Raw genomic sequence first — 144,179 nt, 5'->3', positions numbered from 1 at the left:
TATGGGAAGGGGTAGGGGCTCGGTCTTTCTGCTCTGCTACAATATTTCGTAGTGGATTTTAGATACTCAAAAATATTATGTTTTGGAAGGAGTGACTCTTTCAAGTGATGCTGGGCATAATAAAGAATGAATGGTGTCATTAATCTTCAAAGAGACTGCGATTCCATCAGCTGACCCCAAGGTCTCCATCAGCCACTGCTCTTCCTCTAGTTTTTCTTGCATTTCATCAGGCCCTGGCATTTATGATTAATTTTTAAAACCATCTTCTTGAATTATGTTAATGTTGTTTACTCACTATTGTTGTACCAGTGTTGTTTTCCACTGTCACGCACTGCGGATGCGTATCTTCCCAGCAATATCATGGATAAAATAAGCCTTTATGGGCAAACCTAGAATTCTAAACACCATTCGTAACTTTTTTTTCCATGACAAAATGTGTCCCAAATTACAAGGAAAAATTGACTTATAAATGAACTTTGGGAACACAACCAATTTGTAAGGCTGGAGACTGGCTGTATTCAAGCATTAAAAATCTCACATCCCACAGCCTCAGTTCATAGAGTTTACTGCTCACAGCCTGTGGGATGTGGGGAGAGCCTAAGGCCCAGAAGCACAGAGTGACATTCCAGAACCTCTGCAGTGGCAGCGAGGGCCTCAGAGTGGTCCTTCCCCAGGCTCGAGCAGGGACCTGCCAGCAGTGTCACCAGGCCTCTTGGGATGCTTCGCAACCTTCACATGAAGCCAGAGGAATTTTTCCTTATGTATCCTATGGAGATTTGCTTCTCTACACTCCTAAAACTGTTCCCTCTCTGAGACAAATGCACACCTGAACCATCTGTTGCCTCTCCTTTTAAAAAAATCAATTAAAAAATAATCTTACGTTTATTAAGAAATATTTATGAGGTGTTCCTGTGGGCAAAGCAACTTTCTAGAACATAATCCATTTATTATGAAATTATTCCTAGGAAACTTTCCACTATGTCCTCATCCTCCTTTTAGAAATGAACTGCACTAAAATCAAACTCTTCAAGAACAGGCCCAACCATGTCTTGATTCTTTGTCATGCCCCACCCCAGGGATGGCGGTGGGGAAACATGGATAAAGAGTTTTCACATGAAGGGTCTGTAACTGGCTTCTCTAGTGTAGCTCATGGCACGTCCATCATGAGGACCTGATTCTCCCTACCCACCCCCCACCCCATTCATTTCCACTCTCATCTTTGAATATTGAAACTTTTCCTCCTGACTGGTCAAATAATACTATTTTTATGTCTACTCTGATACAGAACTTTCGTTTCTGATTCCAGCCTAGAGCCTGAATCTAGTGTCCTCGCCACTTGCACAGACTGGGAAAAGTAAAATGTTCAGAGATGGAACTGGGAGAGACTGCAAATAATGTTATAGAGAGTTCATTTTTTTAAAAATCATATTATGTTGAAATAAACTTTTGAAAATCAAAAAAATCATAAAGTTGCATAATTAAACATTCCCTTTTCTGGAGCATGATTAGTACGTGTTTAACCACAACTGTAGAAAAATTGTTTAGGGTACAGACCAACAAACTTTCTCAGGACTACAAAAAGGTTTCTCTCTCTCTCCTTCTCCTTTTTCTGCTCCTTATAAAACCTTGCCACAGGCAACTGAAAGGGACTCCCTTTCATGACAGACCCTTTTTCCCAAGAAGCAAAATGAACTAAATTAATTCCTTCACTCAGCACCGTAAATGCCAAATGAGAAAGCCATCAACGTGCAGATGCAAATCCTGCCTCTGTAATTATTTTTTTGTTTGTTTGTATAACTAGAGGGCACTGAGAGAAAGAAGAAATTATTCAAAGTTCAAAGGCTCCCAGATTTAGTAAGAAAATACAAATCCAACTATGCTAAGATAGCTGAACAATCAACAAGTATGTTACCCACTAGCATTCTCTTCAAAAGAAGTGGCTTTTGTAGAAACTGCACACTTTTTCCTATTAAATAACATTGGCATCCACTGTAGTGACTGAGTGCAGGCTTTGGAGTTGATTACACCGTGTTGAAACTCCAAAGTACAGTCAAAGTTGAGAAGCACTGCTCTAGCAATTCAGTCATAACCATTATTTCTTCCTTTCTCAGGTAATTCATTTTAGCCCCAATTCAGTTTGCTATTATTCCTTTCTCCACTTATTATGTAAGTTCCCCACATGCGTGGAAAGAGGAGGGTGGACATCTCCTCCCCCTCTCTTACTTGTGTCTTCGGATACCTTATCTTCTTAAAAAGACAGCCATAACAATTGAAGTTGAATATTACAAAAATGACACCCCATTCTAAGACAAATTACAGTTCTTATCCTCCAATATTAGCCATCTATTTCCCTGAGGGGGTTCAAGGGTTAGGGACTGACCCTTCTAGTCTTTAAACACATCTCTCCTCTTCCTTTCATCCGCTGATTGTTTCTTGAGGGTGTCTCTGGGCCACTCATCTTGGTGATTCTTTCCCCCCAAGCCGCATGACCCCACATCAGCCCCAACAAGCCCAGGATTGGAGGAAGGAGGGTGGGCTTCTGGGATTGTATCCATAGGGAGCCTCTCGAACTGGCACTTCCAGGGACATAATTGAGATGCTGTGACAATGTTCTGAGTCATCAGAAAGGATTTACCCGGCATTTAAGATGCCTTCAGCTTATGATTCTTGTGCTCAGACCAACAATTCTCAACCATTAGTGTCTCTTCTGACATGTGGCCAGAAATTTATTTTAAAGAACTGTATCAGTTACCCTTTTCTGCATATCAAATCACCCCAAAACTTACCAGCTTAAAAATTTAGTGGGTGGGTTCTTCCAATATGGGCTGGCTGGGTTGAGCTCCGCTGGGCTTGCTTATGGATCTGTAGTTAGTTGGCAGGTCACCTGGGCTGGATGACCTTGGGTGGCCTGACTCCCATGTATGATGGTTAGCAGGCTATGGGCCAGGACGAGGGTGGGGACAGCTGGACCACGTGTATTCATTGTCATCATCTACCAGGCCAACCCTGCCTCCTTCGTACAATGGCAGTAAGCATGGGTAGTTTCCAAGGTCAGCAAAAGCAGAAGCTGCAAAGCTTCTTGACGTCCAGGCTCGGAACATGTCCAGTGTCACTTCCACTTCAGTCAGTTGGCCAAAGCAACCCATAAGGTCGGCTCAGATTCAAGGTGGAGTAACAGATGCCACCTCTTCATGGCAGGAGCTGAAAAGTCCTGTGGCTATCTATGAAATCCCCCACTATGACCAAACTCCCTTATTTGCAAATTTTAAAATATATATAAGTTAGGATGGATTTGAGGTTCTTCCAATAATAATGTTGCTCTCACTTGAATTCAAATGGGCTTCATTAGGTGGTAGAGAAAGGGGTGGGAATCGCCCATGGTCATGAGAGTGAGTGGTCCAAGAAGACACCATGCATCACGTGGGTGAGAAGCGCTGTCCAAAAGGCAGTGCAGTAAATTGGAAAGAGCCTGATCCTTGGAATCCAGCAGATCTGAGTTCAAACTCCATCTCCTCAGCTCATGAGCCAGATGGCCCTGGGCAACTGAACATCTCTGCGTATCAGTTTCCTCTACTAAAGCAGGAAACACTACCTATGGCTTAGGGTGGTTGTGAGGTTGAAAGGAGATTTTGGTGTAATGCCCAGCACGTAGTAAGGAGCCACTGCATGCTAATTTCTTTTCCTGACCCCTTAATTCACATGTAGTGGGCGTAGTAACTCTCTTTTACTCAGTATCCAAGCTGCCCACTCCCTCTCCCTGCCAGATACCAGCTTCTCCTTTTTCACATGTTGCATATCTTTGAGAGATGACTTCGATACAGTAGTTTTTTCAACCTGGGATCTTGGCAGTGTTTATAAACATAAGCTTAGAGTTAACAATTCCAACACAATTCTTAGATTTGGTGCTATAAATAATTATGCAACTTTGAGTTGTGCATAGCTTGGCTTTTCTGTATGGTCTGGATATACAGTTGAATTTTGGAAGCTCACCATCAGAAAAGAAGGCTTTGAAATAATAGAAGTTGGGCAACAATATATGGGAACTCTGTTCTTTCAGAAAGTGTTCTCGTTTGCTAATGCTGCTGGAATGCAAAACACCAGAGATGGATTGGCTTTTATAAAAGGGGGTTTATTTGGTTACACAGTTACAGTCTTAAGGCCATAAAGTGTCAAAGGTAACACATCAGCAATCGGATACCTTCACTGGAGGATGGCCAATGGTGGCCGGAAAACCTCTGTTAGCTTGGAAGGCACGTGGCTGGCATCTGCTCCAAAGTTCTGGTTTCAAAATGGCTTTCTCCCAAGACGTTCCTCTCTAGGCTGCAGTTCCTCAAAAATGTCACTCTTAGTTGCACTTGGGATATTTGTCCTCTTTCAGCTTCTTCAGAGCAAGAGTCTGCTTTCAATGGCCATCTTCAAACTGTCTCTCATCTGCAGCTCCTGTGCTTTCTTCAAAGTGTCCCTCTTGGCTGTAGTTCCCCTTCAAAATGTCACTCACAGCTGCACTGAGTTCCCTCTGCCCATCAGCTCATTTATATGGCTCCACTGATCAAGGCCCACCCTAAATGGGTGGGGCCACGCCTCCATGGAAATGTCTCATCAGAGTTATCACCTACAGTTGGTTGGGGCGCACTTCCATGCAAATCTAATCAGCACCAAGTCTGCCCACACAAGATTACATCAAAGATAATGGCGTTTGGGGGGATATAATACATTCAAACTGGCACAGAAAGGAAGTGTTTGCATTGGATAAGGTTTTCAGACATATCCAGGAGCTCTAAGTAGTGAGGTTGGTCATTGGGGCTAAGACGTTGGGAAAAACCTCTGTTTATATTTCTCCTCAGATGCATTCCATAGTGCTCCATTTTGGCTAAATCATCACAATTCCCACCAAGGCAGCACAGAATGATAATGGTTTTATTTATCATTTTTTGTGCATTGCCAGTATATGCAAAGCTTTATAGCTTGCTATAAATCGAGAGGGATTATCACAGCTGTTACTTATTTTGACAGGTCACAATACAGTAGTTTATGCCAGATGGTTTGGAAAATTTTGAGAGAGAAATTTTATACAGGCAGCCATATAGATACTAGCTTGGGTAGTCGCTCTGTTAAATTAATTTACATCTCATATGATATGAAATGTATATGAATAAATACATAGTTCCTTGTGAACGAGTGATCTATTTTACAGCAGCAATTTCTTCCGGAAATGGTGGGGTCTCTTGTGAGACGTGGTGGGAGAGCAGCAGCAGTAAATGTGCTGTTGCTAGGGTAGATGAGAATAAAAGTTCAGCTACATCCATAGCTGTGGAGGGGACATTGAACTTGCTCCAGAAAAGTATGTCTTGGAGGCAGGGCTGGACGTCCATCATTGGGGCTTTGTACATATTGGAGCCAAAGAGAAAAAAGCAGGAATGCTACCCTCGGTAGGAAGGAATGTATATGGTGGAAAGAGAGTGGAACTGGAATTGTATCCTCAAGGTCACCAGCAAAGTTGGCTGGGGGCCAAAAAAGCTACCCAGCCCAGTACAGATCACAGAACCCATCATTGACCTTGCAGATCCAGAAGTTTACATGCAGAATGGTCAGTTCTGGATGATCAGCATAGATGGGAAGAATAAATAAGCACTGATGATCCAAAATCATTTCAGAAGGTATTTTTGGTCCCAGATGGCATAGAACCAGAGACCAACGGAGAGACCTTGAGAAACCCTTATAGATCATTTCCACCCTCCTCCTTTTATAGATGAAGAAATGGATCCAGAGGAGTATTTCAATATGGTTGTCTTGGTTCTTTAAATTAAAAAAGTAAAATCAGATTCTCAACTCCCCCAGTCTCCCTCCCCTTGATTCCCCCCCCCCCACTCTAATTCCTCTCCTGCTTCCCACCTCATGCTGGGAAAGGGCCATGTCTCCACCTATCCGAATAATCCAAAACTCAGGTCTAAATCACAGCTGGGTTTTCTCAGTAAACTACCCCAAGAGATAAAGGTGATTCAGCACCTCTGGAACTTGGCTAAAATTGTTTCACCTTTTAGAGTCCCTTCTTCCAGCTTCTATAAGATTAGCGACAACTAAAATCCATTGGTGTCAACAAAGGACTTAACTGAGCAGAAATGGCGAGTGTAAAACTGACATTTGGAGCACGTAATGGGTATAATCTATAAGTAGAAAATCAGGAAGTGGTGATATTCTGAAAATTGAAAAATCCATGAATGTTAAAGGATAGAACCAGAACCTTTATTATGGACCCTTCACAGATGTCGAGTAGAAGGATTATAGCTTTGCAAATGTGTGGTAGTAGCCTTGACAACACTGAAATACCCCTCTCTTTTCAGAGACTCTGATCTGCCAGTAACTTCGGCTCTCTGGAACACAGCAATAAACCTGAATGAGAGTGAAAACAGCTTTCCAAGGCTGCAAATAGTTGTCACCAAGCCCATGTGCTTTATCCCCTAGGCTCTTGCCTAGACCAATAGTGACTTTTTTTTTTAATGGGCAGATGCTACCCATTCGTGGGTGTCTGTTTTCTTTAGCCCACTGTGGATTCAAATTATGAGGAAAGAGATAGGAGGGCAAGAGAGGAATGACAGTCGAGAATTAAATATCAAGGAAGAGCTTGGAGATCCAAAAAGGAGTCTTAGAAATGTGTTACCATAGAGACCAATAATAAGCATTCTTAATAAAGACCCTAAGCAATCAGCAAAGCATTAAATTGTGTTTTGTTTCATCTGATTAAAGAGATAGGAAAGTGAATTACTCAAGATAGGCTAATTCTGGTAATAAAACCCCCCAAATTTCGGTGGCCTCTTTTTCACGTACACTGCAATCTCATGCAGTTCAGCATGTGGTCATTTGGGGACCCAGGCTCCTTCCCTCTGGGGGCCCCACCACCCCATAGGGCCTTGAAGTCCTTCACTAGCCCCTCTGTGCTCAGCCAGGCCAACGAGAAAAGGGCGGGTGGAGGAATGGGCCAAACTTATGGGCCCAACCTGGACATTGCTTTTGCCCACATTCTATTGGCCGGTGCTTAAATGCAAGGGGGGCTGGGAAATGTAGTCCAGCTACAGGAGATAGAGGGATAACAGTTTGGTGAACAAATAACAGGCCATTTCTGCTAGGGAAAGCATACAATATGCTTTAGAACAATTTCCACCAACGAGGGGTTTCAGAAAAGTGTTCTTGATCAGATGAACTTTAGTTACATGGAAAAATCACCTATGTAGACTTCCACATTTCCTGGCAAACGCAGCTAAAGGAAATAGTTATGCTGTAAGCCACACCAGAGAGCAGAGTTTGGCTGACTATGGCCTGCAAGCCAACTCCAATCCTCCACCTGTTTTTGTACATAAAGTTTTATTGGAACACAGCCCTGCTCACTGGTTAACATCATGCTCCAACAGCAGAGTGGAATATTTGCAACGGCAGGGCCTGCAAAGCCTAAAATATTTACTTTGACCCTTTATAGTACAAGTTTGTTGACCCCTGCTGTAGATCATCACTGAATTTGCTGTTGTCTTCTTCCTGGGATCTCATCCCTTCGGCTCCCAGTTAAAACAAGGAGGGCACATGCAAGGACTGGAACATAAACTCTGCCCTTAGAATGGCGGCTCCCACAGGGCCCAGACTCTGCTCTTTCCCTGCCAGCAGCCAGCCCAGCACCCGGCATCTAACAGATGTTCAATTACTGCTTCTGTCCAAACCTTTGGGCCATGAGAAGAGTGAGGTTCCCTAAACGTCACATAGGCAATAGGGACCCCACCCCCACCCCACCCCAGAAAATACAATGCAATTGTGTGTGGAAACCTCAAACAAAGGTAGAAAAGAACTACTTTCACTGGGCTTTTATTATATATGCCAGGCACTGCCATGGGGCTTTCCAGCTATTTTATCTACTGTCCCCAACAGCCCTATAAATTAGGTATTCTTATTTCCATTTTACAAATGAGGAAACCAAGGTTCAGAGAAGTTAAATCATTTCCTCAAGGCCACGTGGCTAAGAACTGGGGGACCAAGGATTCAAACACAGGTCTTTGTGGGTCATTATTAACAACCTCGTTATTGGAAAGATCAATATGAAGGGGGAGAACTGACAATTTCATAGCTTTATGGAGTCCCATGGACCTCCTTGCCAAGCCTCTCCCCCGCTAGAGCAGCCCTGCCAACCCCAAGCAATACCGTTCATCTCCCTGGGATGTGCAATCAGTGACTTGGCCACAAGCTAACATCATCGTGCCAGTAACTCCCCAGAGAGCAGCCATTTTGCTTGCCCTGCCACGAACTCTCCTTTCAAGGCCTGAGGGATTTGAATCCACATATGGTGGGGCCCTGGCCCCCCAAGGGAGGTTGGTCCACAACACAGACCTGTTAATAACGTCTGATGACCTGTTGCTCTTATTACTGTGATAGTAGTACTTTGAAAATAAAACTTAAAGCACTGATACAAAATCATTACCCCAATGATGGGCTTAGGGTAGTGTGGCTATTTATACCCTGATGCAAATATTTGTCTTGTTTGTGTTTCTATCTTGATTTGTTGAGCAGCTAGTTTGTGCCATGGTCTGTACTAGACATGCTACCATAACTTTAGTGGGCAAACTTTATGAAAGGTTTGAGGAAACTCAACTTTAGGTAAAATATCTTTGGGGCTTTTTACCTTATAAGGACTTTAATGTCAGAGCCTGCAGTGGGCCTGCGGGAGAGGGAGGGCTGCAGGTTAAAAAGGGCTTTTGTATCCCCACCTGCAAAATATGGTGCCCCACTCCCCATCTTACCCATCCCATGAGGGCCCGGCATTGCATTCTCCCACATATCAGTGACATGCTATAACTTGGAACCTTACCATCTTGGGAAAAGGTCACTTATGGAACAGCCTGCCAACGAACTATGTTTTGTGAGGCGGCAAACATGGAGGCCAGGGGGTCCCCCACACTGGCCTCCCGGGGCCAGTGCAGTAACCCCCACGAGCCAGGCAGCATGTGTTGGGGCACCAGGGTGAGCTCCAGAGGAGGGCAGACAGCTGGGTCTCACCTCGCAGGGTCTGATGCAGCAGGTCCAAGTGGGGCCCGAGCATGCACATCTCCCACAGGCTCTGGACTAGTGAGGCCAAGGGAAAGACTTCCCCTTTTCTTTTTAACAGCTCTGTCTGAGCCCCTCACTTGCCCCACCCTCCCATCAGCACCCCCTCCATCTGGCTTACCTCTCTGCCTAAGAAGGGTCATTTGCCTTCAGAACTCCTCCTGCTGACCTCTCGGGGACATGTGGCATTCTTGACCCTGCCTTCTGGAAACCCTTTCCTCCCCTGGTTCTGAGATGGGCCCAGTCCCTCTCTCCCGCCCTGTCTCCACCCACCTCCCTGACTCACCCTCACTTTCCCTCTGGTGGCCCCTCTTTCTTCCTTTGCCCTCCTGCCTGTTGGGCCTCGGGGCTCACGGTTCTCTTCTCACCCTCAAGGGGCAGTGACTGCACCATCAGGCCATCTCCTCCCGCCTCGTCCTTCCTGTCCTAGCCACACTGTGTCTTCCTGTGGGGACTCCAGCCAGGTTCTGCGTCCTTGCTGGCGGTTCTCTGAGGAGACTGGTGCGAGTGGGGTAGCAGGAAAGCAGCCAGCCCACTCTCACTTCAGCCCAATGTGATGCTTATCGCGGCCAGATCATTGAAGAGTAGTGACGCCATTTGGGGAACATTCTTTACCAGGGACGGCACAAACCTTGTGATTTCTTGTGACCTTGGTGAGCCACTCCCGTGTCGTTTCGCTACAGTTGTGAATTAGGGGGGAGTCACAAGCCTCATGGCCACGGCCCTGCACATGCAGGCAAGGCGGCCCACTGGTGTCAATCTTCCCATTGGAAAATAGGTGGACCCGTTGGAAAACGGTCAAGGTTTCCCTAAACGGGTCTTAGAGGCATTGGGACAAATTATCAACACCTGCTGGCCACAAGGCATCTTTGGATCATTTCCTTCCGTGTTTTCTCCTTGCTCTGTATTAGGGCATATTCCAAAGAGGGGTGCTGTAAGTGGCCCTGCACCCCTCCCTGCCTTCTGCACCAGCTTGTGGTCTGGAGCCCCTGTCCGCGTAAGGCAGGGGCACCCACTGCCAGGGTTTGTAACCCTGGTCCCAGCTCAGAGCCGGGCTAGTGCATCGCGCGTCCCTGGAGATGAATGCATCCCTGCGAAGGCATTGTCCTTGCAGGGATTTGCGGGATGGCTGGTGTCTAGGATGTGAGGCTTCAGCGGCCGGAGGTGAATGGGGGAGGGGACGCAGTGTCACGGGGCCACATTTTCCTGGCCGTTCCATTAGTGCTACGCAGGGGCACCTGCTCCACGCCAGCGCCTGTCCTCCCTCTTGCCCCGGCCGGAGGGGTCGGCGCGGGGGGCGTTTCTCCTCCCTCTGCTGTTGGCCAGAGCCCGGGGACGAGGGAGGTGAGAAGGGAGCCACGCGGGTGCGGGGCTGAGCAGCCGCGGTGGGTCCAGCCTGTTGGTGATGTGCCAAGCTCGCCGCCACTCCGGGCATGAGTAACGCGCTGCACCGGCCGCCGCGCTACCGGAGAAGGAAATGCACAGGGACCAGAAATCCGGATTCGGAGCCCTCCGCAGCCCGCGGCTTGTCCAAGCGCACAGCCCCGGCTTTGTGGCTGGCTCCCGCGCGCTGCCGAGTTTTGGGGCTGAGGATCGAGTCCTGCAGCTCACTGCGGCTGGCGGCAGGGGACGGATTATTTTTAGCAGGTTCCCTTTAGCCCCGCGGAGCCGGGCGGCTGTCTGCAGAGCGTTGGTGCAACCGTGCCTGCTGCCCGAGAGGTTTGGCTGCCGCAGTCCCCTCCATTCACTGAGCTGTAAATCGAAGCTGTCTACGCCGGCAAGGCGCTCGATCCCGGCGTGGCCCTGGGGCTACGTCCCGCCCAGGTCTCCGGGCACCTGATTTCCCAGTGGTCAATTAGGTGTCTCAGCCTGCAGCACTGAAGCAGTGGAGGAGCCAATGCCCCTGCTTTGATGGAGCGCGCCGGGCGCAGAGACCTCTCCAGCCGACTTCCTCATCACAAGGCAGCATCCATTCATAATACTCTCTCTGCCTGTGGACCGAGTTAGGCAGGCGCTGGGCATGGACTCCTGCGTTCTGCCTTTTGGCATCTGAAGGAGAAACTAAGATAAAAGGGAAAAGGAAGGGGGAATGCGGTCCTAACGCAACAAGGCGCTGGAAAGCACCCCCCGAGAGGCCTCTCCTTTGCGGAGAGAGGAAGAAGAGGCAGACCCCGAGCCCAGCGCCCCTGCCAGCTGCTGCTTCGCTGCGGAGCCGGCACGCATGCCTACCTCACCTGACGGCCGCATACCCGGGGAGCACAGTGTGGTCTGCTCTTATAGTTTTGGAGTTCTTGTTTCATGAGGTTTTAATTTTTCAGTTCCAGAGCCTCTTGGTCACCAGTTTGTTTTCCACAGCTGCTTGTGAGCAAAGCAAAGATAACAGCATCTAAAAATAGCCCTGCAGCTGAGATGCAGCTTGGCTTGACCCCACTATTACAAGGATGGGGTCTCCCTTCCCAGCTGTCTGCAGGTGAACCAAACTCGGACCCTCAGACAGCCCAAGCCCAGGGCCACACATCCTCCCGAACAGTTCAACCCCAGGGGTCAGGGCAGGGCAGGGGGCCTGGAGGGCCAGCCTGTGTGAGAAGGCACCTCATTCATTCCTCTGTGAGGCCCAAAGCAAGGGGGCTGCAAGATTGGGGGGTGGGAATGGGAGGGACCCCTTCCCCCCACCCCCCACCCCCGGCTGTAAAGGTGGGGCTTCCTCCTCTGCTCTTCCAGAGCCAGTGGGCTTTGGCCCCCAAAGGAATTTGGCCCAGAACCCAGAGGGCCCAGAATCCAGGTGGGCTTCCTGGGGTCAGAGAGCGGCTGGGGGGTTGCCCCTTCCTCCCCAAATGGAAAGCCCTAGACATTGGCATGGGGAACCTCTGCCCCATTGAGCGAGAGGTACCCGGGCAACTCTGAAGGGCAGCCACCCCGGGGCCTCACACAGTGGAGACAGGCAGGGCCTGAGGACTTCTCAGTGACAGCAGTGGATGGCAGGGCGCCCACATCTTCTCCTGTGGGTCCTGGATCCTGCTTCGAGGGCACTGTGGAGCCCCTCCCAGGATTTATTTTCAAAAGCCTTCATTTCCCCCTTGTCTTTGGTGGCCATGGTGGTCAAGTCCAGCTTGACAGCAACAGGTCCCCTCTGGTCTTGAATTGGTTGAATGGGAATTTTTTTTTTTTTGTAAAATGCATCAGTAATTGCAGAAAAAAATATAAATGCCTATTTTTTTTTTCTACAGTGAAAAAGACAAACTAAAGAGCAAGGAGATGTAAGGGGAGAGGGCCTGAATCCTCTCCACCAGTTCTCTAGTCGAGATAGAATCTACTAGATGATTTTCTTCTCTGTTTCAAAGTGAATTTTGATTTTTAAAATTTTACCTTTATTTTCCATGGGTCACAAATATAATCACTGGACAAATATTAAGACAGAAATCTTGATTTGGGGGAAGGAAGAGACTGGGAAACAGAAAGCACCTGCTGGAAACCCATTGATCTTCCCAGGTTTATCTGTAAAATTGCTGGTTTATCTGTAAAATTTCCCCCATCTTTGTTTTCCCCACAGAAGATGCAGGATTAATGACCATTAAATGTAGCCAAAGGGCCCAGTGCAACAGTAGCCAACTTTGGCCAGTTTAGAAGAGTGGATAGAAAGATAAATTGGGATTCAGATTTCATAAAGGATGTTGTTGACATGGCCCTGCTTATAGCAAATAAGCTGTCAGTGATCCGTTCCTCTTAAACAAAAGGGGCTGCTTATTCCAGAAGCTCAGAACCTGAGTCAGTAATTAAGAAGAGAGCCACAGTAAGTGTATTGGCCAGAGAAAGCAAAATGTTGTCACAAATAAGCCCCACGCCTCAGGGTTTTAACCTAATGGTTTATTTCTTACTCAAAGTCTCATCAACTTTTTGGCTTGTGAAGGAACCCAGTCTCTTCCCCTCTGTGGCTCTCCCATCCCCTCAGAGTCCCTGCTCAGTCTGTCTGTATCTAGCCAGCAGAAAGGGGGAGGGGTTGTCTTGAAAGAGCACACCTCATCCGCACCCACATTCCACTGGCCAGAACTCAATCCCATGGCCATAGCTAACTGCAAGGGAGGCTGGGAAATGTAGTCTGTGGACAGTCTGGACCCTGGCATGAACTCTGGCATGGAGGAAGCTCTTTGTATCTCTTCTTTGGGCTTTAAGTGAGGCTCTGGAGAAGTCATGGGGCCAAAGGCAGGTCTCTTTCTTAAAAGTGGTGATAATTCTGACTGCCCTTTTAGGCAGGATCAGTATCATTGTCCCCATTTTACAGATGACTTGCTCAAGGTCACACAGCTAGTTCACGGCAGGGCCAGAAACAGCACCTAGATCCCCTTGGTTTAATGCTCCTTCCACCATGCTATGTTGACCCTACCCTCTTATGAAAGCAATTACATAGAATAGAGTTTCAAAAAGCTGTTAAAACAGTCCCTGGCTGACCTCTCATAGTGTATAGTCACTGAAAATTTTTTAAGATTCATTTTTATTGAGATATATTCACATACCATGCAGTCATACAAAGCGTACATTTAATTGTTCACAGTACCATTATATAGCTGAGTCACTGAAAATTTAAGTTAGAAATCCATGGGAGAGTGTTTCCAGTTCTTAGGCCTGCACCCACTTAGAGTCAAGGCACAGAATAGCTAGGCCCTGGTCTATGCCCTGTACATATATTAACTCATTTAACCCTCACAATAACCATGGGAGGTAGGGGCTATTAGCCCTATTTTACAGATGAGAAAACTGAGGTAGTGAGAGGTGAAGTAATTTTCCCATGGTTTTATGGCCAACAAGTGGCAGCTCAGGGATTTGATCCCAGGTGGTCTGGCTCCAGAATCCAGCCCTGGATTCCTTGACTGATTGGTGGACTTCTGAGCTAGCCCCTCTCTGGGCTGCCCAATGGGCAGATACCCTGATGCTCAGGAATTAAAATTCTTAAGTTTCCCCTCTTACCAAGCGACCTGGAAGGCCCATGACAGGGGGTCATCTGTCAATTTGCTGAGCGTAAATTTGCACCTCCAGCTTAGCAAATTCATACAGAGGACTGAGTTACTTAGCTAGTGAGGGCATCCAGCCCCAATCCCCAGCCCCCAAAGCCCAGTGAAGCTTTTTTCCCTCCCCCATTTAAAAATTTTTGGTCTGCTCGTCATTGTCCAGGCAGTAACTCCTGTAAAGTAATAAAAATGGTTTCTTTCTTTGTGAAAAGCCACCATCAGGTGAGAAAGGACTCTGGTGCAAGGTTAAAAGGGAGCTGACTTGGTGGAGGTGGGTGAGGCAAGTGGAGTCACTTGACCCTTGAGGGAGCTGCTGTTTGGGGCTGTTTCAGTTGTCTGTTGCTGCAGGACAAGCCACTGCCAAACTTCCTGGCTTCAGGAACAACGGCCAGTCTATTGGTTCAGGATTCCGCAATCTGAGATGAGCTCAACCAGGCAGTTCTTCTGCTAGTCTGGCTGGTGGTCCGTCATTCAGTGTGTGGGCCAGGGCTCCAGAAAGACTGGGCTTCTATCTCTCAGTGTCGTCCCAGGGCTTCCCTTGGCTGCATGGTCTGTCCCCACAGTCTGTCCAGCAGGGCAACTGGACCACTTACATGGTGGCTCAGGGCCCCCAAGAATGCAAAGGCTCCCAGGCCCAGAACAGATCCCAGGGAAGGAAGTTAAGGAAACATGGGAGCAGACGGCCAGTGCGGTGAAGTCAGAAGTGTCTGTATTTACAAAGGATTCCCAGGGGTCTCGAGTTTACTGTATGGTAAAATACAAATTAAATAAAAACCTATTCCTTCTACTCCAATGGAGAAAGACTGTCGTGCACCCTTAGTTCTTTCTCTATCCCCCAAATAAAGAACCATTGATGCTCCGTGGAAGAACCCAGGCTGTGGATGCGACACCAAAGGGCATTGCAGCTGTGTGTGGCTCCTGCCCTCTTGACCTCACAGGCTGGGCCTCAAAGGTTTCTATCTATCTATCTATCTATCTATCTATCTATCTATCTATCTATCTACCTACCTATCTACCTACCTATCTATCTGTCTACCTATCTATCTCTTCATCTATCTTATCAGTACCTGCCCTTTGCGTTAAACTAAGCATCATTTCAGAAAAGTCAACAGTGTACCAAGTGGACGAGGAGGCAGGATTGTTTCTGGTCTCCATCTGCTGTCCCCTGGCAAGCCACACATTCCGTGGTGACAGCATGCCCCATGGGAGGCCCTGGCGGCCTCAGGAGGGAGGGCCGCTGTACTGCAGGAATGGGTATGGGCTCTATCTGTCAGAGTTCCATTGCAGCAGGCACTTTGACAGCACCTCCCACAGGCCCCTTCTCATCAGGACTCACTGACCAGAGCTGGGTGCTGGCGGCAGACAGCTCTCAGCAGTCTCTCTTTGGGAACTGTCCTTGGCTGAAGAGAACCACCTTGTCCAAGGACCCGCTCCTGCCCAGGGTAGCTACATCCCGTGACTGGCCCAAGCAGAGCTATGAAGGCCCAGCCCCCTCGCCTCAATTCAGGCCAAATCTGCCGGGCCAGCCCAGCTCCAGGGCTCCCCAGGGGATCGGCCGAGCCTTTGTTGTGACCATATCACAGCCCGCCCTCTCTCTGCCCAGTCTTGCTTCTTTCATTCCCCACAGGTGAGGGTCCAGAGAGCATTTCCTAATAAATTTCCAGGGCACCTGATCTGCGAGGGGTAGGGGGGAGGCTGGGGCCACCTTACTTCCAGCTGGAGGCTGGGCCAGGTCGGCCCATGTGGATGCAGGACACGCAGCTGGGACCTTCGCCCAACTCTTCCAATTGGAAAGAGATGACAAGCCCTTGAGCAGCAACACGAGAAGCCCAGAACACATAAAATAACCAAATCCTAAGGAGCTTTGCTGCCTCAGTGGTTATTTTCCCCTCCTTACTCCACCTCTCACACCATCCCCCAAAGTTGCTCTTTTTCAGGGGATGGGCAATCCATGACATTGATTATATGGTTAACAATTGTGCCTAAGTGCTCTCCCACCTGATTATTTCTTCCTTTGGGCATGGCACTAGCAATCAAAATTTATCTTTCAAATTAAGGCTATAATTATATTTTGATACAGATCTAGCAATTCAATGAGAATGAAATTTTGAGGGTTGCCAGGCTACAGATGACTCTGGGTTATAGAGAAGGGTTTGCATGCAGAATACTAATAGGTGGTTCAGCACTCTTCTCTAGACCTTTCCAAAAGCGTCTGCTAATGCAAGCCCATCAAGTCCTGTTTCTCTGCTATTACTCTGGGGGGAGGGGGGAAGCAATGAAAGATACAGGCAGGGTTTTATGAATGGAAAGGTGACTCATCAGATTTCTTTTGGTCTATCTCCTAGGAGTTAAGCAATACAGTAATAATTATGTGGTGCGACCTCAAAATCTGGGGAACAAAAGCTTTCTCTTATTTCCTTGCCTTCTCTTCAATTGTAAATAAGAGCGAGATGTCTTTGCTTTGGTGGTGGTGTTTTGTGTTGGGAGATAGGGACCTTTGTTTGCGATGGTGTGGACTCCCAGGAAAATGGAAACAGTGGAAATTTGTATGATATCATATTTTACTTTGGTCTTTACTTTTCCTTTCCCTTTTTATCCTGTGTGGTGATTAGTCATTCATTCATTCATTCAGCAAATAAGAAGTTTCTAGTATTGTGTGAGTCCTGATGAGGGACCTATGAGAATTTAATTTGGATAGTCATATATGAAAATAATAAATAACAATACAAGATAGGGGTTCCCAACATGGCTTTTGTTGGCGGGAGAGGGGAAGGGGACAATGTTTCTTTTTTTAATTGAGGTATAATTTACATACAGTTACATTATGCACAGGTCTTAAGTGTTGAATTCTATGACCTTTGACATACACATCTGTGTCACCACCTCCCCAAACAAGATATAGTACATTTCCATCACCCCAGAAGTTCTTTTGAACCCCCTTTCCAGTCAATCTCCTCCCCTCTCTGGTAATCATTATTCTGATTTCTATCACAAAGATTAGATTTGCCTGTTCAAGAGCTTCATATAAATTGAATCATACAGTAGGATATTTTTTTAAATGCTTGTCCTCTTTCACTCAGCATAATATTTTTGAAATTTACCCACGTTGAATGATCAGCATTTCATTCCTTTTTATTGCTGAGTAGCAATCCATTGTAAGAATATAGCACAGTTTGTTTATCCATTTATTTGGGCTGCCTCCAGTTTGGGGCTATTATGAATAAAGTTGCTAAGAATATTCTTGTACAAGTCTTTTTGTGGATTTATGTTTTCATTTCTCTTGGGTAAATATCTAGGAGTGAAACTGCTTAGTCATAGGATAAGTGCATGTTTAGTTTTATAAGACACTGGCACAGATTATTCCAAAATGGTGTAACATTTTACATGCCACCAGCAATGTATGAGCGTTCCATCTGCTCAGCGCCCTTGCCAACACTTGCTATCTCAGGGGCCATTCCAGTGGATGTGAAATGGCATCTCACTGTGCTTTCAATTTGCGTCTCTCTGATGACAAGTAATGCTGAACACCTTTTCGTGTGCTTACTAGGCGTTCATATATCTTCTTTTGTGAAGTGTCTAGCTCAGCCTTTTGCCCATTTTAATTGGGTTCTTTGTCTTTTTTATTATAGATTTGTAGTAGTTTTTTATATTCTCCGAATCAATATTCTTTGTCAGATGTATGCATTGAAAATATTTACTCTCAGTCCGTGCCTTGCCAATTTACCTTTTAATGGTATACTTTTGGTGAGCTGAAATTTTTAATTTTGACAAAATCCAATTCGTCAGTATCTTCTTTAATGGTTTGGCCTTTTTGTATCCTGTCAGAGACATCTTCTTCTTTCAAGCTTTTGAAGATTTTCTCATGCATTGTCTTGCAGGAGCGTGATGGTTCGAGTTTTAATATTTACGTCCACCTCTAATTACGTCTTGTGTACGGAGTGAGGTAGGGTTTGAGATTCATTTTTTTTCCATACATATATTCAGTTTTTCCAGAGTCATTTGTAAAAACCACTTTTCTTTCCCCTATTGAATTGACTTAATGCCTTTACCAAAAAATCAACTGTACATGTGTGGGTCTATTTCTGGACTCTCCATTCTGCTCCATTGATCTATACGTCTACTCTTTTGCCAAAACCACACTGTCTTGACCTCTGTAGATTTATAGTAAGTCTTGAAATCAGGTAGTACAAATCCTCCAAATTTCTTCTTCTTTTTCAGGATTGTTTTGGCTCTTCTAGTACCTATACATTTTTATATACATTTTAGAATCAGTTTATTAAATTCTTCAAAAAAGCATGCAGGGGTTTTGATTGGGAATTGGTTGAATCTGTAGCTCAATTTGGCGAAAATGGACTAACAAGGTTGCACCTTCCAGTCCCTGAATATGGAGGAACTTTTGATTATTTAGATCTCCTTTAATTTCTCTCAGCAATGTTTTGCAGTTTTTGGCATAAAGGACTTCACCTTTTCTGTTAGATTTATCCCTATGTATTTGATATTTTGATGCTATTATAAGTGGTATACCTTTTTATTTCACTCTCCCATTTTTCATTACCAGTATATGAAAATACAATTGATTTTTATATATTGACCTTGTATCCAGTGACTTTTCTAAATTCACTTCTTAGTTCTAGCAGTTATTTGCAGATTCCATAGGGTTTTTAACCTACTCATGTTGTCTGTGAATAATGACAGTATTTACTTCTTCCTTTCCTATCTTTATGTCTTATTACACTGGTGGTAATGGATGTCTTTGTGTTCTTCCCAATCATAGGGGAAAGTACTTAAGGTTTCATCCTTAAGTATGATGTTAGCTGTAGATTTTTTTTCAGAGATGCCCTTCATAGGGTTTTGATATCAGCGTTTTGCATGCCTCATACAAGAGTTGGGAAGTGTTCCCTCCTCTTCTATTTTCTGAAAGAGTTTGTATAAACTGGTATTATTTCTCCCTTAAACCTTTGATGAAAGTCATTGGTGAAGCCATCTGGGCCTGGGATTTTCTTTGTGGGAAGAGTTTTGATTAAAAAGTCACTCTCTTTAAGAGATAGAGGACTATTTAGATTTTCTATTTCTCCTAGTGTGCCTTTTGCTAAGTCCCCTCACCTCCCGCCAAGAATTTGCCCTTTTCATCTAAGTTGTTGAATGTGTTGCTACTGTAGACTGGAGTGGGTAGAAAGGCCAAAGATATCACTTGAGGTGGGACTTTGGAGAGTAGAAGGGACTTGGATAGACAAGGAGGGGAGTCCTGGGGGAAACAATGGTGTGAGAAGGGACGCAGCAGTGGGGCCACCAGTAGTGTGGTTCGTTGATATGGATTATGCCAGTCTGGTTGAGAGGGAGGTTCTGGGTAAAGGAGAAGTGGGAAATCATGTTAGAAAGATAGCTCAGAGCCAGAGCAATGTCAGATCGAAGGGCTTGGATCTCATGTTGGAAATGAAAGCCTCCCTGGATGATTTTCAAACAGGGTTATGCCCTATTGAGATGGCCCTTCAGGAAGATTGACATTGGAATGATGAGCTGGTAGAAGGGTGAGAGTAGAGGTAATTGTAATTTGTTTAGAACTGGTGCAGTATGCACAGTTGAGCACTAACTAGAGGAAAGGAGTCTGATAAAGAATGGAGCTGGAACAGAGAACAGTATTCAAAATTTTCCATTGGCACAGGTCTCTGAGTATTTATATCTCTGCTCGTAACATAGTTTACACACCTAGTTCACACTTCCACACTCAGTTATTATTGTCTCGGCTTCCATCTCCATCTCCTCACCTAGACTTCCAGCTCCTCCAGGGGAAGAGCCCAAGGTTTATTCCTGCTAAAGAACCAATGCCCAGCACATGGCAGATGCCTAGTGAACACCAAGTGACTGAGTGGAAGCTGAAAGTATGAGTGAGTGAGTCAGTGAATCAACGACTCGACGGGCAGAATAAAGGACAACTGTGCCGGTCAGGATAGGCCAGGCTATGCTATGGTAACAGATAAACCAATGGAGCCCAGTGGCTTAACACAAAGTTTGATTTCTTCTTCACACAAGATCTGATGTAAGCCTAGAATATGTAGCTCCCAAGAGGCAAGGGAGGAGAGAGCGCCAAGGCTCTTGGGAGGTGTTGGAAGGGCCAGGCCAAGAAGGGGTGTCCCCCAGTCACTTCCACCCACATCACCTGAGCCCAAGCTCAGTCCTTCAGCTCCATTCTAACCACACAGGAACCTGGGAAATATAGAACGAGGGCACAGATGTCTCGTAAGCCCTGAGAAAGACAGTTGGAATGGAGTCAAAGGGAGCCCTAAAATCTATTTCTTACTGCTACCAGCCTGGGGAAAAAGCTAATTCCTCGAGACTTTAAGGGGGCAAAAGGCCTGCCTGCACAGGCCACAGACCAGTTCCACATTGTGGGCCTTTGCATTCATCACCTTGGGGTCACTTATTGCCAACCAGTCTTCAGAAGCCAGCTCCTCCAAAAGGAACTGTGAGCGGAGCAAAGTGCTAAGAGACTTGGGTGTCAGTGAGCCTGTCGCTGTAGCCGGAAGCACGACTGAGAGAGGCCCAGCGAGGGTCAGCGCAGGAAGTTTCGATGGTGACCCCACCAGAAGTTAGCAAAGCGGTTCCAGAGGCCTCTGTGCCGAGCTAGTGCCAGCTGCCTGAGGAGAACGCCACACCCTCTGTGACCTGGAGTCTCCTGGTCAGGATCAAAGTGGCTGCCTGGCATGATGAAGGCCCAGGCGCCTGGGGAATGCTGCCGGGGTGTGTTACCCCCTTGGGTGGGAGGGAAGGCACCCCGCCTGCCACTGGTGGGGTAGGATGGGAGGAACAAGTGACCTCCCTGGGCTGGGCTGGAGTTACCATCCAGGTTGCAGAGCTGGTGGGAGGATGAGAGGTGGGCAGGACACCTGGCACACAATGGATTCTTGGGAGGGGGTGCTGGTGGGGGTACCGATGGTAACAGAGGAGGAGAGCATGATGGGTCAGCCTCCCATTTTTCCTTTTTAATTTGGGAGGTACCGATGGGAGAGCCTGTTGCCTTCTCCCTGACGCTGCCCCTCTGAGCAAGGCCATCATGGGCCGTCTCCCGGCTCCCCTGCACCAATCAATGGCACTGGTGGAGATTTTTCTGCTTTACTGTTTTTCTTTTAAAAGACACATTTAGAAAGAGCAAAATCAAGAATGCAAATAAAATGGCCCAGCTCTCAGAAAACGAGCCTTCAGAGCCAGGAGAAGTGATCCAGTTGGAGGAAATGGTACAAGAGAGGATTAAAGGAGACTTATAAAATGGGGAAGGGAAGGAAGGCGTCTGCTCTGCCTCTGCTTCCTCACCCTTGTTCATCCACACTGGCTCCTTGTTCTTCAAACACTCAAGCCTGACCCCGCAGGGGGTTCTCTCTGCTAGGAGTTCTCTAACCCCAGATCTTCCCAGAGCTCACCCCTTCACCAGATCAGGTCTCCACTCAAATGTCACCTTGGCAGAGAAGCCTTTCCTAACTGCCTGAGTTGGGTTCCCCCAGAAGTAGACTCTGGGGCAAGGATTTGAGGGCACGTTGTTTGTGAGAGGAGCCCAAGGAGCACCTGTAGGGGAGTGAGGGTGCGAGGCAAAGGAGGAAAGCAGAGATCACAGCTCAGCGCTCAAGTGGCCACCCCTGTAGTCAGCGGGAACCCAGTCCTGATGAAGGAGCTCGGCGAGATGGAGGGGAACACCCTGCAGAGCTCTCCGGGCCTCACCAGATGCCTTCTGCCATTGCTCAACAGTGGCCCCTGGAGCATGTGAGCTCTCACGCTTCTTGCTGGCCTTGCTCATGGGCCAAGCACACTCCCCTGGCCCGTGAACTTGCAACAGGAGGTCCCAGGAAGCAGCTTTCGAGTGTCCATATGACTGTGGAGCATCAACTCTTCCACCCTCTCCAAAATGGCAACCCCATCCCTCCTTACCCCACACCTACTCTCACCCCTTCACGGAACTGAAAGCACCTGCCATCCATCAAATCTTTTGTTTGCTTGTTGTCTGTCTCTCCCACTAGAGTTAGCTCCAGGAGGACATACCTCGGGGACAGCACACAGTAGATGCCCAGTAATTATTTGTTCAGTAAACAAATGGGGACTATGCAGAGAAAGATGGCTGCTTGGTGTTGACATCCTGACTCTCCTCAGCAGGTGGAAGTGTGGGAGAAGGGGGCAGACACAAGTTGCAGGAGCAGAGGTAAGCACTGCATGATGGGTGGCCTTGGCAGGTGCCTGATTAATGTTTGCTGAGTGAACAAAGCAAGTTGTTTTTTGTTTTTGTTTTTTAATGGCTAAAGAGTGAAGACCAGAGAACCACTGGTCATGCTAATTTCTTGGTCTGATTTTTGGGGACTAAAGGATTTCATTCTTGTCATGGCCATGGTAGCTAATACCTTTGTCCTATATACCAAATGGTGGTGGTGGTGGTGGTGGGGACCCAGGAGTTTCTTTATAGCCTGGAAAATGTAATTTCTCCAAAAAAGGGCAGGCTGATCTTGGTCTGTTATGGACTTCAGGCCCTCGCCAAAGACAACAGGGAAGGAAGTGTGAAGGGTGCAGAGGAGGGAAGTGGAGAAAGAGAGTGATGGAGAAAGGGCAGGTCCAGGGAAGCAAAAGAAAAAAGAAGGGACTGACAGGCAACCTTCAAGTCCTCACTAAAATAAGACGTTCAACTGGGTTTTTATTAATTTTTCAGATGAGCCTTCTGGGGCCTGTCCAAGTAAACACAAACCATCCCCCAGTCCCAGATCCTGACATGCTACTAAAAATGCCATTAGTACACCAGTGTTCCATGGTGAACTGTCTGCTCTTGGCCACTGGCTTGACTTCACCCCAGGAGGAGGAAACTTGCAATGTGCGTTACCCCTTGCCTTAGTGTTCCAGCTGTTAAAACAAATACCATGCAGCAAGTTGGCATAAACAATGGGAATTTCTTGGCTAACAGTTTTGAGGCCAGGAGAAATCCAAAATCAAGGCATTGGCAAAGCAACACTGTCTCCCTGGAGATGGTGGTGTTCTGGGGCTGGCTGCCAGCGATGTTGGATTCTAGGCTTTTCTGTCACACGGCAATGCACAAGGTGGGGTCTTCTCCTTTCTCTTCCGGGTTTCCATTGACTTCCAGCTTCTTCCTGTGGCTTTCTGTCTGTATGTCTGAATTTCAGTCTGCTTATAAAGGACTCTGGTCATCCAGATTAAAGCCCCACCTGATTCCATTGGCCATAAATTAACTAAAGATAATACCTTTAAAAGGTCCTGTTTACAAGGGGTTCACACCCACTGGAGTGGATTAAGATTAAGGACATCTTTATTTTTTCTGGGGTACATAATTCAACCTACCACATCCCCAGAAAGGCAGCTTGCTTGGACAGCCCCAGTGAATCCTGCTGTATGTGGGTTTGCAGAAACCCTACCACGAAGGTCATTGCCATTTCTACAACTGACTTCAGCCAATAGCCAGTATCTGAAAAAGACCCGGGAGGGCACAGTGGTAGGCTGGCACTGAGGTAGAGGGATGGGAATCTGGGCATATCTGGGTGCCACCTGTCCCCGGGGACTTTTGTTCTGGAAAGAGCAAACCTTTCCCTGGTTGGATAAAAGGCAAATAAATGTTGTACTCACCAAAGCTATTGGTTTGACAGCCTTTAAAGGAAAGTTAAAAAAAAAAAGAGTAGAACCATCAGCTGAATTTCAATCTTAAATAAGATGAAATTCCCACATTGTGTTTAGGTCCCAGTTGCCTTCTCTCCAATGTCCTCACCTCCCTCTTCATGTAAACATCCGTACCCTAGTATCTAATCCCCGGCAGGACGGACAGAAGAGGCTCCATAATGGTGCACTAAAAGGGGTCTGCTCATGTCTACACAGCACTGACTTTACACCTCTGATTGAATTCATTGGCAACTTTTGGGAAATGGCCAGTCAGAGGGAGGGTTTATGGGTTGTGTGAGTGCAATGAAATATTTAACGGCTCTTGTTTATTACTAGAATGGCCAGATTAGCCAGCTGTTTTTGCAGTGTGAAATTCTGTCCAAAGTGCCTCTTCCTTAGGTTGACCAGTTGTTAGAACCGAGCAAGGTGAGTGACCCTCCATGCAACTTGGCCCGTTGCTCTGGCTCAAAACAGGCCTCTGGGCTGATGTCATTGACTCATTCCATTCGGTTTGCAGGTTGGCAGGGCTGGTGTTTTAACCTCTGGTCCCATTTCTGCATGGGTCTGAGGCTATAAAAGAAACGCAGCAACAAAAAAGAACCTCCTTACTCTTGAGGCGGATGAAGCCGCCCATTCCACTGCAGATAGTTCTGGTTGTTTTGCTGAGTTGGTCTGGCCTTGTTATCACTGAGCCAGTGAAGCACACTGCATCATGACTTTCAAAGACAGACAGTATCTAGAGCTGCGGGCACAGGAAGGCATCTGGGCATGGGCCTGGCACCCAGGGCTCCCCTGACATCGCCTGCGGAAAGGCCTTGAAGAGAACTCGCACTCAGTGCCTTGGCTGAAGGGGGGTTATAGTTTTCACTGCTAGTCTCAAGAGCTGACTTAGAAAGAGGTGGGTTATGACGAAGAGTTACTCTGCCTGCACATTCCTAGAGATCATCTGGAGGTAGAGTTTAGAAAGAAAAAGCAAAAGAGAGGAAAAAAATGCCAATGCTAAGCAGAGCCACAGTAGAAAAACCGCAGCTGCCTCATTGTGTTGCTGTGGGTGCCCCGAAGCCGCTAGTAATTCAGCCTGACTCCTAGGCATCTGGTTTTCAAGGAAAAGCTTTTGTTCCTGCTGACTGTAAATTGAGGGGGTGGCTTTAGAGATGTTTTCAGAAGAACAAAAACTGTTGCAGATTATTTCCATAGCATACCAGCGTATTCAGCAACATCAAATAAGCTTAGTCACTCCGTTGCTGGGCTTGGGGCCGGGCTGCGGAGAAGAAATGGTCATTGTCCTGAGAGAGCATATGGTCTGGCAGGGAAAGGAGCAACCGAATCAGTGTTTGCATGGCCCTGCCATATCAATCCAACCCACCCCCCAGCCCAATGCAGAGTTGGTCATAAATTGGGGAGGGGGTGAAATAAGGATTGCACTTGGGATGGTCTAGAAAACATCTCCTAAGCAAACTAGACAAGAAAAGCACTGATCGTTCCGCTATCTAAAAGGACAAATGACTTAGAGGGACATGAAAGCATCCAGTGACACCAGATAGCACAGCAGTGAAAGCAGAAGGCCACTTTAGTGAGTAGGTATCAAAGTATTCTCTTGAAAAGGGCAAGCCTCTGATGGCACTCTTGCCACCCGAGTTGAGGGGATGGGGCCTGCAGGCAAGAAAAGCTAACTAAGAGTACAAAGTTCAATGGAACCACGCCCAAGGCTGAGCGGGAGCTAAATGTGTAGCAATGACAGTGGTACAGTGACCTCAGTGAATTAGTTCATGTAATGCCAACTGCTGGCACAAATAAACCCCAACAGCTCGGCAGCTGAATAAAATTCAGGTAGCTCTTCTCCAAACCAGAATTCAAGGACCCTAGTTCCTTCCATCTTATGGATCTACCATCTTTGGTATAGCGTTTCTAAGGTTGCTATGCTTGTCTTTGTCAAGAACCTGGAGGAGAATGTGTGGGGGAGGGGACTTTATGGGCTGGGTGGGAAGGGATGTACCTCACTTGTGCTCAGACTCCACAAGCTACAACTCAATACGTGGCCACACCTAACTACAAGGGAGCCTGGGAAATGTAGTCAGAGAGGTGCCCAGGAAGAAGAGGAAATGGCTTTGTTGAGCAGCTAGGCCAGACTACCACACTGAGCTAGACGAAGAGGCCATGTCACTAGAGACTCACTCCTCACAGACAAGGACTTTCTCTCTCTTTTACCTTCGTATCTCCTGGGCCTAGTTCAGAATCTCAGACCTTCTGGGCACTGGGTCTCTATGGCTTTCCCTCAGAGCTGGGCCTCCTGCTAGCCTTGTTGTGTCTCACATCAGCCAGAGGTTTTCATCAGAGTGCTTATCGCTGCCTGATTATATCCTTCCTTGTCCATCAGTTTACTTGCTGGCCTTCTCCTGCCTGGATGGAACTCCGCGAGGGCAAGGACTGTCTCCATCTCCAATGCCTAGCATGGTGCCTGGCCCCTGGGAGGGCCTTACTAACTCATTGCTCAATGAACGAATGAACCAACTGGGCACTGGGGATCTGGCATGGTTTCATGGAGGAGGCACTATTTGAGCACTGAGTAGAATTTGTCTGGGAGAAGAGATCAGGGAAAGAAAGAAGGCAGATTAGAAGGAGACAGAAAGTCAATTATGGAGTTGAGCCGCGTCCATTCAGCCCATATACTTGAGACGTAGATATAGGTCAGTGCCCTAAACCACTGCTTAGCTGGAAAATGCAAAAGATACACAGGAAAGCCCATCTCTATCCTCAATCAGCTTGTCTCAATCTCCCCTTGGGGGGCAACTGAAACATTCTCCTTTCTATAGCAGGTCAGGCTGGGGCTCCTCACCCCAGCCACCAAGGCTCCCCACCAAATGACTTCAGTCTTCCTTCCTGGGATGAACGTGGAATCCCCATGGGTATCTGCTACTTTATAGGGCAGTGGTGTGGGGTAGAAAGATCCCAGTTTTGGAATCAGATGTACTCCAAGTCCTGGCTCTGGTGATTTGGGTACTTGTGCAAGGTTCTTAACCTCTCTGTGTCCATTCAGTAAATTGGAGATGATAAAATGGGCCTTATGGGTTTATTGTGGGAACCAAAGGTGATTACCTGTGTCTGAGCCTAATTAGGTACCTGGTTCACGTACATGCTCAGCCAGCTGTGTGTGTCCTCTTCCTCGGAGGCCCCCACAGCTGCCCCCATCCACCTCTCACAACCACCAGTGCAGCCCAAGGGAACTACCCCAGGCTCCTCGCACTAACAGGCTCATTCCACCCTTCCTATTAGGCCAGCTCATAGGAAATTGCCCACAGTCAAATTGTTTGTTTGGGGTGTTTTTTTTTGTGTGAAAAAATGGAAATTTCGACCAAATGTTTTACCTTATGCTGCTCCCCCTCAGCGCTTTCCTCCTTACCTACCAACCCCATCCATCACCTCACACCTCCCACACCTCAGAGTTGTGCCTCCCTGCACGCTTGGCCTGAACACAGGCTGTTCCTCTTTAACCCGAGGGGCACTCTATACCTCTGACAGGTGGCTCATTTGATCATACCGTGGGTTATCATCCAATCTGTGCAAGGAAACTACCAGGATAGTAATTGGTTGAGGGAACAGATGGCATCTAGTTTCTCTTTAACCTAACTTTCACAGTACCTTGAACATAATGATAGGAGAAACATTTGATTTCCCTGGCAAAAGGATGATATGCAGGACTGCCAGTACACTCAGAGGAACTGGGACGGATAGACAGGGGCTCCCCTATACTCAGAGAGATGGGGACAACAGACAGGGCTCCAGTATGCTCAGGGGGAATGGGAAGGATAGACAGGGATACCCTTACAATCAGAGGGGCCGGGACAATAGACAGGGGCTCTAGCACATTCAGTGGGACTGAGGATGACAGACAGGGGCTCTGGTGCTCTCAGAGGGATTGGAGACAAAGGACAAGGTATTCTGTACACTCAGGGAGATGGGGGCAGCATAAAGGGGGCCTGGTACCCTCAGAGAAATTGGGATGATAAATCAGGGCTTTGGTACAATCAGAGCAATTGGGGATGACAGACGGGTATCTGGTACACTAACCCGCAATGGGAATGACAGACAAGCACTGGGGTCCATGCAGAGGGATGGGGGTGAAAGATAGGCTCTGGTATACTCGGTGGGATTAGGGCAAGAGACAGAGACCCCCTGGAGTGAGAGTGAGGAAGATAGACAGGGTCTCTGACGCACACACAGTGGGATTGGCCCTGGTGCACTCAGAGGGCTTGTGGCTGACAGAAAGGAGTTGGGGTCCACTCGGAGGGATTGGAGATGCCTCGCAGTGTCTCTGGTCTGCTCATGTGGATTGGAGCTGACAGACAGGGGCTCTAGTCCAATCAAGAACTGGTGGTGAAGGAAAAGAGGTCCCCTACATTCAGAGGGACTGGGGAATGACAGACAGGGTCCCGGATACACTCAGAGGAAGAGGAGATTCCAGAAGTGGGGGAACAACAGAGAGGGGCTGAAGTTCGCTAAGGGTATAGGGATGACAGACGAAGTTGTAGTATACTCAGAGGGATTGGGAACAAGAGAGAGGGGTTCTAGTATTCTCGAAAGATCGGGATGAAAGATGACACTCTGCTATGCTCAAAGGGTTTAGATAGACAGGCAGGGGCTCTAGTAGGCTCAAGATATTTTGGCTGACATAAAGGGGTTCTCTTACCCACAGAGGGTTTGGGGACAGTAGACAGGGGCTCTGGTACATTTGGAGGGATTAGGGGATGACAGGCAGCCGTCTGGTACAGTCTTGGGGATTGGGGACAACAGACAGTGCTCTGGTACAGTCATGAGGGTTGGGGATGACAGGCAGTTTTCTGGTATACTCAGGGTGTTGAGGCCAGCAGACGGTGTCTCTGGTATACTCACTGGTGATTACTGGTGCTCTGGGACACAGAGCAGTTGGGGCTGGCTGACGGGGGCTCTGGTACACTCAAAGGTTTGGTGATAAAGGAAAGGGATCCTCTACCTTCAGTGGGAATGGGGTGACTGACAGGGTCTCTGGTATACTCTGAGCACATGCTGATGCCAGACAGGAGCTGCAGTCTGCTGGCAGGGATTGGGGGGCAAAAGCAAGGGCCTGGGGTTCACTCAGGTCACAGGGAGGATACATGAGGTGTGGTGCACTCAGACAGATGCGGGTGATAGAAAGGCATCTGGTACAATCAGATGGATCCAGGACAAGAGACAAGCACTGGGGTCTACTCAGGACTGGAGACACTGAGTGATTCTGGTACATTCAGATGGATTACGAATAATAGGTAGAGGCACTGGTACACTCACAGGGATTGGAGATGACAGGCATGGCTCCAGGCCAATCAGAGGAAGTAGATATGAAGGAAAAGTAGTCTTCTATGATCAGAGGGATTGGGGGTGACACACAGTAGCTGCTGTCTCCTCAGAGGGATTGGGGGGTGGGTGACATAGAGGAGCTGAGGTCACAGGGTACAGGGACAACAGATGAGGCTGTGGGACACTCACAGAAATTGCAATGATAGAGAGAGTGTGTACAATCAGAGGGATTGGGGACAAAGATAGGGCATCTGGGACTCTTGGACAGATTAGGAATGACAGATGAGTGCTGTGGCCCACACAGAGGGACTGGGGATGACAGTCAGTCTCTGGTACACCTGGAGGAATTCAGGATGACAGACCAGGGCTCTGGTCTATTTGAGGGACTGAGGATGAAAGAAAAGGACTCCAGTTCTGTCAGAGGATTTAGGAACTCAAGAAATGGGGCCCACTACAGTCACAGGCGGTGGGGATGACAAAAGTGGGATTGGTGCACTCAAGGGGGTTGGGATGAGAGACAGGGGCTCTGGTCCACTCAGACGGATTGGGGATGACAGATAAGCATTGGGGTCCATGTGAAGGGACTGGAGACAAAAGACAATGTCTCTGATATGCTTGGGGATTGTGGATGAAAAACTGGGGCTTCAGTATACTCAGGGAGATTGGTCATGACAGGTGCTCCATTCTAATCAGAGAAGCTGGATAGCAAATAAAAGGGGTGTCCTACTTTCAGAGGATTTGGGGATGACAGACAAGGTCTCTGATTCAATCAGAGGACTGGAGATGCCAGAGAGTAGCTGCAGTCCTGTCAGAGGGATTGGGGACTACAGAGAGGGGCTGGGGTCCACTCGGGCTATAAGGATGAAACACGAGGCCCTGGTACACTCAGAGGGATGGGGATGGCAGACAGAGGTCCAGGGACACTCAAGGGACTGGGGCTGACACAGTCTCTCTGGTACCCTCAGAAGAACAAACGACACATGGGAGCTTGGGCACACTCATAAGGACAAGGGACCACAGACAGGGGATCTGGTACACTCGGACAGATTGGGGGTGAGGGCAGGGGCTGAGGTCCACCCAGAGGGATGGGAAACAACACGCAGGGGATCTGGTAACTCAGAGAGATTGGGGATCAAATACAGGGGCTCCCCTGTCACACTTAGAGGGATTGAGGACGATAGACAGTCTGGTACAACCACAGAGACTGGGACAAAAGACAGGGGATCTGGTCCAATCAGAGGAATTGGAAATAAAGGAAAAGGGACCCCCTACATTCAGAGGGATTGGGGATGACGGACAGGGTCTTAGGTACAGTCAAGGGATTGAGTTCAAAAGAAAGAGATTCTGGTTCTCTCGGAGGATTTGGGGACAAAAGAAATGGGGTCCGCTACACTCACAGGCATTGGGAATGACAGAAATGGATTGGTACACTCAGTGGGGTTGGGATGACAGGCAGGGGCTCTGGTTCACTCAGATTGGGGACAGACAGGGTCTAGGGGACACTCAGAGGGATTGTAGATGCCAGAAGTAGCTGCGGTTCACTCGGAGGGATTAGGAACTGACAGAGAGGGGCTAGGGCTCACTCAGGGTATAGGGCTGAAAGAGGAGGCTATATTACACTCTGAGGGATTAAGGATGATAGACAGGGGATCTGGTACATATCTAGGGATTGGGGATGACAAAAGGGACTCTTGTAACTCAGAGGATTTGGGGATGATATACAGGGGCTCTTGCATACCCATAAAGATAGGGGATGAAATATAGGTGATCCCAAACACACAGAGGCGTTGGAGAGCAGACAGTGTCTTGTACACTCAGAGGAGTTGTAGATGATAAGATAGGTGCTCAGATCCACTCCCAGGGGTTGGGGACCACAGACAGTACTCTGGTACACACAGAGGGACTGGGGACAATAGGCAGAGGTGTGGGTACGCTCACACAATTATGGATGATATGCAGGACTTGGAAGCCACTCAAAAGGCTTGAAGTCAACATTGAGGGTCTCTGGTGCACTCAGATGGTGCACAACACCCAGGTGCTCTAGGAAACACAGAGGAACTGGGACGATCGACAGGACTCCAGTACTTCAGAGGTATTGGGGCCAATAAATGGGGTTCCGGTACACTCAGAACAATGGTGACAATGGACACGGACAGCACTACACTCAGAAGGCATGAAGAGAAGGCACAAGAACTCTGGTTCACTCAGGGGTATTGGGACCTTAGTAGCAGTCTCAGGTACACTCAGAGACATTGGAGGTGGCTGACATGGGGATTGGTACATTCCGATAGGTTGGGGACCATGGGGGCTCTGGAATGCTGGAATATAATGCAAACTAAAAAGGGGATCTGGTATAAGAATATTACTGAGGAGAACAGATGGGTCTTGTACACAGAGAGGCATCAGGAAAGACAGGTTCTCTCATACACTCAGAGGTATAGGGGATGACAGACAGGGTCTCTTGCATACTCTGAGCAATTGGGGATGATAGACGGGTGCTGGTAGACGGTATGCTCAGTGGAATGGGGACGACAGACAGAGGCTTCACTGTACTGTATTCAATGGGATTGGGGCAATAGACAGGGACTCCCTACACAGAGAGGGCGGGGGGGAGGATAGACAGGGGCTCTGGGACCCTTGGAGGGATTGGGGACAACAGGCAGGGCCTCCAGTGCACTCAGAGACAGCAGGGATGACAGTGGCTGTGGTACATTCAGAGGATTTGGGGAAGACACAGTTGGTCTCTGGTACACTCAGAGGAACCAGGTAGGCTCAATGGGCTCTGCTCCACCCCGCAGTGCTGAGGGGTGATAGACAGTCATGCCCTGCTCTCAGAGGTTTTGGGAATGTTTGACAGCCTCTTGGGTACATTTAGAGGGATTGGTGACAATTGGGGGTCTGGTACATTGAGAGGTATGGGAACTATAAATGGGTGCTCTGGAGCACTAATAGTATGGGGACAATAGAAAGGGGTTTGTGGCATCATGGACTTCAGGCATCATGGACTTCAGGCAGGGAATCCGGTACAATGATAGCGATTGGAGGTCCTTAGACGCTGTCTCGGGTACACGCACTGTAATTGGGGCTCTGGTACACTCAGATGGATTGGGGACCATATGGTCTCTGTTACATAGAGGGGTCCTGGGAAGTATAAACAGGGTATTTGACACACTTAATTGTATTGGGGACAATAGACAGGAGTCTTGTAGCTATCAGGCCTCGGGGACAACAGATAGGGGCTCTGGTACCCTCAGAGGTTTGGGGATGGTAGGCAGTGTCTCTCGTATACTCAGAGGGATTGGGGACAATAGACAGGGCCTGAAGCACAGTCAGAAGGATTGGGGACAATGCGCAGGTGTTCGGCACACTCAGGGGGCTTGGTGACGATAGACAGGGGCTCCGTCTACTTAGAGGGACTGGGGACCACAGACAGCATCCCTGCTGCCCTCAGTGGGTTGGGTGGAGCTCTGCCAATGCCCTCTGAGCCCTGCCTGCTTGCTCCAGTGCCTGCAGTCCTTGTTCTCCAGTGTGTCTCTTTAGAAACAGTTTCCTACTACAATTTTTCCTGTTTTCACCCCTCGCATCTGTGTCTCTCATTGGCAAATTGACCTGAGCAGCACCCATGACAGAAGTTCCTTGAAACCAGGAAGGGATCGTAGAGTGTCATTTATCAGTTTTGAAAGATTCTTGCAGTTCTGCATCCTCATGTGTTTTTTTAAAGAGCTATAAAGATGGATCATATGAAATTGCCAACACCCAACCATTTTTGACCTCCAAAAATGTCAATTTCAAAATGTTCATCCCCATGTCTCTTGGTGTCCGGCTCATTTACAGTTTATAGAGGAAGCCATCTGATCCCTGTGTGTGGTCCACTCAGCTCCACCCTTAGGAGACAGAGCTCGTGGCATCTGATGGGCCTGTGGCCTTTGGTAGAGTCTGTCATTGCTTGTGGAGTTTCTATCATAGGTTTTGGGTTCAAGAAAGGCTAGTTCATTTCCCTTCTCCCTGCAGGTGCCAACATACGTGTTTGATCTCTGGGATAAATGCCAAGACCTCCGGGCTCCAGTTTTCAAGTCTTCTGGAGATCAAAGGCTCCCCTCCTCACCACGTGGGCTTCTCTGGGCTGTTACACAGCTCAGCCAACCCAGCTACTCCAAGGGCCAGTGGCAGAGTTCACAAGAGACAAGGATGGAAGGGGGGCAGGGGACTCCTTGTTTTCTAAATATTGCAACACACGGGGCCAATGAGTGTGAAGGGCAAGAAGGCTTGCGTAATTTTTCAAATGAGCACTAATTAAAGAATGCAGGAACTTTAGACGGATTTGTTATTTATGAACTAGATTCACCCACCAGAATGGGGTGGCTTGGAGTTTCTCATAGGTCTCTAATTTAATGTATGCAGGGGAATGCATGGGAAATTAGCAATCATCTGTTCCACACCTTGACCCATTTCATGTGACTTTAAGATAAAGTACCTTTCATAGTACATTTCTAGTAGAAAATATCCTAAAGACAAAAGAAAAACAAAAAGAAATCTAAAAGTGAACTTGGTTGTCTTATAGCAGTCGTTTTGAAACTATGCAAATAAGTCATTTTGCTATCACCATAAGGAACCAAGATTTTCAGCATAAGAAAAAAAAACAAACACATATAAAATCAAGGACATTAAATTAAAGCCTGTAGTCTTAGATTTGAATTGGAAATAGCGGTCTGAACTCATGATTCAATTTCACCTTGTATACCTTCTGTATTTTCTAGCTCTGTCTATTGAATATGCCTAGAATCGAGGGCAACCGAGTAACAACAAATTCCCCTCCCAGGAGGCTGTGGTCTCAAAAGTCCACTTCCCTTTGAGAGGAACCAGGACTTCTTGGAGAAAGGGACTGATTCCAGGTCTGGGGCAGCAAATGTTCATCTTGTACATCTTGTTCATCTGGGATGTCTCCTCATGCCTGAAACTCTGACAAAGGAGCAAATGGACCTGGAGACGTTCAGTGACACAGTGCCTGGTCCATGCCCCTCCAAGATGTGGCCTCCCTCAGCCAAGCCTCCAGACCATGGCCCTCCCAGCCAGTGTTGGAACCAGGATCCAGAGCTATCCAACCAGAGTTCCTCACAGCCACATTTGGGGGATTGTGACAACAAATCCATTCCAAGCCATTTTGATCTTGGAGAGCTTTTAACATTAGCCAACTGCATAATCAAGAAATCCCACATCTGAAATGCATGTGCTTGCATGCTGTGGTGGTGACATTCCTAAAACCCCCAAGTCTGTTGGGGTCCTGTCCATACTTCCTCACTCTTACCACTTCAGTGTGCTTCGGCCTGACTCGCACCTCACAGTACCTCTGTTCTTGACCTGAGAGCTTTTTCTGGTCTTGGAGGCTGCCTTTCTAGAAGTAATGGAGAAACAATAGCCTTTTATGCCTCAGCAGCCCTCAGCCAATACCAACAGGAAGGGGAGATAAATAATCCCAATCCCGCCTCTAAAGTGTGTGTTCTACACTGGCTCCCAATGGAATCCAGTCTCAGTCCCACAGCGATAAGCTGCTCATTACACCACCCTTTACTGGCTCCCTTCTTTCCCTTCTCTCACTTCCCCAGTCCCCCTACAGGGAGCTTCCTAGCATCACCTCCTACATAAACTACTTGTCCTTGAGTCTTGGTCTCAGCACCTATTATGGGAAAACCGGGCGCTTCTTTTGATTCTGTGAGGCTGCCTTCCATGGGCAGATGGAAAGGGAAAGAGCCATCGACAATGGACAGCAGGCCTCCCTTAGCCCCACTGCAGACTTAGTCTACTGAGCCACAAGAAAACCAATCTTTTCTGACTTCAGTGGCAATATGGCATGGGTTAAGTATTCCCCTCATCTGGCTCCTATTGTGCCTTTTTATACATAGCACAGAACTCATTGTAAATATCTAGGCTTTGGGGGTGGAAAGGTCCTTGGAAAAGAATGCTGTTTGCTCACAGGCTCACATATTTATAGCCTCTCTGTTGGCTCAATAAAGGGCATCCCTTCTCCTCTACCTATGAAGATACCAATTAGCAAGTAATAATTCTAAGTAAGTGCAGTGGAGGTGGTACATGGGGCCTTTTGTAAGTATTTAAAATTTTTTCCATCGTCGCAGATGATCTCTAAATAAATTTTAAAAGAATAACCTCTACCTAGCAGAAGATATTTATTAGCAGATATAATTGGATGTCATGTGCTAATTACCTGGCTGCTTCACAAGATAACCAAGCCAAGGGCATCTGTCCAAGAGAACCAGAGAAGCTCTGTGGACCATATTGGAAAACTGGACCCTTTCCCTCTTACATCCAGTGGTTGTATGCATTGTTTCCTGAATGGAAAGGTGATTTTTCGAATGCTTTTTCTGACCTGGTTCTCCCACTCCAGCTTCACGTTCTTCCCTGGAATGTCATAGGCTCCCATGTCTATGACATCTCATCTGCAAGTTGAGAAGGAGTGAAGGGACTTTAAAATAGCATTTTCCTCTTTGGGGGAAGAGTGATTTCTTTCCTCTCAATTTTTCCATGAGGAAAACTTGCTTTCACAGAACTGAGAGTATCAAAGTATGGCATTCAGGGGCTTCCCTGTAATCAACCTCACCAGGTTCTTTGCAACTAATGAAAACAGATTCGTGACATTCACAAAGGGTTTTATTTCTGAATCTTGGAAGTATTTCTTAATTATCCATTTGGCACTCCCAGAAGATCAAATCCCTTATTTCTAATCGGTATTAGCTTTTCTGTACTGTTCCGGTTTGCTAAAGCTGCTGTTATGCAAAATACCAGAAATGGATTAGCTTTTATAAAGGGGATTTATTAGGTTACAAATTTACAGTTCTAAGGCCATAGAAGTGTCCAACTAAGGCATCAACAAAAGGACACCTTCACTGAAGAAAAGCTGATGGCATCCAGAACACCTCTGTGAGCTGGGGAGGCACATGGCTGGTGTCTGCTGGTCCTTTGCTCCCAGGCTCTGGTTTCAAAATGGCTTCCTCCAAAATGTCTCTGGGCTTCTGTCTCTCTTAGCTTCTCTCTTTCAGCCTCTGTGCATCCTTGCTTGTTCTCTCAGGGCATTTCTCTCTAAGCATCCAGAGATGTCTCTCTTAGCTTCTCCGTGGCAAACTCAAGGCTTCATCTCTTAGCTTAACATCTCTAAATATCCTTTTGTCTGCATCAACCAGTGTCTCCAAGAGTCTGGGTCTGTGTTAGCTCTTAGCTTCTCCCAGGGGCAAACTCTGGATTATATATCTTAGCTTTTCTCCAAAATGTCTCTCTCAGCTTCTCTTAAAGGACTCCAGTGATCTAATTAAGACCCACCCAGAATGGGTGGGGTCCACACATCAATGGAAACAATCTAATCAAAGGTCTCACCCACAGTTGGATGAGTCACATCTCCATGGAAACACCAAATCAAAAAATTCCATCCAAACAAGATTGGGTTAAAAGATCATGGCTCTTCTGGGGGTCCATATACTTTAATCTGCATGCAAACTTGTAAAACTGCCCATGTAGTTAGGGGGTGTGGGGCTGATGAAGCTAGGGTCAAGCCAGTCTCCCAGTCCTCCTCCTATTTAGGTTTAAGCTCAAGCAGGAAAGCCTTGAAAAGTGTTGCAAGGTTTTCAGGACTTGGTGATGGGCTAGTCATTTTTCAGCACTTTCCCACTTTCTAAGAGCATAATTTGCTCCCCTGGTAAAGTTGACCTTGGCAGTGATCTAATTATTAGAATGAACCAAGTGAAATTGTTTTTTGGAGGCCAAAATGGTTGATCATCAGCCATTTACTATGGTTCAATCTAATACCTCGTGGTCTTGGTTCTTTAAGCCAGTGCTACTCTAAAGTGTGTTCTGCTGACAGGCAGCCTCAGCTTCCCCTGGGAGCTCATTAGAAATGTAAATCCTTGGGCCCTCTCCCAGACCTCCTGAATCCCAATCTCCAGGAGTGGGAAGGAATCCGCGTTTCAACAAGCTCTCCGGGTGATTCTCTTGCCCATTCGAGTTTGAGAAGCACTGCTTTCAACTATGACCTGAATATTTAGGCCTGCCTTTGAGGGCTGCCTTCCCTGTTGGTGTGGCTTGCATCCAAACAGCCTCGTATACAATGACGGCTCCTTGTTAATGATAAGAACAAATGTTTCCACCAGCATGGTTGAACCAGGATGGGACGCCTTGACAAGAACAAATATGAATCCTTTCCCTGTGTGTATGAACTGTGGCTATGATAGCTTCAACAGTCTCATTTCTCTCTTTGCCAAGCACCTGCCACCCTAGTATCGGGTTCTTTCAAAAGGATGCGGCTTTGTAATGCATATCCAAGTACTGGGCCATGGAGTCTGCTCCCGGTCCTTTGATTAGAGAAGCTCCAGAGAGCTGGCTTAGGGTTAGCAGTGCTTTGACGACTTCTGTTGTGAACTGGCCGATGACAGAAGAGCCCCCTTCATGCTGGGGACAGCAACATTTCCAGCCCAACCCATGACACATTCACAATCCCATGGAGAATGTAGCCAGGACAAAGCTTTTGAAGAGGGATGTTCATGGCAGTGTGTTTTATGAATTGGAACTAGCCTAACGTCCAATGATGGGAGAATGAGGAAAGACAACATTCTTGGGTGATAGAGTATTATGCATCCATTTATAAACAAAGTTTCTAAAGAATTGTATGAAGAGTTTGGTTCACAAAGGAAAATGCTTTTAATTTTAAAAAGCAGTGTACAAGCACGTTTCTATGTTCCATCTCAACTTATAAAAACGCACCTGAAGGAAACTGCTGGAGATCATGGCAGTGCGCTCAGAGTGGCTTTGGGTGACAGGATTGCAGGTGGCTTTTGTTCGGCTCTTTCAGACTTCTTTGAACTTTCCACAGAATATGCCACTTTTTAAAATGGGGGTAGGAGGAGAAACCTTTAAGAAATGTATATTCTATTAAGGGACTGATGTATGTGTGTTTTAATCTTTGTAGCCCTTTCACTTAATACGTAATAGGCATGTTTAAGTGCTTGAAGGGAAGAAAGAATGAATGTAAGTGGATGAATATTAGGCTGTAAGCCCAGGATGGCAGTGATCCTGTCCTCGACTGCTGTGACCCCTGGTTAGTAGCCCAGGGCTTGGCAAAAGTTGCTGCTCAATTAGAATGGGTGGGTGGGGGTGAACGAGCTGACTGCTGGGGCTGCTAGACATGTCAGCTTCATCTAAGAAACGTCCCTGCTTAAAAGGCAAGTTAGTACTGTACCTAAGCCAGAACTGCCTCTAAATTAGAGGATCTTTCTAAAAGATCTTCAGGTCTCAGAATGTGCAGCATCTCCCTAGGATCCGGCCCTCCCCTGCTAACTCTCCCCACCCCTTCAAATTTTCTTTGTTCTTTCTTCCACCACACTCTCCTCCCCAACCTCCTCTGAGAATACACTCTTGTCACCTCCCCTACACTGTTGTGGCTGTGGGCTCCTTCTTTAGATCTAACCCTCACTGGAGCTGTTTGTGCCAATTTCATTTCCCTGCCCAACTTGACAGGAGCCCTTAACAAGCAACGAAAGCAAGCAGATAGATTTCCTCTCAGCATTCACTTGGGACAGTGTTTTTTCTGGGGATAGAAGATGGGCCCCTTCTTGCCAGGGGTCCACGGACAGCTCGTGGAGCCAGGGCACACAGACATGGCAAGGGGGTTAGCAAACCAAGGTGGTGGTGCCAAGCGCGGAGGAGTGTGGGGACAGAGCTCACACAGCAGCGCCGAGGGAGGCGGGGGAGGGAGGAGGAGTAGTGGGAAGTGGGCAGGCAGGATGGGTTTGCTGGAGATGGGCTTTGAGGATGGATGTGAAGCAGGGAAGACGTTCTAGGAGCAAAAGTCAACCAGAGTAAATACATTGCGCTCCTTCTCTCCCCTGAACCCCAATCCTCATCTGGGTGCTTGATCTGGGAAGCTTAGAATGCAGAAGGGACAGAACACAGGAGAGGAGCCCAGATATCTCATATGTGGAATACCTGAATGTTTCCCAAGTTTGTATCTTTGAGAGACAAGGAGAAAGTGGAGCAGACTTTTCTTATTTGGTAAAAAAAGGTTTTCCATCAACACCATTTCTCCATGATGACATGTACACTCGGAGCCTCAAAGCGGCTCACACTTCTTTCTGATGAACGGGACAGGGTGTTATGGCTGCAAGGTACCCTCCCAGCAGCTCTGGCAGACACAGTCTACTGGGCACCCAGGCTCAGCAAGGGGATGCTGGGGCAAATTTTAGCCTCTGTGGCTGCTTCATCCTGAGGTTTGTTCCTTGGGCTGAAGCACTTCTGGAATCCTAAAATAACCAAGGCTGGTTTCTTAGAGGTCAGGTGAGAGGTGTTTTGTTTTGTTTTGTTTTTCCTAAAGACAACTGATAAGGGTGATAGGCAGGAAATAAAAACTGAGAGAGCTGACCAAGCCAGGCTGATGGTGGGCATGGGAGGAAGAATCCACCAAGGGAAGCAGAGACCCGGGGTCAGGAGACCTGGGTTTCCGTTTAGGCCTCTGCCAAAATTTAGCTCTGCAATCTTGGGTCAAATTCTTTGAACCTTAGTTTCCTAATCAGCACACTGGACAGGTGGCCTAAAACAGTGGCTTTCATGGTGTGTTGACTGCTACTCACTGTAAGAAACACATTTTGATGTCACAACCCAGTACACACACACACACACACACACACACACACACACACCCCTATAGGCATACCTCAGAGATACTGAGGGTTCGGTTGCAGGCCATCGCAATAAAGTGAATGTCACAATAAAGTGAGTTACACAAATTTTTGGTTTCCCAGTGCACATAAAATCTTCATTTACCCTATATTGTAGTCTAGTAAATGTGCAATAGCTTAATGTCTACAAAAAAGCAATGTACATACCTTAATTAAAATATGACACAGAAACACGAAGTGAGCACATGCTGTTGGAAAAATGGTGCCAACAGACTGGCTCAATTCAGGGTTGCTACAAGCCTTCAATTTGCAAAAAACGCAATATCTGCAAAGCACAATAAAGTGAAGCTCAATAAAACAAGGTCTGCCTGTACATACACCTGCACACACACATAACAGAAACACTAGTTTCTCCAAACAATACTCACTACATGCAAGGTACTTTGGTATCTTCTGTTCTACTCTGTTCTATTTTATTATTATAAAAATGCTAGTCTTACCCTGATAAATGGTTTTCACAAGCCACTAATGGATCATGCCCTGCAGTCTGATAAGACACTGAAGTCCATAATTTCCGAGGTCCCTTCCAGCAGTAGAATCCAATGACTCTGCTAGGAGCCTAAGGGAATGTTGGAAAACAGTAGCTGAGCTGTGACAGATAACTGTGTGCTTCCGGTCTGGAGGAAGGCATGGTGTAGGACATGGCAGCAGCATGACCTGAAGATAAACAAGTAAATTACTAACAGCTTCTAAGGAGAATGTATAGTACCACAACTCTGACAGTGACTTAGAGAGTTAGGCTCTCCCCATCATTACACGGAGGGCAGCCAAAGCCAACAGCCATCAGAGGTGGGGGACATCTGACTCGTCAGATTGTAAGACAACCCCACTCACCCAAAGGGTGATCTCTAGTAGTCTCATCTGTTTACACTTCAATTGCCAAGGAGACAGGAGAAATAAACAAAAAAGCAACACAGAGAGCTCCTGAGTTCCCTCCTTTGACCTTGGCCCCAATCCTTGCTTCTTGGTCTTCTTTTGTTCCTAGTCCAGGAGAAGGAACTAGTGTTTCTCAGGCAGTAACTTGCCAAGGACTTGATCACATCACTGAATCCTCAGGACTATTTTATGGAAGCTCTATGATTCCCACTCTACAGGGGAAGGTACAGAGGCCCAAAGAGTTCACTAACTTGTTCTTGATCCCACTGCTGCAAAGTGGCAGGGCCAGGTGTGCATGAAGCCTCGTTTTTCTGATCCCAGAGCCCAGGGACTTCCTACCGGCCCATCCTGCCATGGCTTGAATCCAGAGTTTTTCTGGCATGAAAAAGTTGAGGCATCAAAATTTAGAGCAGGACAGGACTCAGAGATCGGGAAGTCCAAGCCCCTCATTTGTGAAGATGGGGGACTTGAGTCCTGCGAAGGTTCAGTGACTCACACAAGGTCATGTGGTGGTAGAACTGAGACTGGAGCCTGGGCTTCTAGAAATCTTTCCAAAGAATGTCAGCCATTAAAACAACAATAACAGTGATAATAATAATACTGAACCAGTCCTCCTGGTATAGAGCATCATTCATTCTAGATTATTTTAGTGTATCAATAAATACATAGACATGTTCTCCTATTCTGTAGATACCAGAATGTTTTAGGGTACTGAAACTTGTCAGGCCACCTCCAGATGTTTCTGATGTTGAGGGGTCAGCATTAGATGCTTGTTCATAGTGGGGAACGAATCTGAATTATCTGCAGTTCTATAGAAAAGGAAGCCCAGCAGGGACAGGTATCTAGGAGGCTGCCCTGCAGGTGGTGGGAGACTTGGTGGCTCTGGCCATAGGTGGACCTGTACCCCACCCTGCGTCCCCCTCCAGGCTGCCAAGCAGAGCAGGCAGGGGGCTGGTTGCCAAGGAAGGAAGGGTGGGGGGATGAAGGGTTTCACTTGTTGAAATCCCTTTGCCATCCTCCCAACAGATCTGAGAACTCAGGCAGCAGCAAGAGATGCCGAGAGGATTTCCATTTTGCTTCCCCAGCTGGCGCCTACTGAAGATTGGCTTCTGCATAGCAGGGATCAGTGGAGGTGGACTGGCTCCAAATCTGTGATACTATTTCCAATGCTTCTTAATATATTGAAGTGTTAACACTCTCCTCATGGCATTAGGATGGGTGGTTTGTGGAGGGATGTGTTCCGGGCAAGAAAGCAGGAGCGATGGATAGACAGGCAGGAAGGAAGGTTAGCAAGGTAGATGTGAGTAAGTTTGTCTGTAGGCACTTTAAGGTCATTTAACAAATTCCTTCTCTCCCCCGGAGGGGTAGACATTCCATCTCTGAGTCACTCTGCACATTTTTCTGAAAATTTCACCACATGCCTCGTTCAAACTTTGATGTCAGCCATCACCTCCCGCCCTTTCAGTTCCTGAGCACCTGGGAGAAGGAGGGAGTGGCTTGGGAGAGGGCCAGCAGGGGGTGCAGCCTTGAGGAGGGGAGGCCTCCTGGGAGCATTTTGCCCTCCCCTTGGGGAGTGAGGAGTCGCTGGGCCAGGAAAGGCAGCTTTCCACAAGGACCAGCCCCAGCAGGGCACGGGGAGACGGGCTAGAGATGCTCGGGGCAAGCTTCTGATTTCTGCCTCTTTCCAACAGCTCCTAAAGCCACGTCTCCTCTTAGAAATGGGCCTGGCCCTTCCAAGAGATTGGTGGCCAGTAGTTTTCCTCGACTTCCAAGTCAGCTCATTTCAGATGAACCCAGAGTTTTCAGGACATCACTGTGAACCTAGGCCTAGGCAAGTCCACTGTGCCCGAGAGTTCAACAGGGGAGTGAACCAAGATCAGTCTAGAAAGACTTTTTGCTGCCCAGTGGCATTTCCTATGACAGCATTTTCTTTTAGCCACTTGGTTTTGTGGTATCTGTCTGCAGGGCTGTTTATATTTCTGGAATGTGGCATATCTTCCACAAATCTGGCTAGGTACTTTCTGAAAGCTTCACTCCAATCTTGGTTACACCTAGTGCTACAGATGCTGCAAAAAGCAGCTGTTCTGAATGCTTTATTTTGATTTTGAGAAGCACTAGGTAACTTTTACATGGTAGATAGGCTCCCTAATCAGCCTTAGCTTAAGCAGACGTATTTTAATATTGGTTTGGGGAAGATCAGTTGCTTGGAAGCCAGATATGGTTTCTAATCCTGGATCTTCCATTTACCAGGTGTATGACTTTGAAAATCTACTGACTTTCTCTGAGCCTCTGTCTCCTTATCTATAAATGGGAACAAGACTTGTCTCGTTGGGTTGTGTGAGCATCCCATGATATTCCTTCTATAATGCGCCAGCCTAGAGCTTGCCATCGGTTGGGAGTCTCCCTCAGGAGCTTACAGTGGTGGAGGAGAGAAACGATCCATCTACAGCCCCTTTTTCCTGCTCAAGAGGATACAAATGAGAAGTGATACCCTATTTCCCACTGTAACCTCTGCCATTACCTGTCCCCTTCTTGGGGCACTGGTAACAGAGGGGACAAGTTGACAAGTACTGGGCAAGGCAAACACCTGGCTCTAGAGAAATAGATCAAACAGAGTGAAGGTGTATTAGTTCTCTGTTTTGCATAACAAATTATCACAAATTTATCAGGCTAAAACAATACCCATTTATTATCTTGCTGTTTCCATGGGTCAGAAGTCTGGGTACCACTTAACTGAGTTCACTTCTCAGGGTCCCTCCAGGCTGAAGTCGAGGGGGCAGCTGGAGCTGTGATCCCATCCGAGGCCCAGGGTCCTCTTCCAAGCTCATTGGTTGTTGGCAGGATTCAGTTCCCTGGGGTTGTAGGACCCAGGCCCTCAGTGCCTAGGAGCTGCCTGCCATTCTCCACAATGCGGCACTTGGCTCCTTCAAGGCCTACAGGGGCATATCTCCGCTGCTACTTATCTCTTTTAACAGTCACCTGGGTGGGCCAGACTCAGCCAGCATAACCTCTTGTTTGATTACCTCAACGTCAACTGAGTAGGGACCCTCATTACATCTTCGAAATCCCTTTCGCCTTTTAACGGAACATAATTCAGAGGTCCTACCCATGCTTGCGGGAAGGGGTGACGGCGGGACCCTAGGGCTCAGGAATCCTGGAGACCATCTCAGTTTCCTGCTGACCACAGAGGGGCCCCAGGTCTCTCCAGATGAGCAGAGGAGAAGCCTTCTTGCTTGTCCTCCATACCATTTTTATAAGAACAAACATTACGGGGCCTACAAAGCCCACTCTCTTGCAGGGTCCAGGTACGGCTCAGGCGTGGTGAGATTGCTACAAAGAGAAGAAAAAGGGGACAGATGCGGGACAGCTCTGCAATGCAGCGGCACCATGTGCTTATGAATGGGAGGGTTCAACGTGGGTCGACCTGTGACTTAGGAAAATAAATAGATTTTTTTTCAAGTAGGAGAAAGGGCTCGTTTTCCCTGGGAAAGCTCCATTAGCACCTGTCCGTCTGCCTCCAGTGGACACCTCATACTAGTTAACGCCCGGCAAGCACAGCCCAGCATAGAGGAGCAAAGGCATCAAAGAGTTTTCCTTTCTTTCCCGTCCAAGAGATAAACACTATGGTGGCACCTGATGAGGGAAATGTTCCCCGCTAATGTATGGCAGAAATCCATTATAGCTTCTAAGCAGACAAAGAAAAAGATTTTGGATGGGGAGAGGTGTGAATTCCTCACCCTGAAGCTGTCACTGTGAGAGGTGGATCTTCCCAGGAACCATAACTCAGCTGCTGGCGCTGGAACTCACTGGAATGCACATGGTAGTCTTTGCATCTGCAAATGCGCAGTGCTGAGCAGCAGGCAGGAGTTCAGCAGCCCAGAAACCCAACGCTGGATGGCCGGGTTGGCACAGCAGGGAGACGCTCAGGGCATCCGCAAGGCAAGGTTGGCCAAAATAATGCTTGTCTCAAATAACCGATAGTTAATATTTCATAAGGAGAAAGGAGAATTTTGCAGAACTTTACACTCATTTCATGGTATGCCAATTTATTCTTTAATCTAGAATTAGCTACTGCAGAAAGCAGGAGGAACAGGGACTATAATCTTTTTGGTGTTTAGGGCCTCTAGAGGCTGGAGGTCTCTACCACCCCTACAGAATCGTGTAAGACCAAAACAGGAGTCATTTCTCCTAATCCACTGCTTCCAGGCAAAATCACATTGAAACCATCGTCTCTCAGAACCAGAGAGTAGGGATTCTTGTGTGTGATAACAGCAAAAACTTTTCATGCAGTGTAGCATCTCACAGCTTTATTGAGTGATTCATGAATCAGGCAGCCTCCCATTCAGAAAGTAGAAGAGGGCGTGGAAGGGGAAGCTCAAATAGGGTGAACATGGAGGCAAGCAAGGCAATGTTATGATTGGCTGATGTCGGTTTCCATTTTACATGGGGGGTGGGTCTTACAAAGTGGGGAGAAGACAGACGCAGATTAGCATAGTATGCTTGCCCATTCTGATAAGCTCCCTCTCCTGGACCAAAACTAGTTTTATCAGTAGGTGTTGCTTCTCTGCAGTTCTGTAGGGGCGGGGGGTTCCATTTTTTTCAAAAACCTCTGCAGATCAATTGTTGTCTTCTGGAAAAGCCCTTCTTGAAAAGGGGTCCCTCCCGGTAAGGCCCAATGCAAGCGACCACTTTCTTTTACTCAACATGTGTTTTGTTCTGGGCTGTCATGCAGCACCTGGCACTGTGTCTGAGACAAAATACTGACTTGGAAAATGTGCTATGGGTGGATGGATGCTTCTGTTTTCAGCAGCCTTTTCCCTTCCCCCATGTTGCCCACAAGATCCCCGGGCATTATCAGATAACATTTTGCATTTCTCAAAACTTGCCTGATGTTAAAAAGATTAATAATAGCCTGGGGGCACTTTCCAAATATACAGATTACTAGGCCTCTCTGTTAGAAATTCTGGTTCAGGAAGTCTAGGTTGGAGCCCAGGAAACTGGGTTTTTGCCAAGCACTTCCCATAAATCTTTCCTTCAGATGGACGCTGAGATAAGCAGCAGGAGCTCAGCACTTCCTCACCCAGAGCTGGAGGAGCCAGGGCCACCTGACTTGGTTTCTGAGGGGCTATCAACAGTTACCACCTTGAGCTTTGGTTGGCAGCACTGAGGACGTGAGGGGCTTCAAGAGCCTTCTGGTTTACCCGCCAAGCCACCCAGGCACAGCTCCACATCCTGGCTCCTGCCTTCCAGAAGGGATGCACCTAGGGGAGGGCTGTTCAGAACCCCTTCTATCTCTGGGACTGCCCACCGAACTTCTGCCTCTCTCGGAAGGCAGGATCCCTACCCCGAACCCCAAACATGGCCGGCCAGGGGCTTGTCCAAGGTTGATGAGTTGTGAAATTAGTGGGTCACAAGCAGGTGACTGGTGTCCTGGGGGTTCCCGCTCCTTGGCTCTGGGCAAAGGTTGTCAGTAAGTGTATTGTCAACTTCCAACCTTTCTCTGGCCAGGAAGTAATCCTTAATGAGCACGCAGGAGTCTGAACTTCCGCTCCACCCCTCCCCCACCCGGAGTCAGCCAAATGCACAACTTAACACTTGTTTCCCTCTTTCCCTTGCAGCCGTCTCCAACCTGGACATCGAGAGTAAGCTGAGTGTGTACTACTGAGTGCCATGGCACCAGCAGAGAAACATCTTCCTTCCGGCCACGAGACTGCCCTGCATGGAGGAGCTGCACTGCCACGCCCGGCAGAGCCTGCAAGCCCTGCACGGAGGTGACTGATCCCGGGCTTGCTGGGTTGGCCCAGGAGCTGGCAGGGGACTCGGGTTGTCTCATCGAGAGGTGCTCTGTCCCATCAGTCCCAACCTCCACCCCCTCTTATTAGACCTAGTACTTTGACACACTCCCTTTCTACTCTGAAATGAAATTCATGGATAATATAGCCTACTATGCACATAATGAAAAATAGCATGGTGACCTAACTCTGATAATAACGATAAGAGAAATTAGAAGGAAAATCATTTATAACAACATAGAGGCGTACTCGCTTTATTGCACCTCTTCGCAGATATTGCCTTTCTTGACAATCAAAGGCTTGTGGCAACCCTGTATCGAGCCAGTCTATTGGTACCATTTTTCCAACACCACGTGCTCACTTTGTGTCTCTATGTCACATTTCAATTAAGGTATGTACATTGTGTTTTAGACATTGTGCTATTGCAAACTTAGCAGACTACAGTGTAGTATAAACATAACTTTTATATGAACTGGGAAGTCAAAGAATTTGTGTGACCTGCTTTATTGTGACACTGGCTTTATTGCAGCAGACTGGAATTGAACCCGCAATATCTCTGAGGTATGCCTGTAATATGTACTTCAAAATGTAGTTGCCCAGGCACAACTACACTAGAAGCCCTAATGAAGCAGGCAGGTGTTTTTACCTCTCAGGAGTAGGGTTGGGTTGAGAAGCAAAGACGATCAGAAGCCCTGCCAAATGAATAAGAAGGCAATTGAAGGAGCAGAAGGGCAGAAAGACACTGCCATAAAGGCTGGTATATTCAGGGTATATTAAATGTGAGCCAAAAAATTACTTTTTGGTGGGGGGGATTATAATTAAAAGAGAATTAGGTTTGACTTGGAATTCAGCTCTAGGCTTTTCTCCTATAAGAATGTCAGGTGGACATTTGAATATTGCCTTGGACCTGGGGTACTTTTCCCTGGGTCGGGACCGTCCTGTGCATCACAAGATGGCCTTCACCCTGGGCTTCCACCCAAACAGTCTAACAACTGGACCCACCCCTGGGGGGCTCTTCTGCTCCTGTCGAGAACCAGTGATGGGGTCCAGCGCCCCATTCTAGAGAAGGACGTGGAGACCTAGAGAGGTTGAGAGACTTGTTCGGAGGCACACAGCAGGTCAGGGGCAGAGTCAAGACCCAGACACAGGCCTCCAAGCTCCCAGTCAGAACTCTTTTACAATGTGTCCAAGGGAAATAAACAAACACATCTATATTTATCATTCTATTTCTCTCACAGTCCTGAGAATGCCAGAGACAGGCACCTGTCAGTCAAGATGGAAGATACTGCCTCTTCTTGGGCTGGTTATTTTTCAGTGACTTAAAACCATTCTAATGTGGTCAAGAGGATTAAAACTAACATCATCCGTTTAGAACCCCCTGAACTGGGTATGAGGAGTTGGCTTGCCAGCTTCATCGGCCTTTAGATTTTTATTATGGAGATACATGGTATCTGCCTATTCAATGCCTTGGTTCCAAATTCCCTCCACTCTTTTAGGGAATGATGCTTCACCAAATAATTAAAATTCAAATGAAATATATCAATGTCAGTATCAAGATGAAGAAATAAAATGAAAAATATTGTATTCACCTTATTTTCTTCCATGTATGTATGGTTTCTACATTTTTCCCTATACCTCATCATTTTTCCTTTAAATGAAAGAGCTAACCTACTAATATTACTCAAGCAATGATTCCTAAACCATTTTCCTTGAGGGTTAATGACAGCCACTGTGAAACAGCCACATTATAGAGTGATGATCGGTATTACTAGAAGTTTCTCCAGCATACTTACTCTTCACTTCAGTTGACTAAAAAGCTCTCCTTGAACTAATTTTTAGTTCAAGCCACTTTTTGGAAATCTCTTGTGATTTTCCCCTTTCTTTTGCAGCCTGGATTAGGTGCCCTTCCCATAATATCATGTGCATCCTGTCATCATGACACTAACAACCTGGTATCATAACTAACCACTCATGGGGTTTGTCTTTCACCATTAATCCATGAGCAACTCAAGGACAAAGATTGTACCTTATTAATTTCTTTTCTTCAAAGCACTTAGCCGAAACCTGACATAGTAGTTCCTTAATGAATGCTTGAGGGACTGAATCAAATATTGCAGAAGACTGCTTGAACATTGAGGGAACAGGATGACTATGGAAGAATCTGATTAACTTTAACTAAATACTCTCTCTCATCTCATCATCAGAGAGCCTGAGTGACATTAGCCCTTTAGACATAATTATTTTTATCCCTTTACGATTATTAGTGTTACCCCTGATTTCAATTTTGACGGATTCAACCAGATAACACTAAACCACTCACAAGTGATGACATTTCAGAGCTTTTTCAGGTAGGGACATAATGGCAGAACCGAAGAACAGCAAGTGTCAATATCAGTTTTCTCTCAACTTCCTCCTGGGGCTGAGAGAGGGACTGGGGGCCTCCTGGGGTTTGGAAAGAAGACAGTGGAGCTGTATCTTGCCTGCCACAGACTAGCTTGCTTTGTGGTTGGCTCAAGAGCAAATCTTGGGTGTAGTAGTTTTAATGGCACTATAGAGAGCCACAAACAGGAATTATAGGCATCATAGAATTAAAAACATGCAGAGTAGAATTAAAATTAGAAAGTGACTTTTTTTAACCTCATCTAAGCAATAACAGTAGTATAACAGCGTATTCTTCAGAATAATCCACTTCTGCCATCTAATGGCACTGAGTATTACTGACCCATCAGCCAAATGCCTTGCTCAGCAAATGCTGCATTGCCTTCCCTGGAGGTTCTCTGTTTGGACAGCTGGAAAACACTGGCTCCCACCAGGAGGGAGTGGAAAGTGGAGCCCAAACAAGTGAGGCCGGGCTGGCAGCAGCTCTGGGCTCCTTTTGGAGACGAGGCTATAAGGAGGGGGCTGGGGGATTGACATGAGGACCTATAAATTGGCTGCCTTCAAGAGCTACTCAATACAAACCCCTCCACAAACTGTATTGAGGACCAGGCACTGTGCTAGACTCTAGTTTTCAAAGAGCAAAAAAATATGTTCCTTGCCCAGAAGGAATTGCTGGTCTAGTGAAGGAGACAGACAAGTAAGCAGGGAATTTCAACACAGTGATGTGGGAACACGGAGGAAAGATAGTTAATTATGCCCTGGAGCTTCAGGGAAGGGTCCCTGGAGGAAGTAGCACCTAAATGGATTTCAAGTTCTTTAGCATTCAATTCTCACCCACCCCCACCTTTTTTTTTTAATTTTTAGTCATTACACAAGGTTCAGAGCCAAAAATGGCTTTAAGTGTTGCCAATGTGTATGTCTGTAAGTCAGGGAGAGAGAAATAAGTGACTGTAAAGATATATTTATATTTCCTTTCTTTTCAAGTTTCAGGGCTGGAATCTAAGTTTCATTGGTCCAAGAGAATAAGGACCAAAGTTCTCCCCACCCTACCAGCAGAAAAAAATAGATATTATTAGAGATAATGTCATTAATCGAGCCTGCCTCCTCCCAGCCTGGGGCAAATGAGGAGATATTTCAGAAAATGTGGGAGGGAAGTGGTTGAATGGGAAACTGTGTTACTGTCTCCTTTCTGACTCCTCCCCTCCTTCTGCCTCATTCTTCTGCTCTTCTTGATGGATTTAAGAATGTAAAGCTTCTACTGATCCTGCCCATTTAGAAAATCCTACTGTTTGCTTGCAGAGAAAAATGAGGGTAGCACTGAAGGTAGGCCCCAGGCTGGCACTTGAACAAGGAAGTCATTTATCTCAAAAAGTCTTCCTGATAAACACTGACTTGGAGGGCCACGTAGCAAAGACCACCTACATGGCAATGAGGCCCTTTCCCTGGTTGCGCATGGGAGCTAACATTCATCTAAAGAAGCCCCAGCAAGGGAAGGTGAGGAACACAACCATATGTTCCTGACAAAGACAAAGTTGGCAGAGGTGAGGCAGTGAAGCCCACAGAGTGCCAAATCAGACATGGGTAGATGTGGGAAGGCTCGAGGGTGCTCAGTTAGCAGTTTGGGGAGCAGCACTTCAAACAAAGCGCAGAGGAAAGGGGCCACCATTGGGCAGGCTGGTCAAAAAGCAACGACAGGGCCTCCCTGCACCTAACAGCGAGGACAATGACGACACGGCCCACTAGAAATACAGGGATATGGAATGTGCTCCAATGTTGAAAGACTAGGCTTTCACAAAAGCAGTAATTCCTTCTTTCATTCACTCAACAGCCATTTGCTGAGAACCCACTATGTCCCAGGCACTGCAGGCTCTGGGACCCAAAGCTGAATAAAACATAGCCTCTATCCTCCAGGAGCTGACTTCCAGTGGAAAAGGCAGACATAAAGAGGCACATCGTTATTTTTATTAATGCAGTGATAGAGATGAACTGGGCACTGGGCATTGTGGGGGCTTTGGAGAAGGGGCATCTGGCCTCACCTGAGGGGGGTCAGCATAGGAGAAGTTCTGTTTCCTAATGTGGGTAGGATAAGCCGTGCCTTTTGAGCTGCCAAATCTTCTGGCTTGTAGTTAACATACATTCTATATATTACTGATATTCGGCAAATTAGACTGTGATAAAATAGAATCATAATCAAACACTGTCACTCCCAGGGCAGCCTGGCTCTGCTGAGTGAGGAGGTGTGTTAGGACCTCATGGTGCCACTAGGCAGAAGTAAGCAGTTGAGTGCACAGACCACCAGGAACAAGTCTCTACCCCTGATGGCTTGTCAGGTGGCTCGTCCTCCCTGAGCCTGTGGAGGCCTCTGCAAAGGAGGGATGGTATTAGGGCCTGCGACATGAGGCTGTGGAGATGGTGCACGTCGAGCTTTAGCAGGCGACCAGTGCTGAGTAAATGGCGGGCATTATGGTGATGCTTACAGATGGGCTGAGGAATGGCGATTTTAAATAACAGACAGGCGGATTAAAATCCCTGCTGCAGACTTTCTTGGGTATGGTAGGATCATGTTGGAAGCAATACAGTTATCTTAGGTTATTTGTTTTTCTTATTCCTTTGTTCTGTTAGGGTTTGTTAGTTTTCTTGGGGTATGGTAGGGACATGTTGGAAGCAAAGTAGTTATTTTAGGTTGTTTTTCTTAATCCTTTGCTTTGTTTTGTTTGAAATGTTGTGTTTTGCTGTTTGTCGGTTTTAATTTTTTGGTAAAGTTAAAAAAAATGAAGTGTATATTAAAATGTAAAAAAGAAAAAAAAATCCCTGCTGCACAAATTGGTACCCAGAGCACGAGGGGGTCTCTCGAGATTTCAGGCCCCAGGCAGGAATAGGGGCTGGATTTGGGCAGGGGGCATGGCCTTTGGTGTGGCCAGGGTGTTGGGCAGGCTGTGCTTGGGGGCTCACCGGGTGTCCCAGTGACTCTTGTCCTGACCTCAGCACCACTTCATCCAGAGGGATAATTCTTGGCTTTTCCAGGTGGGTAGCTGTATTCTTGAATCCAGGCTGTCACTGGGCTGACTTTACTTTCTCTGGGATCCCAGGATTTCATTTCTGATGCCCTTGAGTGTTGCGGGGGGCAGGACTTAGACAGGTGTAGTGACATGCTAGTCAAGGGGCACTCCGGAGAGAAATTTTAAAAAAAAATTTTTTTAATGATTAATTAAAGCCCTGCTTTATAGTATTTGCCAATTTCTGTGTTGTAAACACTGCTTGCAGGGCTGATTTCAAGCCACCAACAGTTTAACAGTGGGCTCAGAACATTCCTGAACACAGGGCAGTTAGCTCTCCTGGGCCAGAAAGAGCTGGCACCAGCACCCCAGGCGGCCTGGGAGCGTTTGTCTGGGGCACCGGGCAGCATCGGGGCGTCTAGGTCGGCCTTCCGCTCCAGCAGCTCCACCAGAAAACCCCCTAGCCTTGTTCTGAGCCTTTCTCCCCGCCTAGGATCGTGTGGTTTTGAAATGAAGCCCATTGAGGAATATACGGCCCTTTCTGAACCCCAGAAGTGAGCCATCTTGTATACAGAGATGATGAGATGGACCCGCTGAAATGTAGTCGTCCATCTTATTATGGAGGCAAAGTTTCGCCAGGAACCATTCCGAAAAAACGATCCGGGATACAGATGAGCTTGATTAGTGATCCCTCACTTCTTTACTTTTGCTGACACACCCGGGGGTGGGGAGGAGAGCGAGAGAGAAATTGCAGATGGCCAGGGCATCTCAGTATTTCTGCTCGGTCTGCCCTCAGAGCACCGGAGCCAGAGCGACCGCCGAGAGCAGCGCGCCGCGCCCCCGGCTGTGGCAGTCCCGCCGCTGCCCGCCTACCCGCCAGCGCACAGCCAGAGGCGGCGCGACGTCAAGGACCGTCACTTCTTAACGGTAAGCCTGGCGCCGGGAGCACTCGCCCGGGCCCGTGAGTACAGCTGGGGCGTCCACTCACCCTCCTCTCGGTGAGGGCGGCTGGGCCAGCTGAGAGGCCCAGTAATGGGCTCCTGAGAACAGAATTCATCTTTCCCTTTTCCATCCTGAATGAAATCCCTCTTCTTGGAATAGAATGGGGAGGCAGATATATATTTTTAGTTAATTGGCAGCACAATGCCAAAAAGCAATCATAGGCAAGGGCTCTAAAATCGAGGGGAAAAAAAAAATGTGGTTTCAAATCCTAGCTCTTCTGCAAACACGCTGAAAGATTTAAGGTGGGTTATGGCCCTTTTTTTGTCCTCAGTTCCCTCATCTGTAATATTGGGATAATAATAGAACCTGGCTTATAGGGCTTGAGGATTCAAAGATAGAAGGCATGTCAAGAGCTAAGCACAGTGCCTGGGACAGAATAAGACCTCAACACATACCAGCTATTCCTAGGATTACTATTATTATTCATTATTCCTCAAGTGACAGAGGGGCCGACTTGGTGGTTGGGGCTAGCTGGAAAGAACAGAAAGGTAAAACCAAAATTACCCCTTAAAGAAGACTCATTCATCACCTCCTGCTTCCCCATTCCATGAAGGAGACTAGTTCTTTGGAGTAATTTGTGGCCACCCTACTGTAGATTCCAGCCTGACCTGGGTGAGGGTGGCTGTAACTCAGTCAGGGCCCCAAGTCTAGATCGCAGGGGATGAAGCCGAGCCCAGCTTGGGTCTCCAGCAAACACCATCATCCCAGTTTGCCTTCTGGGGCCGCAGTGGGGACAAGTGAACACCCTGGGCAACTAACTAGAGTGTTGGCGAAGTAAGGGGCTATGGTTTCTGAGATCAAATCAGCCACCCACCACCTGCCTGAATGGCAGATTCCTGCTTTGTGGTCATTCTGGTTTGAGACCCGAAGTCTGTAGTAGTTTCAACAGTGGGAGTACAAGTTGAGGTTTTCATTTGAAATTAAATTTGTGTATGACTACCAACCCTTCATCCTCAGGGCTTTTATAATATGCAAAAGACACACAAAACATTTGAGTCACACGAGGCCAAACATCCAGCTGAAAATAGAGGACTTTGTCTAAATGAATCCACATGATATAACATATGCAGGCAAAACACTGAGCAATCTTGGATAACATATTGATGTTTTCCCTACTTGCAGCTGGATGGTAGGTGCCATGTGCTTTAAAGCTTAGCAAGCACATACTAAGTGCCAGGTGGCAATCACTCCATTGCTGCAATGTGTGCAGCACAAGAACAAGAAAGGGAGGGAAGAGCTGTTTACAGCTCTCTAGTTCTTTATATATACACATAGTGATTTGTCAAAAAGGCCCTTACACCATGAAAGTTCTTATTAAGCTCAAATCTGCTTGCTGAAGCATTTGCTTTTAATGAGGCAGTTTCTGTATAAAAATGCTGAAACTATTTTTGCCATTCATTGTGACATGTTTTGTGGCTCATTAGGTTGGTTTTTTGGGGGAAGGGGGATGGGGAGAAGAATTTCAAGCTTTCACAGAAATGATATAAAAATGTAACCCTTTGTCATAATCTGCATAATTTTAATAACATATGTATACCAAACTAAGACTATAGGAAAAGGCTTAAAATCATACATAGCAATGAGGGTGTTTCATTTGCCCAGCAAACATCAAGAAGAGAGGACTCCGGTTCACACTTACATAAACTTTAGAACTTCTGCCCATCTCAAATGACAGTGTGGAAATACTAAGTAACTTGGGAAAAGTTTTAACTGTCTCATTTATTCAGTTGAGCTTGGTCACCAAGGGAAGATTTTCCATCGAAGTAACATCTCTCAGACCTGGAGCTGACTCAGAATAGAACATGGTTCTATGCATTAAGCTTACAAGGGCTAGGCATTGCTGCAAGAGAAAAGCTGCAGGAAACTTACAAATTGCTGGAGAGACATTTTCTTAGACAGCAACTCTCCTTCTTTCATCTAAGAGACTTAGTTAAGCCATTTCTTTCTTCCTTCATAAAAGCATTTATGATGGAATTCTGATATTCAATCATCCACAACTCTGCAGGCTGTTATACTGTACTTTAGTCATTAATGGCAGGGACTGGGAAGCCAAACTGCCTGTATCTGATTCTCTGATCCACCACTTACTAGCTGTGTGACCCTGGACAAGTTAATCATTTCAGTATCTCAGAAATAATAATAGATATTACTTCATAGGTTTGGCGTGAGGGTTTAATGTATCAACATGTGTTAACAATACCTGATGCATAATAAGCACTCAATAAGTATTAGATATTATTATTATTATTAGCCAGTCAAGTCCTCGAGGCATCTGTGATATAGTGATAAGATCATAGGTTTAGATCCCAGCTCTACAACCTATTGGCTGTGTGATTTGGAAAAAAATTATTTTACCTTTCTTGTCCCCAGTTTCTTTGTCTGTAAAATGGGGGTGATAATTTAACTTCTTAAAGATTGTTAAGAAGACCTCATATGATTTCATAAGATTAAATTATGTATATAATTTAATATAGAGATATTTTATATATTATGAAAAACGAATATGTATGAAATATATAACTTCAATCTTCAGGGAGAGTTAAAAGTGCCTAGCACAGTAGCTGAAATACCTGCATATCTGAATCTATATTTATAATCATTTATAATAAAACTCTTACTATTAAATGAAAAGCCTATAGCATTTATTCACATATAAGACTGTGGAAAGTATAAATTATTATACCCTTTCTGGAGGGCAAGTTGACAATATTTATTCAAAACTGTAAGATATTCATTCCCTCTGATCTAGTAATTCTACATTTAGGAATTTACCACAAAGCAATAATCAGTGTGTATTCAAAGATTTATTCACTAAGATGTTTGTCAAAGTACTATTTACAATAAGAAAAATAATTACAAACAATCTAAATGTCCAACAGGGGATTAGTTTAATGAATCCTGATATATCCACAACATAGAATACAAGATCAAAAACAGTGTTATAGAAGAATATTTTATAACATGGAAAATGTATATGATTTTTCGTAAGGGTTTTTATGAAACAGTGTCAAAAATATCTATGAGTGTATATGTGTGTGTAGATATACACACATGCATCGGACAAAGGCAAGGATAGTGATCCTGATATCAGACAAGGAATAAATCAAGCCAAAAAGCATTAGGTTTGACAAGGAAGGGCACTCTTACTGCTAAAAGTCATGGTTCACAAATAAGTGTAACACTCAGGAATATTTATGCACCAAATAACACAGCCACCACCTTTCTGAAGCAAAAACTACAGAAGAAGCAAATACACACACAGAGAAACACACTAATAATAGAAGACTTTAATACACTACTCACGATACAAGACAGATCAAGTGGACAAAAAATAAGGAGACAGGACCCAAACAACATAATCAATAGAACTCTACACTCAGATAATAAAGAATACACTTTCTTCCAAAGCGCCCTTGGAACAGTCACAAAAATTGATTATAAACCAGGTCACAAAGAAAATATCAGTAAGTTCCATAAAGTACAAATATTACAAACAACAGTTTCTAATCACAATGCAATAAAACTAGAGATTACTAACAAAAACATTAAAAAGGTTCCTTCCACCTGAAAAATTTTAAACCTTCTATTAAATTCATCTTGGGTGAAAGGAAAAATACAAACTGAAATTACACAATTTCTTAAAAATAATGACAATGAACCCCAGCCCTATTGATGTTTTGAGCTGGTAATTCTTTTTGGGGGGTGGGGGGTGTGCTTTGTAGGATATTTAGCAGCATCCTTGGCTTCTACCCACTATATGCCAGTAACACACTCTCTCCCCAGTCATGACAACCAAAAATGTCTCCAAATGCTGCCCAAATCACCCCTGGTTGAGAACCATTTCATTAGATCCATATCTCACACCATACACAAGATTAAACTCCCGATGGAGCAGGAACCTAAATGTAAATACTAGAAGAAAATGTGGGTGAATTATTCTTTAACCTCAGTCTAGGAAAAGGCTTTCTAACTCTGACTCAAAATATAGAGGCAATAAAAGAAACAGATTGGTAAATTTGAACACAGTATTTTTATGTGTGCCAAAACACTATAAACAAAGTTAAAAGACAACCAAAATTCCGGGAGAAAATATGTGCAACATATTGTATAGAAAAGGGGCTAATATCTCTAATGGATGAAGACCTCTGAAAAATTGAGGGATGAAAGAGCAAACACCTGATAGGACAATGGTAAAAAGACAGGAACAGGCAATTCAGAAAATATAATATACAGATGTTTCTCAAACTTAAGAAAAAATGTTCAAATTCACTCATCATAAGAGAAATGCAAACAAAGATGAGATTCCATTAATCACCTTTGAGACTGGCAAAAAATTAAACAATATGACAGCATATCTGTTGGGAAAACTGGGGAAACAGGCCTTATCATACACTGTTGGTGGAAATGCCAACTTAGCCCGACCCATCTGGAGGGGAATTTGGCAATATCTAACAAAACCACATGTGCACTTACCTTTTGACTCAGCAATCCCACTAAAGGTATATCTCCAATATTACAAAATACATTTGCACAAGGATACTCATTGCAGCATCACTTGCAATGACAAGATACTGGGAAGAAACAAAATGCCTACACATAGAAGAGTGATTGAGTAAGCTACAGGGCATCCACACAATGGAGTAGTATTCATCTGTAACAAAAATTAATAAGAATAAGAATAAGAAAAATCTCTATAAACTGATAAGTAGTGATTTCCAGGACATACTCTAAGTGAAAAAGCAAAGCCCAAAAGAGTGTCTATAGTATGCCACCTATCACGTTAGAAAGAAGGTATATAAGAAATTGCACAGGTATTGGCTTATTTGTGTAAAAGAAATGCAGTCAATTCTGCTATAATGCAACAGATGCATCTGCAAGAAATCTCCTCAATATGCAAAATTGCACAGTAAAAATCAAAGGGCTTATGGAGAAAGTGAGTTTAGGGTACAACCCTCAAAAACTTCTTCCATGAGACATTAAAAAAAAAAAGATAGGAACCTAATAAAAAACATAGTACAGTTTTACCCATGTTAAATGGTTAAGAAATTTGTAAATACTACAATAAACATGGCACTTTCCCTTGAAAAAAGAACTGAAGTTTGCTTGTGGAAGTGGCATTGAGAGGGTAATTAAGTTATTGTGAAGGGGTAGAGGGGGCCATGTGAATTCAATAGGAAAGCTGTACCCCCAGGTGTGGACAGGTGTGGCTCCTAACATGAAGTGGGCTGAGGTGGCTGGTAATTGTCTGAGGTGTGCAGGTTTTGGGTGTTCCAACACAGCTCAGTGCAGCCGGGCACAGTTTTCTGACTTTACCAAGTGCTTCTCACATATGAAATTGCGCACAAGGAAACATGAAATTCACATTATACTTAAACTGCTCTCCAATACATCAATCACGTTGGAACAAATATTTGCACTTCCAAACCAAGCGTTATAGCAAAACTGACTGTAGAGGAAGGCTAAACCAGAAACTAAGATTGGTTACCTGCGGATGGGAAGAATGGGGGAATGGGCAGGGGCGGTAGGGTCGAGGGGAGTGACACTTCTCAGAGGATACCTTTTTGTGTAGCTCTGACTCTTAGAACCAAGGTAATGGTTCACATATCCCCAAGGTAAATAAATCATTTAAATCAACCAGAATGTGAGGAGATCCCCAAGTGGAAAACCAACAGCAACGGATGAACCAAACTATATCACACAGGAATAATAAAACTACACTGAAGGAGGTGGGGAAGAAAATAGCTACCTTCAGTAATTTTGGAAAACAGTATTTTTGTTTTAACCACAAGGATTTATTGATGGATCAAATAATATAATTTTAATGATACAATCAGGTACAACCATGAATTAAAACAGTTTGTTATACACTGAAAAGGGGGAAAAGCCATAAACTTTGAACTTTAAATATGTAAGTCAGGGAGCCTCTGAAGTACTCCTTTAGCAGATCAGCATCAGACAATGCTTCCCTTTTAATACAATTCCTATGTTACATCACTTGATCACAAAGGCAGACTGATACTTCATGAAGAACGCATCACTCATTTATACTTGCACCATCCTGCCTGGCCACGCCTCTGTTCCCCCTCCCTCTACAATGCTATTCTGCAGCAATTTCCTTCCTAAGAGAATTGGGTGCCTTCCTAAACAAGGCCAGCAAGCAATGAGTCAGAGAAAGTCAGCCAAGGGCAGATATGGTAATGAATAAACTCATACAGACAGACATCAGGCTGACAACAGACTGCTGCAATATGGCCTAAACTAAGTTGTCTTTGGCAGAGAAGCTTGCTCAGACGTCTATACCACCACCTCAAGTTATGCGGCCAATGCACACCAGGAGCACACCAGGAGCTAGGAAGCCAGTAGAACCAGGCAGCTAATATTAGAATCCATTCAATGCTCTGGAACTGTACTGGTTGCTGAGTGTGGCTTCCAGCATAATCATCCACTTAGTGTAAAATTCCTGGAGAATTCTGTGCAAAACTTCAAGACACTGAGGATGATCTTTAAGTCTCTCAACACTTATCTTTCTACTTGGAAATATGAAGTGAAAACCATTCCAGTGCACGTAACACCAAGGAATAAACCATTTTGCAGAAAGGTGAACTCAGGAGGCTATACAAGGTACTTGGCTTCCTTGTTCAAGAAAGCCATGAGAAAGTCCCCAAGCACATTGTCAGAGCGGTCATTCTGGTGGTGATGGCGGCCCCAAACTAAGCAAAGCCCCAGGCATATGGTCATTTTCCAAGAGCCAATGCTGGGCTCACAAGGTAGCTACTTAGGTACGTGTGTTGGGGATCAGAGGCCAGAGGTAGAGTAAACTGGACAAGCCACTTGGAAGACTTGGCACTGCACATTTCAAGAAGAACACTTCACCTAGCAGCCCTTTGCTGACAGAACAGAGGGGGCAGGGGACCAAGAGACAGTCACATTCTTCTAAGAGACGTGTTGGTTACTGAAAGGCCCTTGGAGAGGCAACAACCTAAGACCCATTTAAGACTGAGGGCAGGTAAACTGCCAGACCACCAAACTATCTTGCCAGGTTGGAAATCTATTTAACAGGCATAGCTTGAGATAGATCAGAGGGGACCTGGAGGCTTAATACCAAGCAAGGAGACTGAAAGCCCAAGGGAATGGTGTGTTGGGTGACAGAGAAGGAGGACACCAAGGCCATATGAGAAAGGCCAAATGGGCACACCGAAGCCTAGCTGGAGGAAAGGCAACATGGCTCCAGTCTACATCCAGAGAAAGCACTTGGCTGTCTGGGTCCTGGCATAAATCCCCCTCTCGCTGTCTCAGATGGGGTGGACAAGTGGCATTCAACAGCATAACAGGGGAAGATGATATTTATAAACAGAGAACCAGTGAATGGATGTCAAAAGGAAATAGACCAGATGTGCCATTCTCTAATGCCCTGTTTACATTACACCAAAGGCAGGTTTGTGTTGACAGACCATAAGAGCATATGTATCAGCAGCAGTGCTCCAAGAGCAGGGGGATGATGGGCTGGAGGTGGGGCAGATGGACAAGAGGACTTGAAGTTCCAGTTCTTCAATACTAGAAAGCAAGGAACAGTTTGGTCTCGGTCCTTTAGTCAAGAAATTGTATGCTCATTTTCTGTTCTACATCGACCTTCTCCAAAACCTTAACAAACTCGGTGAAAGATATGGTGCTGTCCCCATTCAGATCAGCCTCCTGGATGGCTATGTCTGTGATGTTGCCCAGCTGCTCATCCAAGATGTTCACTCCAACCATCATGCGTAGCACTTGTAACAGCTCATCGTGGGAGATCTTGTCATCTTTATCCAAATCACAGAGTTGAAACGCAAAGTACAAATTGCTCTTTTGGCTGTTGAGTGGTTCAGGTCCATTCACCTCTTTGCTCTTCTCACTATTGCCAATGGGTCAGAAATGAGCCAAAGTTCTTATGAATCCATGGAAGTTTACCAGGTATTCTCCCTCTGGAAAGAAGGCACTGATGATCCTGTCCCCCAATGGTTGATGACAGGTTCTGGAATCTGCTGGAAATATTCCCAGCTGAGAGTCCCATTCCCTTTTTTGTCCAAGCTAGTGAACTGGCTGTACAGTCTGATGATCTGATTGTGGGAAAAGACAGTCTCCATCTTGATCTCCTCGAGCACTTCGTCTCATAGTAATGTGGAAGCCTGGAACCCCCATCCTAAGCTAACAGCTTCTCCAGGAGCAGCAACACCTGAAGCAGCAGCATTGGGAGGGTGGAAAGCTGTATTTTGACCATAAAGCTAAGGATGAAAAGAACTGTACACAAATACTGTGCTCCAGTTAGTAAATTTTCTTTTCGTGGGGTGGGGGTGGGGGGATGATGTAGCAATTCTGCAACTACTCTGTGTATACTAAGACTGAGTGAATAAATAAATATATTGTGGATAATGAGAGCCAGTTTCTCATTGGGAGAAGGAATCACAAATAAGGAAAGGAAGAAGTCTAGAATGAACTCTCTGGTGTTGGATTTTATCCAAGGTACCAGTACAAATTCATATATATCTATTCACATACATACACATTTATACATGCAGCTGGATATATATATAATAAATAAAGGTGTCTGTATATGCATGTGTGTATATGCAAACATATATTTCCTAGCTTTGTCAACTGAGAGAGCTTTAGAAGCAATGATACTCTAGCAATATTGAACACATCCAGTGCCCACATCATCTTTCTAAATACCATTCTCTAATGAAAGGAACCTGGACTCCTTAGAGAAATAGTTTATTCCAGGGCTGGGGCAGGGAAAATACATGCTGATCCTGGAATATCTTGTGGTGCCAGAAAGTAAGGAAGTGCTCAAAAATAGTAGGGGGCATGTTGAGAGGACAAGGGGGCCAACTTGCAGGAGCCCCCCCCCACCATGGCCAAATCTGGGATGGCTTGAGCAATAAAATAAACAATGATGATGATGGATTATAACACCCTCTTCCATTTTCTATCAAGAAGGAAAAGATGGGTCTTACGAGAAGGTAGCTCCTGAGAAAAACAAAACTAGCTTATCGAGGAATTAGAAGACTGAGAATGAAGCGCTGAGCCAGGAGAGAGGATGGAAGGCTGGCGCTGGAAGGAGGGGCATTTCAATAGCACTCAAGTAGCCCTGGGATAAAGACCATGTCACTGCCCCACTCTCTCTCCCATCCCCAGCTCACTTATCTCTTATCCATCCTCTCCCTCCTTCCCTTTCTACATGGGTTTGTGTTAAAGATTTTTTATATTCTACTGTTGGACAATAGAGTTGGGATCAAGAAACAATGACCAAGCCCTTCCTTTGCTAGAAAAGAATGAAACATACCCACTCTATCCTGGAAAAGTCTATTTTATTTTTATAAAAGATCTTCACGGTTTTGCAACCTCCCTCAGAAATACTTCGTTGTTTTGTGCGCTTCTGTCTACAAATGGGTCTGTCCATCCAAATCAAGTCTCTCTTGCTTCAGTTTAGGTGCTTCCCTTTGTCTCTTATCGTTTGCACCTTCAATTACTCCATCCTGCCTAAAGAAATAAGTTCAAATCATATTTAAGTGTGGCTCTTCAAACTCTCTACAATCTGATCCTAACTTACCTTTCCAGATGTATTTCCCATAAATCCCTTGCTCAGACCCTAGACCTCAGCGAAACCAAACTACTCATGCTTCTCTAGAAGATGTTCTGAACTCCTGAAATAATATGACCCCTTGGAATACCCTCTTTCCTGTTGTTGCCTATCATTTATTCCTTCATTGTGAAACAAAATTAACTGAGCACCTACTACTAATAAATAGCAAAGGGATGCAAAAATTGTGAGACAGGATCTTGCAATACAGAGTAGATAAATAGTAGAGGAAATTTTTTGGTAGTCAGTATCAGGTATTAATACCTGACTAGTGTGAGGTGTTAGAGTGGGGTGGGGTGGTAGGAGTAAACTTAGAAGAAAGGTAGCATTGAGAAGCCCTTGAAGGATGGGGAGGGATTTTGATATGAACATGTGGAGGAAAAGGATTACAGACTGAGGAAACCATGAGAGCAAGCCCACGGAGCCAGGAGAAAATGGAATGCTTAGACGCGAATCCAAATAATTTGGTTTGGTTGGTACATGGGATGTGTGAATGGAGGGTGCTGACTGTAATGCTTTAGTAGACCAGCTCTTGAAGGATCTTGAATGTCAGACCACAAAGTTTGAGTGTGAATTCATTCCACAGGTAGAGGATACTCTTGAAAGGTTTTGAGCATGGAAATAACATGATCAGAAAGAGCTGTGCTTTCTGAAGCTATCAGGCACTATGTGTACAGCAATAATTTCCTCAATTTCTAGAGGTTCTTTGTGTCATAGGGAGAAGAGAGCCTGATTTTAGTTCCAAATAGAAGACTGCAGGAGTGGGGATACCTTGTGCACGCCCCATTTAACTCACCGGTTTGGTCTTTGCAGAAGTAAGACAGATCTTGGAAACTGGTTGCCATGTTATCATAAAGTTAAGTAGCTGGTGACTAATTGTGGCTGCACTTCTGATGTGGCATTTTTATTGGACCAAATCAACACAGCACCTGGCATGTAGAATGGCACAACTATTGACCACCGCAAATACTTTTTTTCCCCTATACCTGTTTTCAGGATCACCAGAGGCAGTTTGCTTGTGAGGCACATCGGCTCTCCTGCTTCTACCATAACATAAGCTGCAGAGATTTTTAGCATCTTGACATCTACAGACCATCACACTGGTTCATACTTTTCTGATTGGACTGAGGAACAGGAGGTAGCAAATACTTTAGATGCCTTAGACACAGTAAGCCAGAGGTTGAAAGAGAAACAGCACCCCTGGCACCATGTACTTTGTCAGGGTCCAGTAAGGAAAACAGAAACCATCCCAGTTATGATAACAGAGAGAATATAGGGAAGTTATTGTAAGACTGAAAAGGTAAAATGTGAAACTGAGGTGACATAGAATTAGTAACTCCAGAAAGCAGCTAACACTCCTAGTGCTGGTGGAACAAAAGGAAGAAGGTGGGGTTATCAGAACCTGGAAGCTTGGAGGAGTGGCCCTGGGGTATTCAAACCCAGAACTCCAAAGAGGGGTCCCCGCCTGGCTGGTGCTGGTGTCCCAGGAGCTCAGAAGAGAGTCCCTGCAGATCTGGGACAGAGACCTCTGTTACATCAGGAGCACAAAACAAGGACCACACAGAGATCTTTGAGAAGGGGGCCCTGGGTGGCTGGAACTGACTGGTACCTCTCAGGGGGAATAAGGAGGCTGGTTCTAGGGGTATGGACAGATGATAGCTGAAACCAATCATGCAACTGGCATGAGGAACCGATGTTGGGATGAGGCTAACAGGAGCAGTGAGGGAGAAATCAGTCCCTTCTTTCTCTTGCAGCCTTTGGGGCTCCCTCTTGCACCCTCACTGGCAGGACCTAAGAGAGGGAGCAGCTGGCAAATGAGAAATGTTGTTTTCAGAGTCCCAGCATCAGAGCGTAGAAGAAGAGGTTGGGAACTGAGAGACCATAGCTTAATAACTAGCACAAAAACCAATGAAAGCATTAGCCAAGGAATCTGGCTTACATTAAACACTGTGAGAAATAAAGTTTCCTTGTTGCTGATGTCAGTTTGGAAATTCTTTCCTTCTTCCTTTTTTAAATGTTAGCCTGGCTGTGGAACAGCCTATAAAATTACTTGTCTGTACACATCATTAGAGAATGTTTTCAGACATCATTAGCATCCTGACGTCCACAGACCATCACAATGGTTCATACTTTTCTGATTGGACTGAGGAACAGGAAGTAGCCTGAGATGTTTTCACTGTTCAAAATATAGGCAGGCAATGGAATACAACTCACAACCTAAAGGAACAAACTACTGATACACGCAACTTGGATGAATCTCAAAGGCACTATGCTGAGTGAAAGAAACAAGTCTCAAAAGGTTTCATACTGCATGATTTCATTTACATGACATTCTCGAAAAGACAAAATGATAGTGATGGAGAAGAGAGCAGTGGTTGCCAGTCAAGAGTGGCGGGGGTGGGGGTGGGGGGGCTGTGACTACATAGGGCCAGCAAGAGGAAGTTTGGGGGGTAATAGAACTGTTCTATATCCTGATTGTGGTAGAGGTGACATGGGTCTATGCATGACATAAAATTCATAGACAGGACTAAAAAAAAAGTCAATTAAAAAAAAACAGAAAAGGGAAAAGCAGAATGTGTATGGCTTGTGTGTGAAAAGGTCTTATCTCTTTTTCATTTTTAAAAAATTTGCTGCAGTAAGGTCAAATATGACCCCACTGGGCTTTTGTCACACCTGGCCTGAGTTCCCAGTGAAAAACTGAACCTGGAGAGCAACTGAAAGTGCAACTTCTCCTCAGTTACCACAGGCCTTAGGCCCCCCAGCTGAGGGCAAGGCCTGGAGGGCCATGGAGAAATTCTCCCCCATCTCTGGGCTAGTCTGTTGACTCACACTGCCAGCTCCTCTGATTCAGAGGAGGATATTTGTGCTGTTTGTTGCAGTTCAAAGACTCTTTCTTCCCTGCACTTCAAGGCCCAGCCTGCCTTTTCCCCACACTTGTCTTTTATTTGGTGCTAGCAACCTTTGAGGACTGATGGAACTGAGTGGTCCTTGGCAGTGGCTCCACTAATTAGCCAAGCTGACTGCTGGGGATGAATAAGCTCCTCACTGGCATCAACGTCATGGCCATCATGGTCCAGTGGGCCTGTTTGGTGTTCTTCTTGACAATACAGAGCAATTCCCATGAATAAATGCCCAAGCTGACCGGCCAGCAGGAAGTACTCTCCATCCTGGGCTCCCTGTACCCCTCTTTTACCATTTATGGGAAGTCTACTTGCCACAAAGGCCTCAATATATAACTTCATTAATGCTCTGCACACTTAAAATGCTTCATTAATAGAATGTGATTAAGCAAAAAGTGTTCTTGAACTTTAAAATACAGAAATTATTTCACATTCCATCACCTGAGAATTTTTGCTGAACTCTAGCCAAGATCAGAAGGACAGACATATTCTCTGTGGGTCCATGCTCCCTTTCAAAAAGCATCTCTCTGGGTGAAAAGTGCACCATTACTATTGTCACTACAGCTTTGCTCATTAGGTGTAGGTCTCAAACCCAAAACATTCACCAACAGGATGGGATTCCAAAGTGAACGAGCATGCACTGTTTTGTGTCTGGCTTCTTTTGCTCCGTATACTCTCTTGAAGTCTATATTGTGTGTCTCTATAGCATATTCTTTTTTATTACCGTGTAGTATTCCACTGTATGGTTACAGTATTCCAAAATTTGTTTATTTATTCCTCTGTTGATGGGACATTTGGGTTGTTTCTAGTTGTTTGGTTGCCTGTTGCTATTTTGGAGTTGCTGGGTTTTATTGCTTTTGTTTATGAATAAAACTGCCATCAATATTTATGCACAAGCCTTTTTGTGGACCTGTGCATTTTTCTTACTTCCATATACCTAGGAGGAAATTAAAGGGGCAGTTTATTAGAAACTGCCAAACAGTTTCCAAAGAGGCTGCACCATTTTACACTCCCACCAGCAATTTATGAGCGTTCCGGTTGCTCTACATCTTTGCCAACACTAGGTATTACCAACCTTTTAAATTTTAGTCCCTTTAGCATAAAGTAGTAGTATGTCATTGTAGTTTTCATTTGGATTTTCCTAAAAAGTAATGATGTCAACTGCCTTTGTGTATGCTTATTGGCCTTTTGCATATTTTCTTTTGTAAAATGCCCCCAAAAGAGAATTGAGGAAGTGGTAGTGGCTGTATCTGTCCAGGAAGAAAAATAAAGGTATGATTTGGAAAAGCAGACTTATCAATAATAAGGGATTTTTTCCCCAGTCCTGACTGTTTACGCATTTTTTGGTGTTTTAAGTAGATATTAATGCACAGAATAGTTAAAAGAAGAACCCCTTAGGCACCTGTTCCCAGATATCTCCCTCTCCAGCCTGCCACCACTGTCCAGAATTTTGCTATAGAGATTGATTCCTTTGGGCTTGGCACTAGAAGTTCCAGATTCCTTAATGATATGAATTTGTGGTGTCCTTCTCGCTTCACAGCTGGCTGGGGATGCAGTGTGATGGGGGAGTTTAAGAGGAGGGCAGGAAGAGTTTGGGCACTTGGGGGAAAGAGGGCATGCCAGGCAGGGGTGCTGCTTTTGGCCCCTCAAAGAAGCATGAAGACCCTGAATGCCTGGGGGAGGGTGGTGCCAAAGGACAAATCCAGAAAGGACAGAAGGGTTTTGGAAATAGAACTTATCATTTTGTTTTCATACCCTGTTCACCTTAGTAAATGGCGGAGTTGAAGGGAGGGGAAGGGGGAAGCACAGTATGAAATAAAAATGAGGTTATTAAACATGTCTGTATGATAAGAGCACAGTGCCAGCTAGTGGGAGATTTGGGGGCAGTCGCAAGGAAATCAAAGTGCTATGTAATTGTAATGGCAAGAGTGATAAGTGAAGAAGGCATTGCTAGCTTCCTCTCATGAAGACCAAAGCATTCACACACGTCTAACAGGTACACCCACTCGTATGAAGAAAACCTGAGGCAGACCAGGTCCCTTCCATCTCACTGACAGGCCAGGGTAGGTGTAGAAATGAAGGGACTTGGTCTAAGGACAAAGAAGCCCCATGGTAGGGTGAGAATAAGAGGCCAGGTCATGGGACTAGGAACTCAGTGTGGCTTGCAATGGACATTTTCACTCTCAGATTTTATTCCTGTGTTCAAATGCAATACAACACCCAGTTTCAAGTATTTCTCACATTTAAGACCACAAGATAGTACAAAAATCAGCTCCGAAAGTCCATTGTTATAAATGCCATGTGGTATCCATTAGATCACAAACCAAAGCCAATTTTTAAAAACATTTCCTGCTGGAATACGCACAACATTCTGACAGATGTCTTTTGGAAAGTTTTGAAGCAAAATGAGCCCCCAATCGGCATATAAAATAAAACCTAAAAGAAAGTGATATTTTTTTCTTTTGGCAATAAGAGAAAGATTGGGGGAAATCTTGAGATCTTTGGAGAAATGCTGGTTTGGAGCCACAAAAGCAGGGAAACGAACTTTTCTCATATGTAGACTTGAAGAAAGATTGGGGCTTGAAAAATATTCTTTTCACTATTGACTATCCTGTTATTTCTTATTCTGAACACTGGTCATAAATAGGACTATAGCTTTTGTTGAGGCAGTCTCATGGGAAGCTACAGAAAAGGATTTGAGGGTATTACTTATGGGACCAACAGGAAATGGGGTGAAGGTGTCAAAGAAGCATCTTTTTGTCAGGGCCAAGATGGGGCATGACTGGTAGTGGCTGATTCTATACTGGTGCAACTTGGAGTCTGAAGCCTCTCAAAACTGGTGGTTGGAGGGCCAGACTGGGCCTTTTACTCTTGCTTTTTTTTCCCCAACATCTTGTTATGAACAATTTCAAAAATACAGAAAAGTTGAAAGAATTGTCTGGCAAACAACCATATGCCCACCAGGGAGGAATCCTTTTTAATCTGACCATTTGTTTCCACCGGGGCTGATTTCTGCCCTTTTCAGAGAAATGCTCTTGAATGAATGACTGAGTGCTCATCTAACAGTCTTCCCCCACACCTACCCCAGGGAAACCAAGGTGGTTCTCTGTCACCCCTGCACTGATGAATAATTCCAAAACCAGCAGTCCCTACGGGTCTGCTTCTGATATTTGTTTTGGATGCTTCTTGCTCACGCCATCTCGTCTCCTCCTGTGTCTTATCTTTGATCTGGTCTTGGATGTTGTATGGAAAAACATATGCAGAGATAATTTGATGTTATTTCTTTAGGAGAAGATTTTTATTTGCTTATGCCTAGCACCCAGGAGTGCGAGCAGCACAACAAATATTTATTGAGCAGTATTGAGGGGGGAGGAATACAGTTGTGAATAAGAAACAGTTCCTGCCTTTACAAGTCTTACTCTGAATAAGCAATAAGATTCGTTTGAATAGGGACTTTAAAGAATGATTTAGTTCCTACAAGTTTGGTCAGCGTCCAGCTTGTCCTAACCTTCTCCATCTGCACCCTCTAAGGAGTGACATGCTGGGTCATGCCGACAGGCCCTGAAGTATCCATTCTCTTGCAGTATCCTTAGGCCATTTAGAAAAAAAAAAATTCTATGAACTGATGATTGCATTCACCATACAAAAGCCTAATCAGTGATAATCAGAACAATTTTACTTCCTTCAGCCAGATACCCAGGAGAGAGAACGCTTTAAAAACACTACACTGAGGCAGTTACTAATTCGTGGCTGAACTAAAACCATAGCCCAATTTAATTTTTTTATTCAATTTTATTGATATATAGTCACATACTATGCAGCCATACAAAACAAAGTGTACATTCAATTGTTTACAGTACCATTATATAGTTGTGCATTCATCACCAAACTTAATTTTTGACATTTTTATTACCACACACACAAAAATAATAAGAATAAAAATTAAAGAGAAAAAGAACAATTAAAGTAAAAAAGAACACTGGGTGCCTTTTTTTTTTCCTTCCCCTATTTTTCTACTCATCCATCCATAAACTAGACAAAGGGGAGTGTGGTTCATATGGCTTTCCCAATCACATTATCACCCCCTCATAAGCTACATTTTTATACAATCATCTTCAAGATTCATGGGTTCTGGGCCAAGTTAATTTTATAAATGCGACTACTCTAAATCTACAGACCACCCACAGGGACTCAAGTGCTTCTGTCTAAGTGGCGGAACCAAAGAATACAGTCCAGAGAACCTAGCTTTGGCCCTCATGAACTAGAAGTTGGAACTACGACTGACACAGCAGAGAGGCTGAAGAGCTGAGGAGGCATCCACTGTGAAAAAACCCACTGCGGGGACCTCGATGTAATCATGGGGACCACAACTGAATAGTCTCAGCAAACTCTCTAGACTTGCCTTTCTTACTCATTTCCAGGTGTTGTTACCTCACGCTTGTTTAATGGGGTGGACAGTTTTCACAAATAGATGAAAAATAAAACCACTCCCCATGCCCCACTCCTGGAAAAGATATTTGACAGGAGAACAGATTTAGGAGATTTAAGACAACTACCAAAATTAACATATTAATATGATTGATAGGTTTTCTGATCTGCAAGTTTCCTACTGTGTAATTTTTTGAAAATCCTTTCACGAGGCACCAAAGTTTTGAAGTAGGTCCTTTTCCCACATAGGCTTTGCATTTAGGATCTCTTTTTCCTACTTGCATGAGTTTTCTCTCTATTTTATGCATGCCGGTACCTTACTTGATATCTCCACATCATTATCTGTTACTGCCTCTTATGAAAGAAGCTGGTTAGTGTTGGAACTCGGGTCGCATACACCACATCTGTCAGAATGTGCACTTTCAACGAGGGAGTCATAGACCTGCCAATACCATCTGTCACAATGAAGGTCAACATTAAAGGTAACTGGGCCTGAGGAGATGACCTTCTCTTTGCTTAAAAAATGAATGAGCAACTCTGTCAGTTAAAACCTAGAAACTTGGAAGAGAATTAGCCCTTGAACCTTCCCAAAAGAAATGCCCGTCTGAGAATAATGAGGCCCAGCATTCACCAAGACTGCGTCTCTGATGGAACCAAGAGTTAGATGTGGTTTCCTATACCTGTTATTCACCTATTTGTGCTAGGATGGTAAACACCCTTGGATTCTGCGGTGTCTGCTTCCTCCGAAGATCTTGAGCATGACCCTGGCTTTATTTGGGTTTCCACTGTTAAAACACACAGAACTGGTATTGCTGAACGAACAAATACTGTGTGGAGCTCTTACAATAAGAAAGGCACTTTGTTGGCATTATGGAAGAAGACCAAAAGGAAAATTAAATATGGCTCCTGACCTCCAGGAATTCACTGTCTAATAGATGAAAAATACATGCAGGAGTAATTCTTGTGGCATTAAAGCAGTGCTATAGGGTCAGTGCTATAATAGAGATCTAAATGAATCCAAAGCTGACAAGGCTTAGACTTTAAAAGAATATCAATGTCATTCTCAGTAGATCCTGAAAGGGGATTCTGGTTACCAGATTATTCTCCAAACAGGACTGTCCACAGAATTTGGAAGGCCCAGTGCAAAATGAAAATGCAGGACCCCTTATTCAACAATGAAGACTTTCAAGACAGTTCAGCAGAGCCTAGTAGGGCCTTTCCAAGCACCGGGCCCTGTGTGGCTGCAAGAAATCAGCCCTGTCTCTGAATATGGTTAGCCTAAGAATACGAGGAAGAGGCCAAGTTTCAGAAGTCCAGAGGAGGAAGTTAAGCACAAGAAATTTCCTTTTAAGTAGTGCACAGGAAAATAAAATCACTCCAAGGAAACAAAATAAGCCAGTCTTTCCCAAATTAGCAAACAGGGTTGGGGTCTAAAAGACAGAGAAATCCTGATTTGCAAAGACAGTTTCACAGATAGTGCACAACTAGAAGGGAAGTATAATAGCAGCAGTCACTGATGCATAGAGCTTAAGATGGGCTCGGATTCTTCTACATGCATTACATATATTTACTCATTTAAATCCTCAAAACAGTCCTGGAGGGGCTATTTCCCTATGTTACAGATGAGGAAACTGACCTTGGAGAGGGTGAGTAATTGCCCTTGTCACACAGCAAATAAGTGGTGGAGGCAGGATTTGAACCCAGACACTCAAGCTCCACCATGATTTCTGCTACCTTGCATAAAATATTCATTGAAAAGGCAGGTCGGAAGGTTGGGAAGAAGGGAGGGAGGGAGGAGGAAGAGAGCTGTCCCGGCCCGCGGGACGATCAGCGGAGGCTCCAAGTCCTGCGAAGGAAGAATGGTATGGGACAAGAGACACGAAGAATGACAGCAAGACACGTTTCTGATCAAGCTGCAAAATTTTATTGAAGAGGCAGGGTATATATATTCTAAGGGTGGAGGGAGTGGCTAGTAAGGACGGGTGGCAATCTAGGATTGGCTGCTGCTGTTGCTAGGGTGGAAGGCAGATGTAGGGGGATTGGCGGTTGCTGTTGCTGGGGGCCTGGGATTGGTGGTAACTGTTGCTGGGGTGGATGGCCAATGGGCGGCTACTGTTTAGGCGCGAACTAGCTACTGCTTAGGCGGGAACTACTGTTACTTCCTTGAAGAAGGCTAATTATAGCTTAGGCTGTTCTTGCATCAGCCCTGGCGGCCATGTTGCATGTTACCGGTATCGCTGAAGGTGAATATTATATATGCTACCTTAATTGTCCCCAAAAGAGAGCGAGGGAGGGAGGAGGAAGTTGCCCCAGCACATTCACTCAGTAATATCATCAATCTGGCTTCACCGGGGTGGACCGTGTGTTCGTGTGTGCATGTCTTTTTAATTTTTTTCTTCTTTTGCATTTCATGTTCATAGTTTCACAGCACCCATTCGCCCTTTCCCACTGAGTGTTGCCACATGACCCCATGGAGTAGAAAGGTATTGGCTCTGAGAACCTTCCTTCACAGCCCTAGCCCACTCTCTGGAGACACATTCGCCTTCTCGTCTCTTTTAACTTTATCACAAACTCTGTTTCTAATAGTTTTTTTTCTTTTAAATCAATTTAAAGAGTGATATTTTCCTAACTTGAATGAAATAAAATATAATTTATGCAGCCATGCCGTTGGCTTTTTCCTCCATTTTCCTCAGTTCCAGATGGGCCTTACCTAATGCTTGCTGCTCCTGGCCTTTGGGGTTGGGAGGAAAGCAATTCCGACCTGTCCTGTATTTACCAGAGCTGTAAAGGTTCAGCTTCTCAAGTCAAAAAAGAGAACAGGTCAAAAGGATTCTCTGGCAGCCAGTTGTCCCTGTCACTGTTAAATACCAAGTGTGGCCTCTAGTGGTGGGGGTTTCTCTCCAGTTCTCTCCCTCCCTCCCTCTTGTTCTCTCTCTTGCTCTCTCTCTCTCTCTCTCTGCATGCACCAAACTTTTTTTTTCACTCTTTCAAAGTTACCTAGGAAACAAAGTCTTTTGTGCTCGAACTTTATTTGAGCTATTCGCTTCGCTGGGAATCTGCACAAAGGCTGAAGAGAGAAAGAAGGTTGCAATGTTTTACTAAAAAGTTCATGGCAAACACATTTCTCTCAAGGGGGGGAATCATATCCACTTGGGTGTGTTGGGGGGCTTGCAGAAACCTCTGACAAGGTAAGCAAATGCCGTGGGTTAGTTTGAACAAATGGCTTTGGAATCGGCTCTTTAAGGGGACTTGAGAACAGCTCATTTGACAATATGTGGTAATTTGATGATCTGGGAAATCCTCTGAAGCAACAGGGCATGATGTGAGGAAGAGAAATTAAAAAAAATTAATGCTGATTTTAGTACAGAATTTTATTAAAACTGTACTTGCATAGGAGGAGAAAAATATTTATTTTATACAAATACCTGCCTTCTCCAAATGTATAAAATGACAAAACTAGGTTCAGTGGTAAAAACAGAATCTTTTAAAAATCTGGTTTAAGAACCCAACCCTAAAATAAATGCTGGAGTGGAGTCTTTTTTACTAATCTGGGCTAGGAGCCCAATTCTGAAATAAAAGTTAGACATTAATTATTTATCAAAGATTTGGATGGAGAATTTCCAAATGTCATACACATAGAAGTAAAAACCTCTAACTGCACAGCTGGAAGAAAAGCCTCGCACTGCAAAGCTGAAAGACATAAGCTTGGACTGTTGTACCTTTCCAAATTTGATAAAGAACACATTTGAATCTTTTCCCCAATAATAACATTTGAATTTTCTACCAGAGTTGGTGGAAGAAAATCCTCATTTTTACTTCTCCGTGTGTATACAACATCAATGAAATGGAGTTTTAAAAATGTTTTTCACACATGTAGTCCTGCAGTTAAATTAACTCCTTGTGTTTTAATCTGGACTCTCCGAGGTGGTTGGCTTTTCCTGCAGGTGACGTGTTCTGGAATGTCTCCTGACTCCAGGTTTTCTGACCTGGTTTCTGAACTTTTTCACAGGCATCTAAATCATCTTCTTCCTTTGATCCTAGTCATCTAGAGTCTCAAAACTTGTCATAGGAATTTGTGGTGAATTAGATATCCAGATCATGGGCCTACCTTTCACTAGATTGGAGATGCACATTTTTCTTCAGTTTGGCTACCTTTGTCTCTCCTCTTAATTCCATTTACCCTAAAAAGCATGTTTGTTACTTATTTTGTTGTTTCCTTTGTATCGCCTGTCTATTGAAACAATACTTTGAACTACTGTGCTTACTATTTCTAGGAATTCTCCTTTGTCTTAAAGACTTATTTCTGACCTCATTTCTCTCAGCTAAACTATGGAATTCCTTATATGTGTGCTTATGGATAAACGATGGTGGCTGAGTCTGAATGTATTTCATTTGCAGTCCCATCCCCTGGAGGACAAAGATACAGATGTCATGTTAGGGCAGAGGCCGAAAAACCCCATACACAATATCGCCTCGACACTGGACAAGCAGACCAACTGGAGCAAAGCATTGCCTCTCCCAACGCCAGAGGAGAAGATGAAACAAGATGCCCAAGTGATTTCTTCTTGCATTATTCCCATCAATGTCACTGGTACCGTTCTGTTTTTTCCTTAGGGGTGGTCGGGTCCGAATATTCTGTGTACTAAATATGTCCAAAGCCTGGGTTGCTGGGCCTACTCAGTTAAGAATATTGCTTTGTAAACAAGTAATACCATTTTCATCAAAATGCAGTCCTGAAGATGTGCAGTATGCTTCTGTCAGGTTTTGACCATTAATTTACACAGGCTGTGCTGTGTCACTTGTTATGTAAATGACAGTTTCTCTTTGAAAAAAAAAATCACCAAATAGCTCTTTGACCATAGCTGCCTGAAATAATTGGCAAAAGTGGCAGTGATTAATCTTCTGATAATGCCGTGTGACACTGCAAGACAGAAAACAGCAAACCCCAGGTTTCTAAATCTGCAAGTAACGGTCCTTCAGAGCAACTATAAACTCTGTTTTCATGCTTCCTTGGATGAAGGGAGGCTTTTTTTTTTTAGGGGCTGTGTAGCCTTGTGTATTGATTTCAGCAATTTCTGATGAAACGATTTATAGATACATAGATGAAGGCTGAATTCTATTCTAAAACCAGCAAGCTTGTCTTCCTTTCACTGTCTGCTTTCTTCTTCCTGTGCATGAAGAGTCTGAGTATTAGTCTAGGTAGAATGGAAGACTGTCTGGACTTTTCTTCAAAAATTTATTGGCAGCAATGTCAAATTCAAGAATTGGATCTGATAATCCTGTAAATTGTAAGTAAAACAGTGTTAGAAAATATTCTTTCAAATATAGAAATTCAAAGATCCATTGGGCCTTCTTTAAACATTTCTAACAGTTACATCTGAACTTATCTGTAGATTGAAACTTTCAAAACAGCCGTAGCATGACATTTGCCTCCTGACGCCATGTGACTAGCAATCAGGATAAATGATGAGGCGGCCAAATTCCAAAATCAGCATTATGGCTTTCGGAGGCGAAGCTCACTCAAAAATCCATGGTGTATGCCTGTGTCAGATAAGAGTTTGAGTTCCAAATTCCCCACTGCTCTCACCCTACCCGTCCTTCTAGTTCTTCTAGGACTGCATGTAGTGTCATTAATGTGATCACAGAGAGAAAATCAACAAGCATTGTGGTTTGTCTCGTGTTTACAAAAACAAACAAATGTTGTTAAGACTGGGAATTCCGGCTTTATAGTCGGTACAGAAGGTGGATCCATTTAAGTGCAGGATTGGGGACTACCCTGTTATTTTTATTTTATATTGATAAGATGCCTGGTGCTAAAATAAAAATCATCGCATTTAGTCAGCAGGAGAAAGTAGACAGAATTACATGATTTAAAAAACAAATCTCTTGCCTGTTGAGTTTCCTCCAGGTGCGTGCGTGCGTGCGTGCGTGCGTGCGTGCGTGCGTGCGTGCGTCCGTCCGTCCGTCCGTCCGTCCGTCCGTCCGTCTGTCTGTCTGTCTGTCTGTCTGTCTGTCTGTCGTGGTTCAGGCCCAGGAGGTGAAGGGGGAGAAACCTCACAAAGATGCTTTTAATGAAGAAATGGGTCAGGATATGTTAGCTGAACTAAGTCAGATTAACACCTTGGCTCTGGCTTTACCACGGAAAGGTATCGGCTTCAAAGAGCACAGAAACAGACCAGTGAATAGTAGGAACTAAAAGTAATAAGTCTTGAAGTGGCCATTTCTGTGTGGGAGAATGCTTTTGCGATGTTATTTTTCTCTTCTTTTTCTTTTGATTTTCCTTCTTTGTTTGTTACTTTTGGCATTGCAAGCCATTGCAGAGAGCTGCATTTAGAAGTAAAGCTTAATGTACTGCAGCATAATTTCAACAAGAGCCAAATAAGGGCTCCCTTATGTTGGTTCACAGACTTAATCCAAACTCTTCCTTGACTTCCGATCAATAAATTTCACTGTGTTCCAAGCAAACGAAAATTTGTTTGCCATTTCTAAAGTCTAATGAGACCTATTTGCGGGTTGCAGGAGTTGGTTTTGACAGAGAGGCTTACGCTGCTCTCTTGTTCATTCACAATCCGTACTACAGCACAGACAAAAATTGAGGAGAAGGAAAACCATCTCGGGTATCCCCAGAAGAGGCCAACAAGAAATAGGTGTAGTATAAAAAATGTTAATGGTTAACATTCTGTCTAATGAGGATTATAAGGAGATGAAATAGAAGCCGGCCTTCAACTAGCTTCCTTGAAAATACTGAATGTTTTAACTTGTGGAATTTTCAAACGGTGTGTATTTGTTTTGTACTCAGCAAGCCAGGTGGTATTTCTTTTTAAAATTGCTGTTCTCTGACTGTGAAGGTTTAGCCTTATGGGTCTGGGCATGTAAATTCAGGTCTGATGGCTGAAATGTAAATCTTTTGCTAATTTTTTAAGTTGCATTAAGGTAGAAATTGTGAATAAAAAGTAACAAGATTCAGTGAAAGATTTTGGAGGGTAAATGATAACTTTATTTGAAGAGATATATACTTTACGGTATTAAGTATTTAAAAAGGTAAATTTCAAGCATACCCAATTAAATATTGAATATTGGTAATAGGATGCCCTTGGTGACATTTTTTCTGTTCAAAGTGTTTAGACTCTCTATACCTATGTTTTTTAAATAAATAAATAAAATTTATTTTAAATAAGATTTGTATTTCTTATCATGAGCTCTGTGGGTTTTATATCATTATGCTTATATTGCAAAATAAAAATTAAGAGCACATTATAGTGGTACTGAAAAGACAAAGTGTACTTTAGTTAAAGAAAAAATATAGTAGTCACTTATTGGGGCAAAGTAATTTGATAGCAAAGAGAGGAAATAACTCACGAAATATCTGAAAGCATATCTTCCCCTAGAATATGTATGCATAGATAGATAGATAGACAGACAAGAGAGAGAGACTCCTAATTTTACAGGATTATTTTCCATAAGAAAAAGCTCTGACCTGCCAATGTGCACATTTATTTGTGGGCAACTCTCCGAGTGTTTGGTAGTCTGCTGACATATGAAATATCTCACTGTGCTTTCCGTGTGCCCTAGATTCCGACGAATTGCCAGTGGCCAGGGAAAGGAACGTGATTGTGCACACCAATCCAGACCCCTCTGGCGCTGCTAACAGGCGGTCCGGAACCAGGGACTCCGAGTGCCAGACTGAGGATATTCTTATTGCTGCTCCGTCCAGAAGGAGAATCAGAGCTGAAAGGGGTCAGAGCATCGCTGCGTCCCTTTCTCATTCTGCTGGCAACATCTCCGCGCTGGCAGACAAAGGTGACACCATGTTCACCGCTGAGGTGAGCAGCCACACGAGGTCTCAGAGCCTTCCTCGGGAGGGTAACAGAGGCGGAGATGCTGAGCCCAAGGTCGGTGCTAAGCTCTCAGCGGATGAAGAGGGGGAGGCCTTCATGGGCAACTGTGAAAGGACCCCTGATGGCGGCAGTGAGGCCCCAAGCATCCCAAGCGCGCAAGAACACCAGCCTGCTCTGAGCCTGGCCTGTTCCCAACATCTTCATAGCACCCAGCACAAGTTAAGTGAGAGAGGCAGGTCACGGCTGGCCCGAATGGCCACTGACTCTGGCAGCTGTGACATCTCCTCCAACTCGGACACCTTTGGAAGCCCCATCCACTGCATCTCCGCGGCTGGCGTCCTCCTCAGCAGCCACATGGACCAGAAAGACAACCACCAGTCGTCCAGTGGGAACTGGAGAGGGGGCAGCTCCACGTGCCCCTCACAGACCTCAGAGACCATCCCTCCTGCAGCTTCTCCTCCCCTCACTGGCTCTTCGCACTGTGACTCGGAGTTGTCGCTAAACACAGCCCCTCATGCTAATGAGACACCATACTGTCATTTTTAGACTCCTCTGTGGGTGAGATTGGACCAGATAAAGTACAGTTAGAAAAAAGACCTATTTTTGATGTGAAGAATCATTGTGATCCAGAAACTGTCACCTCAGCTGGTAACAATCTTCTATAAGCAAATGTCACAAAGGACCAAATACATATGGAGAATGAGCCTACTCCAGAAAACACAAGTAAAAACTGTGATTTTCCCACAGAAGGGTTTCAGAGGGTCTCTACTGCCCACCCAAATGAGTTTGAGGGTAAAATCATCCCATATGGGGCTGGGCTAGATGGAACCCTAGAGCAGATACAGAACGCAATCTCTGTTGATTGGGAGGAAGGTGCACAACCTGAATCCGTGCATGGCATCACATCTCAGTCAAACTCACCAACAAGAGCAACTGACCTGAGCAATCAACTTAAGCATCAACTTGCACCGTGACAAAGTGCCTGGGAATATCAGCTGTGAAGCAGAGATATCAATTGTCAATTTATTCCCTGACAAATGTTCCAAGCAGGAAAATACTGCTTCAGGTATTTCAACCAAAAGTGCCTCTGATAACAGCAGAGCAGAGGAAACCCAAGCAAGTGTAGATGAGGCTTCATTGAAAGGTCAGTTGTTGATATTTTTGTCACAATGGAGACATGTCTCATGATGTGGCCTCGATTTTCTTTTTACTTCCATTCCCCATAACACTGTACAACCCTGGGTGTTGGTTTCTTTCCACTATTTCTTTTTCACTTGTTAAAAGAAAAATCGAGATATGAGCTTTTTGTCATTGCTTCTGTTCTTATTTTAAGAATCGTCACCAAGTGATGACTCCATCATTTCACCACTTAGTGAAGACTCTCGAACTGAAGTGGAAGCTGTGTTTGTGTCTCCAAACAAACCTCGAACAACTGAGGATTTATTCACAGTCATTCACAGGTGAGAACATGTTAAGTCCCAAAAAACAAAAGGCCCAACAAAGCTTTTGCTTCTGAAAATGTCCCCTGCCAAATGCAAATGCGGGAATGCCTTTCCTACCTGTAATATATTCCACAAAAACAAGGCCAAGCAAAGAAAATTATTTTTCCAAATCACATGGGTAAGCCACTATTCAGGTCAGGAGATGTGAATCTTTACATAGCGCTAAACAGAACACATATGCGAGACTTTCACAAGAACTGCTGAGGGAAGAGGTTTTCTCCCCAGGAAAAACATTCAAGAACAAGTTTTTATTTGAAAGCAATTTGGGGTTAAGTAGTTTAGAGTAAAAACTCAAACTCTAGTGAAATCCTTCACTTTTAAATAATTTCTTGACCCTCGAACCTTTTTATTCCTCTGAATTGGTTTGAAAATGCAATCACACACTGGCAGAGACAAACATAAGCTGATTTCACCAAAACCATCAGAGGCCCAAGTTTGAGACAACACTGTATTTACCTGCCCATTTCATATATCAGAACAACGAATCATTGCTCTATTTTTTCCCTCTTCTTTTAAAACTTAAAATTTCTTTAACAGCACTGGCCTTCACCTCTAAAATTCATGCCCATGTCCCACCAATAGTGGATGCACTCTGGGTCGCTTTTCCAGGACAGTGTTGTGTCGACACTGCTCATTCAGACTCTTTCATCTGCCCCCTGCCCCCTGGCAATCAATGGCCCGTATTTGCAAGAAGACTCCTTACTGCCTGTGACCAAGGAGCAGAGCAAGACCTAGCCCTGAAAGCATCTCAAACTGAGCAATCCAATCATGATGTGCATAGTTCCTTTCACAAATCTATTTCCTTCTCATACCAGGCCTCGGTGACTCAATGGAAATCACAAGGGACAAAATTTGGAGATTACCTTTTCTACCTCATAAGCTTATCATTTTTGAGGCAAATTCTTTGCAAGCAGCTAAAAATCTTTTTTTCCCCCTAGGATTCTTCTCTTTAAGGGAACTTTGTTTTCTGTTGATGTGGTTCTCTCACAAAGAAAGAGCACCACTCCTTAACAACTTTTTTTTTTAAGGAGCCAGTTGGCAGCAACTGCTGTGTATACTTTAGCAGGATGACTTCTCCATTCTGGGTGTGGGGAATCATTGTTTTCTTCTTCTTTGTCCCCATGTCTGGTCTACACTTTGATATTATCCCTCATACACACCCCTTACTTTATCCTCAACCCTAGGACAAATTACTAAAATGCTCTGTATGTTAAAGAGCCAAGTTCTTACCCCAAAGAACCAAATGCTAGTGCTTGCAATAAAGGAAAGGACATAAGTAATGGAGTAAGAAAGACCTAGATTTGAATCCCAAGGCTGCCACTTTCTGTGCAGTCTTAAATAAGTTACAGCCTCTGTAGCTACTACCTTACTGTAAATGGGGACACCTAGAGCCCCCATATTTGATTCTGATGATAATATAACATTTTAGTGTCTAGAACATATAGATGCTAAAAGCAAATGTTTGTTTGAAACACCGACCTTACTGGAGTGCCAGACACCAGCCCATGCAGGATCACAGCCACAGAGGTTTCTGTAAACCCAAATCAGGCTGATCTCCTGTTTCAAACCTTACACTGTCTCTACCTCTCAGATTTTTGAGTTGGTGAGAGAGCACGTTGCCAAGACTTCTCAATGAACCGAGTTAAATTTTCAACCAAAGCTGGAGATTCATTGAATTTACGCCTGTTTACTCATCCAGGGAAGATTACCAATATGATAATGCCTGTCTAGGTTCGGAGGATTATTGAGTTTGGAGAACTTAGATTTGCATTTGTATAGTATATGCTAATTTATTTATTTATACCAGTGTGGCCACATTAGTTTTTTTTGTTGTTGTTGTTGTTGTTGTTGAGAGCTGACAAAGCTTTAGGAGCACCCAAGATGGTCTGTTTTCAGTCCTTCACAGAATGTTAGCTTATGGCTATTACACTGTTGGCATTCTTAGGTAGCTAAGGAAAATGGTATTTGCAGCCAAAGATGGATTGATTTATTTTAAACATCACTTTAAAGACTGTGTGGAGGAATTTAAAGAGTAGAGACACCAGTATAACGTACCCCCAGATAGCCATCACCCCCAGCCCATCAGCCATTGACCTATGGTCAATTCTGTCCCATCCACACCTCCATCTGCTTCCCCACTCCTATGTTATTTGGAAGGCAATCCCAGACATCAGAGCATTTCATTTGTATTCTACAGACAAATTTAATCAGAAAAACCTATCATCTGTCATCACCTGCCCAGTAACTGGGAGTCAAAGAGCTTATTTTCTTGTCCTTTTGCAGTACTTCCCAGCGAGTCCTCCTCTAGAACCTCTGGCCTCCAGGTTACTTGTTATTTAACATGGCTGTTTCCAGAACCTAATGTACGTGCACTGGTTATCAGGGGATGCCCCCCAGGCCATGCGTTCCCCCTCATCTCTCAGCCCTGATGCATAGCATCCTGCCAAATAGGGTGCCCTCAAAATCCTCTAAATAAATGAGTGAATGTGGTCTAGGGCTTCTTAGTTTCACAAAAAAATGTATGTGGACTGAGACGTTTACCTCCTTTTCCCTCTTCTTAAAAGATCCAAGAGGAAAGTACTGGGAAGAAAAGATTCTGGGGACATGTCCGTGCGCAGCAAATCGCAAGTCTCCCTGGGTGGTGGTGGCAGTGGTGCCAGTTCTGTCACATCACCCAGCAGCAGTGGGACAACTCCAAACAGCCAGAGGTCTCCTGGCCTCATCTACCGAAATGCCAAGAAGTCCAACACATCAAACGAAGAGTTCAAGCTGTTGCTTCTCAAGAAAGGCAGCTGCTCCAACCCCAGTTACCACATGTCTGCCACTGAGATCCTCAGGAGCCCCATTCTGCCCAAACCTCTCAGGGATCTCACTGTGGACTCCCGTCCAAGCCCTGATGAGGCCCATCAGGGGTCTCCCGGGGCTGAGGCCTTGTCCCCGCTCTCTCCATGTTCCCTGCGCATCAACGCCGAGGGGTTTTCCTCCAAGAACTTTGCCACCTCGGCCTCAGCCAGGGTTGGACGGTCCTGGGCCCTCCCTGCAGCCAGCAGCAGCCATTACAGCGTCCGCTGCTGGCTTTACAATACTCCCATGCAGGCCATCTCCGAGGGAGAGATGGAAAATTCCGATGGGAGCCCGCACGATGACCGCTCCTCGCAGAGCTCAACATAGGCTGCCCGGACCAGGCTGACTGGCAAACGTCAGAACCTTCCAGCATAGAAGGAGCTGGGAATGGAACCCAGGGCTCAGGAGAAGGCCGAAAGCTGTGGGCTACCATCACTGCTGATCAATGAACTTCTAAATGTATGCTGGAGAAACGGAAGGTAGTTTAGTCATTCCCTTATGATTTTACATTTTTTATAAGTAGCCGTACCCTCTGTCATGTTTTTCTTCAGCTTAGTTTGATTTACCCAATCTCATTCCTTTTGATAAAAAAGAATTCCAAAAGCTCTCGTTTTCACGAAGCCTACAAAAGGTTTTTCCCAGAGCTGCCTATTCAGAAAATCAAGCCCCTCGCTTTCACGACTCTGTAAGAAGATTAAATTACTCTGGAGGTTTGGTATTTTTTTTACATTAAAATGAACTAAAGCAAAATTTAGAAGAGAGAACTACACATATGTAAATACCACATTTTTGATAAGAATGTGTACATAGATTTATCAATGACGAGTGGACATGTGGCCAATTATTTACCACACACCGTTTATACAAAACAAAAAGAAAATGTAATAATTGTATTCCGTGAATACCATTTTAATATCAAATACCATATTTGAATGTCCACCAATATGATTTCTCAGTGATAAACCTCAAATCTGAATTTTAAACTGGTGAAATAAAGGAAATCTTGAGGTCATGTCCTGAAAGGTGATGAATTTACAATAACGAATTCAGACCTAACCATTTTTGTGACAAATTTCAGCACCAAACAAGCTCATAGCAGCGTGTGGCTGTGATTTGCCATGTGGTAATTTGGACAGAATGAAAAGCATGCTTTGATTTTTTTTTTTAAATCAATGAGCAAAGTCATTGTTCTCGACACAAAGCCCTGAACAACAGCATTTGACAGTGTCCTTTAGTCTTTAATTTTTCAATAGATTGCTTTAAAGAGAATGAGTAGGGAAAACAGTAGTTAATTTTAGGTTATGCTTTACGTTAGGCTACTGGGGAAATACACAGTCATAACGTAATGACTAGAATCTTCAACTTCTGGAGCAGTTTAGCAATTAGCCCCAGGTTCTTAAACTAAGGAAAATAAAACCACAAGCATGTCACAGGGCTGTTGATTTATCAGTAAGTACCTGCAATGAGTTTTCAGTGAAGCTTTCTCTCTGCGCTGATGAGATTCATGCTACCTAAAAATTAATAGAAATGACACTGTGAAAAATGTAGCTGGGCAACAGGTATGTATATGCATTATTTATATTCACTGTTAACCTGGGAACGGGGAACAGCTTTGGTCCACAATGCTACATACAACTGTATTTGGTCTGGTCTTACTCTATCTGCTCGATGGCAAAAGGGGAGGGGATGGGTGGGTGCGGAAGGAAATGTCAGGCCCTATGCTCTGGCAAAACGAAGGCAGGGAAACAAGCTGATTACTTGAAGTTACTTGAATTTTCTTGTCTTAAAACTGAAAGAAAATGTACTTACAAGTTGAAATCTGCAAATGGTTTTCCCACCTCTGATTTTAACATGAACTAATACTGTCTGAAATAGTATGTCAGAAATATAAGCAGCTCTGTACTTAGATGTTTTGAATGGGAGAAGGTAGAAAGTAGAGAGAGTTAAGAAGGGAGATGGCCTGTGAAAGAATAGAATGTGATTAGAATGACAGAACATACCAGAGTTACCAAGAAATTGATAAGAAGCTGGCTTTAAGCTTATGCAAGTGGTATTTGGGAAAGCAGGATGTGTGAAAAGGGGGTTATGGTTTGGGTTCAACTCATGTAAAATGAAGTGAGAAAGCTAGGTCTAAGAAGACACTATCTTTCGATAGGAACATTTCTAATAAAATGTTACAGATTAAGAATTAGAGAATCTGATTGCTGTTGGTGATCTGTTCGTTTGGAAAGAAAAAAAAAGATGTCTGGCTTTTTCTACTGTTTTGTTTTCACTACCAAATTGTATTTCTTAATTTCTCATCATCCTTGTATGTAAAATGGGTGCTGGGGGGGTGGAGGGGTAGAGGAATCGAGGATGTGTGTGTGTGCGTGTGTGTGTGTATGGGTGCTAGTGCTGGGATAGATAAGATATCTGGTAAAGGGTTTGAACATTTACAAAGTGTTATACTTTTTATTAAAAGAAAAATGTTTTGGGGTTTGAAAAAACTGGACCATCATTTCTCATCGGAACCCATTTAGTTAAGAAAACCAGCATGATTTGACCCCACATGGGAACAGGAATAAATTTTTCTCATGCTTTGAAAAGTACACTTGGAAAAATTTTAAAAATAAAGTTTTTAGACAAATGTGATAAGAAACAGTCATTTCTGGTCACAGTAGGTGATCTTTTGTAATTTTCATAAAAGCAGTTAATTTGCAGTATTGGCTTTTGTGTAGTCAGGATTTTTTTTTTAAAGAAAGGTATGTGGGCTTTAAAAGTGATTCTAAATCTTGACATAAAAAACACACAAACTGGCTTTAATAAAAATATCACCTTTTTATTATTGACATTAAGTACTGGTACCACATATATTTAAAAATACATATTGACTTGAATTGTGAGACAATAAGGTACCTTCTATATGGAATGGTCACAGAACTAACCCTTATAATATAGTTTTACTTATTTTGTTTACTCTAAAAGCCTATAGCAGAGTTTCTCTATTTTATATTTCATAGATTTTTTAAAAAACCCAAATAAAGATGGATTTTAAATTCACTGTGGAAAAGAGTATTCAGTAACAAACTGAGTAAAAAGCAAGAAATTCCTTATATAATCTGGAATATTCTACTGGCTTTTAAACACTCAAGACCAAGATTTAGGGCTGACTTTAACATCACTGCCATCTTGAAGCAGGGTACACACATTAGGTATTGTGAACATCGATTCAAACTTTTCTTCTGTTGTTTGCACTGACGTTAGTTTTTTGTTCTTTCATGTTTTTATAACCATATCTATGTCATGTGGGGGAATTTTTTTTTTCTTTACTTTTTGATTCTGATTTTTCTTTTCTTTTCTTTTCTTTTTGGCTAAATAGAGGACATGGACTAGTTGTAGCAAACACAACATACTGTTTGCTTTTGCTGAAGGTCAGTGAGTGAATGCATTTGCTGCAGTGTTGGCAGACAGAACTAGCTCCTGAGGAAGATTTAAAACTATCAGGAAGGTTATCGTGTAATTATTTTGGTACTAGAACCAGTTCATGCTGGCCGAAAAGACAATGGTTTATGGACTTGCATCCATTTTGTATTTTTGTAATATTTGTAAATATGAACTTTTTAAATTGGTGCAAAGATGGTTTCTTTTGTAAGATGTTTTCAACGTTTACATTCAATCCAAGCCTTTGTATATTTTAGAGCTGTGCAACACTTTAAGTCTTGTATTTATTTTTAGTAAAAATGGTGACAGTTTCATTGTGAACCCCTCTCAAAAAAATGTACCAGAAAAGTTTGATTACTTAGAAGTGTGTAATAGAAACTGCAAATAAACGTGACTGCAATTAAACGATCCCTTTCTCTCTTCGTTGTCATGCAATTGCATTCTTGGGGTTTGACAAACAGAAACGGTGTCTTGCATGCAAGCAGAGGTAGAGGAGTGGGAACTGTGATGGCAAAAGCACAAACAAAACATAAATACAGTATCTATAATGTGCTCTAATCTACTTTTGTACTCCAGAGAAAAAGAAGACATCACCAATGTCCAGCAAAATCTCCCCCTGTGGCAGGAAAAGATTCATGACTTTACTTTCAAATACCTACCTGCTGAACTCGCTGCCCTCCCCCCTACATGGGACCCGACTCCCAGGGTTGTAAATCTCCCTGGCAACGCAGAGTACGACTCCCGGGGATGAATGTGGACCCAGCATCGTGGGACTGAGAGTATCTTCTTGACCAAAAGGGGGAAACAAAATGAGATGAAATAGTTTCAGTGGCTGAGAGATTCCAAATGGAGTCGAGAGGTCACTCTGGTGGACATTCTTATGCACTATATAGATAACACCTCTTAGGCTTTAATGTATTGGAATAGCTAGAAGTAAATATCTGAAACTACCAAACTCCAACCCAGCAGTCTGGACTCCTGAAGACAATTATATAATAATGTAGATTACAAGGGGTGACAGTGTGATTGTGAAGACCTTGTGGATCACACCCACTTTATCTAGTGTATGGATGAGTGGAGGAATGGGGATAAAAACTAAAGGACAAATGGGGTGGGATGGGGGGTGATTTGGGTGTTCTTTTTTCACTTTTATTTTTTATTCTTGTTCTGGTTCTTTCTGATGTAAGGGAAATGTTCAGAGATAGATTGTGGTGATGAACGCGTAACTGTGTTATCATACTGTGGACAGTGGATTGTATACCATGGATGATTGTATGGTGTGTGAATGGATTTCAATAAAACTGAATTTAATAAAAAAAATACCTACCTGCTCTGTTTCTGGTCATTACCCAGCCTTTGCCTGCTTCCTAAGTCACCAGATGGTGTCATGTACCCTTTATTCACGCGGCAAATTGAGGGGCCGGGCAATGTTCTGACTGCTTTGCATACATTAACTCCTGTAATTCCCACAGGACGCCCATTTTACAGAAGAGAAAACTGAAGCCCAGAGCCTGTCAGGAAGTCGCCCGAATCCCACGCATAGGAGCTGGGATTCAAAGCCAGGCCTCCAGACTCTAGGATCTGTGCCACCTCTGAAGCCCACAGGTGGCTGCCCAAGACGGTCAATGACTTTCCCCTCCTTCTCCTCAACCCTGCTGGGGTAGGTCCCTAAGGCCCAGCCCCGCCCCCTTCAAGGTAAGCCCGCGGAGGGAGGCCCGAGACCAGTTATGTCAGCGTCTGTAGTGCGTCAGGGGCGTGAGGGGGAGGGTTGGGATAACCCTAACCGCTAACGGTAATCGTTAAAACAAACCAAAAAAAGGCTTCAGATGACAAAACAAAGGGGAGGCCACATGCCAAACAACCTCTTCCGAAGAGCCCTGCCGCCGCCGCCGCCACAGCAAAGGCCACGCTCGCACCTCGGACACTACTGCGCAGTCGCAGAAACGTCTTGTCGGTTGGGGTCTCGCGCCCCGTCGGTTTAGCACTCCACTCCAATAGCCCCCACCCTCGGCAAACAGAAAACTGCGTCTCTGGAGCCGGGCCCCGCCGCCTCACAGGGTGAGGCAAAGCCCCTCCCCTCAGCTGACGCCCTAGCAACACGACTCACCGCCGCTCAGTCACCCACTGGATTGGCTGTCAACTGCCGAGGAGTGTCAGACGGCGGCCTCCGATTGGCCAGTGGGCCCCTGGGCGCGTGGGAAACCGGAAATTGCGGGCTGGACTGCGCTCTGGGTCCAGGACACTCCTGGGACTTGCGGCGAGCACGCGCCGGGGGGGGGGGGGCACGGGGGGCGCTGGAGGCGGGAGCGTCGGAGTTTCCGGCACGAGAGGCATTCCAAAGTTGCCAGTGACCTTAACGGTCCCATCAGCGATCGGGGAGGCTGAGCGACCGCGAGCGATTCTTCCCGCGCCCTCCGGAGGCGGCGTGGCTCCAAAGTAGGTATGTCCAGCGGCACTTTTCCTCTCCTTGAAATTTCTTACCTCGCTTGGGCCGGCCAAGTGTATCCGCTTGAAAACCGGAGGGATCCTTGGCGTGGCGGGTTGGGATCTCCTGAGGGGCACGGTTTGCCTTGCGGGGCAGCGAGATTGCACTTTACAGCCTCTAGTTGAGCCGCGCTGCCGATCGGTGGTTGGGGACGGGTGTTGCCTCAGGTTCTCCCTCAAGGCGATTCAGTGCCTGTCAAGTGCGAACTTTCTGGGACGGGTCGACCTTTGGTGGGTGCGAACCTTCTGGAGTGCGGACTTCTGGGATGGGCTAATCTTTCCTTCGTTGTGGGTGGAGGGAGGGGGCGAGAAAGGACAGCAACTCTGAGACTTAAAACCGAATTTCGAGGTGGAAGAATTGACTGGCAAGTCGACTCAGAAAACAGCTTTTGAGACCGAGACATTGGTTTTGAGGCTTTGAGGGTAACCGCGGTTGATGAAAGACAGGCATTGCAGCCTCGCTGCTTTATTGTGAAGGTGCAGACGGGGAGGAAGTGAAGAGGGGTGTAGATGTGTTGTGGACAAGTCCCCGCATGTGGAGCCTGCTCTTTGCTTCATGGAGGTTGATGCTGGAGTGAGGAAATACTCCAAAATGTGGGGCTCCCCGTAAATAGGGGCACCCCTCCGTGCGCGCCCCAGAGCCGGTCCCCGGTGGGTTGACCGCGATCGTTTCAGAAAAAGGCTTTAACTTAAGCTGTTTGGGGTCGCGCCTCTCCCGCCTTCTCTTTCCTCTCCCCGCCTCTCCCAGAACTCGGATTGCTTTTATAACTGTTTTCCAAGGCGAAGCGGTAAGCTGTGGTTTAATGCTTACAAATCGTGATTTTACAAGCAGCTTTTCTGGATCGTATTTAAATCAGGGCATGGGCTAGATTCATTTTGAGTTTCCCTCTTGTGGCCTTCATAAGTGCTGGAGGCGGGATAAAGTTGGCTGCATTATTCCTTTCTGGCAGACTTCGTAGTTTTTGAAGTTTGATGTGTGCGGAGGAAAGGCTTCTTTTGAGAGTGCTGCCAGGAATTTAGAAAGTGGTTGTTCAGGGTATCCACAAATATTAAAAAAAAATTAAAAATGGTCTGGCGGTTGTAATCTGGCCCTTTTCAGAGTGGTTTGGGTGAAATACCGTTTTCAGCCCTCACCGTTGCGTGCTGTGGCGTGGTTTGTCCGAGATGGCGTTTTCAGCCCTCACCATCTGGTGCTGTGGCATCGTTTGGGTAAGATGGCGTTTTCAGCCGTCGCCATTGTGTCCTGTGGCGTGGTTTGGGTAAAATGGCGTTTTCAGCCCTCACCATTCATTGGGTGCTATGGCGTGCATGGTTTGGGTGAAATGGCATTTTCAGCCCTCGCCATTGGATGCTGTGGTGTGGTTCGGCTGAAACGTCATTTTCAGCCTTCACCATTGGGTGCTGTGGAGTGGTTTGGCCGAAATGGCGTTTTCATCTCTCACCACTGGGTGCTGTGGCGTGGTTTGGCCAAAATGGTATTTTCAGTCCTCACCATTGAGTGCTGTGGCGTGGTTTGGCGAAAATGGCGTTTTCAGCCCTCACCATTGGGTGCTGTGGAGTGGTTTGGGTGAAATGCCGTTTTCAGCCCTCACCACTGGGTGCTGTGGAATGGTTTGGCTGAAGTGCAGTTATCAGCCATCACCCTTGGGTGCTGTGGAGTGGTTTGGCTGAAATGCCATTTCAGCCACCCTCACCATTGGGTGCTGCGGCGTGATTTGGGTGAAATGCCGTTTTCAGCCCTCACCATTGGGTGCTATGGAATGGTTTGGCTGAAATGCCATTTTCAGCCCTCACCACTGTAAGCTGTGTTTTATCTGGTAAGTGGTGACACGTGAATGCCTTGTGTGTTTGGGCAGAATCTTGGCGGCAGAATCTGCAGATGAGTTTTCAAAAATGTGTTTTAAAACATCTAATGTCTTTTAAAACTTCATGTAACTTCTTGTGCTGTTATTGACAGATTTGTTTGTTAAAAATGTAAATGAGCTTCATTTTTAGTAAAGTCATTTGCAGGATTTTGTGTTTAAAGAAATATATGAATTAGTTTTACATAATCTGGTTGTGGTTTGGTGCTAAGAAAACGTTGTAGAAGATGTTTTTATTTACCTTGTGGGAGGTAGGGAGAGAACTAAAATTGGTGTGCCTCCAATGAATCAGGTATGATGTTGAGTGCTTTACTATGTAATTTTGTGTTATACAGTTATGTGAGATATTACTCCAGATTTACAGGTGAGGAAATTGAGGCACAGAGAGTTTAAATACCTGCTTGAAGTGAAAAAAGTTAATTTTGCAACTGGGACTTGAATTCAAGTCTTTTTGACTAAAGCCCAGTTCTTTGCCCTGGTGCCCTGGTAATTAAAAGATGTAATGGTTCATTTACAAGAAACAGTTGCCAGGTACAGGTGCAATGTGAATGGAAAGTATACTTGTTATGGCTCTGAGGGTTTGTTGTCCGTGTGCTCCAGGAGGAATGGTTCTGTTGGGACTTTGTGGTGAAGTCCCATATAAAATAATGGTAGTTAGCCGTGAGTGCCCTTGCTGTTTGTGCCAGGTCTTGTTCGAAGTACATGACATGTATTAATTCATTTAATCTCATAGTAAGTCCATGAGGTTTGTCCTGTTATTATCCCCCATTTTAAAGATTAAAAGAAACAGAAGCACAGAGAAGTTCAGTAATTTACCCACAGTCACAAAGCTAGTAAGTGGGGGAGCTGGGACCCAAACCCAGGTATTCTGGCACCAAGCCTAAAGTCTTAATGCAATTTGATGCTACCTGTCATGTAACTAGAAGATGATGGGTGACAATTGCCCATGTAGAAGCCTTAAAGTGTTAGTATTCTGGTAGTTGGGGGAAAGCAGTGTCACTTCTAGGTGGTGTGCTCACTGACCTACCACTGTTGCTTTTTGGACATGGGATTTGTATTAAGCCTTGAGGTTGGTTAGGCTTCCCTAGGGGGAACCAGCGGGGTATTGGGGGAAGAGGGCATGGTAGGAGGTGGTGATCTGCAGGTGTGCCACAGAAGTAAAACTGTTGGGAGTTCAGTGGTGGGCTTAGTGCACACTGCTGTTGTGCGTCTGGCTGCGGCCATTGTAATTAATCTGATGAGGAATGTAAGAGTCTCCAACAGCGATCAGCAGACTTTGTCTGTAAAGGGCCAGATAGAAAATATTTTAGGCTTAGATGAAAGGGGCAGGTGGTTAGAGGTGACCTCTGCGAGGTGGCAGGGTCCTGATTATTTTGCTATTCCTAGTGAAGGGTATTCCAGGTGATCTTGGTAGCGTGAGGCAAAGAGCATAGACTCCAGAGCCAGACTCCACCACTTGGTGGCTCTGAGACATGGGTAAATTACTCTGGTGAACTCTTTCTGTGCCTCATTTCTTTTCCCATAAGGAAAACGGGGATAATGATAGTACCAACCCCATAGGGTAGCGTGAATACTAAATGAGTGACTACATACAGAGCACTTAGAATATTGTCTGGCATAGAGTAAGCAGTTTTAAAAACTGTTAGATAATATTATCTGTACTTTGAGGTATATTCCAAATCTTCTGCAGTGAACTATGGTAAAAGAGAAATTGTGTATGTACGTCTATAAAGCAAAATAGAAATGCAGTGCGAGTGTCAGAAAGTTTTAGTTGGGAAACTTTAACTCACTATTCTCAGTCTGTGACAGTTCAAGTAGAAAACAAATAGAGTAAGTAATTTAGTTATTTGGTAAAGCTAAGATGAATACCTACTCAAGAAAAAGATAGAAAATGTAAGTGAAATTTGAAATAGTGAATGATTTTTAACTGATTTTTTAAAAAACAAAATCTGTTATTATGATGAAATGATTGTCTGGATAAAAATAGTTTGTCAGAAACAACTCAGTTAAAAGTAAAAAGATTTGAATAAATCGGTAACCAGGGAAGAACTTAGAAAATGTTATAAAAACTGGGTTCAGATAGTTCTTACAGATAAACTCTTTCAAACCTGTAAGGCACAGAAATTCTCATGTAAACTTTTTCAGAACATAGAAAGAGATGGGAAGTCTTCTCAGTTAATTTTACAGAGCAATTTTGATGCCAAGAGTTAATTAAAAATGTATCAGTACTGGTTCATTAATTGGGAGGAATGTCCCATCTCACTGATGTATGCGCTCACTTAGAAATGTAGATGCAAAAGATTTCTAAATAAAATACCAACAAAATGAATGCTATTCTCCATTATCAGCTGGATCCCCCACTCCAAGAAATAAAGAAATATATGAATGTGTTGCATCAGTAGATCAAAGGTGAAAAGTCATTTAATCACATATCTGATGCCAGAATATCATTTGATACCATTTATTACCTGTTTTGGTTTTAAAACTATGGGCAGGACCAACAGATTATTACTGCCTTAGTGTGTCGAGTATATACAGACAGACAGACAGACAGACAGATAGATAGATAGAGGAAGAGAATGTGTGTGTGTATCAACTCTTTTGGTATCTGTTCAGCTCATTCCAACAGCCCTCCTTAGTGAGGAAGAACTAGAGGAGAATAAAATGAGGATAGCTTTTGACCCATCATTTCTACTTGTAGGAATTTGTTCTATAGAATTACTTGCACAGATGCAAGACTGTTTTGTAGTGTTCTTTCTGAGAGCAAAATTTTGCAAGTAACTTGAATATCCATGAATCAGGTACTGGTAACAAATTGTGGCCCATCTCAGTGATAGGAAATGAAGAAGGTGTTAAAATGACTGCAGGTATCAGCTTGGAAAGACTTTTTCCACCATAGAGTTCATTTGTTTGTTTTTTGAAGTTTCTATGGATACATTATATGAATATATTATATTATATGAATACATTATATTCTCTTGTGTGTCTGGCTTCTTTAGTTCACTGGTTATGTTTGTGAGATTCATCCTGGTGTGAGGCAGTAGTTCATTTATTCTCATTGCTGCATAATGTTCCTTTGAGTAAACCAAATTTAATGATTTGTACCTTGTATTAGTTTTATAATCAGAAAAAAAGTTTAAAAAGCAAAATTTGGTTGAAGGTACATCCCAAGTTGGAGGCCTTTTATGACTTGACATTTTTACCTGACGTTAGTCTGTGTTTATCTGACCTGAGAGTTAATTCCCCCATCTTTATCTCCTTTGGAGTTCTCTCTTTGGGGCTTTAGTTCATTAGTATCTCCACTACTACAGAATGAAAGGGGAAACAGGAAGTGAAACTTGAATCCTTCATCATTTTGGCTTATATTTCATGGACATTGATTTAGTTTTAATATAAGATTTAACAAATGAAGCAATCATGATCTTGGAGCTGGGGGGACCTTAGAGACCATCTCGACCGGTTTTCCCCTGGCAGGTGAGGAAGTGGGGTCTTAAGGGGTCTGCCCTGTCCACACAGTGCTGAGGGCTAAATCCCAAAGAGACTGCTGGCTCTCTTCTGGGGACTTCTCCCAGCAGGCTGCCTCCCTAAGTGAACAGCCTTTCTGAGCTCCTTTCCAAAAGCAGTTAGGAATCGGGTTCTCTTGAGTTCGTTTGTTTCCAGCATTTACTCTGTGGAATTAAAAGTTGCGAAGCATTCCCTTCATAATTTGGAATTCTGTTTGATTTTGACTCATATTCCCAGTCATGGTCTATGAGTATAGCCCTTCGGTTTTAAAAGATGTCCTCTAAATCTCTAATGGAAGGATTCCAGTTCTGTCACTCTAAACTTCAGCCAGGACTCCAGTTCTCTCTGAGAGCACAGGTGTAAGTTATTAAGGTAATCAGAATGCGAAGTAACTTTTTTTATGCGTTGCTTTTCAGGAGTGGAAGGTTTAGCAGTCCTAAGGAACAAGGCAGTTTCACAAATAAACCCGCCAGCAAGTTTAAAAATAAATAGGTGCAACTCAGAGGAAGTGGAGTTATTCCACTGCACAAAAAAAAAAAGATGTCTAGTGGATCCAGCGAAAACGATGTGGTTTGTATTTCAAAATGAAAATTTGTCTTTGTTATTTTTATCATGCTGTATGTCTTTCTGTAATTGAGTTTAATTTCATATATTTAAATGCACAGATCCTAAGTGTACAGTTCATGAGTTCTGACAGTGATATACCTATGTAATCCACACCCCTATCAAGATACAGAACATTTTTATCGCCCTAGAAAGTTATCTCATGTCCCTCCACCCCTGGAAAGCACCTTTTTGTTTTCCACCATCCATTAGTTTTTGCTTGTTCTAGAACTTCCTGTAAATGGAATAATACAGCATGCACCCTTTTGTGTCTGATTTCTTTCCCTTACGTCTACAAAATGTTTTTGAGATTCATCTGTGTTGGCTGTGTGAAGAACTTGTCCCCTTTTACTGCTGAGTACTATCCCATTTTAGGAATATTCACATTTTGTTCATTCTTGTTGGGCATTTGGTTTGTTGCTTGTTTGGGGCTATTATGTACAAAGCTGCTGCAAACGTTCGTGCACAAGTCTCTTTGTGAAGAGATGTTTACGTTTCTATTAAATACTCAGGAGTTGAATTGCTTATGGAGTTAATGTCAGTTCAACTTTATACCAGCCAACCAGCTTTCCCAGTGGTTGCACTGGTTTACATTTCTGTCACATTCTGCTGTATTTCTTGGTCCTTGAAGCTAAATAAAAATATAAATTATCAAACTACATATAATTTGGCTTAAGAGAAAACACACTGATTTACCTACATGAGGAAGTGCAGCTTAAAAGCACTTGAGGAGAATGGGCAAGTCTCTTACCTTCCCAACATTTTCATTCTTGGAGATGGTGTTGACTGCTTACAAGAGTCATGTTTTCTGACATTGTGTGAAAGCGTTTTGAAAACCCTAGGCACCATGCAGGGGTAAGAAGACAGTGTTGTTTTTATAACTGATCTGTAAATACAATGCCATATACCAGTGCAAGGCTAATTCAGGTAGTTTTCTATCATCTATTTTGAAATGACACCAATAGCTACTAGATATGTTTATTTGTAAATTATTCTCTTCATTCATATTGCATTCTTAGAATAAAGAGTTATAATGAAATGCAATAATTAACTATTTACTTATTTAGACCCTGTCTTATTAAAAAAAAGTTGTAAGGCGATTTAGGGATTATTATGTGAAGAAAAATAGGTACTTAAGTATTTCCGTTTTGTCCACAGAGTGGCACTGTTGGATTATTTGGAAATCAAAAGCCACAGAGCATTTGGTTCTTTGTTCATGGTTAGAAATATTTGCTTTTAAAGCAGTTCTGGTGCCAGATTACCAGAAGACTAGTTTTCTACCATAAAGTACCAAAGGGGTTAAGCTCAAAGGAAAAGTGTCTTACAAGTGTGGCTGGGTTAATGAGAAAACATTTCTACAAGTACATCCTTTCATGTAGTTGGAGTATTTGCAATGGGCAAAAAAAAAGGTTCTTCAATATGACAAATAGGCCTTTGGAGCTTCTTGAAAGCAAAATTGAAGTCCTGAACTTTTCTTTCAATTCTTTCTTTCATCTTTTCCTTTTAATTTCTTAATAAATCTTCCTCAGATAAGAACACGAATACCCACTTATGACGATGATAACACTGTCCTTTACGCATATGAACCAAATATACAAGTCAATAATGTAAGTAACATTAATTGCTCTTTGCCAAATACCATGTTGAAGAGAAGAATTTAAATTCTTTTTTTTTTTTTTGGCCTTCACATGTTGTGGAGTTCCTCTGAATTCACAATCCAGAATTTATTTCTGTCACCTGAATTTGTATGCTTCCTTTCCCTAGGGAGTGAGCACTTGAACATTTTGTTTCCCTCTTTTCCTTATATAATATTCCTTATAAAATTTAGAGCAGTTTTGTCTTCGTTTTCAATAAAAGATGCAGTTCGTTTCTAAACCTAAGTTCTTTTGATCTAATAAATTCTTTCCTTACCCCCTTTTTAAATTGGCTCTTACTGTTTTCATTCTCATATTAATGTTTTTATTTTAGCTCTGCTTTGTATTATTAAGTCTGTAGAAATCTTTTGAAAAGTTGGAGAAAAATAAAACAATTTAAATATATAAATTTAAAGTGTCTTTTTTTTCTAATGGTCAATTTGGCTCTTAACAGATATAAAGCATTAAATATTTGCTTTTAAAATATTAGCAGGACAGTGTTGTATCTGACATATCCAACAATGAGGAGCAACAAAAAGCAGTGTTGAACATCCTTTCCCATTGCCAGGTATGAAAGTTCTCTCTCTCAAATGTCCATATCTAATCAAATGTTGTTATATCTTTTTCATCTAGATTACTCAATATTTAATTAATTTATCCAGTATGATATTTAAAGGAAATTGGCTGATTTGGATGAAATTTAGTTATGTGCCTAAATGCATAGCAAGACATCTCAATGGAAACAAAATGGTAGTCCACAATGTTTTTAAAACATTGAGGGGATTTTTTAAAAATTAGCATGGTGGTAGAGATCAATAAAGACATGTGATTACCAGGGATTTTGTGAGCTGCGTATCCCAGAGGTGATGAAAGTTTGTAAAAAGTGAATGTTTCTTGAATAAAATGGGCTACCACACTTTGAAAAGTAAAAATATGTTTATGTTTATGAGTCTTTGTCATTACTACTATTGAGAACCGAAATGGAATGCTTAGAAGGAACATATCATGGCCTCTGGGGAGAGCATGTCCAGAGGGTGGTGTCCAGGGGGCACTGGGGCAGGTGTAGAGCAGGGCTACAAAATACCCACCCATCTATTGCCACTGAGATTTACTCTCATCTGCTAGGGTCCTCCAAACAATTGGGCAAGATTTACATACAGGCTAAGAAACGCCCAGTTTTCAAAGTTACACCCCTGACATGGGCGGGAACAGGTCCTCTCCATTCCTCCAGATAGGCTGACCTCTCTTCTCTTCACCCCCTTCCGTTACCATTCTAGAACACATGGTGCAGCCCTCCAGCCATTTTTTTTTGTTTTTGCACTTTTCTCAACTGAGCCCCCTTACACTTTCCCAGCTTCTTCTTTGGTGAAACCCCTTCTTTGGACCAATCCACCTCTTCTTTTTCCCAGTTCTGTTGGGGCTATGAAAAACTGAGGGGAAGGACCTCTGCTTGCCCCTGGACATTGCCCTGTAATCCTTCAGCACCTCTCTAGTCACCTCCCTCTCCCATCCCACTTAGCTTCAGACTCCTTAATCCTTGTCTCTTATTTCATAGAGAAAATGGAGGGCATGGAGCAGTAATTCCTCCAAGTCCTGATTCCTCTCCCCACGGCCAGCAAACTTGCCTGAATCTGTCCCTCTTCTGACCACCTTCCCGACCATTCCAATGGGAAAGGTGTCTTCCTCTGTCCAAGGCCAACTCCTTCACCGGTTTCTGCATGGGATCCTTTCCTTCTGCTCAGAGACACCCCTCCCACCTCCATTGGCCATCCCTCCCTGTCCTCTGTCTCCAGACTCTGTCTCTGTCACTATTTCCCCTCAGCATATTCTCCTACACGTGAAAATAATCTCCTCTCTTGGCTTTCCACCCCTCTTTAGCAGTCATCTCTCTCCCTCCTTCCCTGAATAATCCTGTTCTTTGCATATCATTTATGTTCACTCTCAAAACATCTGGCTTCCTGTCCTCTTGGTCTTGCTGTTTCTGCACCTGCTGTTCCTTCTGCCCTGCATGCTCTTCCATGTATCTTCACCTGGGGAATGCCGTCTCATCTTGTAGTACTCAACTCAGACATCACCCTCTGAAAAGCCTTCCATGACTGCCTGCTTGGGTTAGGTCCCACTTTTTTGTGTGCCTTAACTTCCTGTCCTTACCTGTCATGGCACTCATTGTCATCGTCACCATCATTATCAACTAATGAACCCCATCTGGCCAGTCATCATGCCTATAGCAACTCCTTTAGTCCCCAAGAGAACCCTGAGAGGTATTTTCATCCCGATTAGGCATGAGCAAATGGAAGCCCAAAGAACTTAAGTAACTTGCCCAAGGTCACCCAGCTCCAAAGTGGTAAGCTCCAGCACCTCAATGCTATAGGCTAGTGGTTCTCCCACTTCGCGAGCATCAGAATCCCCTGGAAGGCTGGTTGAAACACAGATCGTTGCCCCCACTCACAGAGTTCCTGGCCTGAGATTTTGCATTTCCAACAAGCTCACAGGTGATGTTGATGCTCCCAGTCCGTGCCACCAGAGCCATGGCTCCAGGCTCTTAAGCATTTTCTCTATTGGAATAGTCTCTCTTCTCTCTCCCCAACTAAAGTGGGAGCTCCTTTAAGGCATGAACTGTTTCTTTTATGTCCCATATTCCTACCACCTAGCAAAGTAGTTCTGACATTTTATTTTGTTTAATCTCTGGCCTTTTATTTAAGTGTATTTTTTGCCTGAATGAAATTTGTGTATTTCAAGAATTCTCCACCCTTATTCATCACGTACCTGATTGGCATGTAGATGATAATGTACTTAAAGGTTTGGTAAGAATAACTATTGATTGCTTTATTTAAAAATAATTTGAAGCCAAAAGAGACAACTGTTATATTTGGTTTAATCTTCTTTCCAAAGCGAGTGCTGACTGCCTATTAGTTCACGTGGTTATTGTGAGGAAAGAGACTCTCTGGCCTGTTAGCACACTTGGAAATTTCTTTCCTAAAGTAGCACCTTCCTTGATACAAAATGACTCCATCATAAATGTGATGGGTTGTAGGAAGTGCAGTACATTTAGTTTCTAGTATTAAGGCTTCCCTCAATGCCTATGGGAAACAGGGTCAGTTAACAGACACTTGGGGGCTCGTCATTTCAGCCACTCGGGCACTGTGTCACCTCCAGCCAGGTGTCACGGAGGAAACAAGAAATTTCTGACAGCTGGAGAACTGCCTTTGTTTCTAGCAGTTGGAATTTGGCTTAATGGTATTTTCATGTATGTTAGTTTTGTTTTGGAGTAGTAACTACTAAAATATTTTGTATTGTATATGTCATAGGTCATATATGATGCTATTCAAAACATGGATAAGAAGCTTGATAGGATGCATGGAAAGGTTTCAAAAATCCACCGTTTACATGTGAAAACTATGTGGCAAAATCATGTAAGTGATATAAAAATATTTTCATGGCTGTGATAAACCTCTACTTCCAGTCAGTTAGAAATGCTAGGGAACTAATAACTCTGAGATAAGCAAGGCAGATCTCTACTTGCTGTAGTACTAGATGGGGGATGAAAAGTCTGTTAGAAGCATGCTGAAGTTTAGATTTGACAAATGTAATAACGAATATTCTTATGTTTGGAACCAAAATGTATAAACCACAATGGAGGAGGCGGGGCAAGATGGCAGACTGGTGAGCTGTATGTTTTAGTTACTCTTCCAGGAAAGTAGGTAGAAAGCCAGGAACTGCGTGGACTGGACACCACAGAGCAATCTGACTTTGGGCATACTTCATACAACACTCATGAAAACGTGGAACTGCTGAGATCAGCGAAATCTGTAAGTTTTTGCGGCCAGGGGACCCGCGCCCCTCCCTGCCAGGCTCAGTCCCGCGGGAGGAGGCGCTGTCAGCTCCGGGAAGGAGAAGGGAGAACTGCAGTGGCAGCCCTTATCGGAAACTCACTCTACTGATCCAAACTCCTACCATAGATAGACGGAGACCAGACACCACAGAATCTGAAAGCAGCCAGCCCAGCAGAGAGGAGACAGGCATAGAAAAAAAACAACACGAAAAACTCCAAAATAAAAGCAGAGGATTTTTGGAGTTCTGGTGAACATACAAGGGGGAAGGGCAGAGCTCAGGCCCGAGCTTAAGCCCTGAGGCACATATGCAAATCCCGAAGAAAAGCTGATCTCTCTGCCCTGTGGACCTTTCCTTAATGGCCCTGGTTGCTTTGTCTCTTAGCATTTCAATAACCCATTAGATCTCTGAGGAGGGCCCTTTTTTTTTTTTTTAATCCTTTTTTTCTTTTTCTAAAACAATTACTCTAAGAAGCCCAATACAGAAAGCTTCAAAGACCTGCAATTTGGGCAGGTCAAGTCAAGAGCAGAACTAGGAGAGCTCTGAGACAAAACGCAATAATCCAGTGGCTGAGAAAATTCACTAAACACCACAACTTCCCAAGAAAAGGGGGGTGTCCGCTCACAGCCTTCATCCTGGTGGACAGGAAACACTCCTACCCATCGCCAGCCCCATAGCCCAGAGCTGCCCCAGACAACCCAGTGTGACGGAAGTGCTTCAGATAACAGGCACACACCACAAAACTGGGCGTGGACATTAGCCTTCCCTGCAACCTCAGCTGATTGTCCCAGAGTTGGGAAGGTAGAGCAGTGTGAATTAACAAAGCCCCAATCAGCCATCATTTCAGAAGACTGGGAGCCTCCCTACACAGCCCAGCAGCCCAGAACTGCCCTGGGGGGACGGCACTCACCTGTGACATAGCACAGTCATCCCTCAACAGAGGACCAGGGGGTGCACGGCCTAGAAGAGGGGCCCACTTGCAAGTCTCAGGAGCCATACGCCAGTACCAAGGACTTGTGGGTCAGTGGCAGAGACAAACTGTGGCAGGGCTGAACTGAAGGATTAGACTATTGCAGCAGCCTTAAAACTCTAGGATCACCAGGGAGATTTGATTGTTAGGGCCTCCCCCCCTCCCTGACTGCCCAGAAACACGCCCCATATACAGGGCAGCAACACCAACTACACACGCAAGCTTGGCACACCAATTGGACCCCACAAGACTCACTCCCCCACTCACCAAAAAGGCTAAGCAGGGGAGAACTGGCTTGTGGAGAACAGGTGGCTCGTGGACGCCACCTGCTGGTTAGTTAGAGAAAGTGTACTCCACGAAGCTACAGATCTGATAAACTAGAGATAAGGACTTCAGTTGGTCTACAAATCCTAAAAGAACCCTATCAAGTTCAGCAAATACCACGAGGCCAAAAACAACAGAAAATTATAAAGCACATGAAAAAACCAGACGATACGGATAACCCAAGCCCAAGCACCCAAATCAAAAGACCAGAAGAGACACAACACCTAGAGCACCTACTCAGAGAACTAAAGATGAACAATGAGACCATAGTACGGGAGATAAGGGAAATCAAGAAGACCCTAGAAGACCATAAAGAAGACATTGCAAGACTAAATAAAAAAATGGATGATCTTATGGAAGTTAAAGAAACTGTCAACCAAATTAAAAAGATTCTGGACACTCATAGTACAAGACTAGAGGAAGTTGAACAAGGAATCAGTGACCTGGAAGATGACAGAATGGAAAATGAAAGCATAAAAGAAAGAATGGGGAAAAAAATTGAAAAAATCGAAATGGACCTCGGGGATATGATAGATAATATGAAATGTCCAAATATAAGACTCATTGGTGTCCCAGAAGGGGAAGAAAAGGGTAAAGGTCTAGGAAGAGTATTCAAAGAAATTGTTGGGGAAAACTTCCCAAATCTTCTAAACAACATAAATACACAAATCATAAATGCTCAGCGAACCCCAAATAGAATAAATCCAAATAAACCCACTCCGAGACATATACTGATCACACTGTCAAACACAGAAGAGAAGGAGCAAGTTCTGAAAGCAGCAAGAGAAAAGCAATTCACCACATACAAAGAAAACAGCATAAGACTAAGTAGTGACTACTCAGCAGCCACCATGGAGGCGAGAAGGCAGTGGCACGATATATTTAAAATTCTGAGTGAGAAAAATTTCCAGCCAAGAATACTTTATCCAGCAAAGCTCTCCTTCAAATTTGAGGGAGAGCTTAAATTTTTCACAGACAAACAAATGCTGAGAGAATTTGCTAACAAGAGACCTGCCCTACTGGAGATACTAAAGGGAGCCCTACAGACAAACAAAGAAAGGACAGAGAGACTTGGAGAAAGGTTCAGTACTAAAGAGATTCGGTATGGGTACAATAAAGGATATTAATAGACAGAGGGGAAAAATATGACAAACATAAACCAAAGGATAAGATGGCTGATTCAAGAAATGCCTTCACGGTTATAACGCTGAATGTAAATGGATTAAACTCCCCAATTAAAAGATATAGATTCGCAGAATGGATCAAAAAAAATGAACCATCAATATGTTGCATACAAGAGACTCATCTTAGACACAGGGACACAAAGAAACTGAAAGTGAAAGGATGGAAAAAAATATTTCATGCAAGCTACAGCCAAAAGAAAGCAGGTGTAGCAATATTAATCTCACATAAAATAGACTTCAAATGCAGGGATGTTTTGAGAGACAAAGAAGGCCACTACATACTAATAAAAGGGGCAATTCAGCAAGAAGAAATAACAATCGTAAATGTCTATGCACCCAATCAAGGTGCCACAAAATACATGAGAGAAACACTGGCAAAACTAAAGGAAGCAATTGATGTTTCCATAATAATTGTGGGAGACTTCAACACATTACTCTCTCCTATAGATAGATCAACCAGACAGAAGACCAATAAGGAAATTGAAAACCTAAACAATCTGATAAATGAATTAGATTTAACAGACATATATAGGACATTACATCCCAAATCACCAGGATACACATACTTTTCTAGTGCTCATGGAACTTTCTCCAGAATAGATCATATGCTGGGACATAAAACAAGCCTCAATAAATTTAAAAAGATCGAACTTATTCAAAGCACATTCTCTGACCACAATGGAATACAATTAGAAGTCAATAACCATCAGAGACTTAGAAAATTCACAAATACCTGGAGGTTAAACAACACACTCCTAAACAATCAGTGGGTTAAAGAAGAAATAGCAAGAGAAATTGCTAAATATATAGAGACGAATGAAAATGAGAACACAACATACCAAAACCTATGGGATGCAGCAAAAGCAGTGCTGAGGGGGAAATTTATAGCACTAAATGCACATATTAAAAAGGAAGAAAGAGCCAAAATCAAAGAACTAATGGATCAACTGAAGAAGCTAGAAAATGAACAGCAAACCAATCCTAAACCAAGTACAAGAAAAGAAATAACAAGGATTAAAGCAGAAATAAATGACATAGAGAACAAAAAAAACAATAGAGAGGATAAATATCACCAAAAGTTGGTTCTTTGAGAAGATCAACAAGATTAACAAGCCCCTAGCTAGACTGACAAAATCAAAAAGAGAGAAGACCCATATAAACAAAATAATGAATGAAAAAGGTGACATAACTGCAGATCCTGAAGAAATTATAAAAATTATAAGAGGATACTATGAACAACTGTATGGCAACAAACTTGATAATGTAGAGGAAATGGACAATTTCCTTGAAACATATGAACAACCTAGACTGACCAGAGAAGAAATAGAAGACCTCAACCAACCCATCACAAGCAAAGAGATCCAATCAGTCATCAAAAATCTTCCCACAAATAAATGCCCAGGGCCAGATGGCTTCACAGGGGAATTCTACCAAACTTTCCAGAAAGAACTGACAGCAATCTTACTCAAACTCTTTCAAAACATTGAAGGAAATGGAACACTACCTAACTCATTTTATGAAGCTAACATCAATCTAATACCAAAACCAGGCAAAGATGCTACAAAAAAGGAAAACTACTGGCCAATCTCCCTAATGAATATAGATGCAAAAATCCTCAACAAAATACTTGCAAATCGAATCCAAAGACACATTAAAAAAATCATACACCATGACCAAGTGGGGTTCATTCCAGGCATGCAAGGATGGTTCAACATAAGAAAATCAGTCAATGTATTACAACACATTAACAAGTCAAAAGGGAAAAATCAATTGATCATCTCAATAGATGCTGAAAAAGCATTTGACAAAATCCAACATCCGTTTTTGATAAAAACACTTCAAAAGGTAGGAATTGAAGGAAATCTCCTCAACATGATAAAGAGCATATATGAAAAACTCACAGCCAGCATAGTACTCAATGGTGAGAGACTGAAAGCCTTCCCTCTAAGATCAGGAACAAGACAAGGATGCCCACTGTCACCACTGTTATTCAACATTGTGCTGGAAGTGCTAGCCAGGGCAATCCGGCAAGACAAAGAAATAAAAGGCATCCAAATTGGAAAAGAAGAAGTAAAACTGTCATTGTTTGCAGATGATATGATCTTATATCTAGAAAACCTTGAGAAATCGACGATACAGCTACTAGAGCTAATAAACAAATTTAGCAAAGTAGCGGGATACAAGGTTAATGCACATAAGTCAGTAATGTTTCTATATGCTAGAAATGAACAAACTGAAGAGACACTCAAGAAAAAGATACCATTTTCAATAGCAACTAAAAAAATCAAATACCTAGGAATAAACTTAACCAAAGATGTAAAAGACCTATACAAAGAAAACTACATAACTCTACTAAAAGAAATCGAAGGGGACCTTAAAAGATGAAAAAATATTCCATGTTCATGGATAGGAAGGCTAAATGTCATTAAGATGTCAATTCTACCCAAACTCATCTACAGATTCAATGCAATCCCAATCAAAATTCCAACAACCTACTTTGCAGACTTGGAAAAGCTAGTTATCAAATTTATTTGGAAAGGGAAGATGCCTCGAATTGCTAAAGACACTCTAAAAAAGAAAAACGAAGTGGGAGGACTTACACTCCCTGACTTTGAAGCTTATTATAAAGCCACAGTTGTCAAAACAGCATGGTACTGGCACAAAGATAGACATATAGATCAATGGAATCGAATTGAGAATTCGGAGATAGACCTTCAGATCTATGGCTAACTGATCTTTGATAAGGCCCCCAAAGTCAACTGAGTCATAATAGTCTTTTCAACAAATGGGGCTGGGAGAGTTGGATATCCATATCCAAAAGAATGAAAGAGGACCCCTACCTCACCCCCTACACAAAAATTAACTCAAAATGGACCAAAGATCTCAATATAAAAGAAAGTACCATAAAACTCCTAGAAGATAATGTAGGAAAACATCTTCAAGACCTTGTATTAGGTAGCCACTTCCTAGACTTTCCACCCAAAGCGCAAGCAACAGAAGAGAAAATAGATAATTGGGAACTCCTCAAGCTTAGAAGTTTCTGCACCTGAAAGGAATTTCTCAAAAAGGTAAAGAGGCAGCCAACTCAGTGGGAAAAAATTTTTGGAAACCATGTATCTGACAAAAGACTGTTATCTTGCATATATAAAGAAATCCTACAACTCAATGACAATAGTACAGACAGCCCAATTATAAAATGGGCAAAAGATATGAAAAGACAGTTCTCTGAAGAGGAAATACAAATGGCCAAGAAACACATGAAAAAATGTTCAGCTTCACTAGCTATTAGAGAGATGCAAATTAAGACCACAATGAGATACCATCTAACACCGGTTAGAATGGCTGCCATTAAATAAACAGGAAACTACAAATGCTGGAGGGGATGTGGAGAAATTGGAACTCTTATTCATTGTTGGTGGGACTGTATAATGGTTCAGCCACTCTGGAAGTCAGTCTGGCAGTTCCTTAGAAAACTAGATACAGAGTTACCATTCAATCCAGCGATTGCACTTCTCGGTATATACCCGGAAGGTCGGAAAGCAGTGACACGAACAGATATCTGCACGCCAATGTTCACAGCAGTATTATTCACAATTGCCAAGAGATGGAAACAACCCAAATGTCCTTCAACAGATGAGTGGATAAATAAAATGTGGTATATACACACGATGGAATACTATGCGGCAGTAAGAAGGAACGATCTTGTGAAACATATGACAACATGGATGAACCTTGAAGACATAATGCTGAGCGAAATAAGCCAGGCACAAAAAGAGAAATATTATATGCTACCACTAATGTGAACTTTGAAAAATGTAAAACAAATGGTTTATAATGTAGAATGTAGGGGAACTAGCAATAGAGAGCAATTAAGGAAGGGGGAACAATAATTCAAGAAGAACAGATAAGCTATTTAACGTTCTGGGGATGCCCAGGAATGACTATGGTCTGTTAATTTCTGATGGATATAGTAGGAACAAGTTCACAGAAATGTTGCTATATTAGGTAACTTTCTTGGGGCAAAGTAGGAACATGTTGGAAGTTAAGCAGTTATCTTAGGTTAGTTGTCTTTTTCTTACTCCCTTGTTATGGTCTCTTTGAAATGTTCTTTTATTGTATGTTTGTTTTCTTTTTAACTTTTTTTTTCATACAGTTGATTTAAAAAAGAAAAAAAAAAGAAAAACAAGGGAAAAAAAAAGATGTAGTGCCCCCTTGAGGAGCCTGTGGAGAATGCAGGGGTATTCGCCTACCCCACCTCCATGGTTGCTAACATGACCACAGACATAGGGGACTGGTGGTTTGATGGGTTGAGCCCTCTACCACAGGTTTTACCCTTGGGAAGACGGTTGCTGCAAAGGAGAGGCTAGGCCTCCCTACGGTTGTGCCTAAGAGCCTCCTCCCGAATGCCTCTTTGTTGCTCAGATGTGGCCCTGTCTCTCTGGCTAAGCCAACTTGAAAGGTGAAATCACTGCCCTCCCCCCTACGTGGGATCAGACACCCAGGGGAGTGAATCTCCCTGGCAACATGGAATACGACTCCCGGGGAGGAATGTAGACCTGGCATCGTGGGACGGAGAACATCTTTTTGACCAAAAGGGGGATGTGAAAGGAAATGAAATAAGCTTCAGTGGCAGAGAGATTCCAAAAGGAGTCGAGAGGTCACTCTGGTGGGCACTCTTATGCACACTTTAGACAACCCTTTTTAGGTTCTAAAGAATTGGGGTAGCTGGTGGTGGATACCTGAAACTATCAAACTACAACCCAGAACCCATGAATCTCGAAGACAGTTGTATAAAAATGTAGCTTATGAGGGGTGGCAGTGGGATTGGGAAAGCCATAAGGACCACACTCCACTTTGTCTAGTTTGTGGATGGATGAGTAGAAAAATAGGGGAAGGAAACAAACAGACAAAGGTACCCAGTATTCTTTTTTACTCCAATTGCTCTTTTTCACTCTAATTATTATTCTTGTTATTTTTGTGTGTGTGCTAATGAAGGTGCCAGGGATTGATTTGGGTGATGAATGTACCACTATGTAATGGTACTGTAAACAATCGAAAGTACGATTTGTTTTGTATGACTGCGTGGTATGTGAATATATCTCAATAAAATGAAGATTAAAAAAAAACACACAATGGAAAGGTAGGGTTGAGGAAGAATAAAGATAAATCCTGTAATCAAAATAGAGCATTTATCTTTAAAAATATAGAGCAGTGTTGCATGGAAAATAGATATTAATGCATTTACCACTAATTTCATTTTTTACTCAGTCAATTTATACTGGGTTTGTGTATTTCAGAAACCACTTGGATATGCATACAGAAATTATAATTACCTACTTTCTAGAAAAAATAGATACAAGAAAATGAAAAAAAAGGGGTCTCCCTCTATATTCTCCTATCCTGAAAGTTATAGTCCAACTTTACCAGTGCGAAGGCAGGAAAATGAAAGTGATATTCAGATCAACCCCATAGATACATCTTTTCATTCGGATGTGCCTTCTGAACCAGAGCAGCTACTCTATGGGGAGGAGGAGGAGGAGCCGATCCTTGAGGAGAGCTCACAGGTTCCCCCCAATTTTGAGTATTCCTTCAAGCCATATTTCTCACCAGAGGAGCCAATGCCTGGTCCCTCTACAACACCCTGCTTCTCCAGCCCATGGGCTCCCAGCACTGGCAGTGTTTTCTCCTCTGCCCGAGCTTCCACAACTGTGGCTTCAACAGTGGTGGCCACTGGAGAAGGCAGTCCTTCAAGTAACCCTGACCTGGGAAATTACGGTTCACTGGAAAATAAGAGCTTTGGCCAACAAACCAACTCGTCATCTGTTGGCAGTCCTCCCAGCTTTGGTGAGTTTGAAATGACGCATATTACATGTAGCACATTTAACCTTAATGCAATTTAAGTGTCCTTAATGCAGGCTAGTGGAAGCTTTTTGTTTCCAGATCTGAGGGCTACTTTTTGGTGCTATTCCTAATGACTGATATGCATTGAGTACTTACACGTGAGGCACTGAGCTCGTCAACCGGCATGCCTCTTCTCTGATACTCCTAATGGCCCCATGATGTTGGCACTTCTATTATCCCCATCCTATGGAAAATGAGACTGTGACCTAGAGTTTTAGGAACCTGCCCAAAGTCACAGAGCTGGAAAGTGGGGCAGTTCTGAAACTCTTAACCCAGTCCTGACTTCAAAGCTCATGTATCTTAACAGTCTGCTGAATTGCCTGTCAGCGGAGTTGGAGACCCCAGTTTCTAGGGCCTCTGAGTGCAAGCCTTCCTAATATGTTATAGCCACATTGTGTGTCTCCTCCTGAGCAGCTAACCGGTTCTTATAAGTGTCCTGGAAGGAGAGCCTTTTCACTTGAATTGGCACATTATTGATGAAATTATAGTACATACATGGGTCAGAAACACAAGTGCTTTGCTGAGGACTTCAAAATGCTTGAGTATATTAATCATTTATAAATTTGTTGAAAATAGCAAAAGAAAGGCATAGCAGGAAGTAGAAGCACCAAACGTTCTGTGCTTAGCAACCTCCACCTCGTGCTGCTCCTCTCTCTCCTAAGCTTCCCAGAACAGAGGGGCCTGCCTCTGAAGAGAAATAGCATTTGCACATCCCTGCGATTGGGAAGGAACGGCCCCCTACTACCACCTTGGTATGCTCTTGGGATGGTGGTGTTAGGGGGCAGGGCGTTGAGTTTCCCCATATCAATTTAGCTTTTAGGCCCCTTCATCAGCTTTGTTGAGCACTTTATTCCCTTCAGAAATGCACAGCTGTCATTTTTCCTTAGACCTGTGGTTCTCAACCAGGACAATTCTGCCCGCCCCCCCCCACACCCCGGCGGGGGACATTTGGCAAAAACTGGAGACATTGGTTGTCACAACTGGAGAGGAGGGTGCTCCTGGCATCTAGTGGGTAGAGAACAGGGATGGTGCTAAACATCTTAGAAAGCCCAGGACAGCCCCCACCAAAAGAAATATCCAGTCCAAAGTGTCAGTAGTGCCAAAGCTGAGAAATCATGCCTTAAACAGAGAAAAAAAAACAATTATAATAACTGTCTAGAGGAGTCATGACTATTGTTTTCTTTAAGATGTTGCAACTGTGGCATAAAGCTGAGTCCACCCGTAATAGTCAGTGGTGTTCACACCTCTGACCCCAGACCTCCTGCCCTCTCCCATACCATGAATGAAGAAAATTGTTGACTTTTATTGTAGGAAAGAAAGCCAGTAACGTCATTGGGAGTGAGATCAAGTCACTTTCATTTTATTTATTTCAGAAATATTTGTTGGCATCCCAGTGTCTGTAATGCAAAGCCATTCAGGAGAAAAGCATGAGTGGTTTTTGAGGACTTTTTACGGGATAAATTTGTTTTGTCTAATCAGTTGCATAGCTAATATAATCCTGGCAACCTTTTCTGATTGTTTTGAAGATATGGGCCCAATTAAACTATTTTTCCATAATAGGCTAAAAATAGAAGACCTTATAGTTGCTTTTTTTAAAAAAATATATAAAATTAAAGTTTTATACCAGAAAGCCTATCTTTTACATGTAGTTTATCTGTAGTAATCAGTAAAACTAGATATATATGTTATTCAAGGCATAACTGTACCAGATTCTGATGACAGAAACCAGAAGTCCTACAAAAATTTTAAGTTAATTTAAAGATATGATTAACCTTGCCAATAAGTTTTAATAGTAAATTGAATTTGTGTAGTTAGAGGAGATGAGTTTTCTGTCTAAATCATCAGGATGCCTTAAGTAGCATCATCATTTTTACTGGGGTTGATCCAGCCCAGCAAAATTTCTTGGTAGATGTGGCTAACATTTTGATCTCTGACAAGTGGAGATCATCTTTTAGTAAAAAGTGTTTATTTCACATCAGAGTTGTAATGTTGAAAAAGAAAGAAAGAAAATTCAGAGCTACAGAGACAAAAATTAACCTTTTTGAGTTTTTTTTTCTTTCTTTCTTGAACTTTCTATTTTTCTTTACCCTTCCTTTGGAAATACACAGAATCTTCCCGAAATAGCCAGAGATCAGAGGATAGGGAAGACAGGGTAATAAGTCTTTGGCTAACTCACACACAGAACAGGACCAAATTTGTGTTAATGGTCCTTGGTTAGGGGAACAGATATCTCTAGCTAATTACAAAAACCATGTGAGTTATCATACACTAACTTTAGGGAGTCGAGTGCCCTTCTTGAGTAAATGAGAATACCTGTCAGAACACAAAGAAGTTTCAGCACAAGTTAGTGTACAGCACAGCTAAAACTTTGTAAGGTGTGAACACCTCAATTGTTTAATGTCTCAACTATTTCTTTTTTAAATGTACATTAGTTTGCAAACCTTCAACTGAAATATCTATTACTATGCAATTAAACTTTGAAAGAGCTGGTAAATATAATGGTAAAGTTACCTGTGACTCTAGCTAACCAGAAAACAACCTTGTTTTCTTCAAAATTCAGATAAGCTTTAGGCAATGAGAAACGAGAATTTAAAAAGTAAAGTGATGCTCAAAAATATCCATATTCAGTGATGAATACACAAATATATGATGATACTGTGTACCATTGATTATATACTTTGGATGGATTGTATGGTGTGGGAATGTATCGCAATAAAATTATGTTAAAATATATATCCATATTCAATACATGGCAGATATTCAGTAAAAGAACTGATTCGGTTCTTAAAATAATTATAATGGGCTTATTGAAATTGATTGATTAAAGTTAATTAATTTTACAAAGTTAAGTAATTATAAAGGTGTAAAAGTGAGGAATTGTCTCTGTATTTAGCTATTAGAATAAACCAAATCTGGGTCTCCTTCAGGTCATCTTTATAAAGGCTTTCACTAGTTTTTACACTTGGAGCTTGGGTCCTCACTGCGGTTACTCAACTGAAGTTTCCAGAAATGAGACTCTTTCTCTTTACCTAACATCTCTTCTTTCAGGATAATGATCAGGTCAATATGATTTGTCTTTTTTCCTCCCCACTGAAGTTACCAGTTCACCAGTTGGACTTGAAGCGACACAAAATTTCTCTAAGGATCCTTCCAACTGGTCAGTGGAAGAAGTGATACAGTTTATAGAACAAATGGATTCTCAGACATTCACCCCCCTTGCTGACCTCTTCCGACTTCATGTAATGTACCTTCTTGTGGGGTTTTCCTGCTGTAATGCCTTTGATGACCTCTGTGCAGGCCCTTCAGTTGGATAATACTGATTAGTGTGGATGGTGGGGGAACGTACTGACTGACTGATTTTCCATCTGTGAAAAAGGATTTTTTTTTTTTTTTCTTAACGTTAGATCCTGAAGTGGCGGGGCTGGGTCTGTTCTTTAAATGGGTACCCAAGTGCCTAATATACTAAATGTCCTCAGGGCTCTGGAGATGATGATTCGTCATTGCCACTACAGGTGTACTGCCCCTTTGTAATGGCAGATACAAGGACACACACCCCCACCCCCAAGTACCAGTAACATTATGGACTAAAAACTGAGGAAGTTCTGATTTGTTAGTTTCACTTAGTAGAAGAAGTATGAGAGGTGTCTGAAAAAGGTAGTACTGTATGGGATATCAGGTCTTTGCAGATGGTGGTGGATGATTAAGTGCAGTTTTATTTTTAAACTGGTATTTGTGAAAACCCAAAAATATGCCTCAGCAGCATAAGTTGCCATTTAAGGTAGTCAAGAATTTTAGGAGGATGCCTTGTGACTATTAAGTAATATTTGTAGTGTTTTCTAACAAATGAGATTAGTGGACAAATATCTGATATACCCTTACCAATATGGTAAGAAAATCACTGATTAGTTTTAGCAGCTAATTAGCTTCAGAGAGCTAACTGATTATTTTCCACCTAAGGACAATACTGTATAGCACATTTACAGTTTGCATTGATGTTGGCATACATATATTCCCAGATCTCCTAAGAAAGCTTAATTAATTTCTGAAATTCATTTCTATCATTCATAGTTTTTGACTCTTTTTGTGAGAGGTGTATAGTATTTTAGTCAAGGCACAGTATTGAAAATCAGGTAGTTTGATGTTTCTGAAGATTCTAGGTTAAATTTCCTTTTTCTACAAATTTGAAGTGAATTTACAAATCATCAAATGATGCTTCACTGTACAAATTATATTTTAATAGTATTCATAAAATAGATACATATTTAGAGAATATATATGTATATTGAAATGTACATCTGCTCTCTAGTTTGCCTTACATGTCCTTATGTATAAAGAAATAACTGTTTCGACAGAATATCAGAGCATTATTAATTATTGTGATTTCCTTATCTCTGCAGGACATTGATGGGAAGGCTCTGCTACTACTCAAAAGCGACATGATGATGAAGTATATGGGGCTGACGTTGGGGACAGCTGTGAAACTATGCCACTACATTGAAAGGCTTAAACAAGAAAAATACTTCCACAGTTGAAAAATGTTTGTGTAAATGTAGATTGGGCTTACTTCTGGGGAGACTGATACCTTCTTGATATAAAATTGTTTTGCTCTTGTTTTATAGAAGTTTTCTTTAAAAATACGTTCTATGAATCGTAGAACCACATGACAGTCCAATCTACTTCTTTAAAAACTGTTTAACGTGTTAGTACTTAAATATTCAAATTAGCCATTAGTTCTTTATGTCTTTTTACTTTTTTAAATTGCACAGTTTACAAATGGACTTCAGGCAGGAAATAGAGAAAAACCTCTGATTCTGATTGATCTTTCTTTATTGAACCAAAACATCTAAATCCCAAAGGGGAGATGTCAGGGATTGACAACTTCTCTAAATCCATGAGAAGTTTTCCTTAGAAGAAAATTTAAAGATGCAACTATAGATCTCTTCCTCAAATATTTTACCTGCCCATTGCTGCAACATCCTGTTCATGTTCTACCAGTTCCCTGAAAGGGAAGAGCCATGTAAATTATTTTCCTCTCTGTTATTTATTTCTCTGTATGTTGTATTTATTTGGATTTAAAGAAAAAAAGTAAGCTTACAGTTTTTCCTGAAGCAATGTTTTGTTTTTTATAAATTAGGATAGATAGAAATAGTCATTTTAGGCAGAAGATATTTATACTATGAGGGTGGTTTGCATGGAGTCTGAATACACATTTTTTTCAATGAAATGCCTATTATTTTAAAACTTTCCATGTTTTGACTCAGTTTAAACATTTAGCTAGGCATTCATTGCTCTCATCTCTATAAAAGATACTTCGTCCAAATTTTGAAAAGATATTTATTTTATTGCATGTGTTTATTCTTCATATGGATATTATACCATATTTATATTTTATTCTATATCTATAGGTAGGCACACAAGTAAACCTTTTATTTTTGAATTTAAATGACACTTTGCACCAATACAGAGGTATTGAAGAACTACATATATAGGTAGATGCTTTTATTCTACTCAAAATATGTGCATTGTTGACTATCACTTGTACCTCTCAACTTGCTCTTCAGGGGATCAGAAACAATCAGCAGATTGCTTTCCATGCAGGAAATCCTCTGTCCTATGCAGTGTTTCTAATTTGCTTAGTCTGAGCCATTTATTCTGTTAAATTTTGGAAGATGCACTAGTTCTGACTTGTCATTTTTGGGCTTTATTTTCAAAGATAGAACTTTCAAGGGAAACATTCATTGTTATTATTCTGTTATTACATTGTTGTTACTTTGCATAATTTTTGGTGTAATGTTTATAAGCTGTGAGAGTTGGTACTAATTTATTAAAACTGTATGTTATAAATGCCAATACGATGTACACCACAGGCACTAATGTACATTTTCTTTTTAGAAAACCAAATGTACTTTATATACGAAAGCAGCTATTTTTAGGTGTATGTGGTTTGAAGGGTGGTTTCGTCTATGTTATTCTTCATGTTTTGTAATACAAGATTGTAACTTAAACTTGGTCTTCTTTCAAATTGTTTGAGTAAAGATGCTGTGCCCAGTTGAACATTCCTCAGGTGTTTGTATAAATAATATGTTTTCCAGTTTTCAGATTTTAAAATATAATAAAGTTAACCAAAACAATTAACATCAAAGCCTCAGATTTGATTTTACTTGCTTTTACCGCATTACATTAATGTATGAATGTGTTAGAGTTGGAAAAAAACCACTCTAGTAAGTTTGTGGTTTTGTATGGCCAAATAATGGAGTTTTAAAATTTGACTTGATTCTACCAGGAAATGCATTTCTAGGAGCAAAGGGCTGATCTCTTGCAGGGGCCTTAAACAAGACCCCGAGGGGCCAGTAAGAAGGGAGACCAATCAGCCTTGCCTGTTCTCAAAACTTGTTACTAAAAGTGCCATCAGTTGTGTGAGCATGCTAGAAAATGCTGTTGCCCCCAGATATCTTGTCCTGTTGGTGTTCATAGGACCTGTTGATCTTAATTACCAAAATCCACCCCCTCCCCACCTTCACCCCAGGAGCTGATGCTCAGTGTCTTGGAACCCTGAAACTCTTAGGGCTGTTTCTTGGCAGCACTGGGGCCCTAGTGGAATGGGGGTGTTGATTTGCTTTCGGGGGCTTGAGTGATTCCGCACCACTTTTTTTTTTATTGAGATTGTTCAGATACCATACAATTATCCAAAGATCCAAAGTGTACAATCACTTGCCCCTGGGTACCCTCATACAGCTGTGCATCCAGCACACTTATTTTTTGCTCAATTTTTAGAAACTTTTCATTACTCCAGACAAGAAATAAAGTGAAAGATGAAAAAAGAAAAAAAGAAAAGGAAACTCTAATCCTCCCCTATCCCTAAACAACCCCCCTCAATTGCTGACTCCTAGTATTGATATAGTACATTTGTTACTGTTTATGAAAAAATGTTGAAATACTACTAACTGTAGTATACAGTTTGTAGTATATAGTATATATTTTGTAATAGGTATATAGTTCTTCCCTATATGCCCCTCTATTATTAACTTCTAATTGTATTGTCATACATTTGTTCTGGTTCATGGAAGTGATTTTTAGTATTTGTACAGTTGATCATGGACATTGCCCTATAGGATTCAGTTTTATACATTCCCATCTTTGACCTCCAGCTTTCCTTCTGGTGACATATATGACTCTGAGCTTCCCCTTTCCACCTCATTCACACACCATTTGGCGCTGTTAGTTATTTTCACATCTTGCTGCCGACACCCTTGTCCATTTCCAAACATTTAAGTTCATCCTAATTGAACATTCTGCTCATACTAAGCAACCACTCCCCATTCTTAAGCCTCATCCTATATCTTGGTACCTTATACTTCATGTCTATGAGTTTACATATTATAATTAGTTCCTATCAGTGAGACCCTGCAATAATTGTCCTAATGTGTCTCGCTTACTTCACTCAGTATATTGCCTACGAGGTTTTGTCATCAACCCATTTTTTTTTAATATGGTTTTGTTCACACCCCATACATTCCATCCCAAGTAAATAATCGATGATTTTCTGCATGGTCATACATTTATGTGTTCACCACCTTCACCACTACCTATATAAGAGCATCTACATTTCTTCCACAAGGCAGGAGGGAGAGTCAAAGAAAGAGAGGCAAAAGAAAGAGGAAAAAAAATGACAGCTAGGAAGCAGCAAAAGGAAAAATAACCTTAAATCAAAGTAGAATAAAGAATCAGACAATACCACCAATGTCAAGTGTCTAACATGCCTCCCCTATCCACCCCTCTTATCTGCATTCACCTTGGTATATCACCTTTGTTACATTAAAGGAAGCATAATACAATGATTCTATTAGTTACAGTCTCTAGTTTATGCTGATTGCATCCCTCCCCCAATGCCTCCCCATTTTTAACACCTTGCAAGGTTGACGTTTGCTTGTTCTCCCTTGTAAAAGAACATATTTGTACATTTCATCGCAATTGTTGAATACTCTAGATTTCACCCACTTACACAGTCCCAGTCTCTATCTTTCCTCCTTTCTTGTGGTGTCTCACATGCTCCCCACCTTCCTCTCTCAACCGTATTCATAGTTACCTTTGTTCAGTGTACTTACATTGTTGTGCTACCATCTCCCAAAACTGTGTTCCAAACCACGCACTCCTGTCTTCTATCACCCTGTAGTGCTCCCTTTAGTATTTCCTGTAGGGCAGGTGTCTTGTTCACAAAGTCTCTCATTGTCTGTTTGTCAGAAAATATTTTGAGCTCTCCCTCATATTTGAAGGACAGCTTTGCTGGATCCAGGATTCTTGGTTGGTGGTTTTTCTCTTCCAGTATCTTAAATATATCACACCACTTCCTTCTTGCCTCCATGGTTTCTGCTGAGAGATCCACACATAGTCTTATTGAGCTTCCTTTGTATGTAATGGATCGCTTTTCTCTTGCTGCTTTCAGGATTCTCTCTTTGTCTTTGACATTTGATAATCTGATTATTAAGTGTCTTGGCGTAGGCCTATTCATATCTCTTCTGTTTGGAGTACGCTGTGCTTCTTGGATCTGTAATTTTATGTCTTTCATAAGAGATGGGAAATTTTCATTAATTATTTCCTCTATTATTGCTTCTGCCCCCTTTCCCTTCTCTTCTCCTTCTGGGACACCAATGATACGTACATTATTGTACTTTGTTTCATCCTTGAGTTCCCGGAGACGTTGCTCATATTTTTTCATTCTTTTCTCCATCTGCTCCTTTGCATGTAGGCTTTCAGGTGTTTTGTTCTCCAGTTCCTGAGTGTTTTCTTCTGCCTCTTGAGATCTGCTGTTGTATGTTTCCATTGTGTCTTTCATCTCTTGTGTTGTGCCTTTTATTTCCATAGATTCTACTAGTAGGTTTTTTGAACTTTTGATTTCTGCTGTATACATGCCCACTGCTTCCTTTACAGCCTCTATCTCTTTTGCAATATCTTCTCTAAACTTTTTGAATTGATTTAATATTAGTTTAAATTCCTGTATCTCAGTTGAAGTGTACGTTTGTTCCTTTGACTGGGCCATAACTTTGTTTTTCTTAGTGTAGGTTGTAATTTTCTGTTGTCTAGGCATGGTTTCCTTGTTTATCCAAATCAGGTTTTCCCAGACCAGAACAGGCTCAGGTCCCAGAGGGAAGAAATATTCAGTAGCTGGTTTCCCTGAGGGTGTGTCTTAGAAAATTGCTCCACCCCTTGATGCCTTGGGTCACTGTGCTTTTCTGCCCAGCAGGTGATGCCTGTTAGCCTATAATTCTTGACTGGTGTGAGGAGGTATGGCCGTGTTCCCCCAGGCTCTGGGGTCTGGTTCTGAATGGAAAGGGCCCCACCCCTTTCCTCCTAGAGAAGACAGACCCCCTATGTGGAGGTCATTAGCATTTCAATGGTCTCGCTCTCTGGTTGTGCTGTCTCCGCCCTTCCCAGAGTCACAGCCCTGGAAACTGAAAATGACTGGGGCTTTCTCCACTGAGCCAAAAAAGAAACAGATAGTCCCCTTCAGACCCAGTCCAGGGCGACCCTCTGGCTCTCCCAGGTCAGTTGTCACCCAAAGCCTCTGTCTGTTTTTTCGGGATGCATACCTGTAGTGAGCAGTTCACACTCCCTACTTAAAACCCCAGTTGGAGCTCAGCTGAGCTGTATTCGCTTGCTGGGAGAGAGCTCTCTGGCACCATGAGGCTTTGCAGCTCCGGCTATGGGGGAGGGGTTCTCCCGACCTGGTTCCGCAGGTTTTACTTACAGATTTTATGCTGTGTTCTCGGGCATTCCTCCCAATTCAGGTTGGTGTATGATGAGTGGATGGTCTCGTTTGTCCCCCCGCAGTTATTCTGGATTATTTACTAATTGTTTCTGTTTTTTTGTAGTTGTTTCAGGGGCACTACTTAGCTTCCACTCCTCTCTATGCCGCCATCTTGCCCGAGCTCCCCGCACCACTTTTTTTAACTCTCCAGTTCGTAATTTTTTTGGTCCAAAGGGCATCACGCCACGTTAGCCTGCCTGTGAACTTTCCAGTCTTTAAAAATGATCTCTCCTCTCGTTTTGCCTCAGTTCATCTTTTGACCCTTTGCAGCCAGGAGAATGCTGCAATTCAAGTTCTAACCCCCTCTGGGCACACCTTGCACTCGCTTCAGGCTTTCGGCTGTGTGATTTCTAATCTTTAGAAAGTCTTCTAGTGTACGTTTTAGAGTGGGATTTCCCAAACTTTTAAACCCAGCCATCCATCCCTCTCTGTAAGCAGAAAAATGTCATGCTCTTCTGTGATATTATTAGAAATGAATAATCAAATGTTACTGGCAATCTAGTTAGGAAAAGGGCTGCTTTTCCAAACCACTTAAGGGAAAGGTACTGGCAATTGACTGAGTAAATGAGGTATGTTTAAATTTCTGGGGCTCTTTCTACAGTTGGATTCTGGGAATTTCTGACAAGTAGAAGGTCTCTGCTGCTGGCCCAGGGAATGGAGGGGGGCCCTAGGCAGGCATGGGGTACAAACAAGTACTTGCCTTCGGAATGCATGGGGGCCAGCTTTCCTTCCTACCTCCAGGCTGCTTGCCCTGCTCTCTCCAGCAGGTTGATGCAATTCAAACTGGAAAGTGACTCTCCACATGGAGCTCCTTCTGGAACTGGGCTGGGCCGTTCTCCCTATTATTCCACAGGCAGCTCTGTTGTTATATCCTCCCCTCACAGCTGCTTAGAACATAATTGAGGTGACCCAATATTCATGGAAAAGAGGTCCTCAAACAGGTTTGGGACATGGCATGCTAGGTCAGCCCCAGTTGATGGTAAGTGTCCCCATAATTCATTAATTGTGGGTTCTGGTCTTGGCCGAAGAATTGAAACACTGAAGGGCATCACTCATTTGTGGAAACAGTCCTTGTGGCAGTGGGGCTGGAGGAAGGAGAGGCCGTGGCCTCTGCAAGCCCCACTCCACCTGTGGCCTCACCCCTCCATCTGGTTGCTCAAGGGCAGCGGGATCAGGAGTGTGGTGTATCTACTCCAAGGGGTACAGAACTCAACCCACTGGGGCCAGGTTGCATAGATTTCATCTTCTTTTCTATTTATGTAAGATGAAAGAAATTGAGCTTCCATCTTATGTAAATGACTACTCTCTGGTGTTTTGAAGTGCTGGATATTGTGGCTACTTGCTACCACCCAGCCCTTCTAAATCCTTCCCTGGCCTTAGGGGCCTAAAACATGGAAAGAATGTTTTCCACACTCCCTTGCCAGTAGAATTGGGTAAGACTCTGCTATGAGAGGCACTCTGTCATGAGTTTGGAAGGTGGAAGGAAAGAAAAAGTGATCTCCCACTGGTGGCTGCCCAGGACAGATCTCTGGGCATAAGCAGAAGGCAGCTGTGGGGTTCACCAGGGACCTCTGGATATCGTTTTGAGGTTCACCCACACCAGTCGTACAGGCAGCTGAGACCATCGGGGTAGGTCCCTGCAACTCTTGCACTCCTGGATCTGAAAAATTTTCTTCCTCACTTTGAACCCCTGCCTTCCACAGCAGCTATTTAAGTTTCTGATTTTGTCTTAAACCACTTCTGATCTGAAGACCTAAGATGGCTTGTGTGCTCCTGATCAAGCCCTCACTGCTCTCCGTCGCTCAGGATGTATGTCCTGTAGAGGTGGCCCACTGTTTTGAGGGAAGAGAGGGAGTTCCACAAGAGGACATCTCTATTCTCTAGTTTTAACCAAACTGGTGTATTTCATCACACATCAGACTACTTTGACTGTAAAATGTGCCATTGTTTTATGAACCAAATAGGGAAAAAAAATGCCACCTATTAAACAATCCCACACTATTGGTTATAATATACACACCGACTTCATAGGTTTAAAATATGAAAAAAAAACGGATGGCTTGTAACAGATATCAAATGTTCACTCTCAAATGGACAGGTGATTTTAGAAGATCCCAGCAAAGAAACTGAGAATTGAAGATAAGGCTAATAATGTAAACCCAAATGAATAGCAAGAAAACAGCAGAGCTACTTTGAGTTTGGCAACAACCACAGTACAAATTAAAACAAAAACAATCTAATCAGGTCTGCCAAAATGTTCGGATCAAGAAGTCTTTGAAATGTCAAATTATGTCTACCATTGTAAATAAAAGACCTTAGCATAAATGTGTATTTTACTTTGTAGATATTCTCTGATGCTAGGATGAAGCCATCCCATTTATCAATTTCCTTGTACCCAAAGGAAGAAAAAGAGTGAGTTGGAATGATTATGGATAAACGGAGTCTTAAGAGATGTCAACCAAAGGCAAAGCATGAACCTTGTTTAGATCCCAATTCAGAGAAGCCAGCAGTAAAAAAAAATAATAATAAGGCATTTTTTAGACAATCCAGGAAAGGTGAACATGCAGCGGATGTTAGATGGTATTAAAGAGTTGTTACTGATTTCTGACAATAGTTCTAATGGTACTGGTTATGTTTTTTAAAGGGAGGGTTGTCTCTATGTCTTAGAAACATGTACGGAAGTTCTACAGATTAAATGGTGTGATATCTAGGACTGCTTGCTTTGAAATCATCCAGCAGTGGAAAGGAGGTGTTTGAACCATAATAAAAGGTTTAAGGAAGAATAAGTCTCTAGACTATGAAGACAAAGCTCTCTAATATTTTCAGAGATGTCCAAAGTTAAGCAATATTCAGTCTACACAGAAATTTGGTAAATTAATGACAAATATTTAGATACCTTCCTCGAGAGTCTTCATATCAGAAAGTTAGTTAAGCCACTTACCACCGAGAAGCACCTGTTCTACCTGACATGGTTAAGAAAGCAAAAAAGGCTGAAGCAATGCATGTAAAACAATATGGTATAAAGGAAAACCTCCTACTTTGCCAGCAAATAGTATTGGAAGGCACATAGAAAGCATTGGACAGAATCGAAGAAACAAATACTAGGCTGAGTTGTGTGGTATGGGAGGCCTGCCATACTGTTGAGTGAAAGTACAGATGTTTCTAAAACATTCCAGCTAATGGCATAATCTGAGGGTGCTTTTCTGGAAGAAGCACTTGTCAGATTGGGAGGATCCCTTGTCTCACCACCACCTCTCCCCTTGCTCCCCTCCCCAAATCTCTCCCTCTTGAGCCTCCTGGTGAGCTCTTCCAAGTGTAAGTCCTGGTTGTTTCAAAGATGTTAGCACTCACTCTTAATTTATTTAGATAACAAGTTGAAATAACTTATTCCACTCATTATTTGTTGATAACAAGTTGATAACTTATTCCAGTTGTTGTTCCCCCAATTATATTTGCTTTTCAGAGAAAGTGATTTCTTTCCTTTTCCCATTTTCCTCCCATATGTAATCCTCTTATAGGGACCCAAGAAAGCCCCTTCTGACACATTTGCCCATATACCCAGTTCCCTTTGTTTGCAAGTCTCTCCCTCGCAGGAGACTCTATTTAAGTCGACAGAAGCATGAATGATGTCACTACCAGGAGGGTTTCCACATATAAAATACCTGCTTGAATCTCGAGAGTTTACATCCTTTCTAAGTGCCTGGCCTTTGCTTTAGCTGCCCTAATCAGCCCCTGACACCTTGGTAGGAGTTGATATCACTGTTACATGATAAACTAGACCAGATTTTATAATTGGAGCTTCTATGCAGTGCTCCTCCCCCAAGTTTTCCTCTTTTGCTACAAATAAAGTATTTGCCAGGTTAGAGTATTTGGGGAGGAAGCATGATGCGTCAGGATATGTTAAGCTGCAGTAACCAATAGGCCCCAAAGTGTTTTATGTCTAAAATACAATAGAAGCATATTTCTTGCTAACAATCCAATGCAGATGTCCCTCTTCCATGTGGCGCTTCAGGAACCAGGCTCTTCTACCTTGTGGCACTACCATCCCCTAGGGCCTTGGGGTCCTTTGATTGCAGGTTGCCATGGACATGGCACATATCACTTCTGTTCCCATTTCATTGGCTGGAGCTCAGTCACGTGGCCACACCTAAGTGTAATGGCAGCTGGGAAGAAAAGCCATGTGCCCAGGAAGAGGAGGAAATGGATCTTTGGTGACTAGCTCAAGAGGGAGAAATTTGGGGAGGCGAGTGAGTATAGGAGTGGTGGTGAGGAGATGAGGGGTTCTCCCATTCTGTCAAGTGCTTCTTCCAAAAAAGCACCCTCAGATTATGCCATTAGCTGAAATGATTTAGAAACATCTGTACTTTCATTCGACAGTATGGCAGACCTCCCACATCGCACAACTCAGCCTAGTATTTGTTTCTTCAATCCTTCTTAGCAATGTTGCCAATGTGCCTATACCCCCGACCATACATCAGGATCCTAATAGCAAAATATAAAACATTAATACCAACTTCAAGTTTGTCCATTTCCCCATGACACCCATTACACTCACACTCCCGGCTCCGCTTATCCTCCTTCCTTGCTTTATTGTCTCCATTCCACTTAAACTTGTGGTGGGTTATACTACTGCTCCAATCAGCTGGATGGAGAGCTGGACTGGCTCTTCCCCTCCCTGTGCATTTTGCCATTGCCAAGGGACTTGCATTTTCTCCCTGAAAACAAAATCTCTTGCTCATCCCTCATGGCCCTCGACTCTGAAACCTGGCCAAAGGGATGTTAGTAGCCCTGAACGACACCATGTCGGAGCAGAGACTTTGCAAGTGTGCAGTTTCATCTCTCTTATTCACTTCCCTCTGCTAAGAGAACAGCATGTTCCGAATAGGGGCTGCTCCTTCAGACTGGGTTCTGGTACAAGAATGTGTGTGGGGCTGGCCCATCGCCATCCTGTAGCCTCCTACATAGTACACGAACAAGAAGTAGATGTTTGTGGTCACAACTTACTGAGATTTGGGGACTTACTACCACAGTTCAAAAATTGGTGAAATATGTAATGGATACATTTCCTGATGTATTGCATATTGATTGATTGGTGTATTCGATGTCTTCTTCTACTAGAATGAAATTTTCAAAGGACGATGAGTTTCATTGGCTTGATTCCTGTGGTCCTCAGCATCCACATGGGCACACAGCACAGAGCAGGACTCAATCAATATTTGTTGACTGAATTGGAATGCCATGAATCATGGGAAGAGTTTTAGCACCAAACACATGCTGAGCCATTTCCACAAATATGAGAGTTAATGCCATGAATTGCCATTGGTCTTTAGATTATCTTCTGGTTGGTTTTATTTCTATGATTTACATACACACTGCCAAACATTGGAACGAGAAGAAAGAAAGAGTGGGTTGTTGGAAAACAGTGTGGTTCTGAAGAGATTTGAAAACTAAAATTCCCAACCAGTCTCCTGCTTTAACATGACCTCTGACTAGCACCCATTGAACCACTCACTCCCTGCTTATGACTAAATATCTGTAAGAAATAGAAACTGATGGAAACTCTCAGTACCCCTGAAAACTAGGGGGGGCAGGCAAGCTTTTCGTAGCATCAGGGAGATACTTCTACTAACTATCAGACTATAAGACCCTCGGAACTGGATCGAGAAAATCCTTGTCATCAATTCTAAGATGTGCTTTTTTCCCTCCATGCATGGACATTTTCTGATTTCTGGATATGTTTTAAAATCCACAGCATCTTCAGATTCCATGAAGCATGGTCATTAGTGGCTTAGCCGCGCTTCCCCTCTTGCTTTTATTCCTGCTTTTGTCAAGCCTGAGATGGTAACACCTAACCAACCCTAGCCAAGGAGGCAGGGGAAGACGGGCGCTGTCCTTGGAGGTGGGGTTGTGGGGGTGCATCCAGGCCCTGCAGCTATCACACTGTAGGTGGAGGCTGAAACAAGAGAAGCTCTGAGATGAGCAAAGGCTGGGAATTTTGTGTTTCAAAAACTCAGCACCAAAGAACTAGGAAATAGGGTAGGAGGAAAATGACCCCATAAAAGCACTCAATGCTTGACAGGAACTCAGCGTGTAAGTAAACAGAACTGACAAGATCCCCGGCCTTAGGAAGTTTACTTTCTACCTGAAAAGGTAGCATTTTAAAGCATACAAATACCTGAGTTACTGCAAGTGCATGGAATGCGGCCAAAGCCAGGTAGCTGGGAGAGATGCCCCAGGTGACCCTTACCTGTGGAGAGGCTGAGATGGGGTGCGCATCTATAAACGCACCCCTATACCTCTTCTTGTAGATGTATGGATTTCTTTTCAGGACATTGTCAGTACACCTGGCAATCGTTTTTATTGAAAACCTTTAACGTTCCCCCACATGGTAAGCCAATTTTGCTCCTACAGCGTTTACTAAATAAACCATCTTGTCACAAATGGTAAAAGTATCCCCTTTATTCTATGTTGAAGTCTCATAAAAATGTTTTTAAACCATGATGTGTTAGTTATCAATTCATGTGGCATAAAATTACCCCCAAAACTTAGTGGCTCAAAACAACCAACATTTCCAATCTCAGCCTTTCTGGGGGTCAGGAATTGGGGAGCGGCTTCGCGGCTTGGCTCTGGCTCCTGAGGTAGCAGTCAACGAAACCCGCCGGCTGGGGCTGCGGCCATCTGGGGGCTGGGACTGGGGCTCGAGGGTCTGCTTTCCAAAATGGCTCCCTCACACGTGGGGTGACCAACTCGTCCCACACTGCCTAGGACTTTCCCAGTTTCAACAGTGACAGTCTCATGTCCCAACATACCCTTCTGTTGTGGGACGGTTGGCCACCCTACTGACACAGATGTTGACTAGAACCCCCGGTTCCTAGCTGGCTGGTGGCAGGAGGCCCCAGTTCATTGCCATGTGGGTCTCTCCTGCCCTAGGACCGCTCACGACGAGGTAGCTAATGCCCCCTGGAGCAAGCAACCCAAGATTGGGGCAGAAGAGCAGCAGAAGCGATCCCAGAGAGAGAGAGAGTCATCCAGGGACCTTAAACAAAATCCAACACGTATTACACTATATAGTGAGAACACTGGGAATCACACAATACAAAAGATGTTTGTTCTAACCTAGGCTTGGCCATACAGACCAACCCTGCCACACAAGGGTGTGACCCCCAGGAGGCTGCCTGGCAACAATGAAAGATGTTGAATGCAATTAAAGAAATGCAAAGCAAAACAGGGTGTGTGTGATTCTTCACCTTCTACAAAGTTAGCAAAAGTCAAAACAATATTCAGTCCTCAGACTAATGGGACATAAATTTAGTACAACATATTCAGAAGGCAGTTTGGCATTCCATAGAGAAAGCTTGCAAAATACACATGCCTAGTGATTCTATAATTTCTCTACCTCAAATGTGTCCTGAGGAAGTAACCATATGCTCAAAGATTACGGTTTTTACAAGCCTATTTATCAAGATATTGTTAGTAATAGCAAGGAGTTAAAAAAAAGAAAAAATGGGTCCACACTATGGGGACTGTTTAAATCATGTTAACTCCATTCAATGATATACATTGCAGTCATTAAAAATTATGCAGGGGAAATGTATTTCTTCACACATGGAAAGATATCCAAGATATGTTGATCAAACTAGGTCACAAAACATATGGATATGTGGCATTACTCCTCAAGGGATTATATTGTGTGGTGTTTATATATAGATGTGTTTACATGACTAGAAGATGTTTTGGAAGATATATACAAACATGTTTATAGTGGTCGTCTCTGGGTGGGTGGGATTCTGAGGATGTTTCACTTCATTTTGCTTATCTTCACTTTCTGATTTTTTCTGCAGTGTATTGCTTTTATAATAATCATCTAATTACAAAAACACAGGCCATATCATGTCCAAACCACTGTGCAAGATAAAAGGCAAGAGAACATTGCCATTTAGCAGAAGGCAGAAAACAGCAAAAGCATAAGGAAAAAAGCATAACATGTCAGCAGACTGAACCTTAATTTAATGATATTATGTATAAATAGATTAAACTTCCTTATTAGAAAGATTCAAAGGTTTTAAAAACAATTATATGCTTTTACCTACTTTGTCTCATTTGCTTTAAACATTAAACACACAGAGCTGGACAAAAATTACTCAGCAAGTAAGCCAAAAAAAGGCCACAGTGATATCACTGATCCAGGCCAGGTGGAATTATAGACAAAAAGCAAGTCACTGCATTGGGAGTTGTTACGTTGCTAAGAGGTTCAAGTACAGTGAAGACAGGCCATGAATTTGGGTATGATCAAGTACATTGAATCAAAACATAAAAGCCAAACCAGATTGACTACACAGATAATTTAGTAGAAACATGATAGAAATGAAAGATTTTGTTATAGCTTTCAGGCTTTGACACAAGTAAGCAAAATTAAGTGACAGATGTTGATTTAATTAAAAAGCCATTATTAATAGACATCAAATTAAAAAAGACAGCACATCATATTGAGGAATCCATACAACTCTCCCCAAATCATGGAATTTTTACAGAGTAAGCCACAAAGAACTTGCTAAATTACACAAAACAGAGATAGTGCAGGCCACAGTCTGGCATATACAATTAGAACTGAAGGAGACTTCCCTGAGATGCTAAAAACATCAAAAACAATACTCCCTGTATCTTGCCAGTCCCAGCTTCTTCCCTGAACCCACCCCCTGGGTTCTGGGCCACAGCTTGGCCATCTGGCTCCCGAGGTCTCTGTCTACATGGCTCACAGGCATCTGTACTCATCACATCAAAAATCATTTCTCCTCTTCTCTTCGCCCACCTTCCCCTCCCAGTCCCCTCTTTGTTAATAGCCCCTTCAACTGCTCACACGTCCACTCACCCAAAATAAATATTACCCATTGCCAGCCTCAGCTCCTGACGGGCCACAGCCCCTGTGGCCCTGGGCTCACCTTTCATGTCTTATGTGTCCCTCCTGGCTGTTGTCTCCCTGTTTGCTGCCAGATTGACACTTTGGAAATGCTATTTCTTCCCCTGTGAGTACCTGGAGCACTGCCACTGTGTCATTTATTTTTATATTCCAAGGATTTAGCAGAGTATCTCTGACCTAGCAGATACTGTCCGAGGTTGGTCAAATAAATTGAAGAACACAAAAGCAAAAATCCTTTTTTAAAAAACATGGCCATTCCCAGTGTATCCTCCATCAATGTTTGCCTCTCTTTAATCCAAGATCTCTCCCAGCCACCACCAGGAGGCATCTCAGATGTATTTGAAGAGTAACAGAAGACCGTGAACCCAGACGCTCTCATTTTGGCAAGGGCAGACACACCCAGAAATTTTGGCCTTGTAGTAGAAGATATTTGAAAGCCTTCATTGAAAGAACCCTAATCTTTCAGTATGAATACAACCCATGATCATTTAAAGACTGAGTACTTCAAATGAATGGATCCGTGTTTGGCATGTATGTGTATGTATGTTTAAATAGGATTTGAAGATCTAACTGTGAGAGGTAAAAACTGAAAATGAATTTTAGTAAACTTATCCTATATCCTGCAGTCATTTTGTATCTTATGTCTCTAAACAAACTGCCAGGTGATTCCATTTTTTATGGAGCCAAGCTAACATTTTTCTCTCCCATATATGTGTCATCTTTTTCATGCTTTGGAGTTGGAATTTAACAATAAAAAAGAGAAGGTCAGACTTGTGCTCAGTGTTGATACCCACTGTAAGATTCATATTTCCATGAGCAAATATTGGCTTTATCAAATGTTTCCTTCTTTTTAAACTGATTTATTGTGGTACATTTCCAGCATTTGCAAAAATAGAATTGTAAAATGAATCCCCTACCCATCACCCAGCTTCAATAATTATCAGCTCATGACAGATCTTGTTTCATCTACACTCTGACCCACATCAACCATTTACACATTATTCTGAAACAAATATGACTTATCATTTAATCTATAAATATGTCAGTAGGTATATCTAAAAGATCAAGAACCTTTTCTAAATGTAACCAGACCATTATCACACTTTAAAAATTAATAATTCATTTCTAACACCATTCTCCAGTGGAAGGAAACAAGGTCACTGATACTCCAGGAATGACTCCAGCAAAGGTGTGAGTGGAACACAGATGGAATTAGAGACAGATGTGAATCACACTATCACAACCTGCCCCCAGCTCCCTTGCTATGACACTGTCCAAGCCACATCAGCGGTGGCCTGGACCACAGCAGCAGCCGCAAACTAAACTCCTGCATCCATTCTACCTTACTGCTGTCTGGGTCCCACATAGTAGCCCAAGGGACACAGAGAATAATAAAGATAAAAATAATAAGATAAATAAGACCACATCACCAATATGCTTTCCTGTGGCTTCGCTTTGTACTGCAAATAAAACCCCAAATCCCTCCCCATGATCAGGCCCCTGTCCATCTCTTTCTATCTCACTGTGATCCATGCTCATACGTGATCTGGTCTCTGGCTATCTCTTTCTGTCTCAAGGTGATCCACACCCATACGAGATCTGGTCCCATGCTCATTTCCTTCTTGCCCACTGCAATCAAGCCACACTGGCCATCTTTTTGATTCTCCAATATGCCAGGCTTCTTCCTGCCTCAGGGCCTTACATTTGCTGTCCCCTGAGCCTGAAGTCTGTGCCCTCAGATCTTACGGCAGGCTCCTTGTAAGTTTGTGTGTCAGCTCCAATGTCACCTCCGCAGAGTCGCCTCCTCCCCACCCCAGCATCATTTTCCACATCATCCAGTTTTATTTCCTTCCTAGCAGTGAATACCATCAGAAACAATCTTATTCATTTCTCTGTTTCCAGTCCTTTCCTTTTCCAGAATGCAAGCACAGTGAGGTCAGTGATGTGGTCTGCTGCCTGACTGCCATACTCCAGCTCTTAGAATTGTGCCCGATGCTGAGGAAACATTTGTTAAGTGAATGAATGAATTCCGGGAGTAATTACAGGCTAGGCAGGGTGTGGCCAGTAGCAGGGGGACTGGGGGGCACCCAGGAGCAGGAAAGCTGAGACGAGCCTATGAATTTGGAATTGAGAATCTACAGAGCCCCTGTGGGCAGCGATTGCAGGAGAATGAGGAGGTGGAAGCAGGTGGGACAGGAAAAGAGGGCCTTGGTGGTCAATTCAGGGAGGAAAAGCCACATGAGGGTTTGGGTAGCTCGGGAGAAAACAGCGTGGCCTAAAGCGGGCATCCAGTGAAGGAAGCCCTTGGCCAGGGCTTTGTGTGTCTTCCGGGCAGGGTTGACCCCGCTGTTGTCTTTCAGTCCACAGAAAGGGACTGGGGTCTGCAGTGTGCAGTCGGTAGGCTTGTGGCTTCAGTACAAGGAGTGTCTCTGTCAGGCAGGAAGGAAGGAAGGAGAGCCAGGTGCACGGGGAGGCATTTAGAGGCCGTGCAGGGAGGACAGCTTAGAGCAGGAGGGCTGGAGGCGGTGGGAACACTGGGGTGGCCTTGGGCTTGGTAAACTGGGAGAGGGGGACACACTACTTGAACTGCTCCTGTAGACAGGTGGGAATCGAGAGACTCAGAAAAACGGACAGCGCTGGAAATCACCATCGGATTGGGCCCGACAGGCAGAGGGTCCCACTGAAGTTAGCCTCTGCATTGCTTGACGGGGCGGTTCAGGGCAGTGGGAGCAGCAGCTGGGAGGCCCAGCCCCTGGGAAGCTGAGGAGGGAGTCTGGGACGGGGGTTCACCTCGGGTGAAGAGGAAATCCAGGGGCTCCTGGATGCAGGTCCAGACGTGTTACAGAACAGGACAAACGTCAGAACTGTAAAAGAAGGGGTGATGTGAAGTAGACGTAGATGTTCTAGAATGTTCCTTAGTGCCCGGTGGAGAATCTCGCGTGCGCATTGTGCAGAACCCTGATGCCAGGTGTCTGAGCAGGCCGTGTGGGTAGGATGGGGCCAGGCCACTGTCAGTGGACGAATGTCCTCAGGGGAGGCTCCTTCTCGCTTCATCCTGCCCACAGAGAGCGCCTGCCTCAGTTTCCTCGGTTAGGGGGATCACATTTCCCTGACTGTGATGGGAGCTTAATTATTGGCCTCTCTCCCCACTTTGTTCACTCCATCCCTGGGAAAGTGGAGGGACTTTTCCAATCAGCGGATTTGGAAAGAATGACCGGCTATGTTCTGTCCAGGTCTGCCTTCTTCCCCTTGGGGGCAAGACTGCTGGCATGGTGGGGTTTTGTGGGTGGGAGAGCCCAACTTATTCCGGAATCCTTCAGCAGGCTCGTTGGACTCACACTAAGCTGTGTCCACAAATTTAGCTCTAGGAGTAGAGAGATGATATTTTAACCTCCATCTTTTCTCTTTTATTTCTCCTTTACAGAACCTGGGAGCAGGGTAAAGAGGGGTGATATTTACTGGAATCCCCTTGGAAATCCCAAAATGCAGGTATCTAATAAGTAAGCAGGTGTCTGATAAATCAATCTCTGTCTCTTTCTCTAACACACACACACATGCACACACGCGCGCACACAGTCAGTTGTTGCAAGGCTCCGTGGCTTCCTGCCCATGTCACAGCTGGTTCTTTCCATCTCTTTTGGCCTCATCTCCTGCTGCATCATTTTATGAACACCAGTTACCTATGTTCATGGTCAGTGATTTATATCTTCTCCAGGATATTATGCACCATGCATCTAACATAAACGTTCGTGTCGACTGAATACATACTGACAATCATGGCCCCCAGAACTCTACTACGACTCTGTCTCACCTGGCTAATCCCATTTCCTGCTGTGCTCTGGCCCACATGCTTCCCACCTTATCTTTACACCATTGCCATTTTCTGCGAGGCCTTCCTCTCATCTGGAAACCCAATTGAAATATATAAAGGAGCTCTTTCCTCCTGACTAGCAAAGCTGCTCCCAGTGCCCCTGCCTCTTGGTGTCCACACCCATGGGCAATCCCCTCCCCCTGAGGGTGGCCTGCACATGTCGACAGAATAAGGCAGAAGGGTTGAGATGTCAATTCTGAGATTAGATTGCAAAGGCTCCAGCTTCTGTCTTAGGCATTCTCTCAGACTGCTTGCTCTGGGGGAAGCCAGCTGCCATGTCATCAGGCAGTGCTTGAAGAGTCTCACGTGCTAGGTCCAAAGTCCACCAACAGCTTTGTTGGCTTGGAAGTGATCACCACAGCCCACCCACCCCATTGAGCCTTCAGATGAGATCACAGCCGCAGCTGATGGCTTGACTAAAACCCCATAGGAGACTCGAGCCAGAGGCAGCCAGCTAAGCCATAGCTGTATTCCTGACCAACGGAAACTATGAGACAATAAATCTTTGGTATGTTAGCGCAGCAATAACTAACCAAAACAATGGTTTCCTATCTTTTCTGCCTCAATTTTAAAGGCAAAAATTGTGTCTGATTAGAATTCCATTTCTCCAAACCTCACTGTCCAGCCTCCCCCTGACTCCCTACCTCCACTGATGATAACCACAAAACCTGGTGGAAAGCTGTCTGTTGCCTGTGGGTGCATAGGACATTCTCCTTGGCTGGTTTCTGTTTAAAGTCCTTATCTCTTTTTTTTTTTTTTTTTTTTTTTTTTTTTTTTTTTTTTTTTAATCATCATTTTATTGAGATATATTCACATACCACGCAGTCATACAAAACAAATTGTACTTTCGATTGTTTATAGTACCATTACATAGTTGTACATTCATCACCTAAATCAATCCCTGACACCTTCATTAGCACACACACAAAAATAACAAGAATAATAATTAGAGTGAAAAAGAGCAATTGAAGTAAAAAAGAACACTGGGTACCTTTGTCTGTTTGTTTCCTTCCCCTACTTTTCTACACATCCATCCATAAACTAGACAAAGTGGTGTTTGGTCCTTATGGCTTTCCCAATCCCATTGTCACCCCTCATAAGATACATTTTTATACAACTGTCTTCGAGATTCATGGGTTCTGGGTTGTAGTTTGATAGTTTCAGGTATCCACCACCAGCTACCCCAATTCTTTAGAACCTAAAAAGGGTTGTCTAAAGTGTGCATAAGAGTGCCCACCAGAGTGACCTCTCGGCTCCTTTTGGAATCTCTCTGCCACTGAAGCTTATTTCATTTCCTTTCACATCCCCCTTTTGGTCAAGAAGATGTTCTCCGTCCCACGGTGCCAGGTCTACATTCCTCCCCGGGAGTCATATTCCACGTTGCCAGGGAGATTCACTTCCCTGGGTGTCTGATCCCACGTAGGGGGGAGGGCAGTGATTTCACCTTTCAAGTTGGCTTAGCCAGAGAGAGAGGGCCACATCTGAGCAACAAAGAGGCATTCAGGAGGAGACTCTTAGGCACAAATACAGGGAGGCCTAGCCTCTCCTTTGCAGCAACCGTCTTCCCAAGGGTAAAACTTATGGTAGAGGGCTCAACCCATCAAACCACCAGTCCCCTATGTCTGTGGTCATGTTAGCAACCATGGAGGTGGGGTAGGTGAATACCCCTGCATTCTCCACAGGCTCCTCAAGGGGGCACTACATCTTTTTTTTTTTTTTTTCCCTTGTTTGTCTTTTTTCTTTTCTTTTTTTTTTTTTTTTTAACTTTCCCTTCTTTTTTCAAATCACCTGTATGAAAAAAAAAGTTAAAAAGAAAACAAACATACAATAAAAGAGCATTTCAAAGAGACCATAGCAAGGGAGTAAGAAAAAGACAACTAACCTAAGATAACTGCTTAACTTCCAACATGTTCCTACTTTACCCCAAGAAAGTTACATAATATAGCAACATTTCAGTGAACTTGTTCCTACTACAACCATCAGAAATTAACAGACCATAGTCATTTCTGGGCATCCCCAGAACGTTAAATAGCTTATCTGTTCTTCTTGGATTATTGTTCCCCCTTCCTTAATTGCTCTCTACTGCTAGTTCCCCTACATTCTACATTATAAACCATTTGTTTTACATTTTTCAAAGTTCACATTAGTGGTAGCATATAATATTTCTCTTTTTGTGCCTGGCTTATTTCGCTCAGCATTATGTCTTCAAGGTTCATCCATGTTGTCATATGTTTCACCAGATCGTTCCTTCTTACTGCCGCGTAGTATTCCATCGTGTGTATATACCACATTTTATTTATCCACTCATCTGTTGAAGGACATTTGGGTTGTTTCCATCTCTTGGCAATTGTGAATAATGCTGCTATGAACATTGGCGTGCAGATATCTGTTCGTGTCACTGCTTTCCGATCTTCCGGGTATATACCGAGGAGTGCAATCGCTGGATCGAATGGTAGCTCTATATCTAGTTTTCCAAGGAACTGCCAGACTGACTTCCAGAGTGGCTGAACCATTATACAGTCCCACCAACAATGAATAAGAGTTCCAATTTCTCCACATCCCCTCCAGCATTTGTAGTTTCCTGTTTGTTTAATGGCAGCCATTCTAACCGGTGTTAGATGGTATCTCATTCTGGTCTTAATTTGCATCTCTCTAATAGCTAGTGAAGCTGAACATTTTTTCATGTGTTTCTTGGCCATTTGTATTTCCTCTTCAGAGAACTGTCTTTTCATATCTTTTGCCCATTTTATAATTGGGCTGTCTGTACTATTGTCATTGAGTTGTAGGATTTCTTTGTATATGCAAGATATCAGTCTTTTGTCAGATACATGGTTTCCAAAAATTTTTTCCCATTGAGTTGGCTGCCTCTTTACCTTTTTGAGAAATTCCTTTGAGGTGCAGAAACTTCTAAGCTTGAGGAGTTCCCATTTATCTATTTTCTCTTTTGTTGCTTGTGCTTTGGGTGTAAAGTTTAGGAAGTGGCCTCCTAATGCAAGGTCTTGAAGATGTTTTCCTACATTATCTTCTAGGAGTTTTATGGTACTTTCTTTTATATTGAGATCTTTGGTCCATTTTGAGTTAATTTTTGTGTAGGGGGTGAGGTAGGGGTCCTCTTTCATTTTTTTGGATATGGATATCCAACTCTCCCAGCCCCATTTGTTGAAAAGACCATTATGGCTCAGTTCGGTGACTTTGGGGGCCTTATCAAAGATCAGTCGGCCATAGATCTGAGGGTCTATCTCTGAATTCTCAATTCGATTCCATTGATCTATATGTCTATCTTTGTGCCAGTACCATGCTGTTTTGGCAACTGTGGCTTTATAATAAGCTTCAAAGTCAGGGAGTGTAAGTCCTCCCACTTCGTTTTTCTTTTTTAGAGTGTCTTTAGCAATTCGAGGCATCTTCCCTTTCCAAATAAATTTGATAACTAGCTTTTCCAAGTCTGCAAAGTAGGTTGTTGGAATTTTGATTGGGATTGCATTGAATCTGTAGATGAGTTTGGGTAGAATTGACATCTTAATGACATTTAGCCTTCCTATCCATGAACATGGAATATTTTTCCATCTTTTAAGGTCCCCTTCTATTTCTTTTAGTAGAGTTATGTAGTTTTCTTTGTATAGGTCTTTTACATCTTTGGTTAAGTTGATTCCTAGGTACTTGATTTTTTTAGTTGCTATTGAAAATGGTATCTTTTTCTTGAGTGTCTCTTCAGTTTGTTCATTTCTAGCATATAGAAACATTACTGACTTATGTGCATTAATCTTGTATCCCGCTACTTTGCTAAATTTGTTTATTAGCTCTAGTAGGTGTATCGTTGATTTCTCAGGGTTTTCTAGATATAAGATCATATCATCTGCAAACAATGACAGTTTTACTTCTTCTTTTCCAATTTGGATGCCTTTTATTTCTTTGTCTTGCCGGATTGCCCTGGCTAGCACTTCCAGCACAATGTTGAATAACAGTGGTGACAGTGGGCATCCTTGTCTTGTTCCTGATCTTAGAGGGAAGGCTTTCAGTCTCTCACCATTGAGTACTATGCTGGCTGTGGGTTTTTCATATATGCTCTTTATCATGTTGAGGAAGTTTCCTTCAATTCCTACCTTTTGAAGTGTTTTTATCAAAAAGGGATGTTGGATTTTGTCAAATGCTTTTTCAGCATCTATTGAGATGATCAATTGATTTTTCCCTTTTGACTTGTTAATGTGTTGTAATACATTGATTGTTTTTCTGATGTTGAACCATCCTTGCATGCCTGGAATGAACCCCACTTGGTCATGGTGTATGATTTTTTTAATGTGTCTTTGGATTCGATTTGCAAGTATTTTGTTGAGGATTTTTGCATCTATATTCATTAGGGAGATTGGCCAGTAGTTTTCCTTTTTTGTAGCATCTTTGCCTGGTTTTGGTATTAGATTGATGTTAGCTTCATAAAATGAGTTAGGTAGTGTTCCATTTCCTTCAATGTTTTGAAAGAGTTTGAGTAAGATTGCTGTCAGTTCTTTCTGGAAAGTTTGGTAGAATTCCCCTGTGAAGCCATCTGGCCCTGGGCATTTATTTGTGGGAAGATTTTTGATGACTGATTGGATCTCTTTGCTTGTGATGGGTTGGTTGAGGTCTTCTATTTCTTCTCTGGTCAGTCTAGGTTGTTCATATGTTTCCAGGAAATTGTCCATTTCCTCTACATTATCCAGTTTGTTGCCATACAGTTGTTCATAATATCCTCTTATAATTTTTTTAATTTCTTCAGGATCTGCAGTTATGTCACCTTTTTCATTCATTATTTTGTTTATATGGGTCTTCTCTCTTTTTGATTTTGTCAGTCTAGCTAGGGGCTTGTCAATCTTGTTGATCTTCTCAAAGAACCAACTTTTGGTGATATTTATCCTTTCTATTGTTTTTTTGTTCTCTATGTCATTTATTTCTGCTTTAATCCTTGTTATTTCTTTTCTTGTACTTGGTTTAGGATTGGTTTGCTGTTCATTTTCTAGCTTCTTCAGTTGATCCATTAGTTCTTTGATTTTGGCTCTTTCTTCCTTTTTAATATATGCGTTTAGTGCTATAAATTTCCCCCTTAGCACTGCTTTTGCTGCATCCCATAGGTTTTGGTATGTTGTGTTCTCATTTTCATTCGTCTCTATATATTTAGCAATTTCTCTTGCTATTTCTTCTTTAACCCACTGATTGTTTAGGAGTGTGTTGTTTAACCTCCAGGTATTTGTGAATTTTCTAAGTCTCTGATGGTTATTGACTTCTAATTGTATTCCATTGTGGTCAGAGAATGTGCTTTGAATAATTTCAATCTTTTTAAATTTATTGAGGCTTGTTTTATGTCCCAGCATATGATCTATTCTGGAGAAAGTTCCGTGAGCACTAGAAAAGTATGTGTATCCTGGTGATTTGGGATGTAATGTCCTGTAGATGTCTGTTAAATCTAATTCATTTATCAGATTGTTTAGGTTTTCAATTTCCTTATTGGTCTTCTGTCTGGTTGATCTATCTATAGGAGAGAGTGATGTGTTGAAGTCTCCCACAATTATTGTGGAAACATCAATTGCTTCCTTTAGTTTTGCCAATGTTTCTCTCATGTATTTTGTGGCACCTTGATTGGGTGCATAGACATTTACGATTGTTATTTCTTCTTGCTGAATTGCCCCTTTTATTAGTATGTAGTGGCCTTCTTTGTCTCTCAAAACATCCCTGCATTTGAAGTCTATTTTATCTGAGATTAATATTGCTACACCTGCTTTCTTTTGGCTGTAGCTTGCATGAAATATTTTTTTCCATCCTTTCACTTTCAATTTCTTTGTGTCCCTGTGTCTAAGATGAGTCTCTTGTATGCAACATATTGATGGTTCATTTTTTTTGATCCATTCTGCGAATCTATATCTTTTAATTGGGGAGTTTAATCCATTTACATTCAACGTTAAAACCGTGAAGGCATTTCTTGAATCGGCCATCTTATCCTTTGGATTATGTTTGCCATATTTTTCCCTCTCTCTATTAATATCCTTTATTGTACCCATACCGAATCTCTTTAGTACTGAACCTTTCTCCAAGTCTCTCTGTCCTGTCTTTGTTTCTCTGTCTGTAGGGCTCCCTTGAGTATCTCCAGTAGGGCAGGTCTCTTGTTAGCAAATTCTCTCAGCATTTCTTTGTCTGTGAAAAATTTAAGCTCTCCCTCAAATTTGAAGGAGAGCTTTGCTGGATAAAGTATTCTTGGCTGGAAATTCCTCTCACTCAGAATTTTAAATATATCGTGCCACTGCCTTCTCGCCTCCATGGTGGCTGCTGAGTAGTCACTACTTAGTCTTATGCTGTTTCCTTTGTATGTGATGAATTGCTTTTCTCTTGCTGCTTTCAGAACTTGCTCCTTCTCTTCTATGTTTGACAGTGTGATCAGTATATGTCTCGGAGTGGGTTTATTTGGATTTATTCTATTTGGGGTTCGCTGAGCATTTATGATTTGTGTATTTATGTTGTTTAGAAGATTTGGGAAGTTTTCCCCAACAATTTCTTTGAATACTCTTCCTAGACCTTTACCCTTTTCTTCCCCTTCTGGGACACCAATGAGTCTTATATTCGGACGTTTCATATTATCTATCATATCCCTGAGGTCCATTTCGATTTTTTCAATTTTTTTCCCCATTCTTTCTTTTATGCTTTCATTTTCCATTCTGTCATCTTCCAGGTCACTGATTCGTTGTTCAGCTTCCTCTAGTCTTGTACTATGAGTGTCCAGAATCTTTTTAATTTGGTCAACAGTTTCTTTAATTTCCATAAGATCATCCATTTTTTTATTTAGTCTTGCAATGTCTTCTTTATGCTCTTCTAGGGTCTTCTTGATTTCCTTCATATCCCGTACTAGGGTCTCATTGTTCATCTTTAGTTCTTTGAGTAGCTGCTCTAGGTGTGTCTCTTCTGGTCTTTTGATTTGGGTGCTTGGGCTTGGGTTATCCATATCGTCTGGTTTTTTCATATGCTTTATAATTTTCTGTTGTTTTTGGCCTCGTGGCATTTGCTGACCTTGATAGGGTTCTTTTAGGGTTTGTAGACCAGTTGAAGTCCTTATCTCTAATTTATCAGATCTACAGCTTCGTGGAGTACACTTTCTCTAACTAACCAGCAGGTGGCGTCCACGAGCCACCTGTTCTCCACAAGCCAGATCTCCCCTGCTTAGCCTTTTTGGTGAGTGGGGGAGTGAGTCTTGTGGGGCCCAATTGGTGTCCCAAGCTTGCGTGTATAGTTGGTGTTGCCTGCCCTGTATGTGGGGCGTGTTTCTGGGCAGTCGGGGAGGGGGGGGTGGCCCTAACAATCAAATCTCCCTGATGATCCTAGAGTTTTAAAGCTACTGCAATAGTCTAATCCTTCAGTTCAGTCCTGCCACAGTTTGTCTCTGCCACTGACCCACAAGTCTTTGGTATTGGCGTATGGCTCCTGAGACTTGCAAGTGGGCCCCTCTTCCAGGCTGTGCACCCCGGGTCCTCTGTTGAGGGATGACTGTGCTATGTCACAGGTGAGTGCCGTCCCCCCAGGGCAGTTCTGGGCTGCTGGGCTGTGTTGGGAGGCTCCCAGTCTGCTCAAATGATGGCTGAATGGGGCTCTGTTAATTCACACTGCTCCCCCTTCCCAGCTCTGGGACATTCAGCTGAGGTTGCAGGGAAGGCTAATGTCCACGCCCAGTTTTGTGGTGTGTGCCTGTTATTTGAAGCACTTCCGTCACACTGGGTTGTCTGGGGCAGCTCTGGGCTATGGGGCTGGCGATGGGCAGGAGTGTTTCCTGTCCACCAGGATGGTGGCTGTGAGCGGACACCCCCCTTTTCTTGGGAAGTTGTGTTGTTTAGTGAATTTTCTCAGCCACTGGATTATTGCCTTTTGTCTCAGAGCTCTCTTAGTTCTGCTCTTGACTTGACGTGCCCAAATTTCAATTCTTTGAAGCTTTCTGTATTGAGCTTCTTAGAGTAATTGTTTTAGAAAAAGCAAAAAGGATTTAAAAAAAAAAAAAAAAAAACGGCCCTCCTCAGAGATCTAATGGGTTATTGAAATGCTAATAGACAAAGCAACCAGGGCCATTAAGGAAAGGTGCCCAGGGCAGAGAGATCAGCCTTGCTTCGGGATTTGCATATGCGCCTCAAGGCCTGATCTCCGCCCTTCCCCTTTCTGTGTTCACCAGAACTCCAAAAATCCTCTGCTTTTACTTTGGAGCTTCTCGTGTTGTTTTCCTTCTATGCCCGTCTCCTCTCTGCTGGGCTGGCTGCTCTCAGATTCTCTGGTGTCTGGCCTCAGTCTATCTATGGTTGGAGTTTGAATCAGTAGAATGAGTTTCCGATAAGAGCAGCCACTGCAATTCTCCCTTCTCCTTCCTGGAGCTGACAGCCCCTCCTCCCCCGGGACTGAGCCTGGCAGGGAGGGGCGCGGGTCCCCTGGCCGCAAAAACTTACAGATTTCGCTGATCTCAGCAGTTCCACGTTTTCATGAGTGTTGTATGAAGTATGCCCAAAGACAGATTGCTCTGTGGTGTCCAGTCCACGCAGTTCCTGGCTTTTTACCTACTTTCCTGGAGGAGTAACTAAAACGTACAGCTCACCAGTCTGCCATCTTGCCCCGCCTCCCCTTCTGATCCTAAAGTCCTTATCTCTTAAATCTGAACTTTGGAAGTCTTTGCCCAAAGGCCCAGTGAGATCTTGACAGAGTGGATGCACCTCCTCGAAAAGGAAAATATGTAAAGTCTCTTCCTGGTGCATGAAGTAGTTGATATGTGCAACCTGCTCTGATAGCTATTTTTAGGTCTTCTCTGTAACGGAGTGCCTGGGTCTTGTTTGCACTTGTCTTTCAAAACCTGTGTGTGACTGAATGAGGTCAATTCCAAGGACAACTAAGGAGTTCCTGCATAAGCTTTAGGTGACAGTTATGTAAGTACATGTAGATTTATTTCTCCTGTTTTCGGCTTTTTCTATCCACAAGTATATACTTCACTTCTGTATGGGAAGTTCAGCGACCATGTAGAATCAGCACATGAGTGTCCACCATTCAGAAATTTTCGAGTGAGGATTACTGGTTTTTAATGTTGCATCTTGCTTTATTAATTTGCATATCGATATATTCCATAAGTTAGAATAGATGTCTGCAAAATCAATAGCAATGTTTCTGTTCACAGAGGTGCAAGTGCACAAGAAATGACTCTGGTTGTTAAGAAATGGCTCATAATCCTTTTCTGAAATGCCAGAGGCAGGCAGCACCACATGGGCAACCCTACATCAAGGGACCATCCAGAGGCACTGGCACTGGTGGGGAATGGTGACATCAGCACCAAGTCCCCTTCCAGATATCACCAAATGTCTGCATTACCTGTGAAATGGATACACTCATGACTACAGTGCAAAGAAATGTCTTACTATTAGGTAATAGTAAATTCTCTGATTGAGATGTGGTTATGATTATTAAACAAGATTTTCATGTCAAGGGAAGAGAGAAGCTGGAGGGGAGTTCTGAGTCTTTTCGATGCCACTCACAGCCCACTGGCAGAACCAGTCACATGGCCCCACTTTACCACAGGAGGGCTGGGAAGATTTGTCTTCCTCAGTGCCCAGGGAGAGGAAAATGAAACAGGATTTGGTGAGCACATGGCATTGTTCCAGCCACAAGGCTTTCAACATTTTTGTTGACTAAGCAGACCCCGCTTTTCGGCCAGGGCAGGGCAGTGTGCAAGGGTGAATGGAGGGGCCGCGTCTGGTTGGGGTCCACCTGTTGCTCCTGAAGAGGGTAGTAATCCCAGTTGTTGCCACATAAGATTTTGAGCCTTACGTTACAGCCCTTCCAACTTTCTCAAAAGAAGGTGGAAATGCAGATTTTAATGTGAAATCTCCCAGTTTATAAATGTAGGCTTAAATTTAGGAAAAACCAGCCAAACAAAATACGCTTAGAAGCCTAATTTAGCCTATCTGCTGCCAGCATAGGGCCTCAGCTCAAGGAACTTGGGATCTTGGATGGCCCCTTATTTATCTATGTGGTAGAGCAAACCCCAAAGAAATTTCTAAGAAGAATCTTGGCTCTGCCTGGGAGCATTTCCTCAGCCCACCTTGGTTCAGGTATAAGTCCTTCATCAATCTCCCAATCCAGCTGACTGCCAAAGCACTGGGGGCAGCACAGATGCCCTGCATTTCATTGAGTAATCTAGAGGCATTTAGGAAACCACAAGTTGTTGGCTATGATTGGAATGCAAGATGGATTTGCAGAGTCATAATGAAGTTGGAGAGCCAAGCATGGCCCGGAACAAGGGGAACCTTGGGTCAGCTTTGGATGGGATCCCAAGCGCTGTGGGAGGCAATTAAATGATTGTAAAGGGTGGGGTGGGTCACAATCAGATCTTCCTTCTAGAGAGATCATTCTGGCAGCTCTTGGGGGTGGGGAGGAGGGCTCTCAGCAAACAGGAGCTGACTCTCCACTGTGAGCAGTCCCATAATGTTCATTCCATATAGAGAACTTCCTTGGAGCTAGCTTCAGAGCTTTCATCCTGCCTTCCTCTGGGCTGTTCTCAGAAGTGTCCCTCTGATGGTAGCCCGAATTGTCCGGTGAATTATAGTCAGCAGTCAAGCACAACACCCTTTCTGTTTAAACTGATGCAAGCAATTACTGTACTTTAAAGATTGCCCAAGATCTGGGAAGCTTAGTGTTTGCAATGGTCTCTCAAACTTTTGGACAGTTTTTTGTTTTGTTTTTTTTTTTTTTTTTTTTTTTTTTTTTTTTTTTTTTAGTGACTGCCATTCCTATTTTCTTTCTCAGAATTAAAATGTCAAGGTTAAGAATCTAGAAAGGCAACCCTTTCTAGAACCAGGTGTTGGGGACGATTAAGGTAGCATGCATGAAGTCCACTTTTCAGCAATGCCGGAAACATGGCCGCCAGGGCTGATGCAACAACAGCTTGGGTTGCCCTCCGCCTTCTTTACCGAAGCGGTTCGCGCCAAAAGCACTAACCATACATCTGCCTTCCACCCCAGCAACAGCAACCGCCAATCCCCCTACATCTGCCTTCCACCCTAGCAACAGCAGCAGCCAATCCTAGATCACCACCCGTCCTTACTAGCCACCCCCATCCTACCCTAGAGTATATATGCTCAGCCTCCTCAATAAAATTTTGCAGTTTGATCAGAAACCTGTCTTGCTGTCATTCCTCGTGTCTCTTGTCCCATACCATTCTTCTCTCGCAGGAGTCAGAGCCTCGGTTGATCGTCCCGCGGGCCGGGACAACCAGGCAACCAGAAACCCCTGATCGTTTTGTACCAGGATTGGAGGCCGCAGCCTCTCTGCTGCACCAGCCTCAGGGGCAGGAAGCGTGAGGCCTGGGGCAGGTGCCGGCCTCCAGGCAGCGGGGAAGGCAGAGCGCGCTGCTGATGCTCTCTGGGAGATGCCAAAGGGTGACATGGTGCCAACTGGTGTCCCCTCTGAGGCCACTGTTTGAAACACAAGGTGCCCAATGAGGACACTCATGGCGTGCAGAAAATGCCATAGGGTTTGCTCCCCCATGGAAGAACAAGCCAAGTGGGAAGCAGGTTCCGGTGTCCCATGCAGCAGAGCGGCACAGGCAGGGCCGCCGCCAGTGGGCCCCAGAAGTGGCTGGGGCAGGGGTGGCCAGGGGGGCCTGCGCTTCTCAGGGAACGGCCTCCTCAGAGCCCAAATGCCTCCTTGCCTGCCCCGTGACCCCACTCGGCAGCTCCCCCTTTTCTGGACCTCTCTCCTGAAAAGACTGACCCTGGGGGATGGGACGGAACGTTTCAGCCAATTTACCTCCCCCAAGGGCTACCTTTTTGTAGGCAGGACAAAAACTTGAGGGCTTAGCTCTTCCTCTGTCCCCTGTTGATCTGAGTTCACTCTTCTTTCACGCTATCAGCCCCCATCTCTCTCTCTCTCTCTGTCTCTCTCTGTCCATCTCTCTCTCTGTGTCACAAACACGCACACGTCTCTATGGTAATGAACCAGTGAATCCAGTTTCACAAGCACTAGGGAGTAGCCCTGTGTTCTAGGGCTCCTCTGGGCCTTTCCATGTCTTTATAAAGAAAAAAGTGACCTTAAAAATAGGTTTGCCAAACTTGCTCTGTGTTCTGGCTCCTGTCGCTCCTCACCCCGTCCCTCCCTGCCCCACAACTGAGAAGTATCCAGAAAGCCCTCGGGGCCAAAAGAACTCGTTGCGGCCCCAGGGGCCCAGACAGAGTGCAGGGTCTTAGGTCAAAGTGCGGGTGTAGCCCCTTGGTCCGGCCCCTCCCTGCTGGAGTCCCATGTTTCACGCAGCAAGTGGGAGCCATGGGCGTCGGTGTAATCGGTTCCTGGGTTTTGATGGAGTAGAATAAAAAGATGGGAGTATATGGCACACTGTCCTGCGAAAAGCGGGCATCAGGGACGTGTCCTCTGGGCGTCTTGGTGGCGCTACTGCAGGCGCAGGGAGGAGGCACTGGCTCCCGTCGTCTGCTTGGGAGCCGGGCGCGGCTGCTGGGTCCAGCCGCACATCCAGCGGGCGGCGGGGAGGAGGCTGTGCCATGGGCGCGGGGACAAACGCCGCCGTGTGGAGCAGCGAGCCTGGGCGCTCGACCCTGGGTGCCCGGAGAACCTCCCGGGCAGCCCCTCAACACCGGGCCTGTCCCCAGCTCCCCTGGGGAGCGCGGGGTGCAGCCAGAGCGGAGGCGCGTCGTCTGGCGGCGTGAGCAGCCCCCGCGCGCCCTGAGGGGACCCCTTGCCGCCCACCCTCGTGGCCGCGGGCCGCCGCCGCTCGCCTGGGACCACCAGCCGACCGCCTTCTCTTCTCCCAAGCCCCTGGGGACCGCGCGTTTCTGTCCTCCCCCTTCTTGGCCTGCCAAGAACCCCAAGCCCCTTGCCCTGGTCTATTTTCCCCCGTCCCCAAAAAGATAGAGCTTCTGGCTCCAGCTCTGCACACTTCAGGGTTTGCAGTGTCCCTTGGTTCTTTTCGGCCGGAATGGAAGCTGGAAGTCCCAGACCAGCGAGCTCCTGCCCCCAAGCTTTGCTCCAACGTTTTCCATCGACGAACAGTGAAGACGTTCCTCTCTGGAAACCCGGACCCCGGAGGATTTTATATCTGGACCCGTCCCACAGCTGTCCTGAGCTGCTCACAGCACCAGCTTCCTTCAGAGGGTCAAGGTCACAGGCAGGATCAGTGTCAGGGCCCCTAGATCGGGAGGTTTCCTGTGGTTATTGCGATGGGGGATAGGGAAGGGGGCACAGGGGAGAGTCCTGCCCCCAGGATAGAAGTTTGTTGCTTTTTTTCCCTGCTGTCTTATCTCCTATACCTGGTAATATTTGACTTTATGCTGGATGCTGTGTTTAAAAATTATTTGTAGAAATAATGTGATATTATTTTCACTGGAAAGAATTTTTGTTTGCTCCTGCCAGGCTCCTAGAAATGCAAGACCCCAGATGACATGAGGCTAAGCTACAGACTATGTGCTCAACTGTTGGGTTAATTCTGGATAGCTCTTACTCCTATGGTATGACTTTTGTGGTCCTAGACCAAGACTGGGGGGGGGGGCTGATTTACTAGCTCTCCACTTTTGGTGGGACCTAGCTTCTGACTGTTGTCCCTCAGCCCCACAAAGCCAACAAAAGTGCAGCCAGCCTCTTTCAGCTTCTCCTGGATCAGTAAATGCTTAGCGCAAAAGCAGTCCTCTGCATTTCACACCTCTCTGGGTCTCTGGTCTTTTCCAGATCTTAATCCAGTAATCGCTCATTATTTTCCTCACTTTTTGAGGCTCTTAAGAATATATTAAAAATATTTCATCCAGCTTTTTCAGTAGTCTGTATCTGAATGGCTGGTCCGCATGACCTAGTCCACCGTTGCAGGAAGCAGAACTCCAGGTTTCCGTTGCTGCACTGGCCATTGGCTGAAACACTTGCCCTGCCTGTAGCCTCTGTGGCCAAGCTAGTAGTC

At 43.9% G+C, this 144,179-nt stretch overlaps 2 protein-coding genes and 1 pseudogene across 2 annotated transcripts; 2 read left to right on the top strand and 1 right to left on the bottom strand.

Annotated features, from left to right (window-relative positions):
• Positions 1–38,093: 38,093 nt before the first annotated feature.
• On the top strand, positions 38,094–83,616 carry NHS (NHS actin remodeling regulator). Its single transcript, XM_037822697.1, is given in 11 exon segments — positions 38,094–38,130; positions 46,261–46,413; positions 52,606–52,736; positions 74,154–74,346; positions 76,275–76,295; positions 76,298–76,402; positions 77,328–78,119; positions 78,122–78,557; positions 78,559–78,737; positions 78,927–79,053; positions 81,660–83,616. Coding segments are annotated over 11 exon segments (2,781 nt in total). The 3' UTR covers positions 82,267–83,616.
• LOC119524209 lies at positions 60,399–63,272 on the bottom strand (annotated as a pseudogene).
• A 5,441-nt stretch (positions 83,617–89,057) lies between the features above and the next one.
• SCML1 (Scm polycomb group protein like 1) lies at positions 89,058–112,760 on the top strand. Its single transcript, XM_037822696.1, has 7 exons — positions 89,058–89,088; positions 95,307–95,454; positions 95,945–96,014; positions 98,755–98,859; positions 107,053–107,599; positions 110,717–110,895; positions 112,054–112,760. Exons 1-7 carry the CDS (start codon positions 89,058–89,060, stop codon positions 112,186–112,188), a joined length of 1,215 nt encoding a protein of 404 aa, XP_037678624.1. The 3' UTR covers positions 112,189–112,760.
• The last annotated feature ends 31,419 nt before the right edge of the window (positions 112,761–144,179 follow it).

Source organism: Choloepus didactylus, chromosome Y, assembly GCF_015220235.1.
Source record: "Choloepus didactylus isolate mChoDid1 chromosome Y, mChoDid1.pri, whole genome shotgun sequence".
NCBI lineage: Eukaryota > Metazoa > Chordata > Mammalia > Pilosa > Megalonychidae > Choloepus > Choloepus didactylus.
The sequence above is the reverse complement of the archived record's forward strand: the minus strand, read 5'-3'. Positions and strand labels throughout refer to the sequence as shown.

Bases quoted from the DNA above. Each gene is read 5' to 3' on its own strand.
- SCML1 (XM_037822696.1), top strand. From the start codon at position 89,058: ATGGCGTTTTCAGCCGTCGCCATTGTGTCCT. The intron at 95,455-95,944 runs GTTGAAGAGAAG...TTAGCAGGACAG, and splicing joins TGCTCTTTGCCAAATACCAT to TGTTGTATCTGACATATCCA. The intron at 98,860-107,052 runs GTAAGTGATATA...TGTGTATTTCAG, and splicing joins AAACTATGTGGCAAAATCAT to AAACCACTTGGATATGCATA.